Here is a 135,899-nt window from a genome sequence, read left to right as displayed (position 1 = left end):
AGAGAGACAGAGAGAGACAGAGAGAGACAGAGAGACAGAGTCAGAGAGACAGAGAGACAGAGAGGTGTATGTGGTGGTGTGTGAGTGTGTGGTGTATGTATGTGTCTCCTGTATCTCTGTTTCTCTCTCCTCCCTCCCTCCTCAGTCATTGTCATTGCTGGTGTAACCCTCAGAAGGGGCCTTGTGGGTCTTGGAAGTTTTAGCAGCTTCCTGAGATGTAGGAGTGTCCATCTTGGAGGGAGCAGTTCAGTTCAGAGGCCACAGCTACACAGGAGCTCAGAACTTGTGGGGACAGTGGTGAGAGGAAAAGATCTTCCAGCCTGGGGCCATCATGTGCCCTGTGCCAGAGGAGGATGTAGGGGAAAGGAGGGGCAGCTTGGGGGAGGTTACACAAGGGGCAGGAAAACGTAGGCCCATGTGGGGGCTCTGTCCAAGTAAATTGAAGCTATGCAGGTGACCGAGTCAGAGATTGGGGTACACCAGGCCAGCCTGACATTTGTGAGATCTCTTATTTCCTCACACAGTTGGTGGGCTGACTCCCACCCCAGCATCTTACTCTGGTCCAGCATCATCACTCAGATGATGGACAGTGGGTGATGACTGCTCAAGGTCCTGTAGGGACCAGAACCAGCTCCAGGGAGGTCAGGATACTAAACTCTCTGTCTCCTGGAAACTATGGCATTTGGCTTCCATTTAAAATACAGCCTCAGGAAATGCATGTTGATTTATTCTGGAAGCCTGCTGGATCCTATCAGGGGGCCTTCCTAAGAGAGTAGAGAGATCAGGTTTGCCATGTGAAGAGCCGCGTGCTTCTCTTTGGATAAATCAGGGCATGATGGATGGTTGAGATGACCTTCAGTGGTGGAAGTGGGACTAGAGACCAGCTTCTCCAGGATCAAAAGCCCTGGGCTCACAAGCTTGACCTGATGCTGTGCCAAGGGGTCCTTATGGTCCTTGTTACTGCTCAGGCTTTAGTAGGGAAGGCATTATGACTCCAGCACGGGCCCCAGCACACAAGGCACTCACTTCTTGGAAGGGTGCACACAACTTCCTGATAGGTAAAAGTATATCCATCCCCCTGAATTTTGAATTTGCCAGTAGGGTGGAATCATTGAAAGAGGCTTTCAAACAGTGAATGAGTGGACTAATGAAGAACTCTCTGTGCCCCAAGCAGCTCTTAGACAAACAGCCAACTTGACAGCAGGGTCCCATAAGTAGGAAGAAAAAAGACTATGTTCGGGCAGGGTGAGGTGCTCTCCTAACTGCTAAACCATCTCTCTAGCCTAGAAGAAAAAAAATTAAAACGGGGTATATTGTTACTGAATTTTGGGAGTTCTTTATATAAACTGGAAAAAAACTTATATGGAATATCCTTTATTTAAATGCTGAGATTCTGTCTGAATTTTCAAAAGCAATGCATGGGCACTATAGCACATATGTGGACTAGAGTTGCCGGGGTCACCCTTTGGCACCCATGGGCATGAGCTGGTGTGTATGTTCGTGAGTTTCTTTGCATCTGTCATTGGGACAATCACATGCACGTGTGTCATACATACGTTCATAGTCACACCCACCACACTCCCTGGTCCCACCCCCTTGCTGTTGCCTTCCTCTGTTTCTGAGCTTTCTAATTTTATAAGATGGGAGTCTCATTTAGCCTAAGCTAGCTTCACATTCACTGGAGATGATCTCAAACTTCTGATCCTCCTGAGAGTTGGGATCACAGCTGTGACCTACCATGCCCAGCTTGTGTTTGTGTTTGAGCAGTATGTACATTCATGTCTGTGGGAGTGGAGTGAGCCTCTACTCAGAGAATGCTGGAGCATGGTCGACTCAGCGCTTGGCCTGACCTGGTCCCCACTCTCTTCCCTGGAAGGGGGAGGGTGCGGTGTGACTGCCCCTTGTCATAGCCCACTGTTGCTAGGATTCTCAGAGCAGTGCCGGGAAGCGGGTCTTGGCTCAGGCAACAAAAGCTGCTTTCCACAGCAGGTGCCCACTTCTCTCCCTGTAAAGAGGGTCAGGACGTGGGCAGGGTTCTGGGGGACTCCTGCAGAAGAGAACAAGCTGAGGTGACGAGGAAGGTACCAGGCAGTGTAAGCAGCTTTCTTGATGTGCCATCCCTGTGTTGTCCTAAGTTGAACTTGCCCTGTAGCCAAAGGCAGTACCATCTTAACAGGAGCACTCTACCTAGTATGTCTGTGGTGTTCGTGTCCATGCCCAGTCTGTCTGAGGATGTTTCCACTGTGGCAGGGGGAGTCTCTGGCTCACTATCTGGACTCCAACCTCCAGAGCAGCTCCTAAGCCACATGGTTACCCAATTATTTGGAGTTAGTGTTGCACCTGTTGCCATCTTTGCCAGATACTTATCATCGTGTGAGTTTTACCAAAGATGCCTTCAGCTTTGTCTTCATTAACACATTCTCATGGTCCAGTCCTCTTCAATATCCATCTTCCTCTCATCACCGTTGTCTCAGCAACAGCCTCACCCTCATCTTTACTCACTCCTGGTGCATCCTCCTGGCTGACAAAGCACCCTGGCAATGCTGGCTATTGGTCCTCTTGATGCCCAGGGTCCCTGCCTGGTGGAAAAGGGAACTCTTGGAATCTATGGGGCAGAGTAGAGACATTGCAGACTTTGGTCTAGCCAAGGATACCCCTGTGTAGTGGAGTTGATGGAAAGCTGGCATAAAACTATTGGCCACCCTTGGAGGGCTCTGTTCAGGATCACCATTTTTGTATGTTGAAATGCAGGAAGGACTGGCTGACCTTTGACCCCAGGAAACCCTGAGCATGGTTAATGGGACTTCCAGTTGTTGAATCAACAATCTCCAGCAAACTGAGATCAGGTCTGTTTCACCCACTGTCCCACCATGGCCCCCTTTTGCCTTGGCTCCTGCTCCACCTCTGTGGAGATCACCACTTCTTCCACTAGGCAGGTCCAGCCTTCTGACACTGATGCAGTTGTCTGCAGAGTTCATGTTCAAGAACTGTGTAATGGAGTTACACTCACAGTCCCAAAAACTCTCAATGCTTTATTGTAAAAAGACAAAGTCAGGAGACAGGACTCTCTGTCTCTGTGTGTATACATGTATGTGTACATATGCTTGTGTATGAGCGTGTGTGTGTGTGTGTGTGTGTGTGTGTGTGTGTGTGTGTGTATGCATGTGTGTGTGCATCTGAGTGTGTGTATGCTTGTGTGTGTTTGAGTATTCTTGAGTGTGTGTATGCTTGTGTGTGTGCGTCTGAGTGTGTGTATGCTTGTGTGTGTTTGAGTATTCTTGAGTGTGTGTATGCTTGTGTGTGTTTGTGTATTCTTGTGTGTGTATGAGCATGTATGCATGTGTATATATGCATGTGTGTGTGTGCATCTGAGTGTGTGTATGCTTTGTGTTTGTGTATGAGTGTGTGTGTATGCATGTGTGTGTGTATGCATGTGTGTATACATACATACATACAGAGTGTGTAAATGCTTGTGTGTGTGTATTCTTGTGTATGAGTGTGTGTGTGTGCATGTGTGTATGCATGTGTGTGTATACATGTGTGTGTACACACATACATACATACATACATACATACATACATACATACATACATCCCGATCTTCATGTGCTGCCCTGGATGCAGACATCTGGGAGAAGATGGGCAGGGAAGGAGATGAGGGAGCTCTGCAGACCCTGGACGCTGGACCAGTGGTACCTCCACTCCTTTGAGAAACCCCTTTGCCATTACCACTGCAATTCGGTTTAGCCACAGAGCTTCCTGACTGCCCTTGTGTGGCCCTCTATACTGCATATGGCCACAGGGCAGAGCACCCTCCTCGGCTCCAGGCCCTGGATATCTATCACTGGGTTGCTTAGCACACGAGATCATACATGCCTGTCCCTGCTTCAGATGCTTTCCTCAGGCACACATCCATAAGTGCTTTGCTTCCCAGCGTTCGGGTGGGAGCTCTCAGTGGGAACAGCTTTGACACATCTTCCACAAGAGGCGTGAGAGCTCGGACACCCAGAGCAGTCTGCACAGACTTCCTCAGGCGTTTACAACACCCCATCCTTACACTCAGCCCCACACTCACGCCACAGCAGCTTTAGAATCTTCCTGGCCCTGGCTCCAGAATGTTCCCATTTGGCTTTCATAGCAATGACATGTTCCTTTTCTAACCATCGTAAGTCAAGCAGTCAATGTACAGAAGCTTAATTAAATTACCTAGTTCCAGTACTAAGCACAGCTGGTGCCGCAGGGCTAGAACAGAAGCTGCCACTCATGGATGGAGAGACAGCTGTGGGATCCCTGGCAGGCAGGGGTGGGTGTACAGGTCTGGACCTAGGAGGGGGCAGGCCCTGAGCACAGCTTGGCCCCTCAGGCATGTCTGCAGCTGTGTCCTGGGTAGACTCCCTTCCCCTTCAGGAACCCACTGTGGGATCCACACTAAGCTCACACTTTGCTTCCCATTGAGGCAGCTGGTGTGGTCTGGATTGTAGCTATTGGATCCTGCCCCTCAGCTCTTTGAGTATTTGGTTGGGTGACTAGGGGGGACCACTTTTTCATTTTGAAGTCTCTAATGTGCTCAACTCTGACCATCTGAGAGACAAGATGAATGGGAAGTTCAAGGGCAGATCAGACTCTACAGTTAATTTGTGGAGAAGCTGGCATTGAGGCAGAGGTTGAGTAGAGCCCAGGTGTCTTTGTGAGTGTCTGAGTAGGGTGGGGTGCGGCTGTTACCACATGTGTGCACATGTGTAAAGCTAGACCTTGGATGTCATCCTCAGGAATGCCATCCATCCACCTCCTTTGAAACGGGTCTCTCTCTGGTCTGGGGCTTACCAGTTAGGCTAGGTTGGCTGCCCAGAAAGCCTGGGGATCTTCCTGTCTCTGCCTCCCAGCAGATAACTGGATAGTGAATAGACTAGCATGCCTGGGCTCTGGGGATCCAAACTCAGGCCCTTGTGATTGTAAGTCAGATGTTTCCAACTGAGCCGTCTACCTAGCCCCTGACAGATTATCGCACAAGAAATGATCGTCATAAGCATTCATCTTTATGCTCTTTTGTTTATTTCAGAGTCTGTCAACCCTTCCACACCAGGGCCAACACAGAGGCTCTGGCTTTTTACACACTGTATTGTAACTATAGTGGACATTTTGTGTGTGTGTGTGTGTGTGTATTATTCTGTGTGGTGTGTGTTATTCTGTGTGTGGTGTACTCCCTCTCTCTCTCTCTCTCTCTCTCTCTCTCTCTCTCTCTCTGTGTGTGTGTGTGTGTGTGTGTGTGTGTGTGTGTGTGTGTGTTATTCTGTGTGTGGTGAAAGGGGGAGAGTGAGAGTGCATGCATGTATGTGTGTGATATTTGAGACACTTGGAAAACGTGTTCTTGGACTTGGGTCTGGTGATCTGAGAACTGGTGCTTGTATAAATTCTGTTGGTGTCTTTGATATAGAATCTCACTAGGTAGCCTTGGATAGCCTTGAACTTACAATACTTCTGTCTCTGCCTTCTAGATTCTAGGATAATAGATGGACAACACCTTGCTGGTCAGTTTTGACAAAATTTGTCATGTTGGACAAAAACATATAACAGGAGAATGTACCTATATGGCTCGTGTTACAGTCCTACCAATGATGATAGGAATATCCCCCAAAGTGAAGGGACCAAGCAGTGATGCTGAAGGTCCCAACTCCACTCTAATCAGCTGTGGTCGGGGTACCCTATCCCCATTATTGGCAACACTGTCATATCAAGCCTCCTTCTCTCTGCCACTCTGCAGTGCCATGGTGGCTCTATGTGCCCATGGCCACTCACTGGGTTCTGCAAGTACCTCTGGTCCAGCCCCACAGGGCAGTTGTCTGTGTCCCACATGCATGAGGCCGTGTGCAATAGCAGGGTCCTGGTCACTCTTTCCTGCAGAGTGGCTAGCACTGTAGAAGGGGTAAGGACTGGTAGTGAGGACAGGGTCCCAGTGGCCATCCCTCTGAGGCCAGTCCTGCACCTTCTCTGGGTTTGCCCACAGGTTGCCCCCTGCTGGTGGGAGAACCAAATTTATTGGTGGGAGTGGTCGGGGTTGGTCTGCTTCCTTATTCTGAGCCTTTCAAAGGTCTGGAGTCAGTTTCCTGGACAGAGGGAAAGGCATGCACAGAAGTTGTGATATGGGAGCAAGCTTGGGGAGCATTGTTTCTGAATGTGTGTGTACCCCAGACTCATGTGTCAATGCCTATCCCTGGTGCTATGGTATTTGGGGTGGAATCTGGGCAGAAAATTAGGGTCTCATATGGGATCAGTGCTTGTATTAGTTTTGTGGCTGTGGCAAACACCTGACTAAAGTGAGTTAAGGAAGGAAGGCTTATTTTGGCTCACAGTGTGGGAGTACAGTTCACCACCACTTTGAAGTCACCATTCATCACTGGGGAGTCATGGTGACAGGAGCTTGAGGTAACTGGTCACATGACACTCAACAGTCAGGAAGCAGCTGGTCACATGACACTCACAGTCAGGAAGCAGCCGGTCACATGACATCCACAATCAGGAAGCAGCTGGTCACATGGTATCCACAATCAGGAAGCAGCTGGTCACATGGCATCCACAGTCAGGAAGCAGCTGGTCGCATGACATCCACAGACAGGCAGCAGCTGGTCACATGACATCCACAGTCAGGAAGCAGCTGGTCGCATGACATCCACAGTCAGGAAGCAGCTGGTCGCATGACATCCACAGTCAGGAAGCATCTGGTCGCATGACACCCACAGTCAAGAAGCAGCTGGTTGCATGGCATCACAGTCAGAAAGCAGCTGGTCGCATGACATCCACAGTCAGGAAGCAGCTGGTTGCATGGCATCCACAGCCAGGAAGCAGCTGGTTGCATGGCATCCACAGTCAGAAAGCAGCTGGTCGCATGGCATCCACAGTCAGGAAGCAGCTGGTCGCATGGCATCCAGTCGGGAAGCAGCTGGTTGCATGGCATCCAGTCAGGAAGCAGCTGGTCGCATGACATCCACAGTCAGGAAGCAGCTGGTCACATGGCATCCACAGTCAGGAAGCAGCTGGTTGCATGGCATCCAGTCAGGAAGCAGCTGGTCACATGACATCCACAGTCAGGAAGCAGCTGGTCGCATGACACCCACAGTCAGGAAGCAGCTGGTTGCATGGCATCCAGTCAGGAAGCAGCTGGTCACATGGTATCCACAGTCAGGAAGCAGCTGGTCACATGACATCCACAGTCAGAAAGCAGCTGGTCGCATGGCATCCAACAGGAAGCAGCTGGTCACATGACATCCACAGTCAGGAAGCAGCTGGTCACATGGCATCCAACAGGAATCATCTGGTCGCATGACATCCACAGTCAGGAAGCAGCTGGTTGCATGACATCCACAGTCAGGAAGCAGCTGGTTGCATGGCATCCAGTCAGGAAGCAGCTGGTCACATGGCATCCAACAGGAATCATCTGGTCGTATGACATCCACAGTCAGAAAGCAGCTGGTTGCATGGCATCCACAGTCAGAAAGCAGCTGGTCGCATGGCATCCACAGTCAGAAAGCAGCTGGTCGCATGACATCCACAGTCAGGATGCAGCTGGTTGCATGGCATCCACAGTCAGGAAGCAGCTGGTCACATGGCATCCAACAGGAAGCAGCTGGTCACATGACATCCACAGTCAGGAAGCAGCTGGTCGCATGGCATCCACAGTCAGAAAGCAGCTGGTCGCATGACATCCACAGTCAGGAAGCAGCTGGTTGCATGGCATCCAGTCAGGAAGCAGCTGGTCACATGGCATCCAACAGGAATCATCTGGTCGCATGACATCCACAGTCAGGAATCATCTGGTCACATGGCATCCAACAGGAATCATCTGGTCACATGACATCCACAGTCAGGAAGCAGCTGGTCACATGGCATCCACAGTCAGGAAGCAGCTGGTCACATGACATCCACAGTCAGGAAGCAGCTGGTCACATGGCATCCACAGTCAGGAAGCAGCTGGTCACATGGCATCCACAGTCAGGAAGCAGCTGGTCGCATGACATCCACAGTCAGGAAGCAGCTGGTCGCATGACATCCATCAGGAAGCAGCTGGTCGCATGACATCCAGTCAGGAAGCAGCTGGTCACATGGCATCCACAGTCAGGAAGCAGCTGGTCGCATGACATCCACAATCAGGAAGCAGCTGGTCGCATGACATCCACAGTCAGGAAGCAGCTGGTCGCATGACATCCACAGTCAGGAAGCAGCTGGTCGCATGACATCCACAGTCAGGAAGCAGCTGGTCGCATGACATCCACAGTCAGGAAGCAGCTGGTCGCATGACATCCATCATGAAGCAGCTGGTTGCATGACATCCAGTCAGGAAGCAGCTGGTCGCATGGCATCCGCAGTCAGGAATCATCTGGTCACATGACATCCACAGTCAGGGAGCATGGAGCTGAACTCTGGTGCTGGGCTCACTGTCTCCTTTCTATTTAGTCAGAGACCACAGCCCATGGGATGATGCTGCCTGAATTCAGGGCGTGCCCTCCCATCTGAGTTAAACTTTCTGGAAAGATCAAATTCAGTCAAACTGACAGTGAACATGAGCCACCACAGCCTTCTATCAAAGAGGCGCAGGGAGACCTCCCTCCCTCCGTATGGGAGTAGGGCATATGCACTTGCTTACCCAATCCACTGGCACAGAGGCTTAGGCTTCCATACTCCAGAAATGGGGGATGTACACTCCTGTGCTTCATCACCCACTCTGGTCATGCTTTATTGTTACGGCAGACAAAGAGTAAGCCAGCAAGTCAGCCAGACCAAGAGAAGAGAGGCCAGAGAAGGAGCAGGCAGAGAGTAGGTGGCAGCAGGGTCAGGGACAGCAGGCTCACAGCGCCAGGCTCAGCTCCTGAGAGGGCTTTCTGATAACCAGGTGCATGTCCACCCGGCCTCCTTCCAGGGTGCCTGCTATGGTAGCATGGGGCTCTTCAGGGCTCTACAGGTGAAGGGTGGTTTAGCACAGGCACTTTCATGATCCTGACCTGGGCCACTGTGGGACAGTGTTAGCTCTTCCTGGCCAGACTCAGCCTTGTCTGAGACCAGAGGGCCAAACAGGGTGGCAGGGTCTGGTCAGGTATAGGTTGCCCTTTTCCTTCTGCCTTTTGTCCTCAGCAGCAGCTTGTTGACCAGCTTGAGCCATCCATATCTGTACTTTGTTCTGCCCTGTGCATGGGGACACAAAGGGATCATGTATACACCTTTTAGCAAGTCACCTATGAGGTGACAGGCCTGTCCTGTTTTTCAACATTCAGTTGGCGGTGCTGTCTTGGTAGCTGCCCCTGGTAACACTCATAGTTTCTCTGCCCTGGCCCTCCCTTTCTGCCACGTGTGCTCCTGTCTCTCCTCCTCAGGGTACAACCCTCTCTTCAGAATCAGATCCTGACAGGTGGCCTTTAGAACAATGGCCTCTTCTTCCCTGAGAAGAAAGAACTCTCCATGGGCAGCTGACATGTGAGGTCCCAAGAATGGGTGACCTGTCCTTCCCCAGCCAGGTGCCCCTAACTCTACTCCTTTCTCTGTCTCAAGGCATCTCCTGAGGGTGTGAGCGTCTCCTGGAGCATTCTCTAGTGTCCCTCTGGGGTTCGTTGTTTCTGGGGACTTGTCATTTTAGTGTTGTGAATATTGGGAGCAGAGCGGTCAAATTAATACCTCTTAGGTAGCATGGGACTCATCTAGAGAGGCAAGTGTTCTTGGCCTGCTGGCCTCTGCCTGAGTGCCATGTGACTGGAAGCAGGACCCTCTCAGTAGTCCTAGTACCTCAGGGGCCCTGACTCTTGCTTGCATGGGGAGAGTTTCCCTGAGCTTTTGTAGGCATCCTGGAAACACCCTTTCCCCACATAGGGTGGGTGGGCCACAGCGTCAGGTAAGTGGAAATAGCAAGCCTCACAGTATTGATAGCGCAGCCCAGAGGGCACCAGGACCCATGCAAGCTTCCACTCACTCTGTGTCACCAGTCCTCACTGTAGATGCAGAGAAGTGCCGCCCAGGGCAAGGGTGCATGGCAGCCACTGGCAGGAGCTATCCCTGGGGCCTCTGGGGATTCTGGGGTAGGGTCATGGAGGGTCAGTGCTGGAGGCTCCTCCAGTGATTCTGTCCTGACTCCAGGAGGAAGTGTCCTGCAGAGTAAGGGCCAGCCCCTGAGCAGTGAAGACTTGCCCCCCTCCACTTGAATGTCCCAAGGATGTGGGCTGTGGCACATGAACCAACATGAATGGAGCACAGATTGCTTCCTGGAAGACCAGGGCTCTGGAAGGGAAGAAAGAGCCTTGCTCTGTCCAGAACCTTACCAAGAATCTTTCCTGTGTCTCAAGAAGCATCTGCCCTGTGCTGTGGTGGCAGCCCTTGGGACCTGGTGCATTAGCCACTGGTGTCATCCTGATGACTATGTAGGTGTAGCAATGCAATTCTCACCCTGTCTCCTAATGAGGCCGTGTCTGAGCTCCTGCATAAGATGTATGCTATTTTATGGAGACGTAATTTCCCTTTTCTCCCCTCATATTCTGAATAGGACATGACATCGATTGTGTGCGTGTGGGTGCGTGCCTGTACGTGCGTGTTGTGTGTGAAGGATAGAGATCCATGATGTCTTCCTCAATCTCTTTCTACTTTTCTCTTTGAGAAAGGGCTTCACACTGGATTCAGAGCTCAGACTCAGCTTGGCTGGCTGGCCAGCAAGCCCCAGGGATCATCCTGTCTCCACTTCCCCAGTGGTGGTATTACAGGCATGAAATGCTGTGACCCATTTGTTGTTGTTATTTTACATATTGTGCATAAAATGCACATTTTATGCTCTTAGCTCTCTAAGGGTGATTGTCACTGTGATCAGATGTGGAAACCCCTGGGGTATTGGGAATGAGTACAGTTATAAACAGAAGGTTGCTGGGTAGGAACCAACTCTAAGACAGGGAAGTAGACACTGAACAAGCTGCAGGTATAAGGGTGGCATGAGGAGACGTTGGCTTTGGACATGGGAATGGAGGCTCTGCGTCCACACGTACCCTTGTGTCAGAAAGTTGGAGCAAACAGCTGCTGTGACAGGATCACCGTGTGTGTGTGTGTGTGTGTGTGTGTGTGTGTGTGTGTGTGTGTGTGTGTGTATGCGTATGTCTGTGTATATGTGTATGCATGTGTATGTGTGTGAGTGTGTATGTATATGTGTCTGTGTATGTGTGTGTGTATGTGTATTGTGTGTGCATGTGTGTGTGTATGAGTGTGTATGTATATGCGTGTGTCTGTGTGTATGTGTGTGTCTGTATTTGTGTCTGTGTGAGTGTGAGTGTGTGTGTGTGTGTGTAGGGGTGGGGTGGGTGGGTGTGGGTGTGTCTGTGTGGTGTGTGTGTGTATGTATGTGTGTATGTATATGTGCGTGCATGTGTGTGTGGTGTGTATGACTGTGTGTGCATGTGTGTATGTGTGTGTATGTGTGTGTCTGTGGGTGTTGTGTGTGTGGTGTGTATGTCTGTGTGTGTGTGTGCATGTGTATGTGTGTTGTGCGTCTGTGTGGTGTGTGTGTGTGTGTGTGTGTGTGTGTGTGTGTATGTGTGTGTCTGTATGGTATGTGTGTGTCTGTCTGTGTTTATGTGTGTGTGGTATGTATGTCTTGTGTATGTGCATATGTGTATGTGTGTGTATGTGTGTATGTGTGTGTGTTGTGCATCTGCGTGTATGGTGTGTGTGTGGTGTGTGTGTGGTGTGGTGTGTGTGTATGTGTGTGTGTGTGTGTGTGTGTGTGTGTGTGTGTGTGGTGTATGTGTGTGATAGCAGCTGGCATCTCCATAGGTAAGCCTTCAGTGAGTGGAGAGTCCTCTACTCAGAGGGTGGATTCCAATGTGGGCACACTCTTTCCTAGGTCTGGAGCTGGCTAGGGCCTCTGTTGGGTGTTCAGTCCTGGTCTCCTTGTGGCACCTTGCTTTTGTCACGTGGGCCTACTCCCTGGAACCACCCTGGAGAAGACTCTTGACCCCATTCTCTAGTTGCACTCTTGTTACCTAGAGGTTTGTGACTCAGGGCCCATGCGCTGTCACCTTTGATGGTAGCAGGCAGTAGTGAAAAGAACTTTCCACTTGCCTGGTTGTGGATCTCAGTGGCGGTGTCTGCGCCCCCTCATGGGGAATCCCAGTTTCACAGTGACTCAGGGCTAGCTTTGGGGCAGGATCACCTCCCAAAATAGCCGCATGATCTGTGGGTGCAGTGCCATCTGCTCTCCAGCTGCAGGCCGTCTCTAGGCAGCATCTGCCTCTTCTGGAAGGAAGCTCTCCATATTGGCCCAACACTTAGTTGACCTGGTGAGACCCTGAATGGAGTGTAGGTTAGGATGGCATTGAAACTGGCAGCTGGGAATCAATTCTTAGAGAGCTGTAACTGTGCCCCCTTCGTAAGCCAGACCCACTGTGTGTTGAGCTTCTCAAACTTTCCTGTGGACCTGTAGTCATCTAGCCCTGAGCATCAGGTAGCTAAGGCCATGTGCCAAGGAGGACTTGGAGACTGCTCTCCTCTGAGGGCCTGATGCGTGCTGCCTGTACCTCATCGTCTCAGTGGCCCTGATGGGGAACCTAAGACTTGGGTGCAGCATCTGCCCACTGTTCAGCAGGAAAAGCAAACATCAGAGGGGTTAGGTTCCTATCGTCCAGAGTCAGCTTTCAACGGTGCTTCTTATATACAGGAGGATGGGCGAACGTAATGGAAACTGCAAGTTTATACAAGTCATGGATACACAGAGAGCTTAGAGCTAAGGTGAAGGGAAGACATTGCCTGCGGATGGATGGGCGGTATATGAATTAGAATTACACGGTAGATTAAGGCTTGAACACTGTAACTGGGGGAAGGTATCCTGAAGGAACCATGTGGGGAGGAAGGACAAGCAGGAGCTTGGCTGTAGCAGAGAGTTGTAGCAGGCAATGTGATCAGGAACAAGATGGAACCTGAGATAGATTATTAACTGGTAATTTATTGGGAAATATATACTCACACAAGGAATCAGTAACCAGATTTGGCACTCCGAGAAGTCCAGTCCCAGATGCTTCCAAGAGCTGGCTGAACCCTGAGAGAGAGAGAGAGCCTGGCTCCTCGTTGCCCTTTATCCTACCCCTCTCCGTACCTGTGACCATGCCCAGTTGGTTGGTCCTCTGTCATCGGTACAGGTATTGGGGTCTCTCCCTACAGCAGTGTGTGCTGAGTGCTTTCTGCATGGACCTTCCCAGGTCCTCCTGATACCAGACTGGCCCTTCTGTGAGGAGAAGTAGTGAGGCTCAGACAAGATCAGGGCTCTTCCTGGGTCGGCTATGGCAGGGTCTGAAGCCAAGCCTCCTGGCTGGGCCTGAGCTGCCATTGCCGGGTGTGCACAAGGCACCATGCCAGAGAGTCATCTCAGAGGCTTGCCCTGTTTTCACAGGGAGGTTCCTGTCATTCTTACACATACAGTATTTACATATAATGTCGTGGAATGTGTAAGTAAAGCACCAAGACCTTTTGGCCCACAAAATCTGAGTTCTTGCTTTTTGGATTGGTGATATATTTTGGGGTGGTTTTTATGGTACATACACACAGCTGTACATTTTGAAAGTGGGAAATATTGAGATTTTGTACCTTGGCCAACCCAACTATCATTCCAAACACTATGTTTGTGTGTGTGTGTGGAGAGAGAGAGAGGGGGGGGAGGGAGAGAGCGAGCACTCAGAATCTTGTTAGTGATTTTGAATTATACATCATATTTACAAACAGTTTTGTCACCATTCTCATCCTCGGAGGGACAGGTCATCAGTGTTTGTTCTTTCATGATGGCTGTAGCTTTGTCCCCAGGTAGCAATCACTCCTGTCTGTCATGATAAAGTGCAAGGGGGACCTTGGCAGATTCCATAGCAGGCGAGGATGACCACGACAGAGGGACAAACATGCCAGGCAGGTAGAGCTTAAGTGAGAAGTTTTATTAAAAGGAAAGGGGGAAGAAGGAAAGAGAAAAAGAGGTAAGGAGGGAGAGACGGGTAGAGGGAGGGAGGGAGGGAAGAAGGAAGGAAAGAGGGAGGGAGGGAGGGAGGGAGGGAGGGAGGGAGGGAAGGAAGGATGGAAGGAAGGAAGAATATGAGTACCTTAGGGAGGAGGGTGTGTCTGATGGAAGGGAGGGGAGAGGGTGTGACTGAGAGAGAGCTTGGGAGTGTCTGACGAAGGAAGGGTATGTCTAAGGCAGAGGACCTGAGTGTCTGTCTGATGAAGGAGCCCTTCCTATGGTTCCAGGCCTACAGAGAGGCTGCCAGCAGAGGAGACCAAGGCTTCACACAGCAGAGGACAGCAGTCACAATGCTAGTGTCTACCCACATTCAGTCTGTGCTGGTCCTCTCTGCTCTCTAAGTGGGTGAAGCAAGGGGTTCAGCTAGCACAGGCCAGGCTGGGGAGAGTATGGCCCCTGATAGCCAATGGCCAGGCCAGAGCTGAGTCTGATTTTCACAAGTCAGTAATCTGACTCCAGGTACTGACCAGTGGAGCAAAAGCTTGCCAGCCTCCCACAGACAGGTGCAGGCTCCCCCTTTACCTTCAGTGTCCAACTGGGGGTTGCACCCACTGTGTGCTGGCACCTCTACCGCCACACTCCAGTTCACCATCTCCCTCTGCCACCTCTTCCTCTCTGTGCCCTGACTGCCCATTCCTGGCTGGATTCATAGCACATGGCAGGGCTATAGGTGACTTTCAGGTTGACAGCCTCAGAAAGCCACTGAAGGTCACTGTCTTATTAGCTTCCCTGCACCTTGTTATAGTAAGAAATTACCAGTACGGAGTCAGGTAGAAATATAAGGGTATTTAATAGGGAAAAGCCTTACTTACAGAGCGAACCAGCCAGCCGGTGGTAGTCTGTACAGCAAGAAGCAAAGAGAGAAACCGAAACCGAAAACGCAGTCCCCCTACTCACTCTGACCACGCCCTCACAAGCCCTCAGGTACTCTTGTAGCCAGCCCCTAAGAAGGCGTGGCTACAGCTTCCCCTACAATTCCCCTTTTAGTCTAAAAGAGGATTAAAACTTAACAGTATAAAGGTAAAATATAACTAAACCCTAAAGTCATAAGCTATTCCTAACTAGGTATATACACTATCCTAAGTGACAACAATGGGGAAAGGGGGCGTAGCATTCTCCAAGTTATACAGCTTCCCCTACACCTTGTCCTCCAGGGACTCACAGACACCTGGGATCTGGAAGTCCCAGCTCAGTTTCCTGCAGCCTTTGGGAAATCTCTCGTGTGTGTCAGGATGCCTCCCTCTCCTCTTGGGGGCACTTCTGCCCTATGGTGCTGTGGTTCTACCCCATCAAGCCTGACTGTGGGTCGTCAGCTTCAGGTGGCAAATCATTGTCATCAAACCACACAAAGGGCAGTGGCAATGAGAACCATGAGCTAGGCATCCCACTGAGCTGTGATGCCTACAGGCCTGCTCTACCCCTCTTTGTGCTTCTGGCTTCCTTGGATTCCCGAGCACTTCTGCTGGGGAAGTTTCTTGCTGCTTCCTGACTCCTTGTCCCTAAGATGATGGCAGTAAGGCAGTAGCCCCGTCCAGACTGGATATTACAGTCCAGGGAATGGGAGAAGACCCAGTACCCATTCTGGTCATCCTTCACTAATACCTGTTGCTGCCTCTCTGGGTGACTGACAGCAAGGTGTGCCAAGTCCACTCTCAGGGAGTTCTTCGACCATAAGGGCGGTGTTCTTCAGCCCAACCCTCCTTTCACAGGCTGTGGTTCTGCCCACAAAATGTCCATGTCCTCATGGCCTGAGTGGCCACTGCATAGGCAGCCAAGGTCTGTGCACCTCAATTTCCACCAGCCTCAGCCTGACCACCTGGCTTGAAGGTCAGATTTGCCTATCCCTGCCATCTTCTGCCCACTGTCTGCTGTGGTGCTCCCTGCTTTGGATCCAGCTGTGATTCCTGTTCCCAGGGCTCCTGTAGCCTGAATTGAGACCAGGTGTCTCACTTGTTTCCCATTTGCCATATGCAGACCTCTGAAGGGTGTCAGGCTCTCATACTGTTCTGGTCTCAGATGCTGGGGTTGGGGTGGAGGCAAGGGTGATACCTCATTAACTCAGGTGCAGGCCCTGTTCCTTGAGCTAAAGCTCAGGTGGCCAGAAGCCTCTGCGAACCATCTCTTTCCAGGGTTTTGTACTTGGAGTGGGCAGCACATACCAGTTTACAAAAAATGCCTCCATCTAATTCCATAAACATTGGTTAAAAAGCTAATAATAACAGAGGTTGTAATTATAATAGTGGTAATGTTCAAAGCAAAGTGATGGGCTGCTCATACTGGCTATGTTCACATTATCTCATGGGTACAGCACTATGGGAAAGAGGAACCCACCCTGGGCATGGCAGATGGGCTGTGACTTACCCAGGGCCAGATGTGCTTGGTCTTGTGAGATACTCAGACTAACCAGCCAAGGGGCCTCATGGCAGCTCAGCTGCCTTGGTGTGGTGGTGCACAGTAGATAGGGTCCTGGACACAGGAAAGAAGGGAGAGTCTGAGCAGTTTGGCTGTTTTCAGGCCCAGGCCAATGCACTAATTTCCTATGCTCTCTGCTTGTTTTCTGCTGGGTGGTAAACTTGAAGAATGGCATTAGGGGCTAGGAGGAAGTGCCTGACACAGGTGACCACTTCACGCAGATAATGAGATCTCATGGAACAATACCCTGTTAGGGTTGCTTTTGTGAAGAAAATATTTACTTGTGTCAGAGAAAAAAATAGGCATTGATGGTCCAGATCCTGACTTCACAAGGATCATAAAGTCCTTGGGTAGGCCACTCTTGACATGAGTGCATTCTTGAGAAGTTTCTAAGTAAATGTTATGAAATTCCATTTTGTATCGACCGTGTATACAATTCTTTGGAGATCTGGTTAGTTCTCTTTGCATGTGAGAAGTAGGGCTCAGAAAAGCCAAGTACCCTGCCTGCAGATACTCAGCTAGAAAATGACAAACTGTGATCATCAGGGTCTGTTTTCCCTTTTCCAAAGCCCTCCTCTACTGCCCTGTCATTTGCCTATGGTGCTATCGCCCACTTGAACAATCCCTGTCAATGGAGTGCTTCTTGAGCAGGCTGGAAGGAGTGGGAGAACACCTTATACCGTGTTACCCCCCAGCCCCAGAGCTATCAAGATGCGGTCTACTCAAGTAGCTCGTCCTCCAGGGCCTCCTAGGCCTAACTGCAGCAGGTCATCATTGTCTCCCCTTCTTCCTGTAGTCTGCAAGCCCAGCAGGTGAGCAGCTAGGCCCCCTTCTTGTCACCAGGGTCTCAGTGCAACCGTATCTTCCTCAGATTCCCCTGCCCTGCTCAGCCCTTATCCCTGTGTGCAGACCACTGTAAAATGGCTGGTGATTTTCTTATCTGCCTTTCACTCTGGATGGCGAACCCCTAAACCTTCTATGCTCAGCAGTGTGTGATGCATAACTGGTAGTCCAGGGTCCTTTGAGAGGGTTTAGGGCCACAGCAGCAGGGAGCAGGGGCCAGGTTTGGCAGGTATTACCTAGGACAGATGGGGAGAGTCTTGGCTCTGGCTGCCAGACAGAAGTTGTCAGGGTCCAGGTTCAAATCTCAGGGAACATTAGGAATACAGTGGAGCCCCCACCACACACACAAACCCTAAAAGAGCTACAAGACAAAGCTCTGGGTGAGCCCAAAGCAAACATGTTCCAGTGTGGAGCACATCCACTACGCCCTGGTCTTTGTGCTAGTACAGGGGTTATAAATAGATGCATTTCTGGAGACAGGATTTTCACATGGGCAAAATGTTATAGCCCCCAGCTCTGAGTATTCAGGACCTTGGCCCTGATGCTCTCTACAGTGGCTGAGGGTCCGAAAGTAGGAAGGCTTCTGCAAGGCCATTATTTTAGATAAAAATAATTGGAGCTTGGCATTGATTTTGTCTAATTATGCCTCCCTCTCCCGACAAGCCCTTTGTTTATGTTTTGTAGGGTTTTGATGTTTTACTTTTTGGGCTGCGTCCTCCAACTCCCCCAACCAGAGACCATCTGAAAAGGAAATAGTAATTTGTCTTCTCACAGCACACTGGCACACTCATCTGCGCTGCTAGAGGGAGAAAGGGAGGAGGGAGGCGCATGTGTAGGCGGTTCCCTTCCTAGTTAGCTGGGAGATTCCCCAGCTGTCATTGGTGTTAGAGCTCTGTGCTCACTGATGGGAGGCAAGGCCCCTCAGCTGGCCCTAGACACTCCCCCTGGGTGGGGCAGAGGAGAGGAGGCTCCTCTCAGCCTAGCAGGCAGGTGGCTGTATTCCTGGGCTGATTTCCTTGTGCCGAGAATGGAGCTGATGCCTGGAAGCAAGGATCTGGGGGCATGGCTGCAACCAGAAGCCTGAAGCCCAGCAGTGGCACTGCCTGCCTCTCCCTACACTATAGAGCAGGGAGAAGACTTTCCTGAATGAATCTCTGCACTGCTTAAACATCCATGTGGCTGGGTGAACTGTACACACAAGGCAGGAGGGGGCAGGTGATGATGTGGAGTGGAACAAGGACTTCCTCAGCATTGGCTCTGTGGACCAGCTATCCCTCCTACATGGAAGTCTGACTTGATTTTGCCAGCAAGAGGTTCTAGTGGTCCACTCTCTTCTCCCTTTTGGAAGGTGATCTTGAACTTCAGGGGTGTATGCCAGGCACCTCTCATTGCACAGACCCTGGGTAGAACTTCCAGGAAGCCACCATGGTGCAAAACATAATCTTAGTGTTTTTCCGCAGAAGGCTGAGCCAGAGACCAGCTGTGGAGGAGCTGGAGAGAAGAAATATCCTGAAACGTGAGTAGCGGGTGATTCCTCTAGAGGTTTCCCTAACATGTGCTGAGGCTGCTGCAGGAATCTGAGCTCTCATAGCCCAGGCCAGCTCTGCAGACTGAATAAAGCTGGGTTCCCTTAAATCTGAATATCTAAGTGATTCTGAAAGAAAAGGCCTCAAAGTGGCTGCATCCAAGAAAGCTCCTTCTAAAATAAAATAAAAAAGTAGCTCTTTCTAACATAATTGAAGATGCTCTTATCTTCAGGTTTATTAGATGGTCCTGTAGACTCCAGGGAAACAAATGAAACAGATCATTAACCCTATGTGTGTTGGGTGCCAAGCAGAGCTTCTAGGGAGTTTGCAGTAGGGTCCTATGGGCATTAGAAATCACAGACCCAGCCAGGAGTTGTACCCCTTGCTTGTTCCTCCTGGAAGAAATAAATGACAGCTCACTAGAGCAGAGAAACTTCTGTGGCTCAGAACTTTGGGTTCCAGTCCAGTTAGGTGTGTAATTGTAATGTACTGAACCCAGGTGTCTAGCAACAATGTCCACTGTATGCAAGTTTCATGGTATTTGATGATGGAAGGTAGTCAAACCCACCAAAGGTGTACCCTGAGTAGTGCTTATCTGGCTTACAGACTGTTTTCCACAATATGTGCTCTTTGGGTCAATCCAGTAGCATGACTCTTAAGCTTTTCTCTTGCCTTGTGCTGCATACTCCACTTCCCTGGTGTTCTTTGTGAACACCTTTCTCAAAGTTGTAACAGCACCAAGACTGACCTGGTACTACCAGAGAGGCTGCAGAATCTTGATCTGCACATGCAATTCAACCCACCCCTTTGTCTTTGCCTCAATACTGCCTTTAACCTTAAAGCTATCCCCTCCTTTGTAGATTGCTGGGGGAAAACCAAGATTAGGAATTCCTTTATGTTGCCTAGACTGTGGCTGAAACTATGCTTGATCAAGTCCACAGGAGTAAAGATATTTTAGTTATCAAATGTTTGGATATTAAAACATAAAGCCACTTATTTAAAATTCATTCTTATGTCACTGATACTATTCAAATCTATGGTCTAGATTTGAACAAGGCAAGTTCCATGTTTTAGGACATGCCAATGTGATATCATGACAGCAAGAGAACCCCAATCCTTGTATCCATAGCAGTGTCTTCTCTTCCATCTGTGTAACCTGTATTTCTAATTGTTACTATCTGAAATAAACAGTCTTAAAAATAGATTCTGCTTGGTGAGTGAAGCTAGTAAGCAGCTGGAACTGACTGCACTCACCTTCAACACACAGAAGTGGATTTTTCTTGTGATGGCCATGGCAACACACTGTAAACACAGTGCCTTCGCCAGCAAGCCAGATTTATCCTTAGCCCAGAAACCTTGTCAAATGTACTGAGTGGGAGGATCTGAGGAGCCCACTATTTGATATTGTGCTGTTCTGTTCTGTGGCAAGGATTGGGCTACCACATATGGAATAAGAGCAGCACACCTAGCTATGCACAGTACATATAGTTCCACTTGTGACTGAACTTTGTGTTTTCTCCCCTTAAAAAGAAGACATATGAACAGTCAGTGCATCTGACACACCCTCAGAATTTCACATATTGGTGACCTAATTGAATATGATGACTGGACTCAGTCTGTGCCAGACATGACCTGGAGTGTGTTCCTTAATCCTTGCCAAAATCTGAGAGTTGTATTGTTGTCCCCATTTTACTAGTGAGGCAACTAAAGGCCCCGAGGAAACGTGACATTTTAACACATGAATACTGGCTCACCTCTCCTGGCTGTCCAAGTTCTTAGTCACCCACCACATACAAAGTAATCACACATTCCTGGGTGCCTATGGAGAGGCACATGGAGCTGTCCAAGGTTCTGGAATAACTTCTCCAAGGTGTGTTGTCTACCCCTAGTGGTAATATTGTCATTTTCACAATTAAGGGGGAATAGGGGATCCCGCTTTTCCGCCATCTTTTCACAAGGATACTGTACTTGGGGTTTGTCCAGGGCCTTTGTAAGAAACCACAACTGATTCCATGCTCTAGTTCCAACCTCTCGAGGCTGGCCTGATGACAGTTTCAGGGTTTCCTGGTTGTTTCACTACTTTGTGACCATAGCTTACAACAATGCATTTTCTATTACCACATATGGCTAAAGAACTAAACATATAACAAGATTGTGTTTTTCTCTAAAATTCTCTAAGAATTTTAAATGAGAAAAGAAAGCACAGTTAGATGCATTAAATGCCCACACACCCAATCTCCCCAATACACAAGTGTTTGAAATGCATCATTTAAGTACAGATAATGTAAAATTATGTTAGATTTAGGCTGAAAGCATGGGCTGTGCTGCTGTTCTGTGTGCTGGTGGCTGGGATCTATTTCCCAGGCAGGAATTCTGTTAAGGTTGGGGACCTGAGTCCAACCAGAATGCCAGAAATAGGACTGCATTCTTCTCTCTGCATCCAAGGGCCAGCCTTATATTACTACAGAATTTCAACATGCTGGACTACCGTTAGCTCCCAAGTATAGTGTGAACACAACTCAAGAGGCAAAGCCACTCCAAGGGCCTTTAGCACCTTAGAAGGTATTGTCAAAAACAAGTATTTATGCTTCAACAATGAAAAAGCAGCTGGGTTGTGGGTATGTTCACATTTGATACTATGTTGCCCAGAATCTGAAGTTCATGTTTTATGCTAGCTGTCTAAAAGGTGTATACACTTGTTAAATGAAGTACAAAAGATAAACTGTGACTTAGAGATGAACATGTGCTTGGTTATTGGGCTATAGCAATTGTATGCTCCCTATGTTCCTAGATATAAATATACAGACTAGATATTAGGGTGGAATGAAGACCAACAGACAGCTGCTCCCCAGAAGTAAGCAGTAACAACATACTTCTCCTGTATAGGAAGGATGAGCATATGTCCTGAGCAGCTTTTGGGAAAGTGACTCAAAAAAAAAAAAAAAAAACTGATATGTCAAAAGATACCATCTACAAAGTGGCCATAGGAAACCTGGTGCTTGCTTGTGCAACAAGAAATGTTCAACCTGATTCTATCTCTGTTTTAATCTTTCACAGAAAGGAATGATCAGACAGAGCAAGAAGAAAGGAGAGAAATCAAGCAAAGACTAACAAGAAAGGTATTGTCCTAGATTGTTTTCTGGGTTAAACACCATGACCAAAAGCAGCCTTGGGAAGGGTTTGTTTATATTTCCAAGCCATAGTCCATCGTTGAGGGAAACTGAGGCAGGAACTAATGCAGAGACCATGAAGAAATGCTTTCTGACTTTCTCAGATTATTTTTACACAGATCAGGGGTGGCACCACCTATAGTGGGCTCAGCCCTCCCACATCAGTCATCAGGAAAATGTCCACACAAACATACTCACAGGCCAATTTGATGGAGGCAATTCCACAATTCATATTCCCTCTTCCAAGATGACCCTAACTTATGTAGAGTGGACAAAACTAACCTGCGCAGGATTATAATCAAAGACTTTAATTTTATAAATTGATGTGAACTAGAGAAAGCTTCTACAGTATTTTGATGGGGAGTGCAAGGCATCCTGTGACTTTGTGCTTTCCCAGGCAACATGGGGTCAAGCTGCTCCAAAAGCAGTGCCCTGAACCTAGGTGGTAAGGCCCTAACAGCAATCAGTTGGGAAGGCAATAACACCCAAACACCACTTCTAATTCCTTGCCAGAAGGCAAGTGAACATTATTCTTTTACACTAAGAACTACATCCCTTCTAGACTTGTCATTCCTAGTTGCTCTCTGATTATAGAAAATGTCAGCATCAAGAGTTTGTATGACATCAAGTTAGATTTACAATGGTTGGCCTAGGAAGTAACTCCACAAGCCCAAATCTACCTTTCCTCATGCTCACACGACTGTCTGACTGACCCAGGCCAATGCTGTGAGTTTGGAGCTACCAGTACAGACTTCCAGCTCTTCATGAGAGTGGTAGTCAGCATTACAGATTGCTGACCACATGCAATTTATTCAGTGATTCCAACAACCACTCCTTGATCATTTGCTCTGTCAGGACAGGTAATTGTTGGAAGAAAGGAATTAGGCAAGGATTAATACATTCTTAAACTCTATTAGAAAATGTGTTCATGGTAACTCACAAGCACAGTTGTTTATAGATTATATATGCTTACTATGAGAAAACAAGTGTGGTATATGGTACCTAACTATAATCATCTTTTATTTCAGCTTAATCAGAGACCCACTGTTGATGAATTGAGAGACAGAAAAATTCTGATCCGCTTCAGTGACTATGTGGAAGTAGCAAGAGCGCAGGACTATGACAGGAGGGCAGACAAACCCTGGACAAGACTGTCAGCAGCAGATAAGGTACACTGCCTCTGTGCTGCCGGTGGGGAGTGGGGTGTCACATCTTATAATCAGGCTGGGGCTTTCTTAGACCCACTAGGTAAAATTATTTCCTACATCCACTTTGTTTCATGAAGATAATTTTGGATTGAATTGAGCTGGGGGACAGTTTTGTTATGAAGGACACCTAGCAGTATCATTAAGACATTTGGGGTTATCAGTGCAAGTGGTACCTGGCATAGTCAATGAGTAGGCATCACAATGTATGCAAGGGTTTCCCCTAAGAAATGGCAATTTCCAAGTGCCATGGATGTGTGAACTGCAGAACTTTGTAAGGTTGGTACAAAGGAACTAAAATGACCCAAGTACATAGGGTAAGAGACCGTTCATGTTCAAATGATATCATCTAGTAGGACATAAGTCCAGGATTATAGAGAAAGCTTTCAGAGTACTTTCTTGGAAAAGAAAAATTATATAACCACAGAATTAGTTATTCTTACATATGCTTAGAAATATTCAGTTATTATATTAACCTGGAGAAATGCTTAGAAATATTCAGTTATTATATCAACCTGGAGAAATGCTGTTACACTGGAATTGGACATGCTTAGGTGATCAAAGGAAGAGAATATCTTTAGCAGTCAGTGTTATCTGAATGCAGGAAACCATCTCACCTCAAAGGTTTTCTCCTCATCTCACCTAGACTCTGAAAGGGATCATCTGAGAAACAGTCATGATAGAGTATGCAGGGAAGATAAAGGAGGCCAGGCCAGAGGCCCTAAACAGATGCTCATTTACTTCCACACCACAAAATAGAAATATATGCCCCAAAGTTCCAGTGACCTGTGGGTTTTCTGATATCCCAATAACAATATGATCAAAAGCTGATCTTATTATTCACTGGTTCCTTTGTTAGTGTGGGAAGGGTTGTCTGCAACCTTTTGCACATTATGACATTATGACATCTGCACATTATGACACAGCAAATTAATTCCTTTCTGATTATTATATAAGTACCATACACTAACAGATTGAGCCACTGGAGCACCCCCTTTCTGATTACTGATCACAGTGTCTGCACATATTAATGGTTGAAAATATGTAAAGGTGGTAATTTGTTAACTTGAGAATCTATCCTTTTTAAATTCCAGGCAGCAATTCGTAAAGAATTAAATGAGTATAAAAGTAATGAAATGGAGGTACACGCATCCAGCAAGCACTTGACAAGGTAATTTTCTGTTGCATGAACTGCGTGGTGTCTAGCCACAAGGAGCTTTATACTCAGCACTTCCTTGGAAAATATTAAAAGTAGGGATTGGTGCTGAGAAGGGATACATAATAGTGCATAGTTGCTATGTTTAAGAAAATTGGTCTCAGCTTAAAATTTCCTTAGGTACTTAATTCCAATAACAAAAATTAACTTTAGAATTCACCATATCTAGATTGCTGAGAAATCACCCTCCATTTTCTTGTACCTATACTAATATTGTTCACCAAACCACAAAGCACAATCATTTCTTCAGCACATATTCTGATAATATATGTGTAGCATATCCAGGTGCAGAGGCTGTGACAGTGAAATATACAAAGGAAACTCCTACTTTCGTGGAGCTCATGGCAGTCAGCCAGGGTAAGGTGTTCTATTGCACAGAAGTTGGAAGAAAAACTTGTTTCCTTCGAGTGCTGTGCACATTTTCAATGTCCTTAGAGGCACATGAGAACTTAGCCAACACAATCACATTGTCCCCTTCCTTGAAGGATGTTCAAACTCCAAATGGAAAAAGAAAAAGCAACCCTGTTCTTGTACACTGCCTTCAACTGCAGTGATGGATCCCAAGTGGCTACAACACTTATTTAAAAGATTTGCTCTGTAAGCTGACTGTGGCTATGGCTACAGAAAGAAAGAAAACTATGCACACAAAAATTTTAAAGTTTCCTCTCATATTGGACAGATTAGCCTAGTTCTTATCATTCTTAATATAAGTTTAGGAAATAAAATTCTTTAATAAAATTCTTTAATACATTTTCATGTTCATTTTATTTTAAAGAAATATATAATCCTGTGTATGGAAATCAACCTTTGTTTCTGTAAGTTCTTGATAACCTTTTCAATGACAGAATTTTAAAAAATGAGCCCCCAAACCTAAAAGTAAGGAAATAATTCACTTCATAGCAGCTTTACAAAGTCAGCACAGTATTTGAGCCTCATGTAAGTTTTTTTATTGTAAGTAAGCATTTCCATGAACTTGTTGCTAATTTGAAGCTATTTTTAAGAGGAGCTCGCCCCAGGCCGAGACCTAGAACCTTTGTGTATGCTGAGAACCTCATTCACAGATTTTGCACGGAGTTGTTGGTCGTAAGGAGCTACAGCAACTCCCTTCTTGAAATCCTATATATAAACTTGAGAAACTTTGAATAGCAGTACATTTGTTCATGGAATTTTGTTGTTGTTGTTGTTTGTTTCTGACAGATTTAACTGTTAGAAATGTCTAATTTTTAAAATCATTTCTAGATTCCACAGGCCATAGAGATTTTCTTCTGAGAAGAATTTGTGTTTAATTTTTGATACCAACACTGAACATTCATCAGGGAACTTTCCTCAAGACTAACTGCTGTGTTTGTGAGAAGAGCAGAATCACACAGAGGCGCAATCCTGATCGCTCACTTAAAAGAGGAGCAACCCAGAGGACACACTCCCTTGTGTGGTGTCTGAAGAGTGTGAACTGTTGGGGTCACTTAAGGCCTAGAGTAACTCTCCCAGAAGAAACCTTGTTTGTCTTACAGTCCTGCAGTGTCTGGAGGATGGGCGACATGCATGTGCAGGCTCACATTCCCAGCCTCCGCCATGAGGGACATGTGACCCAGTGTCATTCGGTATTTTGTTGAAAAGACATTTTTATCCTGATGATTTGAAAACTAAGTTCATGTTATAGAGTGATTTACTGTACTATACTTTCTCTTTTTTATATGATGTCTAACAAAAAAATACAGCTCCAACATTTTGACTCCTGTTACTTTTGTTCTTTAATTAAATGACTACTTATTGCAGGAAATGAACCCAGGCTTTCATTTTCTTGGGGTTGGGATGAGATGTAGCTGGGAACTGTGAAAAAAACAAGTCAATTCTTAACACCTTTGATCCTTAAGTATCTAAATACATGAAAGAAAATTCCAACTTTGTTCCTCTATAGATTCTGTTAAAATATATAAAGGTTCATGCCTTGAAAAGCTAGTTACCTTTTTTTTTTCAAGTTAACTGAAAATTTATGAAGGAGTATTGAGTACATTTAATCTGGAAGCAATTTACTGGAAATAACTGGAAATCCTACCAACATGAAAATCGATGCCCTCTTTAAGAAGAGTTTTTATTTGCCTGCATTGTCAAAACCCTATTAAAAACAGTTTAGATGAATGGAGATTTGGAATAGTAGTTTACTCCGAAAGTGAGCTAGTTAACAATCCCCGACACATTAGTTGTGTTTTGTTGTTGTTGTTATTGTTCTTGTTGTTTTTGTTTTTTGCTTTTAAATCATTCAAAAGAAGCCTTCCTTTCCTTCTGCCCATTTTACTGGCTAACAGGAAATAATGGCTTGCAGCATGATCTCAAAGCTCGGAGACCTACAATCAAATCTAGGTTTTATGCTCTTCCAAGCAAGTGCCTTGCTTTCTAGGATGATCTCAGTGCTTCCTGTAATGTCTAAATGAGGTAAAATAGCTAAGATGCTGGCATGAACCCAGTGCATTCTCAGCATTCAGTGTGTTAGCTAAATAACACTAGGACTAACCAAGTGTCCTGCATAAATTCACATCTACCACACCTCACTGCTCTCCAAGCTCTTTAAAAGACTGCTTGTGGACCCTGTTGTCTATGAAACTTCCTTGACATTTGTGGTAGTGCTCTGGCCAAAGAGATCTGTGATCAGTCCTGATACTAGCAAACATTCTATTAGTTGAATTAGTTTTTAAATAAATGACAGCAGAAAGGTTCTAGCTTTACCTCTTCTATGTTGTGTGTGATTAAAGTCTTTGTAACTGGAAGCCATACCTGGATTTCACAGGCATGTAGGATACTTGCATATGGAAGAGTCCATTGATGCCTCATTTGTGGCCAGCTAACATCAAAGCATGCTTTCTTTGCTATTTCAAGATACACATTAGCAGCTCCTATTTTGTATGTTGCTCAATTTAAAAAGTGAACAGGTCAAAGTTTCAAACAAAACAAAAAAAACCTTGAAATTTCAATCTCTCTGTTCAAAGGGGAATCTGCTGCTCTTCTAGAAACTGTACTCACTTACCCTGGACAGATGACTGCTTGGAGCAGAGCCAAGTGGAGCCCTTGTAGAGGTGACCTGGTAGACACAGAAACCTTTAGGTCTCTGTTCCAGTCAAGTCCCATAGCTATGACTAATAAAATTTTAAAGTAATTTATAGGATATTCCAAAGAATGATTCAGGTTTAGTTAACCTCAAAAGTTACAAGATAACTAAAACTAATAGAAAATTTAGTATTAATGAAGGTTTTGGCAAAAGTACCCAACTTGGACCATTTTGGTTTTACTAATCATAACTATCCTCTAGCTGTACTTCTGCTGTGTTTCATCTTCCTAGGAGTGTTGTAAAGGGAACTAGAAGGATTGACAGATAAATGTGAATTAAGTATGTTTACCAACTACATCAACTTAATTCCACAGTGACTAAGTATATAACATTTGCCAAGTACCTTCAAAATTAGAGATACATACTATACAGAGTAATTTACAACTATACAGGCACAGTGATACACATATTGGGTCACCTATGACAAAATTTATATTCAAATCCAGCGGCTTAAGAAAAGTATTTCTATTGCCTTGGAATTCTTTATAACTAGTGGCTTTGAGGAGTGAGGTTCTATGAGTCAACTCCACAAACCATTTGCTATTTTTGTGAAACAAAGCAAAAAAATTAATGCAAGTAATACTAGTCTTAAAAAGCTTACAAAACTTTACTTAAAAAATCTGTGACTTTAAGATAATTTTTGAAAATTTAAGGAATTTAAAAGTTTTCTTGCTTGAGTAATTTTTGGATCATTAAATCAAGAGGGCAAAGACCACCTAAGATCAAGAGGTCCATCTTGTGGAGATTTAAAGTAACTACAGGCTTAAGCTTACTGTCACATGTACTAAGCAAGTCAGGTTTTAGCTACAAATCTACAGCCAGAAGCAAATTCAAGCCCATTAAAAATATGGGCATCAGGGTGGTTTACTTGTGTAAATACAGTTCCTTGGGGTTGACAAGAAGATCATGGGTTCAAGCCAGCCTTAACTATGTAAGACTGCATCATAAACAAACCTAAAACCAAAACAAAACCCCAAATTCATCCTCCATCTTCTCAGTACTCATTTACTGTTATTTTTAATGGAGCAACCAAAAATAGGCAAATAAGCCAGTATATGCTAATGTTTTCAAAAAGCCAATATCTGTAAATTATTCCCAACTTCTCTTCTATGCACAGATCATGATAATAGGAATACAATAAGCAATAGGAAGGTAGCAGTCATGGTTCTGTGAGAACAAGTTTTATGTTCAGAACAATCAAAATTCAGATCAACAAAAATATTTTAAAGGTCTTTAACCTGAAAATGTAAACAATTTTTAAAAGTTTTAAAACAAAATTTAAAAGTTATTATGTCATCAATAATAAATCTGAAAGTGGTGTCTATTTTATTCCTACAGATGCCTAAATGCTATTATTAAATACATGTTACACATTATCCCTTCTAAATGAAATATGATATTTTTCCACAGAAATGCAATACATTGGTACAATTCTAGTGCCTGATGAGTACACGATACCCCATTCTTTCTATTTTTGTCTGGGAATTCATAGTGTGTGCAAAGCATGGTTTAGAAAACAGCATCTTACTGTTTTTACATTTCATGTTAGTTTTGTTGACATTAATTTCCTGTGTTTTTTTGCCCAGAATTCTTTAATTCTTATTCTTACTCCAATGCTTGAATATGCCAAGAAACGTAAGTGTACCCATCATGTACAGTAAATGATTAGGTAACTGTTTACAGGGTAGATGAAGTTGATAAAATGGCTGAAGAAATCTATTCTAGCAATTAGAATTTCATACCTAGTACTGAGGCAGATTTAGCAAAATTATTTAGAAAATTTGGTACGGAATTAAAAGCTATAGGAAAACCTTATAGTCACCCATGAATTCAAAGGCCAAGCTGGTCTACTAAGTTGGTGTGGTATTAGGATGTGGCAGTATGCAGATCAGTATAGTAATGCGCAGTCTGGTGTTTATGTTTCTACCTAATTATGTTATTTTTCTGTTTTGTCTCCTTTCCATGCATATATATCTAGTACAGGTATTAGCCTCCAGCTGATTGAGAATGAGTAGAACTACCCCAGCAAGGCAGCAGATTGCAATCCAGGCAAGAAATGTCAGTCATTATCTACAAAGACCATTCATTTTTAGTAGGTCTGTAATAACTACTTAAAGTTTTACCTCTTCCATTGAGCAGGGGCTTACTATTTCTGTGGAAGAACAAAGGAAAGCTTTTGCCTTTCTGAGATGGGGGTCTTACTCTATTGCTCATCTTGGCCTCTCCTAGATTCAAAGTGTTCTTCCACCTCAGGTTCTCAAGTGTTGGGACTATAATCACAATTATTTCTAGTTGAGGGACAAAAGTGCACAACAACTAATACTCCCTCCTAAATATGGAGGGTCTATAAACTGTAGCCCACATGTCAAATCTGAACAGATCTTTTCTGGTATTTTTAAAAATATGAAATACAATGTAAATTCACTGAGATATGACAGACAGCTTAAAACATGATTGCAGAAAAGAGTTTTAAATAGAGAGAAATAAGTGATCACTTTCACTTAATATTTAGGTGATCTTGATTAGTAAGAAGACACATTTAAATAGATTTACCAAAGGAGAAACTGTTTTATAGAAGATCTTTCTCATTAATCTTGATAATAGTTTCCCTTCCCTCTACTCTTCCCAGAGCCTCCACACCTCCCCTCCCATCCAGATCTGCACCGTTTCTCTTCTTTGAAAATGAACAGGCTTCTAAAGTATAATAATAAAATACAATAAGAGTAAATGAAAACCAACACATTGGAGTAGGACAAAAACAAACAGAAGGAAAAAGAGCCCCAGAAAAAGATCCACTCATTTGCACACTCAGGAATATCATTTAGAAACACAAAACTGGAAGCCTTAATATATATGCAAATTACCTATAAGGTTAGTGCAAAAAAAACAGAAAATTTTAAAAAATATATGATAAAAGAATAAATGGGCCCTCATGAAACTGAAGAGCTTCTGTAACGCAAAAGACACTGTCAATAGGACAAAACTGCAGGCTACATAATAGGAAAAGGTCTTCAGCAATCCAACATCCAACGTATGGGGCTAATTTCTAAAATATATAAAGAATGCTTTAAAAATGGGGTACAGATCTAAACAGAATTCTCAACAGAAGAATTTCAAATGGCTAAGAAACACTTAAATGTTCAAGCCATCCTAGCCATCAGGGAAACACAATTCAAAACTACTCAGATTCCATCTTACACCTGTCAGAATGGTGAAGATCAAAAACACAAGTGACAGCTCATGCCGGAGAGGACGTGGAATGGGGGAACACTCCTCCATTGTTGGTGGAAGTGCAAATGTGTAATGGTTTCTTTGGAAATCATGTCAGCTTCTCAGAAAATTGTGAATCAATCTACCTCAAGACCCAGATATACTACTACTGGTCATGTAACCTAAGAACACTCCATCCCACCATAAGGACACTTGCTCAGCTATGTTCACAGCAGCTTTATTCATAATAGCAAGAAACAGGAAACCTAGATGTCCATCAATGGAAGAATGGATAAATAAAATGTGGTACATTTATACAATGGAGTATTACTCAGCTTTGAAAACCAGTATCATCATGAAATCTGAAGGCAGATGGATGAACTAGAAAAACTCCTGAATAAGGTAACTAACCCAGACCCAGAAAGGCAAGCATAGTATGTATTCACTTATAAGTAGATATTACCTGTAAAGAATAAACCAGGCTACAATCCACAGACCCAGAGCGGCTAGGTAAAAGAGGAGGATTCTAGGGGAGAAGCTTGGATCACTCTGGGAAGGGGAAATAGATTTTTGTGGTCAGACTGGAGTGGGAACATGAGGAATCAGGTGGGGGAATGGAGGACAGAGTACTGAAAGAGATGACTGGAAAAGGGGACATATCAGAGTAAGGTAGAAATCTAGTGCAAGGGAAACTCTTACGAATTTACAAGGATGACATCAGCTAAGACTCTTAGCAATAGCAGATATGTAGCCTGAATTGGCCATCTCCTGTGACCAGGCAAGACTTACAGTGGAGGGATTGGGACTCCAACCTAGCCACATAACTTTTGACCTATAGTCTGTCCTGCCTATAGGATACACTGGGATAAGGGTGGCACAGAGACTGTGGACGTGGCTAATAAATAACTGGTCCAGCCTGAGACCCATACCATGAGAGGGAGCCCACCAGGATCCAGAGCTAGGATAGAACCAAACATATCTGGCAAAAAAAGTCAATGTAATGATGGCTAATATCTGCTATACTCATAGACTGGTACCTAGCCCAACTGTTATCAGAGAGGTTTCACCAAGCAACTGATGGAAACAGATGCAGAGATCCACAGCCAGGTGGAGCTTGGGGAATCCTCTGGAAGGAGAGAAAGGATTGTAGGAGCTGGAGTTGTTAAGGACACTAGAAGAAAATCCACAGAATCAATTAACCTGGAGTTCACAGAGACTGAACGGATAACCTCTGCATGTATGTTACAGTTGTGTAGTTGGTCCTCTTGTGTGTCTCCTACAGTGGGAACAGGGCCTATCTCTCTTTTGCTGGCTTTTGGAACCTATTCTTCATACTGGCTTTCCTTGCTCAGCCTTAATACATGGGAAGGTGCTTATTAGTCTCACTGTAACCTGATACCCCATGTTTTGTTGATATCCATGGGAGGCCAGCCCTTTTCTGAATAGAAATGGAGGATGAGGGGCTTGAAGGAGGAAAGGGAGGGGAAATAGGTTAGGATGTAAATAACTTCAAAACTTGCCAGCAAAATTCAGTATTAAAATTTATTTTAAGATTGAAATCATATATATATTAAAAATTATATATGTATATAACATATATAATACTATAATACATACATATATATATATATATATATATATTATATATATATAACAGAAGAGAAAGCCCTGATACTATAGTTAGAGACAATGAACCTTCAAAGATTCCTTTGTTTTCTGTTGGCCATCTACTACTAGGCATGTGTCCTACTCTTAAAAGTAGTTTGTATCCCCAGTGAAACTCCATTGGAGAAGACTAAATCTTCATTTGAAGTGGTTATCCAACTGGACATAGCTTCTGGGTTAGGGATGGGGGCACACTTATCTTTCTCTTTTAAGTTCTAGAACCATATCTGAAACAGACCCATGCAGGCCCTATACATGTCGCCTCAGTTTGTTAAGTTAAATGTGCATTGGTCCTGTTACATTTAGAAGGCCTCATCTCCCTGGTGTCTTCCATTCCCTCTAGTTCTAACACTTTCTGCCTTGTCTTTCACAGGGTTCCCTGAGACCTGAGGGGAGAGTATTTTATGGAAATATCCTATTTAGGGCTGAGTGTTCCAAGGTCTCTCGCTCTATATACAGTCTGGCTGTGGGTCTCTGTCTTTGTTTCTATTTGCTGCAGGAGGAAGCTCCTCTGTGATGATGGCTGAGCAAGGCACAGATATTTAACAGAATGTTATTAGGAGCCATTTTATTGCTAATGTTCCTTTAGTAGAACAGTAGTATTTGGTTTTACCCCTAGGGGTCTCTAAGGGTATCCATTCTCAGGATCTTGGTCACCCAAGCAACATTGGGGGTATGGGTTCTATCTTGTGATGTGGGCCTTAAGTCAAATCAGATATTGGTTGGTTATTCAAAGAAGCTTTGTGCCACCATTGCACTAACACATTCATTGTAAATAGAAGGGTTTGTAGCTCCGTTGGTGTTTATGTTTCTCCTTTGTTAGCGTGCAGAGTACCTTCCAGTACCAAGAACACTAGCCCACAAGACTGAAGGCTCTAGGTAGGTATCAGGCTTGACTTGTTTATATTCAGTAAGTTATACAGGTGGTGTCTCCAGAAATAGGGCCTTGTCATCGGTTTGTAGAGAGCAACCTATAGCCTTGGCAACACCTGGATTGTTTGTGTGTTACCATGGAAACTTTTTGGTAAACAACTCCACTAAATGGAACTCATTCCTGGTACTCGAAGCTTCATTTGGTAAGAAGAGATGTTCAGTTGGCGCTCTTTGTCCCATTATTAGGAGAGTTCATTTAGATTGCTTTCATATATGTATATAATTTAGGAAGCTTATATTGTATTACATTTCCATACTATTCCTCAAATGCCCCTTAATTGTAGCTGTCTCTCCCTAGTCCCTTCTTAGTCTTCCTCTTCCCTTCCCTGCTTGATCTTCCTGTTCTACCCCACACGACTTGAAAGAGAATGTCTATTCCATTTCCCTTAACTAGAAAAATCTGTTCCCCTTAGTCTCTTCCTCTATACCATAACCACTGTGGATATACCAATTGTAGCTTGCTTACTATTAACTTAACAGCTAATACATACAATATTTGTCTTTCTGAGTCTGGGTTACTTCACTCAGTATGATTTTTCTTAGTTCTGTCCATTTACCTGTGAATTTCATGATTTTTTTTTAATGATTGATATTCACTACATATCTCACTATGTAAATGTACCACAACACTTTGTTTAATTCATTCTTCTGTTGAGGGACATCTAGATTGTTTTCAACTTGACTATTATGAATAGAATAGCAATGAGCACAGTTAAGTATGTCTGTGATAGGATGAAGCATCCTTTGGGTATATGCCCAAGAGGGACATACCTAGGTCTTGAGATTCTAATCTTCCCAAGGAACTGCCACATTGATTTCCATGGTGGATACATAAGTTTGTACTCCCAACAAGTGGATACTAGCTATTGTTTCAATTTTACTGATTCAACCCTGAATTTGATTGTTTCTTGCTATCTAGTCCTTTTGGGTGTGATTAATTTTTTTCTTCTAGAGCTTTCCATGTATGCTCCAAAGTTACTGGTATAAGTTTGCTCCATTTTGCACCAGGCATTGGTGGTGTACACCTTTAATTCCAGTACTCGGGAGGCAGAGGCAGAGGCAGAGACAGGAGGATCTCTGTGAGTTCGAGGCCAGCCTAGTCTACAGAGCGAGTTCCAGGACAGGCTCCAAAACAATACAGAGAAACCCTGTCTTCAAAAACAAAACAAAGATTGCACTTTTTTTTTCTAATGTAGGCACTTAGTGCTCTTTGGACTTGCCTCTTAGAACTGCCTTCACTCTGTACCATTAGTTTGGTATGTTGCATTTTCATTTTCATTCAATTCTAGAAAGCCATTTCTTTCTTAATTTCTGTCTTGACCATTCTTCATTCAGTAGTGAGTTGTTCCATTTCCATGAGTTTGTAAGCTTTCTACATTTCTGATATCCAGCTTTAATCAGTGGTAGTCAATTTTCTTGTATTTGTCAGTCTTGCTTTGTATCAGAGTATGTGCTCAATTTTACTTCCATGGAGATATTCTGTGTCTGTTAGGTCTATTTAGGAACAGAAAGGAGTAACCTTCTGAAACCTCAAAACCCACCTGCAGTGACACACTTCTACCAACAAGGCGATATACACTCAACAAGGCCACATATCCTAATCCCTCCAAATGATGCCACTCTCTATAACCATATGGGGGCCATTTTCATTCAAAAGACCACAATCCACTCCCTGGCCCCCACAGGCTTGTAGCCATAACATAATGCAAAAATGTATTCAATCCAACTTCAAAAATCTCCATCCATAGTCTTTAACAGTCTCAACCATTTAACTATCCAAAGCTCAGTCTCTTCAGAGACTCATGGTAATCTATTAATTATATCCCTCTGTAAAACCAAATAAAAAAGCAAATCACATACTTCCAACATATAATGGCACACAGGATATATATTACCATTCCAACAGGGAGGAAAGAGACCACAGTGAGGACCAAAGCAAGCTGAGCAAACTCCAAACTCTGTATCTCCCTGTCTGTTGTCAAAACCCTCTTCAGATTTCTAACTCCTTCCAGTTTTGTTGACTTGGGCTGGGTCCATCCCTAGTCTTCAGCTCTCTCAGCTGGTATCTCACACCTCTGACATCACCAACATCTTGGGCTCGCCAAGGAAATCTAGGTTTCACTTTCACAGCTTCACACAATAGCCTCCCTGGGCCTCCATGCAGGAATACCCCTGACACACTCCTGGCCTAAGTGGTTTTCCTTAGTCTGTAAGCAAGATTCCATAATCCCTCATTTGTATCTTTCACCAAAACCTGACCCATATGGCTGAAGCTAACAAAAGTTCTGCCGTTTGCTGGTACAGGAACATAGCTCCCTCATTCAAATACATTTCACCAGCTCCCTGTTTTCAATGGTTTCCTTCATTGCCTAAGCTTGGCTGTTTTGGAACTTGGCTCTTTAGACCAGATTGGCCTTAAACTTAGAGATCTGCCAGCCTCTTCCTCTTCCTTCTCAGTGTGGGGATTCAAAGTGTGCCCCACCACACACAGGCCTAAGCTTTTCTTTCCTTTTTATAAGTTGGAAGGTTGGTTGGGTGGGGTCTTGCTCTGAGGTCACCACTCCATTTATTCCACTTAGCTTCAGGCTTTTCTTTACTATTTACAGTTCCTGGTGCCTCCCTTTTCCCCAAACTGTAAATTTTGGATTTTCCTTGCTCAGCTTGCTAATTTTCATTATAGATCCACATAAGCATGGCCATAACAAAGCAACAGTCAATACCAGACAGTCTAGAAATCTCTGCTAAAGATGTTAATGTATAAATCTTCAATTTAGCCTTAAGTAGATTTTTTGGACAAGGTCAGCAAACAGCTATATTCTTTGCCAAAATATCACAAGAGTAGTCTCTAGGCCACATGCACATACATTAATTCTACTCCGCTTGACCTAGGCCCCCCACCACACACAGTACCATTGTCTTTTATGCTCCTACTAAGTATGGACTATTAAATCCCACTTAAAACAGTCTACTGATTTCCTAACCCAAAGTCCACATTCCTTCAAACAAGCCTATAACATCAAGCTTATAACATCAATACCCCACACTCCTGGTACCAGATCCTGTCTTAGGGTTTCTATTGCTGTGAAGAGACACCATGACCACCACAACTCTTATAAAGGAAAACATTAATTGGGACTTGGCTTACAGTTCAGAAGTTTAGTACATTATCATCATGGTGGGAATCATTGCAGCATGCAGGCAGACATGGTGCTGGAGAAGCTGAGAATTCTATATCTGGATTGACAGGCAGCAGAAAGAAGTTAGTCAGCTACTGCGCCTGGCTTAAGCTTCTGAAACCTCAAAGCCCACCCCCAGTGATACTTCCACCAACAAGGCAACATGTCCTTATCCCTTCATATCATGCCACTCCCTATGAGCCTTTTGTGTGCCACTTCCATTCAAACCACCACATGTGCTTAGAGGAATTTTTTTTTCTGGTCCAGCCTAGTTGGTGTTCTGCATACTTCCTGTACTTTGATAGACAACCTCCTTTAGGTTGGGGTAATTGTCTTTGATGTTGTTGAAAATATATTCTTTCTGTGCCTTTGACCTGGGATTCTCCTTCCCTCTTCTATTACTATCATTTGTAGATTTGGAATTTTTCATAGTGTCAGATTTCCTGTTTTGTGCCTGGAGTATTTTAGATTTAACATTTTCTTTGACTGTGATATTGATTTCTTTTATCTTATCTTCAATGCCTAACTTTCTCTCTTCCATCTCTTGTATTGTGTTGGTAAGGTTTGCCTCTGATGTTCCTCTTTTTTGAGTTCCTAATTTTTTTCATTTTCAGATTTCCCTCATTTTGGGTTTTCTTTACTGATTTTATTTTCACTTTCAGGTTCTGAATTGTTTTACTCATTTCCTTCCTCTGTTTCACAGATTTCTTTAAAGTCTTGCCTTGTGCTTCAGTTACGTTGAATTTCTCAAGGCCTACTGTAACATGAATAATAAAAACCCAGAGACAGATATTGAGGTTCAAGCTGAAGATCAGAAAAGCAAAGCAGCTAGCCAGTAGCCCTTAACTCTACCTCAGACTGAAATGGGTGATCCTGTCTCCACGAATCCTCAGAGGCAAGTGCTCCTCAGAGTCAATGCTCTCCCTTTCTGGAAACTAAATCTCACATGCGACCCTTTGCTTCTTCCTTTTATACCTCCCTAGTGCTGGGATTAAAGGTGTGAGCTGTTTCTCTTTTAGACTGATTCGCTCTTTTGTGGCCCTTGGGAGGCAGAGATTCATCTGCCCGTCTCCTGAGTACTGGGATTAAAGGTGTGTGCCACCCCTACCTGGCCTCTATGGCTGTGGCTAGTTTTGCATTCTGAACTCTCAGGCAAGCCTTATTGAATGATAAATAATCATAAATAATCACCACAGCCTACTGTGGTAGGGTTCCTAGGCTCTAGTATATTCTGGCTGTTACTGTGTTTTTATGCTGCTGTCCAGGTATCTGGGTTTGGGATTATTGTAATTCATCTGGTCTTGTTTTTGTTGCTTGAGTGTTTTGTTCCTTGCATTCTGTTGCCCTCTCTGATTCTTAAGAGGATATGGTGGCCCTGTGCTACCTAGTAAAGAACTGTTCTGGGATCCTGCCAGGTGTGGCCACTGGAAGTTCTGTGTAGAATGCATTTCTAGGTACTGGGAGTTGATTCTTAGGAACTGGAATGAAAATAGATTGGGAGTACTGAGGGGTCCCACAGGAGGAAGAAAAGCAGTGTCTTCTACCAGAATATGCTTAGTCCTCTGGGAATGGCAGAGAACAAGGAGAAGACATATGTAACAGGTGGTCTGCTATAGAGCTGAGGGTGAGACTTAATCACTGGATTTGGAGGAGAAGAGGGAAAGATCTGCAAAGATCTGTAGTTACTTCTATCTGCTTCTGTGGCTAGTGTGGCCTGCAAGCTCCCAAGGAATGTCTGCTGGAGTTCGGGGATTGGGACAAAGGGATGAGTCAAAGTTGGAGGAGAAGATCTGCATGGTTTCCTGAATGTGGGGGTGGAAAGGAAGGGGGAGGCCACAGCAGATGGCCTACTACATTGGAGGATGGGACTAGGGTTTTGGATTTGAGGAGAGGTGGAAGAGGTAAGGATACACAATTAGTCTACCCATTTCTCTGACCAGTTCTGATATTTCTAAATGAAATACATTCTATTTCCAAATTGTTTATTGTCTCAAAAATCCTAAAGCATATTATCACATGGACTTTGACTAGCAAGTTATGTCATAAATCCTAAAAATGAATGACGGAACAACTCATAGCTAAATTATCAAGTCTATTTTGAGTTTCTATACTCAAACTTATAATCAAAATAACTTGCCTGATTTATGAAAAATGAACATAAAGTTGGGTAAATGACAGAGACTATTGCTGTTAAAAAGTGTTTCATTAGTATGATAGCTCATTGCACTAAATTCCTTTTTAATATAAACTTTTGGTGTCATAGTAGATAGTAAAGTTCAAAATAGCATAACCATTGATCTCACTCAAAACTTCTGTTTCATGAAAAAAAAAAGTTGAATTATTTCCTTCTAGGGATTATTTTAGAATAATCTTAAGGATAACTTTTACTTAATGTGTTTGAAAATATACAACAATTTGTAAAACACTAAAACTAACCATTACAAATATATCATGTCTTTAATCTTAGCAGGCAGATCTGAATTTGAGGTTAGCCTGGTCTACACAGACCCTGTTCTCAAAACTAAAACAAGAGCTGCAAAATTAAATTTAGCAAGTCTTTACTGTACACAAAACTATTTAATGGGTTAATAAAATATAAATATCTCCTGCTCTTGAAGTAGAAACTCTATCACTTTCCTCATAAATCTTAAAAGTCTTAGCTGATGTCAACTGAATACACTGAAAATGCATTTTGTACTTGAGTAAGAAGCTATTTTACCATTCTAACACTGAATACTGGTATTGTTCAAATACTCTACACCACCTTGAAATAGACAAAGGAGAGCACAGCTACTTGGTATTGTCCTTCAAGTGTCTGACTGAAGGTAGCTCGTAATTCATGGTTCATAAAATATACTTACTCAAATGAAGTAAGCATTTCAAAAATAATCTAATATTATATGACTATCAGGAACTTAGAAAGCATTTTCAAAGCGGCCTGTTTTGGAGTTAAAATATTTATGAAGTAGCTACAATTTCAGGTCTTTAGTACATTTTTAGTACACTGGAACAATAAATATCTCAAAGTATGAAAGTACTAACAAGCAGACATTTTAAAGCAGAGCCCTTTCCCCTTTCAAAGGATAGCTAATATTTTACTACTTGTATATTCTAAACTATTATGCAAGTTTCAGTATATCTATTCCGAAACTGTATTTAAAAATACATTTTATGTAATACTTTGATAAAGACAATAGTTTCACAGATAAAATTAATGTAAATATCATCCAAAATAAGCCAGCCCATTTACTGTTTGTTCACAGTGCACATACGTTGCATTGGAGTCATGTTTTTTCATCTCTAGAAAAACCACTGGAGTCTGGAGGTCCCTGAACATAAATACTCAGCTGCGCGGATGATGCATATTTGCAAGGCAACTTTGTTTTTTGTTTTTTGGTTTTTTTTTAGTTATACACAAAAAACTAATAATGAGATAAAAGGTGTTGACATCAGCCAGATCTCACACATCATTTCCTTCATGAACCTTGAATAATGACGACAGCCCTCTGCGTACGTTGAGAAGTTCCTCTTCATGCTGCGACCAAGGGGAAAAACAACTATTTGCAGAAAGATACAATTAGTGTTCATTCCACCCAGTCCCTTAGGGTCTACATGGAAGTATCTAGAGAATTCTTCCATCATTTGCAATATTCTTGATACTAGAGAAAAGACATGGCAATCTTTCAAAGTTTCACATAAAAAAATTAAAGGGAAAGTAAAAAAAAAAAACACAAAAGAAAAAATATCTAGATGGACAGTGGCGGCACATGCCTTTAATCCCAGCATTTGGGAGGTACAGGCAGGCAGATTTCCGTAAGTTCAAGGCCAGCCTGGTCTACAGAGCGAGTTCCAGGGCAGCTGAGATACTCAGAGAAAACCCTGAACTGAACTGAAAAATAAAACAAAACAAAAACAAAAACAAAAAAATCTAGAAAAAAATTTTAATGAGGACCAAGTGGCAGCTTGTTTGCTCCAGTATGGGAGGTTGGTTGCAGCTTTACACTCTCTGCACCACTGAGTACTGCAGGCTAGTAAGATCTCAGTATTTTAATACTTTACATAGATAAAGGGCACTATTATTATGTATACGTAAAACTTTGAAAAAAAAAAAAACCTTAAAAACATCCATGGAAAGCATGACATGAGTCTCTTCTGGGTTGCACTTCATCCTAGAATGTGGCTGCTAGTCTACATGAATTTTAGAAAGTCAACTAAGTTTTTTCAAGTCAATGAAATGACATCGCTTATGCAAGTAACGTTAGTTCTCCTACTCAGTAGTCTAGGTTGCTTGGTCTTGGTTAAAGTATACAATGTTTATAAACAGTACAAAGAAGTCATTTCTTAACCCAGTTTTTATATTTGCAAATCATTATCTTTTTCCTCATTCATCACCTCATCTACTCTAACAAGGTTTCCATAATTTAATTTAATGAACTAAAAGTTATCAGGTTGAACCTAGCTTCTTTCAAAAGCCCACAAAAAGACAAAAAGTAAACAAGTGTAGTGGTGCATGGCTATAATCTGAGAATTCTGGAGGCTGAGGTGGGAGGATCACAAGTTTAAGGACAGCCTGAACTCAAAATCAAGAACCTGTTTTATAAAACAGATAGAAAAAAGGCACAAAAGTATGGTAATTACATAGAAGAAAACACTCAACTCACCATTTCCTTAAGTAGCTTGTCTTGCAGCACTTTCATGTTTGCTTTCATCAAACGCATCTGTAAGCAACATAGTTCCCTCATGAAATTTATCGAATTTCCACAACAAAAAGACAAGTTAGACTAACATCAAGGTTACAGATAAGTATATAAATTTATACCTCAGATGTAAAAATAGTCTCTTCATACACAGAGTTATAGACAACAAAATTTTTATCCAGTGATGTTTTCAAAACATGAAGCCTAATAAAATAAAATGAGAATTCACTTTTTATATGCCAGTCCACATTCATTGCTATCGTACAGCACATGCCATATCTTATCTACAAGCTTACAGATTCTATCATTAAGAAAAGCATACCAACCTGTCCTGCTCACTTCGGTGGTATGCCCTCATCTTCTGAACGAATTTTTCCTCGATGTCCTAAGATTTAGGGTACAATAAAACTCTTGTACTTTAACATGATCAAAACCTTGAAGTAGAATTAATATATCTCCACTACTCTAAATTTAAGTAAAAATTGGTTATAGGCTAAGAATACTGTATTTAGCATACACTTTTTTCAGATTACAAGTATTAGAAGTAAAATCTCTCAGATGTCCTCACATATTATCAAAGATCATCATTATAAAACTTGTTTGCAATTTCTGAGTTCAAATGCAGCCAATATAAGATAGGGCTATGCTGTACAGAACAAAAACCTGTAACAGTCTCTCAAGGTGGAGAAAAACCAATTTTAAAAAGAGCTATACTTAGACTTTAAATGTTTTGAGAATTTTTTTTTTTAATTTTTAGAAACACAAACCGCAATCTCCTTTTCCAAGTCTCGTAAAGTCTGGGAGTCTTTTTCAACTTTCTCCAGCTCATCTAGGAGAGTGACTTGGAATTTGTCAAAATTTTCATCCCTGTTAAAAAGGGACAAAATGAGACTGTTTTAGAACCACAGGGCCCACAGTTCATAAGTACACAGTATGCATAACCCACCAGACAGATTTGTGCCACAGACCTTCGTCCCCGAGCTTGATGGGTCATTGTCATTAGATGTTGTTGAGTCAATTTTAATGTCTTTGTAGCAAAGTCATCCATGATTTTATGCTGGGTCTGAAAAATACTTTTAAGCTTAAAATGTCTTTATAAAAATAACAAGCTAATCAAAACTGTATTATGAAAACGTCTTTCCATAACACATAAACAACTAAGGAAAACTTAGAAAATTAAAAATGCAATTATTTAAAGTCAACTTTTTAAAAATAAGCTCAGTTAGAGCAGTGACTAGCTGTGTTGGTCAGGATTTGAATAGAGTTCAATTTTCTATTGCTTTTAGGAATAATACATATTTATAGTATTTATAAAAATTGCTACTAATTATAGATTTCTTCAAGAGCATAGCTAAATAGAATTTACCATTTTTCACAAATATATTTTCACCTACCAGAGATACATAATAGACTCTGTAAAATTAGATAATAGACTCTGTAAAATTAGAGATTGTCTTGACCTTGGGAAAAATGAAGATTTTTAAGAAATTTCAGATCTTATCTTTGGACAAAAGGAAAAGGCAATCAAGAGATGAGGTTGGTAACATACTAACTGTACTTACCATTGTTCACATTAAGCTATAAGAGAGTCTGATTTTCTACCCATTACCAGTAGGTAAACACTGTTTGTTTTTAAGATGTACATTGCATACATCATTTCACTGAATCCTCAGAAACTAAGGACACAGTACAGATCTGGTGAAAGAAAGCTGAGAGTATAAGATACTATGTTACGTGCTACTCTCCACCAATAATAGCCTCTTGAGATAACTATTTATCAAGTGCTTACCATAAAAGCATGAAGATGCTAGTTCAGATGCCCAGCACCCACATGAAAAGCCGGGTCAGGGACATGCACCTATAAAACCAACTCAGGGAGGTAGAAACGGGGTATCTTGCTGTACTTTCTGGCCAGCCAGTACAATATGGGTGCATAGGCAAACTGTATCTTCATTGAGAGATCACTTCTCAGAAAAGAAGGCAGAGAACCACTGGAAACAACTAACATAGACCTCTGGCCTCAACAAGTGTGTATGTGTGCATACACATTTCACACACACAAGACAATAAAGTCAAATCCCTAAACATTAGGCTGAAAATAAAATTGGTAAAATAGGAAGTAAAAGAAAAGTCACAACCTACCCAAAATGCCAAAATGTCAAAATGTGAAGAAAACTTGAACAGAAGAATTAAGAAATGAATGAATGAATGAATGAATGAATATATATATATATATATATATATATATACATATATATATATATATGATTTCTAGAAGTGATGAGATGTTGTCTTTTTATCTGACAATCATTCCAGTTTATCAAATACACAAAGTCAGATTCATGAATGGTTGTTTGGTTGGCCAAGGATCAGACAAGCCATCCATCATCTACCAGAAACTTGAAGTGTATTATACCATGGTATTGTATATAACTTATGAGGTAACTCACATTAGTTTTCCTCTTATAGTCTGAGCTGATGTTATCAAAAAACATTCCAACACCTGGTAACTCCTGTCGCCAGTCCTCAGGAATAGAAAAATCTGGTGTTGATAATGAATCTGTAATTTCAGACATTAAAAATGAAAACGAGCCAATATTAAAATAGGCATTATGCAAAATTTATCCTTGTCCTCAGACAGAACAAAAAAGCTGTGTTTAAACTTTAAACAGTTTTTTTTAATTAAAAATTAAATTCTTACTTGTCACAGACCCCTTTGATAGGACTATTGAGGCACAAATAACAACTAAGGTGCAACATTTGTTACTTTTAAATCTAATCCATTAACAAAGCAGAAGCACCCGAAGAGTATTTAGTGACACACTAACTCTTCACGGAACTCATTTCAGTAAACTGTAAATGTCAGACATGATAAAATGATGGGAGGAAATCTCTGAGTCTTTAAGACCCATGCTACAACTTTTATGTAAAGTCAAATTTGTAATAAAAGTCCAAATCCACTTTAGACTCACCCAAAGTTGTTTTACAAAGAGAGTTGTGTTTTGTTGAAGTCAAACTATAGGAAGCTGCCCAGAAGTAACTGCAGTTTGACAGGGTTTTGATCTGCTTACCTTTGTAGGTGTGATGATCTGAACTTTCCCTTTGACACAGTCTTTTTGAAAGCAATTGATCTCTTTCTTCTGCCTCTTCCACTTCTGCGTCATTGGAATTACTTAGGTCATCATCTTCTAGGTACATCTGCCGTTTGCGACTACGTAGACTGGGCCCTTAAGAAACAGTTAAAAAACAACAGTGCTAAAAATCTGATTCAATACATCCAATTACTTTATTGCTTTAATTAAAAAGCTTTTAAACAACTATGCTAAAGTACATATACTTTTTATTTCTGTTAACAAATAATAATATTACTTGAAATGTAGAATTCATTTAGGTGTAAATTCAAAGTATTAGTAATTATTTTAAAAGACAAGGCTGTGGCTAGAAAGATAGCTTAACAGTTGAGCGCACTTGCTGTTCTTGCTAGGGTCCTGGCTCAGTTCCCAGCACCATGCAGTTGCTCATAACTGTCTGTAACTCCAGTTCCAGCGTACTTGACACCTGGTCTCCATGCACATGGAGCATGTACATAACTGTTTAAAGTAAATCTTTAAAAAGCAAGACTATGTCTACAAACCTGATACATGAGTATTGTCACTGGGCATGTCAAGCCATATTTTCTCTATTATTTCACTAGACAATGACAATGGAGATACTGCATGACTTGCCTAAAATAAATATAAAAAATTAGAAGAAAAGTAATATAAACACTTACATTCATCTTTGATTATTCTATATCAAATCCCCAAATGGTGTCAGTGAGTGGGATGAGCCCATGCCCCAAGGTTCCCAGAGGAAGAGGGAAACCTGCCGCCATAGCCTGCCCTGTCGGGCCGCTGAGCAGCATTGGAGCAGCTTCAATATGCTCTTGCCATCCAGGCACTCTTGGGGTTTAGATGGGCACTTCTTAGATGATAAAGACAGATCCAGATAAAGAAAAACCTCTAAGGGTTTACACTGTGTTTAAAAATATATGTAGGCTTGTGAGAGAAAAAAATAACAGGAGGAAATAGAGTAGCCGGTTGTGGTGGTACACACCAGTAGGATTTGCTGAAGGAAGCAGAGGCAGATAGATTTCCACAGAGAAACCCTGTCTTGGGGGGAAAAAAGAAACAAAAGAAAGTAAAAATAAAGTAATAAAAAAGCCACATAAGAATGGAAAACACACAAAGAATCTGGATACTAAATGCCATATTGTTGTCTTTAAATTGTTTGATTGATGAGGAAAGACTTGCTGCTTCTAAAATACATTTGATTATAAATGCTGATAAATTAATCCAAATTATTTATTTTAAAAATGCTTTGACTTCAGAATTTAAGTCTAAAGACAAGCTACTTGGAAAAAGTTTTTACTTAAGTTTCCACAGAAAATCAAAAGCTGTTGATTCCTTCCAGACTAATATGGTTTAATATGGATCAAGCAAGACCCCCTGAAGCTGAGACGATACAAAAACAAGGACTTGGTCAGATTTCTATGTTTTATCACGATCCCTATGGCATGAACATCGCCCCCAATTAGCAGGAAGCTGTTTAGAAAGAACGATGCCCATATTCCCAAATATTGTTTATAAATGTTTGTTTTCATTTAAATGGGGTTGGTTATAAATTGTAATGATCACAGTCAAACTCTTTTTAAAGGAAAAAGGGGGAATAGGATATAGGGATGAATACTTTACATTGGTATAGATTTTCATTTATTGATACAACTTTAAGGTCAATTTTGTGATATGTATATGTCTCCTCTTGTTTAGGTATTGTGTCTATACAGATCTTTTAAAATGATATGCATAATGAAATACAAGTTATATAGTTACCTATAATAGTCAGAACTTATAATTAGGTTAGTTAGGTTTTCTAGATATAGAGATGTATTTGAGATGGATAGGTATTCTTCAAACCTTTCAAAGGCCTACAGAAATATGGCATTTAAATGGTTTAGGATTTTTCTTGGCAGTCAGACACAACTGCTCCTGGCACACCAATTACATCAGAAAGGAGGATGGGCATTGAAGAAACTCCTTATGGAGTTTAATTTCAACATGGCAAGATTAGCCATTTGGGCAAGAAACTGCTCTTGCCTGGACTGTTTGTTGCTGTATAAACTGGACATGCAGGACCCACAAGAAAGTGACTGCTGAACTTACAAAACAAGAGAGTACTGAAGGGTTCCTGTTGAAATGGAGAAGTGTGCCAGACACACTGTGGCCTATGAGCTGAAGATGGATGCCCCAGTGTTACAGAGGAACTTTGGATGACTGTCCAGGTAGCGAGATGTCTCTGTCAGTTCTAGAGTTTATATATTATCCTTCTGTGGTCTTTGATAGAGTTGAAGACAGATAGTTATGGTTATAGTTTTCTTCAGTTATTATAAAAGATAAGTTATCCTTTTTATTTAGACAGAAAAGAGGAGATGATGGGGAATGTACTGTGTATGTTCATCTTATTGATTATTGAATAAAGTACTTGTTTGGCCAATGAGACAGCAAGTTAGACAGGACTAGGAGTCAAAGAGGATTCTGGGAAATGTAGTAGAGAAGTGGTGATCCAGGCAGGAAGTGACATAGCAAGGAGACTCATATTTAAACAAGGAGAAATAGGAAGTGTCCCCCTTTCGCCTTCACATCCTCCAGCGGCAGGATGTGAGCCACCAGCAAGAGAGGGGCCAGTGAAAGGCATCCTCTATAAGATAAGTCTTATAAATATATAGATTTATGATAATTAAGACTGAGCTAACAGATGAGGAATCCTAGTCATTGGCCAAGCAGCATTTGAACCTAATACAAGTTTCTGTGTATTAATTTGGGCCCTAACTCAGGCAGGCAGCTGGCGTAAAGCGCACATGTGGTGGTGGGCTCCTCAGCTTTTGGCTGAAAGATTTATCATAACACCCCCAGGCCAACAGATTTCAAATGCTGCCAAATTATTTTCAGAGTATTGTCTATCTGTTATTTCTTTTCATCTTTAAAGACTGATAGAAATGAACCTTAATATTAGGTTAACATCAATTTTGTCCTAATAGTATTGATCTGACATTTTTTTGGACATTTCTGATTTTCAAATTCTCCTTGTTATTAGTGTCTTTATTTGAGCTAGGAAATAGGGAGCTACAGAAAGTTTTTTTCTTGTAAAGTGATATTTTTCACCTTTAAATTTGTGTTTCACTATTTGAAGACAGCTTTTTAAAACCAACAATTTTACTTAAGAGTACTATTCTTTCTTTAATACGTGCAATCTTCTAGCCAGTTACAGGTAGCTCAAATACTAGCCCCACCCTAAGATACAACACTTTATTTCCATCTTCTATATTATGCAGGCTGTTAAATATTTTTACTTACTGACCAATGGAGTTTTCTGTTTACAAGAAGTTCAGCCAATCAAATGTCTATATAATTATGAAGCCAAAAAGTATTATAAATATGTAAACTCAGGGATTTAGCCTCTATGTCATTATTTTAAGACCATCCTTTAAAAATATCAATTTTTGCATGACAAAATCATTCTACATATTACATATCAGATTCTCAAGTCACAAAGGCAGAAAAATACTTGGTAGTATGATTCTCACTGAAGACTAGCAATTTGAATTAACATATTACCTCTCTCTTGCTTTGCATATGGTTTTCATGACTATCTGGAGATTCAGTTTCCATAAAACGTTTCTCTGAGCTATTACTGCTCACATCTGAATAGCTGTTATAATGTAGGGTTTTCTGATTATCTATCACTGAATTTTTATTTTTTCTATTCATGACAGAATTATTCTTAGTTGGAGTGTTTCTGGGCTGTGAATGAATAAAAATACAGAAACCCAAAGGAAGTTAGACAGCTACTTAAAAACAGAAAAAGCTGAATGAAATAGTAGGAAACAATTTTAAATTTTAGGGAATTAACTCAATGCTAAAATTCTGCATCCATTTAAATAAAACATTAATTAGCTCAATGACAAGAATCTAGCAAAGCCCATGAGCAAAGATGCCTGCTGGTATGCCTTTTATACTTCAGAGGGCAAGTCACTTTAAACAAGAAAAAGAACATGAAAGCATAAGAATGTATCATCAAATCAAAAATTATAATACTTTATATAATTGCCTATAGAGAAAGTCTATGACAATCTAGGAAATTATAGAATTCAGCAAGATCACTCAAAATACAAAAATCATTTTTTATACAAGAGCAAAAAACTAAAACTTCTTGGCCTTTTTTGTTAAGATAAAATACAAAAGCAAAAATCTTTAAAACTCCAGAAATGTAAAATGTGGGGTTTTTGTGTGTGAAACACCCAGGGCAAATAAGTGTAAAATTAAGAAGTATAATATTAGCATCAAGACAGTGACTAACAGACTCATGTGATCAACAAGACTAAGCCTAAGTTAACGTAAACATTATAAATGAAAAACTTTCATTGTTCACAGGAAATTCTAGAGACTGAAACCTAAAAGTTTAAATCAAAAATAACACTTTCACATTGAAGGAAAATATTTTAAGGATAATGCTTAAGGAAGAATTAGTCTTACTGTAATATAGCCCAGGTTGGCCTTGCTATTTCAATTTTCCTTTGAGTGCTGGAACTACAGATATGTATTAAACATGAAAGTACTTTGAAAGACTAGAAATTTTATTTCACTGCTGGTCAGACTGGAATTCTGGATTCCAGCAAGTGAAAGATACAATGGCATGCAAGCAATACAGAAGTGACAACCAAGCCTACAATAAGAACTCCTGTAAAGGATGGATGTAGTAATACAAACTTTTAATCCAGCACTTGGGAGGCAGAGGCAGGTGCATCTCCAAGTTTGAGGCCAGCCTGGTCTACACAGTGAGTTTCAGAGTGACACAGCAGGGCCCTCTCAAACCCTGACCCCACCCCCCAAAAATTACTGTAAACTTTAAGATAAATCAATACTTCCATTTACAAATTAGAAAACATAAATGGGGCTAGAGATGTAGCTTGGTGAAGAATGCTTATCTAGGATATATGAAGTACTAGACTTGACCCCTAATAACACAAAAACAAAACAATTAACAGAATGGCTAGAAATCAAAGTACTTGTTAATGCAGTGAACTATGATACTCCAAAGACAGACTGAACTTCGCATGAACCAGGGTGGTAAAAGCAGAAGCATCATCTACAACTCAGCAGAATCTATGGAAAAGGGGCACAGTCACTGCCTCAGTTTCCAGCAATTGAGTATGCAGCAAACTAAAATCCCACAGAGCACAGAAAACATCACAGAAGGTAAGGAAGGTAGTTAGAATTACTTAGATGTAGACAGACATGTGCAAAATGACAAGTGAAGGGTTTAAAGAATGCAGAAAGACAAATGATATCATCTAACAGGGTACTAGTAGTTGGCATATTATGAATTGTAGAAAAATGGCTTGGAGGGCTGAGGAGGTAGGCCAGGGCTTAAGCCTCCTACATCTGTTTAAAAAAATACAGCACTACCCTGAACAGTTTGACATACTGACAGTTTAACCTAAGTTTTTGTTTACAAAACACCCCCTGTAAAGACTACTGGCTTTGAAATAAAAGGGCCTTAAAATCATCTACAAGTAAAACACACTCAGTTCAAAGTGGTAGGTGAGATGGCTCACTGAGACAGGTGTCTCTGAGACAGGTGTGTTAACTAACCACTGTGCATGTTTTAAGTGCTGGTACTGTATCTAAGTCCTCTTGCATGTTAGACAAGTGTTCTAAGTGATACTCCAAACCCTAAACAGTCATTAATACCATTTTATTATAAGCAATGGTTAGTACCTATGAGTTTTAAACTCCTTTATGTAACTAAACACTTGAGCAATATGGTTTCAACTATATTCTTTACAGTTTTGCCAATTTATGATTTCAACAACTAAAACTTATTAAAGGTTACAAATACTGAGTAACAAATATGCAATACTTATATAATTGTTGAACATTATAGGCTAGTGGCTTATCATTTTCATATGCAAATGATAAAAGAAAATTATATTCTTACCAAAGAAGGCAGTCCTATGACAGGTGAGAAACTCTTTCTCACACACAATGTACTGATCTCACTGATTCTGGGTGATTTTTCCTGAACTTTAACTTTATTGTTACCTCTTACGGATTCAGGTGATGCAGTTTTTGGATAAGGTGAAAGAGATTTAGTGATGTAGTCATAATCTTGAGTGAAATCCCTTTCTGTTATTTTCTCCATACCTAGATGCCCCACAAACACAAGAATATAGAAAACAGATAGTATTATTGTTCATGCTTGGTCTAGGAAAAGGCATGATAGATTTAATAATTTATCCAATCCTCAAGGATTTAGGTGTATTTAAAAAAATACTTTCAGTAATTTAAGGCCAACTATGTCTGAAATACTAAAACTCTGAAAAATACCCAGTTGAAAATTTAAGAACCTTCAAAGACAATTTAAACAAAAGTATCTATAGTATGAGATGAAATATAATGATCAACTTAAGTGTTATCTAAAATATTATAACATAATAACTATGGCTAAGTCTTACAAAATCAGTTGGTCTAAGATGCTCACAAAACAAAAGGACAGGACAGTAAGGCTGGGGGGTACAGCTCAGTCAGAAGTGCTTGCTGCAAACTACGAGTACCAAGTTCATCTCCTGAGCCCACATAAAAAAACAGACATGGTGAAACATGCCTGTAATTCTAGAGCTTGGGAGTTGGATCTCTGGAGCTCAGTTTGCCAGATAGCTAGTCTATTCTATTTGGTGAGTCCCGGAACCAATGAGACCACTTAAAAAGTCTCAGGGGAAGATGGCTACTTAGAAACAACATTCCACATGCACAAGTACAGGCATACCTGTGCCAAAATAAAAAAATGAGGACATAAGTTTTAATGTAAATCAATTCTCAGTTTTCAGCTCAAATCAAGGTGTGTGCATTTGTCTGAGCTTATCTATTATGTGACAATGATCTGAGCACTGTGAAAATAAAAGGATTTTGCAATGCTTTAGGGGAAACATATTCTATCAATGAAATGATTCACATTTTGGAACTGTTTTAAAACAGCTTCACAGGAGCTTGGTTTTTGTAATTGAAAGATATATATGTTAACACTCTAAAGAATATGTATTTTCATTACTGATACTTTAAATAAAAGCAAAAGCTATTGTTTCTAAAGATAATCTATTGTGAGTTTACAGAATCATCACAATATTCCTTAGAATTTTCTCAAAAAATTATATAAAGGATATATGTAATATATGTATTTTAAATGTAATTTAAATGTTATATGTCCTATATGTAATTTAAATGTTATTAAATACTTGGGCTTAGAGTGTATTAGAATTATGGTGCTACATTTTTGCATTTATAGCTTATGAGTTAAATATTTCCATATTGAATCATTTGATATTTAATATCCTGACAACCTTAGATGTTATACTATGTTCTCAAATTGGAAAAAAAATTATTAGCATTAGCTGATTTAAAATGAACTTTTAAACTAGTTATCTCAAGTAAATTTCACAAAACTAATCTTTAACTATTTCAGAGTCATAAAAGAAAATTCCTAACTATTCCAGTAAAATGCAAGGGAAATGTAGTAACACTGACATCTCATCACTTCCACAGATGATGGGCTCCCGGACACAGACGCAGAAGACAGGGAAAGACTGTCTTCTCTCCCATCTTTTAGCTCAGATGAAACTTCCTGGTTTTCTGATGGCTGTCCTTTTGGTGTTTCTGTAGTGAAGATGTTCTGTTGTTTCTTTGGAAGTTTCTTTGTTGGGGCTCTGGAATGGACAGTCTCCTCCTAAATGCACCAGTAACTTCAATTTATGCTCAGATACATTTACACAATTAGGCATATAAGTTACACTACAACACTTATTGACTTATTACTATATAAGGACATGACAAGAGCTTAGATATTAGCAAAACTATGTCCTAGTACACTAGGAAAAATATATTGACTACACAGACTATAATTATCTTCAAATAGAATGCTGTGCAGGTTTCAAAGTAGACTAAACTGTTTTCTCTAAACTCCGGATTTCATGGTGCTTGAGACACTAAGAAGTCTGTGTACCAAGATGGTGAAGGGAGATATGCATGGATAAGACTGGATCAGACCAAAGGTACTTGAGAAATTCAGGTCTTTTCCCAGAGTAACAAGTAATAGAGAATTTGTTACAATTCTGGGTATATACTGGGGAAGAACTTGAAGGGGCACTTTCATTCTTAGAGTATCAGAAAAGTTAGTTCTCAGGATTTTTTGTCATTGTTTTGGTTTTATTTTTAAGGATGGATGAGATGAATGGCTTAGAAAGACATATTTGATGGTGGATATGGTAACATCAAAGCAAGAAATAATAGAAAAATGGTGATTATTGTCTGGTCCTAATGAAACTTCACTTCTCTAAATTCTGGGGGTTAGAAAAAAAATCAGCATTCCTCAGAAAGCCAGATCCCCTCTGCCAAAGGATCCAGTTTCTTTATCACTTGGGGCAGAGACACAAATGGCTATCTATTAGCATATCAGAGTACATGCAGGCCTCCAGGTTCCCTCCATTCCTCAAGTCCCCTTTATACATTTCAGAGTCCATGCTGACATCCTGGCTCATCTCACCTTATCCCTTACCCTAAACTTCTCCAGCTCAGAACCTTCAATAACTCCACCCCCACCTAGCTATTCTCTTCCCTCTCTCCCCTCTCTCTCAATTCTTCCTTTTGTTTCTCTCTTTCTTGGTCTCATTTGCCCCATACTCTCTCTTTCTGTGTCTTCATCTCTTGCTCCCTAACCTCCTCTCATGGTCAAGTCCAGAATGCTGGTCATGTTCATCCTAATGCTTTCTCTCCCTGTTCTGACTCTTTCCAGGTGCCTCTGGCTATACTCTCCCTTCATACCTACAATAAAAACCTTCCACTTAGCCAACCTTTGGAGGAGCCACATCACCAGTTTATAATCTAGCTCTGAAATCCTCAGTTTAAAGACATTATAACATAATTGTATAAAGTGTTCCAAAAAAGGAACACAAACAAGAGGAAATGGTGGTTTAATGGGTTAAGATCAACCAAGTGAGCTGGTGGTGGTAGTGCATGTCTTTAATCTCAGAACCCAGGAGGCAGAGGCAGGCAGATCTCTGAGTCTGAGGACAGCCTGGTCTACAGAGTGAGTTCCAAGACGGCCATGGCTATTATACAGAGAAACTCTGTCTCCAAAAACCAAACAAGCAAAAAAGTTAACATATTGTAGTAGTCAAAGATCTATCTTTAGCACCAGACTCTCTGTCTCTACCACTTCCTAGCTACATGAATTTCTCTTTCTTGAGCCTCAGATTCTCATTTGAGATTAGGATGATATTACTCACAGTAATTATCCATCTACATATCAGATTTTAAGATAAATTTGTAAAGTACTTAAACTAGCAGTGGGCATGCTGTAAGTACTATATGCATACATAAAAACTAAGTAGTTTAAGAAAAATAAACTTAGAGATCATGAATTGTATTTATTTACCTTTGTTGGCAGTTTATCTTTAAATAAATATGAAACTTTTTCACTCTCTGATTCTGATTCTGAAGTTGAGAGATCTTTGTAATTTTTTTTTGTTTTTGTTGCTCTTCGTGGAAGTCTGGTTCTCACATCTGCAACTATTTCATCATCGTTTTTGGTAATGTTTTTATTGGGTACCTTTAGGAGAAAATTTCATGAATATTATACTATCAGTAATAGAGGTGTCAGAAGTATAAGCTATAAAAAGTGACACTGACAATTATATACAAAATATATGTAGGAATGAAATGATTCTTGATTGGAAAAACTTAAGTGGTTGTATTTTATGTTATCATCCTTGTCACCTACCACAATTTTATTCCTATCATGAAATCTCTAACAGAACAAATATTCTCCACATTTAAACACATACACAGAATGAAAACACTGATCAAAAATACAATGCATGAGAAAATAATGCAAAGGCAGGACCAAGGATCAGCTATGGAAACTGGTAAGAAAATGAAGGCATGGTGTTATTGTTATAACTGACTTTAAAGGGTATTTTATCTTTTGGTTACCATTATGGATCTTGGCTGCCCATTTTCTATGGATGACCCTGCAAATTTCAAGAGGAAAAAAGATTAAAATTTTTAACCATAAAATATTCATTACATCTCTGCAGGTATATATTTAAAATCATAAAATAAGAAGCCCCTCATCCTCAGCATGTTTAAACATTTAATAAGCCTCCCCCTACATGTGACTGCAAGCCACTATGACACAGGAACCATGAAGCTCAGCTTTTCTGCTGGAGAATGTGGTCATCAGGGCTGCCAGGCTACTTTGGAAGTATCCTCTCTCCCTATACTTTGTACCAGAGAGAATATACTACATTGTGATGGGAAATACATACTTAGATTTATTTTAAAAAAACTTAAATGTTGGAATTTGTGGCTTTTTATTCAGTGTTTGTTATGATGTGAATTGTCTACCTTTCACTTTATATATTATCAAACTTTTAAAGTATATCATCATCCATGAATCTACCTTCAACTTTAAGAGCCTCTGAGTAATGTTGAGTCTGCATATTCTCTTTTACAATTCTCTAAATCCATATGTTAATCACTTTGCTAAAATCTATTCTTACTTACTTGCTTTAAAAAAATTCACTTCAGGTATGTGTTTCTAAACAGACATGGAGCTTCATAACATAGAATGTCCTGTGACAGCCTATGATTTGCTTTACTTTGTACAACATCACTTTCCTAGGACTTTAGACACATTACTGATAATAGCTTTAATCCCATATGCTTGCTTTCCAAGCACAATATCTGCCCATCTTTTTACATTTCTTTGGAAGCTAAAACCAAGCAAAGCTAGTAAAGCAACATTTATTTACAAGAAGAGTCCTATAATGCATATTAACTTACTATCTAACCATTTCAACAAAATAATTGTCATGAAAGTTTAATTTTGTATTTTTATTGATTGCAGTACTTATTTTAAACCCCTATCAATACACTGAGATTCCTAATCTTCATGTTTAAAATATACATCTTTCACAGTAGTCTCCAAGAAAGTATTTGCATTATCTTTTTCTCCTTACCTTCTTCTAAACACATTGCTTCAAAATCCATACTTGGACAAGATCTAGCCTTATCTTTCACTATTTTATGATATTTTTATCATATTCTAACTACTCCGATTCTGCATTCCCTGATTATACTATACTGTTTCATCATTCACCTCGCTGAAGCATTCTAAACACACACCAAAATTCACATCTATTTTTTAACTTCTTTCTAAGCCAACTGTCTCTTACCTATCATTACTGGCCATTTTTATCTTGAAATAAAAGCCAATTACCTTTAAATAAATGTAAATTTAATTGAAAAGTCCAAAGATATTTTGTCTTCCTTTAAAAGTGAGATAAAGTCTGCTAACAAGCTTTGACATTGAGGTTCAGTCAAGAAAACAGTAATTATCTTCAGTCAAAACCTGTATGCAAAATTCTTAAGTATATTAAGAAATTTATTATCTTAAAGAAAACTGAATAGCCACATTCTAGCAAGTACTTCATGGATGACTCAAGTAAGGTAACCTCTATCAGAAGACACCATTGCATTTTCTATATACTTATTTTTGCATGTAAATGAATTTCTAAAAAGTGTATGTGTTGGGTAAGTCAGAGAAATTGAGATACATCAACACACAGTGAGAGCATAAATAGCAATGAAGCGATGTGTCAGGGTCCAATCCTTGCCTCTGTCTGATAACATTGTTCACAAATGTTTAGTGGCTTATTTATAATAATTTTTAGCTACATAACTGAGTAATAGTGATCCAAAAATAAAAGAAGCAATGATAACACGTCATGAACAAAGAATTATGGTAAGTCATGTTTTTGTGTGCCTAGAGGTCTTAATAAAATGAAGGCTTGGGAGGTATCTCAGTTAGTAAAATGCTTTTCACTCACATACAAGGATCTGAGTTTGGATCTCCAACAACAATGTAAAAGCCAGGTAAGAGATTGTACAATTATAATCACAGCACAGACTAACCAAGCACAGAAGAAAGGTCACTGGGTCTTGCTGGCCAATTTGTCAGCCTGGCTGAATTGCCAAATTCAAGGTGAGAAACCTTGTCTCAAAAGAATTAACACAGAGAGCAACTGAATAGGACGGCTAGCATCAGCCTCTAGCATATTCTTCCTGTCCCTTCCACCTTCCCACCGTCTGTATGTCTCTGTCTCTCACTCACCCACACAAATATAACCATATTAGCACGACAATGAAACAACTAGGATGCGCTTTTGTCCTGCTTATAAGGGCCTGTTAATAATAACAGTATCAGTTATGAAAAGAGGAACAAGCAAGCAAAATATATAAGAAAATCCTAGGATTATCAAGTTATTATGCATATTAATAGAGTTTTTATATAACTGAATGTAATTATTTGCAGTATTTCTCTAAAAGGTAACTTCTTACTTGGTTTCCCACTTTTGTATGTTTTCATGTTCCTATTCCTACTGTAGTCCATCAGTCTTTTTGATTTAGGTTTTCTTAGCCAGCTAATGTCAGTCTTGCTGTCATCATAATCACATTCTGTTTCAGCATCACTAAACAAAGTATTCTCATGACTTGTTGACATCTAGGGAGAAAATCCACAAACACACTTTAGTACATGTCATAAACAGTAAGATAAATGCCTAAACACTCCAAATAATAAGCTAAATGCTGGTGGTGTTTTGCCAATTTTTTTGTTGTTTGTTCCTTTAGCACTGGTAAGGGTTCAAACTTAGGGTCTTGTATATGCTAGGCAAAAGTTCTATCACTGTGGTACATCCTTAGGTATAATTTTTTAAAGCATTACATGATTTGTCAATAAATGGAATATTATTTCTCATATTATCTGTCCTTAATTAGTCAGAGGAAAGATGCAGTGAACAAAGTCAACACTGAATTAATCAAAGTCCTCATTTCCATGACTTTCATTTATAGAAAGAGAATGCTCAGCACAGCCCAACACAGCAGTCTTGGTTTTCATCATCTTCAAGTCTTGCTCTAAAGTCATTTTCTAATGGGGTACATATTAGTGACATAACTGTTTTTTCACTTTACACTCATGCTAAACTGTATGAGAAACATTATCATATGAAAACTTCTAAAACTCCCAGAAAGCCTCCACCCAGAGTTGTCATAAGACTGTTTAGGCCATCCTTCTCAATCATGGTTTTCAAAGTGCTGTTTTCCCAGGCCCTAAACTTGAAGGCACAGATCAGACCACTTTCCAAAATAGTTTAGACCACTTTTTTAACTTTTAATTAACTTGGAATTCTTTCATTTCATCCCCAGTTAAGAAGGTTATATGTCCACTATATTCTTAATAATCCGTGTTCTGCATTAAGTGCACTATAAATATCAGTTTGTGGAGATGTTAAAGATTGATGGTCTTTTGGAAAATCATCAAGGCATTGCTGCTCTCTTAGTAATTTCATTTTGTTGGTTTTTCTTTGTATCTTTCTTGATGCTACACAAATTACATGAGTTACCATTCTTTGAGCCAGCATGGCTTCCGTCTTCAAGTTCCTCTTCTATTTTGTCACTTTTTAGTGTTTCCACACCCACTCTTATCAAGTGCATTCACACTAGTTTGGTTAGATTGTCAGCAAGTAAAGACAAATTTGAATGAATGATTACATTATTTCACTGTATTTGTCAATGGGCTCAATATTCTTGGCAGTTGATTTTGAAAGCATAAAGTTGTCAATACAATATGCAGATTTAGAAGAAAAATGTGATATTTTGTCTATGATCTAAAAAAGCTTGCCTGAAGATCAGAGTGCAAAGCTAGCCACACTAGTTAGCCATAGAGGCCAGGCAGTGGTAATACACACCTTTTATCCCAAGGACCCAGGAGACAGAGGCAGATTGATCTTCTGTGAGTTCAAGGCCACCCTGGGCTACATGAAATTGAATCTGTTTAAAAGAGAAACAGAGCTCATGCAAAGGTGATCCCAGTACTTGGGATCTCATGCCTTTAATCCCAGCACTAGGGAGGTAGAGACAGAAGTGATACGGCTGGTTGGAGAGAAGAACATGAGAGGTGGGAGGAGACAAGAGAAATACGGTCTGAGGAGCAGTGAAATCTGAAGAACTGTGAAGTCTTAGCAGTCTGAGGATGCAGTCTGAGGACAGGATTGCCCCTGTGGGTCTGAGCAATGGTAGAGCTAAGAACTCTCTAGTGGTTGGCTGATTTGCTTCTCTGGCCTTCAGCATTAACCCAAGTATCTGACTTTGAGTTTTTATTGTTAAGACCAACTAGAATTCATGCTTACAGAAAAAGAATCCTGGTTTTATTTTCTTAGTTTGGATTTTCTACTATATAGGTTGTGTGGGGGAACCAGAGGGAGTTGGGACACTAAGCCTTTATTGACACTCAGACTAGCACAATCTTCACGGCTATGACCAGAGGTTTCTTGCTACCAAGAATCCAGACTCCTTAAACCTTTCAGTGTTACTTTAATGGCCAGCATCTTTTGTGTTCTGGATTTAGGACTTGGAAGATATTCTCAAACATCTACAGCTAAAGGTAAGTTCTGATTAGTTCCTCACTCATCTTCATGATTTAAAGGTGGAAAATCCTCATAGCCTCAAATTAACACTGTCCTTTACTATTTCCTCCAGTTTACTGGGTATGTTGTTTTCCCCCCATGCATTTCCTTTCTTCACTATTCCATGTATATGCAATGCTGTACATACCCACTCCAGATTAAATATCCAATTTATGAGCCAAACATAGTAACAAAATTTCACATCTGAATGTGAATGGTTTCATCTGAACAAATGTAAGTGGAGCTAGAATTACAGATGGTTTTAAACTGCCCTTATAGGTGTTAGGAATGCAACTTGGGTCCTCTGAAAGAACAGCCAGTATGCTTCTCAACCTCTGAGCCATCCCCCTCCAGTCCCTGAATGTTATTTTTAAACATCAGCGTTTATTTTATTTTCTAGTTCAACAATCTCCAGCAATAGAATGTTATTAAAAGAAATACTCCTTTAAAGGTGTATTTTTATTTATATTGAAAGACCCCCGCCCATTAGCTTTTTCTTTTAAGTTTGCCTCCTCCTCCGGTCAGCGGCTGGCTGGCGCGCGGGCGGATACATCCTCCCCTGCACTCCCCGACCCCGATCCCCACACCTGCCGGCTTCTCCTTCCCCGCCGCCGCGCAAGGCCGGCCCCCCCGGGCCCAGAACGCGAGCCGGAACCAGCCAACAGCCCATGAGCGCAGAACGGCTTAGGACACTTCCGTACGCGGTAGGCTCCCCCCCAGCCGGTTCACCCCGGCGGGGCTCGCGCCCCCGGCAACCCGCCTGCACCTCGGCACCGCGCCCCGAGGAGCACCGCGCCCCGGGGAGCCCGCGGCGGCGAGAGGCGCTCCCCCCCCAAGGTCAGCCATCTGGACTCGGAAAAAGATAAGTAAAGCCGAGGCCGTTTCGCCTGACTACTAGACCTTGAGAAAATGCTGATTTGATGCTTTTCGCTTCTGTACTGTGCTTTTTCTGCTATATAAGGACCCCTCTTCCTGGGCTCGGGGCTTGGCCTAGGAGAAGCTAAGCCCCCGGTACCCGCGCCACTAATAAAGCCTCTTGTGGTTTTGCATCCAAGTGTGGTCTCACTGATTCCTTGGTGCGTGTATCCTTCTACGAAAGTACCCCTTCTGGGGTCTTTCAATATGATGTGTGTTAAGCTACATGTGTGCAGGTATCTGCAGAGGCCAGAAAAGTGTCAGATCCCATGGAACTGGAGTTACAAAAGGTTTGTGAGATGCCCAACATGGGTGCTGAGAACCAAGCTCAGGTCCTCTGAAGAGCACCAACTACTCTTAGCCCAAGAAATACTGGTTTATACTGGAATATCACATGCTATAACTTACTCTTTTATTTTTTGTTTTGAAAGAAGGGTCATGCTCATCATGATTCCTTACACCTGTCCTGGAGAAACAAAAATATTCATTAATTTTAAGCATGTATCTCATTTATTTTCTTCAACTAGAGCTCACTGGGAAATTATTTCTAATGTTTAATATTTAACTCTTTCACTAACTATTACTAGCTGTGTAATTAAGGCCAGATTATCCTTTCTGATCTCAGTTTTTAAAAAAAATGAGTTTGAATAAAGAACTAATTTTTCAACTCTATGATCAAAGTCATAGTATTAAATTACCAACCTTTACATATTGCATTTAGAAGTAAGTGCTGAAGTAACAATCACAGCTAGAGGAATCATGACAGTAGGATTTTTAATCCACTCCTTTCTATGTCAAACACTCAAATTAGAGGAGATTTTTATTTAAAGTAAATGTTAATGTGACCTACTGAATTATAGTTTTTTTTTTAAAAAAAAACCTACAATTTTATTGAATTATCCATACTGGCTTCTCTAGTTGTAGCTTGAAATTCTTGGATCTATTTGGAAAATAAACAGAAGAAAAAATACTGTGTCAAAAATAAGGGAAATAAGAAAAAAAAGAACATATCAAATCTAGTTCCTTTCACTTTCAAGAATTGTTAATTAAAATCAGCTCCTATAATATTATTTAAAGCTAAATCAACTAGTAAAAGTAGGCTGATAGTAAAACAAATCAGAATATATTTATCTCAGGGAGGACCTGTGTTTTTCTGTCACACTGCACTATGATAAAAATCTCTTACATTCTAATAAACTAGAGCTTTTGCTGGACCTCACAGCTAGAGTTAATACACATGTGATGTCACTTAAGACTGTTAGCCTACAGTATATTCAACCTGCTTGTTTCAGCGACCTTTAAGATAATAATGTAACAACCATCCTTACTTGACTTAGATTTCCCATGTAACCAAATTCACCATATCTAACTAATGCATCACTATAGTCTTAAATTATATACCCTTCCATGCCCCTAACCCAGAATAATGCATGGATACTCTAATAATCATTTGCTAAAGACAGCAAAAATACAGGTTAAAAGCAATCTCATGAAATGAATCGACCACAAACATTGAACATAACATTTGGATATTTCTATATTTAAAGAAAAATGATGTTTTGGGGGTCAGTTGAATTCAGTGACTGAATCCCTCATCAAACTCTGTTACAGATTTCTGTAAAGTATCCCTTACTCCTTTCCCACATGAAGCTTTCTGTGCTGTTCAATAAATATGGACAAAAGCCTTCTGTTAAGGACACACTGACACACAGAGAGACAAAGACAGGGACAGATTCACAAGACAACCTTAAGGTGGGCAAGGATTCAGACTCATACAACAGGCAGAAGATGGAAGACAGAGTACAAAGCAAAGAATTCAAATTGAGGTTTGCTCTTAGTTAAATGATGAGGGCAAATACTTTGGTTTCCTTTTTAATGGAACACCACATTATTGGTGACTTGGAGGTTTGTTGTTGTTAACGCATTCAAACAGATCACAATTTTCTTTAAAGAGCAAGTCTAACACAGTGCAAAAGCCACAATTACTCATTTGTTTTATATTTCTTTAAAATCGGGGAAATAAACTACCTAGATATACCTATGCTTGTTATCCAAATAAACCATTTAATATTTTTAAACACTGTAAAGTATGTATCTGTATCAAGATGCATTTCAAACATATGTTCATAACTGCATATAGCTGCAAGATGACTATAAAAGAACTAAGTACAAAATCAGTGATTTCTAGCTTACTCCAAGTTTTATAACAGGTTCATCAGTGCCATTCAAGCTGAAATTATATACATCATTCCTGTGGAAAACAAAGACAAATGTTAGAACCACTGCATAAGGAAATTCAGTGTCTTCAAAAACCAACAGTAAAACTTACTCACAGTGGACATTCAGAAGTAACATTAACAAAAGTCGTCTTCAGTTTTCTGTAACTTTTTCTCTGAACCTTTTAAAAAATACAAAAGAGGTTTACATAAAAACATTCAGACATGAGCTTACTAGCTACATCAGACAAGTCACACGTGCAATTAAAATGTGACACATTTTCTAGTTGTGCTTCCACTATTATCCTTTAGTGTTTGTCATATTTTTCTCAGTGAAAATGAGTCAGCTGAGTAAAAATTTCTCAATAAACCCACTGTCTTGCTGAGCAATGGTGGTGTAAGACTTTAATCCCAGCACTTGGGAGGCAGAAACAGGCAGATCTCTGTGAGTTCGAGGCCAGCCTGGTCTACAAAGAGACTTCCTGGACAGGTTCCAAGGCTACAAAGAAACCATCTTGAAAAAACAAACAACCCACCCACTCCCCTCCCTCCAAAAAGAAAAACAACAAAAAACCACTGTCTTGCAAAGGGGTTTTTTGTTGTTGTTGTTGTTGCTGCTATTATTTTTGTTTTGGTAAAGAAACTAGCAAACCTTTCTATGTCTCCACTTAGCAGAGACCAAAACAGGTTTCTGAACAAGAACAGAACATGTATATTTTGGAAAGTAAACAAGCTAGTATTTAAATGTAACAAAGAGATAGGCACACACATGCAAAGTAAATTGCACAGGTCTAGTGTAACAACAAGCTAAGAATCAGAGAGCAGACCCTTGAAATTTGACAAATTAAGAAAACATGTAAACAACAACAAAAACCAAAACAAACTATAAATGGTAAATAAAAAAGATCTGTATCTTAAGCCTAGATGAACATTAAATATTTTAAGAAAATCAAAATTTTAGGATTTTTCAGGACAGATGGTATCAGCAAACAACCTGAAACAAAACCCACTGAAAAGAGATTGTGATAGGCTGAATGCAGACTAAATCATGGACCCAAAGAAGAAATTACTGGATCCATACTGAAACCATTTTCATGGTTTAGGGTTACAAGTAGTGCCTCAGGCATGGTAGGCAAGTGCTAGACACCACTGAGGTGATATCCTTAGTCATCCATCATCTTTTGAGACAGGGTCTCACTAAAAATTACCTAGGCAGGCCCTGAGCTTGCAGTCCTCCTGCCTCAGCTTTCTGAGCAACTGGAATTACAGGAATGCACCCTGTGACCAAGCTTAAAAGGAACATTTTCTTTGAAAAGTAGAAGGTTAAGAGCTATTTAGGTAACTTATGACTAAATTTGTCAGTGTTATAATCCATTTAACAGTACTCTATGACCTTGAATCCAATACCATTTTTTATTACATTTTAGTACTTACAATTGAGTCTGACTATGGAGAGTTTTGTTAAGTTAAGCAGTGCCTACCTTACTGAACTGTAGGTCAGACTTCTTTGAAAACCCACTATAACAGAGAGATCGACAGTATTTAAGTAATGCCGTATCAGTAAAATATTTTTTCATAAATACTATCACATATACTAAGACATATTTGGATCACTAAATTAAGTATGCAAAAAATGGGCACCAACACAGACCTAAAGGAAATCTCTACTCAGTCTGATAGCTTTACATGCTCACAATAAATTGTAACTGCCACAGTTAAAATCTAAGTTGTATCAACAATATAGGAGGACATGCTAAACCCTGTAAAAGGGTTAGCTATGCAGGAAAGTACTCTTCTTACTGTACGGGGCCACAGTGAATGTAAATGTTAATGAACAATCTCACAGCCTATAAAGGGATATTTATAATAAGAATCAGCTTTTTAAAATATTACAAACAAGAATTATTAGTTAATATACATATTTCAGCTCACTGACACCCTATACTTTCATCAAGCAATGCATTTTTATCACACTTAGTTTTAGCCATTACTCGGTTTCATAAATAAAAATCCTAAGATGTTTATATCTTGAAGATTTCTCTCTGAATGCCACACTGTACCATTTCATACCTTTGACACTTTATACAGCATAATAAGATACTGGAATGATCTATGTCATATAACTTAAATATCTACCACTGATAAAAATTATAATTATTTCCTATTAGAAATTTACATTATTCAAACATTTCCATATTATGCAAGCCATTAGTTTTATCTGTCAAAAATATTCATGCCTCCATTTATTAATATACCTGCCATTCACAGTCTCCTTTAGTTTTCTTGTAGACTTCATGCTATTACTTGAGTTGTATCTCTTATTAATTTGGCTTATTAAGGATTCTGCTGCACCAGTAAATCCTTTCCCTTTTGACTTTTCTTTCTGAAAACAATTATAAGTTACTTTAAAACTACTAGTTAATGTTCAAAGGAATATAAAGGCTGAAAGTTTAGGAAATATGCTTCTACAAAGACCTACAAAAAACAAATGGTCAGAAATTATTTAATGTCTGGACTTTATAGCAATCAAAGCCATTCAATATACAGAGAGCTATGCTGAGTGCTTGGCATGCATTTTTAAAAGTTATTATACATGAAATAGAAATACTTCAGGGGAAAAAGACAGTCCTTTAAAAAATTCAGTAAAACTGGCAGCCTTTCAAAAGTTAACTCAGAATAAAACAAAAAAGACATAAATGCTAACATCTGTAATGAAGAAGCCATCACTTTCAGTCACAAACACATTAGGACAATAATTGAGGAAATTATTTGAGCTCCATATCCATAATTCTGGTAACAAACAAGATGGACTAGAGTTCCTTGAATGACACATTAAAAAAAAAAAAACTCAGGCAAAGGGAAATGGGATACTTGAAAACACCTGTATTTATGAATACAATCAATGCTTAAACTTTACAAAGCAAAAGGCACCAGACCCAGGTGGGTTTGCTAGTGAGATCATTTAAGAAATTATATTAAAATTCTCTATAATATACCATAGAAGGCATAAATAAAAAAATCATAAAACAGGAAAACTAACTGGTAGCTATGAACAGATAACAAATCAAACCCAATAATGTTAGAAAAGAATTGCACACCAGAACCAAGTAGTATTTACTTCTGGTATGTAAGGCTGTGTCAACTTTTAAAACTCAATGCCTGTCATCTCTCACCTCAGATAGCTTGAGGGAGAAAAAAGTCCTATCAACAGACCACATATAAGATGACAATTTAAAAAAAAAATCAGCAAACTAAGAATAGAAAGGAATTTCCATACCCAGATAAAACACACACACACACACACACACACACACACACACACACGTGTGCACATGAAACAACTTCCTGAAAGGTTTATGAGTTGAAGGCTTAGCCCTAGCTAGGGACACTACTGAGAGAGGTCACTGGATCATGACAGTGTTTATCTCATCAATGGATTATTTTATTGATAAATTCACAGTTGAGTGTGTTAGGAGGTAGGGGATATCTTGATGGAACAAGTAAATCACCTAAGGATAAGCCTTTGATGGATATAACTTGTCCTCAGCCTCCTTCCTCCTCCTTCTGCCCTCCTGCAGTGGAATCATCTTTGCACACTATAAATATGTATTGCTTTCTTTGTTAATAAAAAGTTGATTGGCTGATAACTGGGCAGGATTTTCAGGGCAGAAAGAATGCTGGAAAGAAGGACAGACTGAGAGGAGAGTGCCAGGAGCAGCAGAGGGAGCAAGACATATTGGAGTACAGGTAAAGCCACAAGCCACGTGACAATACACAGATCAATAGAAATGGGTTAAGAGCTAGTTAGTAATAAGCCTGAGCTAATGGTCAAACTATTAAGTCTCTGTATTGGTTATTTGGGAACTGGTGGGCAGGAAAGAAAAACCGCCTACATCCTCCTTTTCTCTCTACTTCTTGGCCACTATGAGGTGATTGGCTTTGTACCACCATATGTTCTCTACCAAGAGGCTGCAGACTGAATCTTTTAAAACTATGAAGTAAAGTAAGCCTCTACAAGTCTTTTCCTCAGGTATTTGGACCACAGTGACAGAAAAACTAAGGCCCATTTTAAATAATCATTGAAGCTGAGAAATGACTCAGCAGCTAAGAGCACTTAGCAGTTCTGAGGACCTGGGTTTAGTTTGAAGCAGGCACATGGCAGCTCACAACCATCTATAGCTCTAGTTCCAGGGATTGTAACACCTTTTTCTTATCTCAAAGGTCAGTGCATGTATGTGGTCACATACATACATGCAGGCAAAACACTTATACTCATTTATTTAAAAATTTCAAAATTAAAAATAATTGTAACTAGCATCATACTTAATGATGAGAAACTAGATCCTTTTTAAAGGAGCTGGCCCCCATGCTCGCTCAGTACTTGTGGCTGTTCTCAGCTTTTCTCACCCCACCCCCTATCCTAAATCACTGACTTTTAAGGCAATGCACTCTCTTGGCCCTCCCCTCTTTTGCCTCTCTCTTTGCTCTCTTTAGTCTTCTTTTTTCTTCCTCTCACTCTCCTCCCCGCTTCTCTCAAAGCCATGTTTACTCTACCACTTTCTCTCCCTGCTCTTGATATTTCCAGGTGCCTCTGGCTATATTCTCTCTTGTGTCTACAATAAAAACCTTCCCTTCAACCATACCTTAAGTACCTCAGTCATGTCCTCACTGTATACAAATGTGGTGCTAGAATACACTCAACAAGCATATAGCAAATAGACCTCTACTCTTCACAAACAGTTTAAAATAGACCACAGACCTCAATGTAAACCACAAAATAAAACCTGAAGTTGACATGTAAGATAATCTAGGTGAATTGTGTTTGGCAGTACATTTTTATATAGGAGATTTAAACAAACAAAAAACACAAACCATGTTAATAAAGGTAAGCAGCACCTTTAAAATTAAACTGCTTTTGTAAAAAAAAAAAAAAGGCACTGTTTAGAGATGAAACAAGACTGTGAGAAAATTTTTGCAGCTGGTTCTTTGAGAAAAATCAGCAAGATAGACAAACCCTTATCCAAAACTAGCCAAAAGGCAGAGAGACAATATCCAAATTAACAAAATTGTAAACGAAATATGGGACATAACAATAGACTCCATGGAAATCCAGAGAATCATGTGGTGATACACCATTTGTGATTTATTAAAGCCACTGGAGATCAAAATAGCCAAGAAGCCATACTTGTTAGCCATAGAATCCAGGCACACAACTTTAATCCTAGGACTCCGGATTAAGAGGTAGATGGATCTCTGAGTCCAAGACCACCCAGGGCTACCAGAGAGTGAATCAGAGTTCACACCTTTATTCCCAGGATTTGAGAGGTATAACAGGTAGAGGCATTCAGTCTGGGAGTTAGTCTCCGGCCATGCTGAGGAGAGCATAGCAGTCTGAGTGAATCTGAGGAGCAGTGAAGTCGGGAGCAGTCTGAAGATCTCCCCTTTGGTCTGAGCTGAGGTAGAGGTTAAGAGCTAGTTGGCTTTGCTTTTATGATCTTCAGCTTGAAGCTTGAACCCCAGTATCAGCTCTGTGTCTTTTATTTATCATCTTACAGAATCATTAAGGTCATACTTCAAAGATTTGTACTCCACAAAATTGGAAAATCTAAAAGAAATGGGCAATTTTCTTGATAGGTAACACATACCAAAATTAAATCAGGTAAAGCCAGGTAAAACAACTTAAACAGATCTATAACCCAAAATGAAATATAATCAGTCATTAAAAGTCTCACACAAAAAAACCCAGGACCAGATGGTTTCAGCACAGAATTCCATCAGTATTTCAAAGAAGAGCTAATCCCAATACTCCTCAAACTGTTCTGGACAATAGAAATAGAAGGAGCATTGCCAAATTCTTTGTATGAGGCTACAGTTAACCTGATACCTAAACCAAACAAAGATGCAACAAAGAAAGAGAATTACAGACCAATCTCCCTCATGAACATTGATGTAAAAATATTCAATAAAATACTGGCAAAACAAATCCAAGAATACATCAAAAAATCATCCACCATGATCAAGTAGACTTCATCCTAGAGATCCAGGGATGGTTCAATATATGAAAATCTGGTAATGTAATCCATCATATAAACAAACTGAAAGAAAAAAAAAGCATGATCGCCTTATTACATGTTGAAAAGCCTTTGACAAAATCCAACACCCTTCTCATGGTAAATGTTCTGGAGTGAACAGAGATACAAGGCACACACCTAAATATAATAAAGGCAATATACAGTAACCCAACAGTCAACATCAAACTAAATGGATAGAAACTCAAAGCGATCCCACTGAAATCAACAACAAGACAAGGCTGTTCTCGCTCACCATATCTAGTCAATATAGTACTAGAGGTTCTAGCTAGTGTAATAAGACAACAAAAGGAGATCAAAGGGATACAAATTGAAAAGGAAGAAGTCAAACTTCACTATTTGCAGATGACAAGACAATTTACATAAATGACCCAAAAAATTCTACCAGGAAATTCCTACAGCTGTTAAACACTTTCAGTAATGTGGTTGAATAAAAGATTAACTCAAAAAAAATGAGTAGCTCTCTGATAAACAATTCTTCACAGACCTTGAAAGAACAATACTCAATTTCATATAGAAAAACAAAACATCCAGGATAGCTAAAACAATTCTGTACAATAAAGGAACTTCTGAAGTTATCACCATCCTGGACTTCAAACTCTACTATAGAATCATAGTTATAAAAATGGTTTGGAATTGTCATAAAAATAGACAGGTACACCAATGGAATTGAAGATCATGTCAAAAACACACCTATGAACACCCAATTTTTGACAAAGAAGTCAAAACAAAAATATACATTGAAAAAAAGAAAGCATCTTCAGCAAATGGTGCTGGCATAACTGGATTTTGACATGTACAAGAATAGATCCATATTTATCACCCTGAATAAAACTCAAGTCCAAGTGGATCAAAGACTTCAACATAAATCCAGTTATACTAGATGATAGAAGAGAAAGTGGGAAGTAGCCTTGAATGTACTGGCACAGGAGACAAGTTCTTGAATACAACACCAGTAGCACAGACACTGAGATCAACAATTAACACATGGGACCTGTTGAAACTAAGAAGCTACTGTAATGCAAAGGGTACTGTCAATAAGGCAAAACAGCAGCCTACAGAATGGGAAAAGATCTTCACCAACCCCACATCTGACAGAGGGCTGATCTCCAAAATATATAAAGAACAAGAAACTATAGATATCAAAGTACGAGATAATCTCATTAAAAAGGGGGTATAGATTTAATCAGAATTCTCAACAGAAGAATGGCCACGATATACAAAGAAGTGTTCAACATCCTCAGCTATCAGGGATATGTAAATTAAAAGGACTCAGATGCCATCTTACAACTGTCAGAATGGCTAAGATAAAAATTGCTAATGGCAGTTTATGCTGGAGAGGATGTGGAATAAGGGGAACACTCCTCCACTGCTGGCGGCAGTGCAGACTTGTACAGCCACTTTGGAAATCAGTATGGTGGTTTCTTAGAAAACTAGGAATCAATCTACCTCAAGGACCCAGAAAAATCACTCCTGGGCATATACCCAAAGAATGTTCAACCACACCATAAGGACACTTGCTCAACTATGTTCATAGCAGCATTATTCTCATAATATCCAGAACCTGGAAACAACCTAGATGCCCCTCAACCAAAGAATGGATAAAGAAAATGTGGTATATAAACATAAGAGAGTATTACTGGGCAGGAAAAAAGACAATGCCATCATGAAGTTTTTAGGAAAATTGATGGAACTAGAAAAAAACCATCCTGAGTGAGGTAATCCAGACTCAGAAAGACAGAGTATGTACTCACACATAAATGGATATTAGACATAAAGCAAAGGATAACCAGATTACAACCAATAGCTACAGGGAAGCTAGGTAACAAGAATGACCCTAAGAGGGATGGATGGATCCCCCTGCAAAGAGGAAATGGGTAAGATGTCCTGGGTAAACTGGGTGCGGGGGGCGGGGAGGTTTACAGGGGAAGGGATGGGAGGATGGGAACATAAAGGATCAGGATTTCCAGTTGTGGGAGGGATGGAGGGGGAGAATAAAGAAAGATATCTTAATAGAGGGAGCCAATTTGGGTTTAGGGAGAAACCTGTTGCCAGGGAAACCTCCAGGAACCCACAAAGATGACCCCAACTAAGACTACTAGCAATAGTAGAGAGGGTGTCTGAACTAGCCTACTCCTGCAATCAGATTGGTGACTGCCCTAGTTGCCACCACAGAGACTTCATCTAGTAATTGATGGAAGTAGATGCAGAGATCCACAGCCAAGCACTAGATGGAACTCCCAGAGTTCAGTTCGAGAGAAGGTAGAGGGATTATATGAGCAAGGTTGGGTCAAGATCATGATGCGGAAACCCACAGAGATAGCTGACCCAAGCTCTTGGGAGTCTCAGGAATCTGGATGGAGAGCTAGAGAGCCAGCATAGGACCCAACCTAGGCTCTCTACATGTCTGGGTGACAGTTGTGTAGCTTGGTCTTTTGTGGGGCCCCTAGCAATGGCACCAAGATCTGTCCCTGATGCATGAGCTGGCTCTTTGGAACCTACTCCCTATGCTGGGATACCTTATTCAGCCTTGATGCAGGGGACAGGAGCTTGATCCTACCTCAACTTGATATGCTATCTTTGTTGATTTAGATGGGAGGCCTTAACCCATCTGAATGGAGATGGAGGAGGAGTGGATGGGAGAGTAGGAGGAAGGGGGGAGATGGGAGGAGAGGAGGGAGGATAAACTCCTGTAAATTTTACATACCAAATTTACATTATTTGGTATGTAAAATAAATTTTTAAAAAATGATGGGGAAAAAGAATGCAGGCTGAGTGAGCCATAGAGAACAAGCCCTGACTTCCCTTTATAATAGATAAACTAATCTGTAAACTAAAACTCTTTCCTCAAGTTCCTTTTGGTGATGGTATGTATCATAGCAATAGAAAGCCAACAAGGATAGTTGTAGGTTATACTTATAAAGTATACAGCACACACAATGGCCATTCAAAGAAATTAAGCATTATAAAAGACAATATAAGTAGTAATTAAGGAATTTAAATAAAAAGATAATGAAAAAACAAAATAGAAAACAGTAAAGACAATTTAATTTAGGAACAGATTATTCTATACTGTTTCACTTACTTCTTGAGCAATTTTCATTTTAGTATCTATTTCTGCTGCAAATGCAACTTGTACCATTTATGACTTGTGTTGTATGATGTACCTATTATTTGCAAAATACTATGAGGTTCTTTAAGGGCCATGGAAAAATACTTTTGAAAAATTCACAAATATCTGGGAAAACTCAAAGCATTATACTTGTTGAATACTTGTTAAATTGAAAATTGAAAAAAAAAACTCATACAAACTGTTTGGGTCTTAGTTATAACCTACAGTTAAGATATCCAAAATAATTTCAATTATAATGAAGGGAATGTGAAATGCTTGTTGGATGCTTTTCTTAAACCTTTTTCAGTTTCTTCCAAATTTTGCCATGTCTGTTTATTTTTGAGGATTTTTCTCATTTAATAGTCTGTATTCCATTCACTTTATTGATAACAAAAAAACAGTACCAGTTAAATTTACACTTTCAGAAGGATATAGAAAAGTGAGTAAGAAATATAGGGTTGATTTATTAAAAACTATTTACATGTTTGATTATACCAACTCTTGTTCTACAGGACTGTGTTAGGGAGGTGAATGGGGAGCTTTAAGGAAGCATCTAGGAACTGAACTAAAGGACAAGGTATTTTCCATGTCAAGTCTCTAGCAATCAGTCAAGCCTCTCTTAACAGAAAGCACTGTATGGGTGTGTAATAAAGGAATATATCCAACACTCACCAATGGTATTTCTTTTAGCGCACACGAATTAAGTTCAGAAGTCAGTTCTTTCCTTGATTTTGTACAATTACTCATGCATTTTCTAGATGGGCTTTTATCACAGACAGTAGTATTCACATCTTTTGACAGTACACATGTTTTCTTATAGATGAGTGATTCTTCAGTTGTCTTATTTAGGAGTACTGATTTATAAGTAGTTTCAGATTCAATATGCCAATCACTCTGTTTAGCGTTTTCAGTATTTTTCTTTTGTAAATATTTAGAATGATTTTGTTCTTGTTTGTTTCTTTCACAAACTTCTTCATCTGACTTATTATACTTTACATCTTTCCTGTGTTTTGCCCTTTGTGTTTCTTCAGAATCATCATCAGATACTGATTTTTGTTTAGTGCATTTTTTGTTGACACCAGTATCTAGTGGAAGAATGAGAAAGTCTTTTAGAATGAGTATAATGGTATAAATGTTGTTGTAACTAAAATTACTTGTTTGATACTTAGGAGAAGTGTGTTTCCCTGAACACTACTATATTAAACAGGTAAGACTATTTTCACCTTGGGCAAAAGTGTGTCCTGGTAAAGCACGGTCTCTCTGGTTATTGCAGAGTTTGATAGTTGTTACAGGTGTCCAACATGCCCATTTGGAATGTGCTTTATTTTTAGATACATCTATAATACCAGATAATCTAGAAAAAAATGTTCAATATATTATCAAATACTGGTGCATGATTTTTGGCAGGCAGCAGAGGCAGGGGTTTGAGACAGGTTTTCTCTGTGGCTTTGGAGGCTGTCCTGGAAACCACCGCCCAGCCAGCTTGACTCTTTAAGAAATGTTTATATATAATCAATGTTTCTTGAGAAAATTGTTAAATGTTGAAAAACCTTTATACAGCATGTAAAAATTGTATAATTGATAAGATTAAAAAAATACTAGAAAAGTACCATTACTGATACTACACTGCAAATCCTAACATATCTTATTATGAATTTAAACCAAGGAAAAAATTTCCACACTAGTATTATAAAGATATATGGCTGCTTCATATGGAAAGAAAAAAGACAGCCTATTCCATATTGTTCCATCATAGCTATCAAATGATTATAAATGCTATTATTGACATTACATACTAATAAGACCTTTTTACAAATCTGTTAAATTTAAACTCTAAGTGGTCTGATGGATTCTCTCATACTCACGAAGGCTCATCTACTTTTTCCATTGCACATACATCAGAAAAAGTGTCATCAATTTCATCTAAATAAAACAAAACCATAGTGTGTTCAGTTTTTCATATGGTTGGAAGAAAGAAGTGAGAATATAATCTTACAAAAGTGGACATTTAAGGATGAGAACATTGATTTCACCCTCCTCCCTCTCTGACTCAAAATTCCCAGGAGCAGTGGTTATATAGTCTGATTTCTCATCACACAAACATTTCTTTATATAATTCCAGTACAGTTATTACAAACTTATTATTTTAAAATTATCTAAAGCCACTGGGGCTCAAAAGAAGATTAGAAAGGGCTTACTTGTTCTTTTTCTTTCCCACCAATTTGCATGTACACACATGCACCCATGTATATATACATACACATACATACAACAATTACATGCACACACGCTTATAAGTACAAACTTGTATATTCACACTTGCATATGTGTGCACCACACACACACACACACACACACACACACACACACACACACACACACACACACTTTTCAGGTGTACTCATGGTGACTAAAATTAATCTTTAATTAATCCACAAAAGTACTTACTGAAATTTTGGTCTGGGGATTCATTATGCTCATTTTCCTTGTTTTTTACAACGTTAGTAGTTTTGTTCTGCCATCAACAGAGGAAATATATGTATGTAAAATCACAAATTAAGTCATTATATGAATTCAGCTTTTCAAAGACCATTAAGGCTTGAACATGTAAGTTTGTCTTTGTATGAAATTAGACAATATTCACACTGCACGAATATTATGCAGACATTCTAAACCATTCATTGCCTAATCTTGAAACACACAAAAAATAACTTTCACTGAAGACAAGGAGGCAGAAAATCCCAAATTTCCTAATCTTGTCTCAGAGATACTACTCTTAATGCTAATTATGATTTATAGAATCTCCATGTACATCCCTCCTGCTGCTGCTGACTTCGTGCCCTATTCTCATTTACTAAAGTTCAAAGAGCTGAAACTTATGAAGTATTAAGCCATTAAAAATTCTGACCACTTTCCAGGTAATTCTTTCCCTGAGTTTATTTCTATAGCCGTGGATCCATCCCACATCCAGATTAAAAACAAACAAACAAACAGAAAAGCCTGCCATCGCTATCAGCACAGCACATTGTCTGGCTGCAGATATTTCACCTTATCATTAGTTGTCCTCTTTAGGATGCCTGTCATCATGCAATACTCAGAACCATGCCAAAAACTCAGAAAAATGGTGACTTTACTAACAAACACTTATGCTACACCATTGAAACCATTACTTTGACTATAGTTTGTAATACATGAAATCATATCCTATTTATGTTTCTTCACACACTAAGTTTTTATCTTTGTGACTAGGCTCCTGCTTCTTCATTGGGTTCTTACTACATCCTATGTGTGTATCTGAGGACATTTATGCTTTAACAGTATGACAATCTTATTAATATTTCCCATGCTAGACTTTGAGACACTTAAAAGACATACTCCTCCCTCTGATCTCACATTCTCTATTAGTCTTCTCAAAACACATACAGGTTTGTATAATAATGACAAAAAAGTTCCTTCTTAGTAATGTGCAAGTTTCAGGTTCAGTGAAACAGGTACTTCAGAATTTTAATGTAAGCACAGTGGGTTTACATGCCAGAAGGACCCTTTCAGAGACAACTGGTATTTAGAAGAGCATGTCACTTTCTAAATAAATATTGTACTTGGAAAAGAAGGCAGCTCAGTATGAATTTCTAAAATAACTTGTTAAAATGTATTTTAACACAAAGTGTCCTTACTTTGTCTCTATTATTCCATATGTTTCTTCCATTAGATTGTCTAGATTTGAGTGACACAGCATAATCCATTCTGCTTTTTGATGTTTTAGAACCATCAGCTTTTGGGGCAGGATTTATTGCTTGCAGTGGTGCCCTACTTCTTCGGGGTGTTGCTAAAAGAACAAAGATAGCAGTTATTTCCCCTGTTGTTACAGAGATAACTTTCAGGTGAGGAAGGTAAGAGATGGAGGTTCTCAGGACATTTCCCAAGTTTCTGGCTTAAATGACTAACTGGATACTGTGACATTTAACAAGAGAAAACCATCAGGAAGGATCCAAAGAATGATTCAAACCTGGAACTACTCATTTGAGAAATCTGTCATGCACAGGACTGTTCAACTAATAAGGTATTTTGGTTCCATGGGTTGGAAAATATATTGATTCTTAATTAGCTAGAGGATACTGTTTGTCAAGTACAAAGTCAGTAGTAAAGAACTAAACCAAAGAAACCTGATGATTCCAACACTGTTTCTAATCACTATGTTATATTGTCTCCTGCTTAAATTATGATAAATTATTAACACAGAATATTAACATTTAAATTTTATCTTTTTTCTAATTAAAAGATACTGTGATGTAGGGAGAAACCCTGGTTAGAGGTACTTCTGAACACACCCACTTGGGCATGGTCACAGTTATGTAACAAGGGTTTAAGAAGGTGGGAGGCGTGCATGATGCTCTCTTTCACTGAGCTGACTGGGAAGCATTTCTGGGTCCATCCTGCTCAGGTGCAAACCTGGTCATTGGCTCCCTTGTGTGAGTATTTTTCCCCCAGTAAACTACTGGTTATCAACCTATCTCTGACTCCACTTTGTAATCATCTATACTGTGATTCATATTTTTATCAATTTTATATCCAGAGTTTTTCTGAACTAAAAATTCCTCTATAATACTTGCTAAAAATCTTTCAAGACTGTATAAAACACTTACATGTGTTGACTAAGAGTATTGGACTTCGCACAGTGTATCTGTCTGCATCTGGAACAATCATTGATGCTTCAGACATTTTCTTTCTGCTAGGTGTAGTTATCTTAAAACATGAGAGAAAGCACAATAAAGCAAGTCTGTTAAAACATTAAATATCCTACAATTTTATTCAATGTTATGCACTGACCACATGCAAAAGGTTAAGTATTTTAAAGTAAAAATAATATCCCACAAATTGCTGTATGTTAGGCTAACTTACTTAAATGCTTTTATCTTCATGTTTGGTAATGACAAACAAAACTACTCTTTTAAAATTATTTATAGATCACAGTGGGCTTATATAATATAGTACATATATACTAGCTGAAAATATTTTATAGGTATTTAGCTAACCAATAGCTTGTGGTTTCCAATTATTTTATGGAGATGATGTTTGCATGTATAGGTATTTAAAATTATTTTGAATGCTTTCAAAATGTAAGTAGTTTTCAGTATCTTCCCTCATTGTTAAAATTATAGGAATTCAGAGCCACCAATTCTAATAAAGGTTTGGATTGCCCCATATCACTAAAAGTAACAGAAATTGGTAAGTACAAGTAGGTAATACAGGGGACACAATTTCAGAGAGTGCCACATAAATAAGAGGACTCATTATATAAAGAACAAAATAATCTAAAAACTTAGGTCAGTTTAAGGTTGCATTTCATATTAGAACCAAAGCAAAGATAAGATAGAAAAAAAAGAATAAATGGGAGGGAAAGTAGCTATTCTATGTATCTCAAATTTAGAATTTAAAAGTGTACAACATAACAAAATGACTTGCTAAAGAAAATACTTGCTTCTATTTGCATTTGTAAAAGATGGGCCAAAACTGAAATGCTAGGTCAAAGCAATTCTTTATCCATTCTAAGTACCTTTGCTCTGTTTCCTTCAGCAGTGACAGACGTGTAGTAGTCTAATAGAGTAACTCTATCAACACTATATTTACCTCATCCTGGCTGCTTGTTCTGTCTTCCTGGTTGCTACTGTTGCCTTGTTTTGGAGGATTTGCATGTTTCTTTTGAAGGTTAGATGTCTCTTTTAGATGAACAAGGTCTTCTTTGACTAGAGATGGTTGACTTTCTGGCACGAGAATCTGTTGAATTTAGAATGAAGAAAATTCTACTTTAAAAAAAAACTACAAAACAAATGAATTTCTCAAAAATTACTGTATACTTGCAAAGTTTCTGTCCCTCTTACATTCATATGATCTTTCCTTACTAGGCATTTTTGAAGTTTCACAAAATGACCCAACAAAACAGTCACCTTTGCAAATAAGCTCTGTCACTCACAATTCTCATTTTTTAAATTAATAAACTGTAGTTTTCAATAACATTTACTTCTATAATGAAATTTATTAACCAAAATACTGCATTACAGAACTGTTTATATTGAGACCATTTGCTTTCACATAATCACCCTCTAAAATTAGCTTTACTCCTGTATTTTTAATTTAGTGATGAATAAAGATCAAGTAACTCAGAGACATACCTGTGATCCGCTTGCATCAAAAAGTATATGAATAGATGTTTTGGCAACTGAAATACCTTGTTTTCTGGTAAATTCCTAAAATTCAATTAATTCAAAATGATGCCATTTTCTTTCTACTTAATGCATTTATTTCCTACCCATTTCCTTCCACGATAGACCATTACCCCCAAATCACTACTATGCATATACAAATCACTACTATGCATATACAAATCACTACTATGCATATACAAATGATCTAACTTAAGAACACTTCAATTACTCAGTTCTATCCACTCTCATGTTTTCCATTTTGCTGCCTATATAAGGGTCCCTTATGAAGATATATCCTTGACATATTTTTGAGACAAGGTCTTTTTAGGGTAGTCCAGGCTGGCCTTGATCTCAGAGATCTACCTGCCTCTACCTTCTGAATATTGGTGTGCATCACCAAGCCTGGCCTGACATAAATCTTTTACATTATCCCTAAAATGTTCCATAACTGTCACCTAATATTTTCGGATAAACAGTGCTGGCTTACATAGCCTTCTAGAATATTATTCCTCCATAGGCTATTTCAAGTCCCTCCCCATTTGCACTACGCCTCTCAATGAACATTCTCCACTTGACACACTTTTCCCATGGGGAACTATTTACTTCTATCACACTTCTATAGTTCCTAGGATGTTTAATATTTTGAAAATATTTTAGTTCAGTCTTCAAATGCATGGCAGTAACTCATCAAATGTTCTAAGCAGCTGTGGATTCTGGCATCTGAGACACTTCACAAAGGACACAACATAATGAGCCAATAATCACTCCACAGTACAACTTTAAATCCCATTATCTATGTGTGTTCACGCACATGTGCCATGGTGCATACGTAGCAGTAGAGGACACCTTGTGAAACCATTTCTCTCATTCCAACAAAGGTGGAAACTGGGGATCAAACTTTGGTCTTCAGGCTTGGTGGCAAAGTGGCTTTATCCACTGGGCCATCTGGCCAGCCCTTCACACCATGATTTTAAAGAGCTATAATCCACGCCATTTTAAGATTTTGATAATGGGAAAAGCAATGAAAATTGTAGCCCCAAACACTTTGTAAACCCTGATAACACTATTTGCTCAAGGAGATTTTAAAAACTTACCTTGTACTTATTTCCACCAAAAATTTTTTTAGTCACATTGGTGATTTCTAATGATGCATCAAAATACAAAAGCAGCTCTTTTCCTTCTTTTTTACTAATTTTTACTATATTTTTCAGAGTTATAGTCAATAGCTTCTTTGATTCTATCACTGTATACAGAAAACAACATTAATGATAATATATTAATCTCTATGATACCAGTATGTAACTATACTATAAATAAAATATGCAGCAAGTTGAATCAAAATTGAAAAATTTAAAAGTGGATGTTGTTTATTCAACTACTAACTATACAAACAAATCAGTCAATTTATATTTCAGTTTCAGTGTCCTCATCTATACGTTATATAACAATGCCCTAACCATTGAGTACGTCCCTGGAACAGTTTCTAAGCCCTAACCAATTCTTAAAATATTCCATGAACATGTCTGAAAAGGCTGCCTTCTTAAAGAAAATAGCTAGAAATAGGGTAATTATGAATTTAAGTTATCAGCATATAGAAAGACCTCTGTTAAATCAACATATTGTTGTTAAAAACATTTTGATAAAAATTCCTGAACATTATGGAAAAGGATGCAGTCCTTATCCTCAATGCATCATACTTTTTAACACAAATAAATAAAAGACCCAGAGATTGATATTGAGGTTCAAACTTCAAGCTGAAAATCAGAGAAGCAAAGCATCTGGCCACTAGCTTCTTACATCTGCCTCAGATGTAAGACTAATGTAAGATGTAAATGGACTAATCCTGTCTCCATGAGTTCTCACACCAAGCCTCAAACTGTAACCTCTCCTTAGGGTAGCTGGAGAATAAATGCCTCTTTCCTCAATGTGGCAGGACAATCAATGCCTGATACTGAATACTGAAGACCCTGCTTCTATCTTTTATACCTCTCTAGAGCTGGGATTAAAGGCATGTGGTCTGTTACTCTTTTAGAGTGATTCAATCTCACGTATCCCTGGGTGGCCTTGAACTCAGAGAGATCCATCTATTTCTTAATCCTGAGTCCTAGAATTAAAGGTGTATACCACCACCTCCTAGCTTCTGGCTGTTGGGATTAAAGGTATCACCACTGATCTCTATAGCTTGAGGCTGACTGTGCTTTTCTGAATCCTCAGTCAAGCTTTAATAAATCATCAATAACATTATGATACTTTAAGTCCCAGTTGTATGAGGTTTCCAAGGAAATATACAAAACCACCTAGCAACTAATTAGTTTGCCTGTGTTACAGAGTAAATCCACAATACCAGGAACCACAGTGCTCCCTGCTTGCCTCTAGTGAGGCTCCTATTATTGGCTGAGAAGCCTTCACACCTGTTTCCCACAGAATTCTTTTGGGCCAAAAGAAGACAGAGCACTAAAACTAGGGACTCTTATCTCTACAATGATGCAAATGCAAGTGACTCTGTGATCTTCCCTAAGAGGCAAATATTTTTAACAAAAATAGATTTTTAAAATTCTTACAAGGCTCACCCAAATAGAAAATGCCTTTCTTCTGTACATAAGGTGACATTTTCCATGGTAATGGACTTTGATGCTACTAAGCATCAGTAACAATGAAAGTCCTGCTGTGTTTCTCACTACAACATGTTGTACAACAAAAATTTTTAAAATTCATGTGAGCCCAAACTTAAAATTTCACATTTCATAGGTAAATACTCATGTGGCTCTAAAGATATTATTTCATGTTTTGATGAAAAAAATCAATGCATTTATAATCTTTGAATTTTTACTAATAATTGTTTCATGCCTTTAATTTGCATTTGACTTTTTCCTCTGTACTATCTAGTAAATGCAGTATTTTCCCACTACAAACCAGAAGTATTATAATTATGAGTAATTCTTGTTACAAAAATTCATCTATGAGTTGCAACCATAGTAATACAACTATGTTAGTTTTACTTTATTGATTACTTTATTGAGATTTCTGACATTTGATCTCATAATTTACTTCGCCTTTTAAAATTAGTAATCTCATTAAGATTTAAAAACAACCTTCTTGTGTGGTTTCTTGCTCAGATATCAATATTATTTGCTTTATAATATTTCAAGATGTTATATTACTACAGTATGAATGTAATGATTATCTGCAAAATTACTTAATATGACTTTTAAATCCATATTATATTTAGTTTTCTCATTAATCACCATGTCATGGTAATCAAACAAGGAACAAAGAAAGGGGATAAATACAAAATACATAAGAGGTAGAAGAGGAAAATGGTAAGCTAGTGGGGAGGAAACAGTCAATGGCTTTAGGGCTGACAAGCTATATCAGATGCTTGCTGCCAAGCCTGAAAACCCTGAAACTCAAAAGCCTCAAGCACTCACATAGTGGAAAGAGAGAACCATCTCCCAAAAGTTGTTCTCTGACTTTGATGTGCACCATGACACTCACATATAACCCACTGACCCCCTGCTACTGTTAAACATGCAATTAAGTTCCCCAAAGAAGAGATTTCCAAGTTTTAAAACTAAGAACAGGTAAAAATCATATACCATTTGTTAGAAAATAATGGAGATCTTTAGGATAAGATTATGATAACAGCAGTGCTCTATATTTGGAGCTCAACTGAGAAAATTTTTTAAATGCTTAAATAAATTGTCACCAGGGTCAAATGTAAGGAAGTCAATGTAAGGACACACACACACACACACACACACACACACACACACACACACAGAGAGAGAGAGAGAGAGAGAGAGAGAGAGAGAGAGAGAGAGAGAGGTTTTTAATTAGAGGAGTTAAGAATCTTGACAGTAAAAACTTTAGAGATGTACAACAGAATGTAACAGAACAGAAATTAATAAGGGAAAGAAAAATGTAATAATTATTTTTTTTTCAAAATCAGATATGAACAGGGAAAGAACTATAAGAAACCATAGGACCAACTGAAGCTGACTTTTTGTGACCTCATTTATATTCTAAGATATGAGAGACTATATGAGTTGATGGAGTAAATATCTGGAAAACATGACAGATACCAGGGGAGGGAGACACATCTCTTTAATTTCCAGAAATATAAAATGGTGAAAAGACACTTAGAAATGAAGGTGGTTGTAAATTTCAGCTTTTCACACATTCTTGGCTGAAAATTCATGGTTTGTGAATTATTATGTAATAGTATATAAAAAAGAAAAGAAACAACCCTGAGAATCCTGAGGATAGTATTGAGGATAGTAATAAAGGCTAACATGGCTGCCATTGAGAGTACTAAGCAGCTAGGGAGATAATTCCCCCTTCAGTGAAATTCTTTGTGGGGGAAGGAAGCACAAAGACCTGAGCAGTTCAATCCTTTAGCTATAGACATGGAGAATATTATCAATAAGCAAGTTGGCCTGAGCCTTAAGTCAGAGAGGTTTACCTCTGTATAAGATGCAGTATTTTGTTTCAGGACAGTATTTTGCTAGATCAGAAGAAAAAATTAACTCTATATGTCTAAATGTATCAGAGTTCTGTGTATATGCATGATATCCAGCCCTGTGCTCCCTAGAGACATCTTGTTATTCTGATTGTGGGCTTAGGAAGAGAACCTGCTAGAAAAAGTAAGACATCAAATATAAAGTTATCAGTAAGATTCAGAGTTGACAAAACTGTGAACTTTAAAGGAACTACACTTTTTTTGGGGGCAGCACAAGGAGACACTTGTGGGCTTTTCATACCTGACTCCCTGGCTAGGACTTCCCTGGGTGCACATGCACACACATGCACGCAGCACCCCTGATTATGTACAATATTAACTATCATTTAAATTATTTAAAGTAGAGTTAATTCCCCAACTGCCCCCCTGACTTAAATGCAAAATAATTTCTGAAACAGGCAAGCCTTAAAGACATGTTCAGTTCCCCACTTACAATATATGCTAGAGTTTGGACGGAATGGCTGGTGAGCTGAGCTAAATTTTCTATAACTCTAAATGTCAATCATAAAGTGGTACTGAAGAAACAAAAGACTTTAGAAAAAGGCCAAAGACAATTAAGATTCTATAGTTTGACAGACATTTAAATTTAAAAAGATAATTTCAGGAGGCAATTCTGTGAAATAATTAAGATATAAATGAAAAACTGCCCAAGTGTTCTAGGGTATGAATATGGGTCACTGTTAGTAAAACTCATGTTAAAGATAATAAACAGAGGTGTCTCTGTTCTGCCCCATCCCATGGCTGCTTCTAAATAATCCCTCAGAGGCTTATATTAGTTATTAATTCTAGACCAATAGCTCAGGCTTATCACTAGCTAACTCTTACATTTAAATTAACCCATATGTTTTGCCACATGGCTTAAGGCTTTCTACCTCATTTTGAATGCTCCCTGCCTGTTTGGTGGCTGGCTGGCATCTCTCCTGACTCTGCTCCTCCTCATTTGTGTTCTCAGTTTGATTATTCCACCTAGCCTTATCCTGCCTGGCTACTGTCAAACAGATTTTACTATTACCCCATGAGAGGAAAACATATTCATAGTGTACAGAAAGATCATTCCACAGCAGAAAATCCCTCATTCTGGCAGTGCTGAAGGATTGCACCCAGTGGCAGATGTTTGGCTCCCAACAGGCATGGATTAGTAAGTTGAGGTATAGCCATGCAATGGAATACTACCCAGAAATAAAAAGCAGCTATTGATATATGCCACAACATTGTAGCTAAAACAAAAGTTTGGAATGACAAACAGAAAATTGTTATATAGTATATGATTCTGCATAAATAAATGTATGTTTTCTAGAATTCATGTATTTTGAAGAAAGCAGTGGTAACTGTCTAAGGCCCAAGCATCAGTAGAAAGGTTTTAAACAAACAAGTACAGAGTGGAGGATGGACATTTACTAACTTCAATTACCCATGATGATTTCATATGCAAAAACACATGATTTCTCAAAGCCTGCTCAGTCTGGAGCAGGGCATTCACCAGGGCATTCAGCTGATACAGCACTTTTTTTTTTTAATTTTTGGTTATTCAAGACAGGGCTTCTGTGTATAGCTGTCCTAGAACTCACTCTGTAGACCAGGCTGGCCTCAAACTCACAGAGATCCGCCTGCCTTTTCCTCCCAAGTGCTGGGACTAAAGGCGTGTGCCACCAATGCCCAGCTGACATACCACTTTTACAGTAAGCTAATGTATCACCTTTTCCCAAGCCACATTCAAGAAGTCTGCAAGATATCCACTTTTTACAACTCTTTTCAAAATTGTACTGGAAGCGTTCTCTGTAACACAAATAATAAAAAGACCCAGAGACAGATATTGGATTCAAGCTGGGGATCAGAAAAACAAAGCGGCCAGCCACTAACTCTACCTCAGACTGAAAGGGTGATCCTAGCTCCACGAATCCTCAGTACAATGCTCTTCACCAAACCTCAGACTGCAATCCTCTCAGTTCATGTCTCCTCCCACCTTATATTCCTCTCTCCACCCAGCTTTGAACTCACAGAGATCCATCTGCCCATGTCTTCCGAGTCTTGGGGTTAAAGTTGTGTATCACCATTGCCTGGCTTCTATGGCTAACTAGTATAGTCACTGGAATTTAACGTATCTATCACTGCCATCTGGCTCTGTAGCTGTGGCTAGCTTTGCATTTTGATCTCCAGTGGCTTTATTAAATCATAAGCAATATATCACCACATTTCTCCATTTCCATAAAGAGGAAAGTGGGGAAGGAAAAGGAGGAGAGAATATAACAACAGTGTCATCAGGAATCTACATAGGCATCATAATTTAACAGTTAACTCGGCAAGGCTGTAGGATACAAGGAAAGTATCTTTTTAAAACTATTTTTTCATGTGCCAGTAGAAAATATCTGAAACTAAAAAAGGATGTTTATCATCATATAAGGCAAAAAATGAGTATTTGGGAATAAATTCATCAAAATATCTATAAGACATATATTGAAAAATATAAAACATTGTTTAGAGAAGTCCAGAACCCAAATAAAGAAGAACTGCATCTCTATGATCTGAATTCTAGTTCTAGTATTCCCACAATGATCTACAGTCACAATTCCAGGAAGTTTTCTGGAATTATTAACAAAACCTTTTAAAGGTATATAGATAATCCAAAGGCCATGTTTCTGAAAACTTGACAATGTCAGAAAATAAATTAGCTATGTTTCTGTTAAGCATGAACTTAAATGCTAAAAACACTGTGGTACTGGTACACAACATGTAAACAGATCTAAGGAATACATAACAGCAACAAGAAACAAAACTACTCTTACAGAGCCAAATGACTTAACAAAGGAATGGCGGCTGGTAGTCAATGGTACAGCACATGACCAGGAAAACATTTCAGCAAATAACCCTAGAATAGCTGGAAGTCCACACAATCATCTATCATTTCTGACAATCCAGACAAAATTTGATTTAGTTCACCACATTAAAGCACAAAAGCTAAGCCAAAGACAAACAGAAAATCTCTGTGACTAATGAATAAAACAAGATTTCTTAGGTCATACAAAGCAAAAACTACACAGGGAAAAATCCAAACAAAAATTCAAATTTAAAAGCATTTCTTTGTTGTGCCTGCCACCCCTCCCCCCACACAAAACGAAGCATGATATAGACAGACAAATACATGTTCTCAATATGTATCTGTTAAAGGATTGGTATTCTAGGATACACAACAACTTCAAAATTGAATAAACAGCTCAGGAAAGACAAAGTGTTTAAGCAGATGCTCTACAGAAGAGAGCACACAAATAGTCAGCGAGCTCCTGCATAAAAAGTATTTACCATCAGTGCTCATTAGAAAAACACAAATTAAAACCATGATACACACACACACACACACACACACACACACACACACACACACACACACACACACGATGACTAAAATATGCCTTAATAAGACTTTTTATCAGTCTGCTAAGATTTCATAAATTTGTCCTGCAATGCTATCTAACTCCCCTTATAGGAATGGAAAAACAAGGTGTTTGGGTTTAATAAAACAAGTGGGATAGAAATGTAAGAACCTTGAAAACACTAACATGAGACTGGTCAGACCAAACATTGTTTTAGATGAAGAAAACTGGGGTGGAAAATGTGATGACTTTATGAATGTGTCTACAGATTTTTCTGTAGTCTGTCATTAATCTTGCAGTTTCTATTCTTTTTTTTGAACAGTGTTTTTTTTTATTTAAATAACTTTTTCCATTTATTTTACATACCAACCAGTTTCCACCTCCTCCTCTCCTTCCAGTCCCCACTTTGCCATTTACCTCCCCCCAACCACTCCTCCTCCATCTCCATTCAGAAAGGAACAGGCCTCCCACAGCTTGCAAAAAGCATGGCACATCAAGTTGAGGCAGGACCAAGTGTCTCCCTTTATGTGGAGGCAGGGCCAGGTAATCCAGCATAGGAAACAGTACCAGGGAGGGGTCCTGCTCTCACTGTTAGAAGCCTTTCTAAGAGACCAAGCTACAGGATTGTGGTACACATGCAGAGAGCCTAGGTCAGTCCCATGCAGGCTTCCCTGCTTGTTGGGTCAGCTGTCTTTGTGGGTTCCCCCATCATGACCTTGCCATCCCCATCTCCTAGAACAATCCCTTCTCCCTTTCTTCCACAAGAGTTTTGGAACAGTGCAGTACTTGTCTGTGGATTTCTGCCTCTGCTTCTATCAGTTACCGGATAGAGTATTCTCTGATGGCTATTTGGGAAGTCACCAATCTGCTTACAGCAGATGGCTGGTTCAGGCACCACCCCCCCCTTAATTGGGGGTCATCCTTGTGGGTTCCTGGGGGTATTCCCTGGCACCGGGTTTCTCCCTAACCTCGAAATGGCCCTGTCATCAATCTTTGTGACAGGAACCAAGTAGAAAATTACAACAAACAAACTTCAAGTTTAGTACCTTCGATGTTGTACATCTGAACTTTTTCTTCAGGCACAGTGACTGCTTCCCATTGATGATCCTTAAATTTAGAAAAAGCAAAGATCTGAAGTATAAATTTATTCCTGATTTAAAACTTCTTTCAACATCAATTTAAGTTAAATTAACATGTGATTTATCTTTCTCCTATCTTCTGTACTTCTACCACTAAACATGCATCTTTCTGCTCTTTCAATACTCCATTTATTCATTCTAAAATAATAAACCCCAGTACCTATATCTTAACCAGGTATAAACAAGAAAAAATATACCTTTGATCTTTTATGAGATAGGAAAACAAAATTATTTTCAGTAATTACCTTAAGGAAAAAACACTGGACAATGTGATACATGACTTGGTGGTGAAGCTACTTTATATATTTAGTGACCAGAGAACACATTTTTGAGTAGACAATATTTTTTTACCAAACCTTAAATTAGAAAAAGTTGTCCTAGCTGAATTTCTGTTGGTGTGATTAGTATGTGCTGATGATCGACTGCCAGAGTTTGGGAGTGACTACATCGTTTGAGCCAGATGTATGTCACTGTACCAAACAAGAAGTGATAGCTAGGAAACAGTAACTCTAATACCTTTCCCCAGGTAACACAAACAGGATAAGAAATGTTCCACTTCCAAAAGTTTACACATGGCTATGATACAACAAAGAACTAAAATTCTCTTCTACATGCTACTGTAAGTAGCAATTTCCTTACTTCTTCTCAGGAGGTTTGAAGACTAGTAAGGCCAATTGTTGTCACCATCAATGTTCTTTTCATGGAACACCTGAGTGGTCCAAGGCCTCGTGCCTGTAAGCACTGTACCACTGAGCAGCCTTCATGCTGTCTTTTCTAATGTTGACTCATTTTGTTCATGTGACCAAAATTTGAATATTTTTAATATTCATTTCCAAAATGGTTTTGTTAAAATTTAGCACTCATTTTGTTGCTATAATAAAAAAGTCAAATAATTTTCATTTTAATTGCCTTGATAGATTATACAACCTTAAAATAATAAAAAAGCTAGTGTTGAAATATACCAAAAGAGTGGCTTAAAAAATATACAAAAATGCATTCTGAAGGTAAATTTCAAAAATGTTTTTCACAGGCATAGCATAGAGAGCAACAAAGGAGTAAGCTTACTTCATCATCTCCAGCAATGTAGAATGAGAGAGTCTGGCTTCCAAGATTAAAATCAATCCAAAATTCCTCAAGTTTTTCATCTGATGGTATCTGCAGCTAAAATATATAAAACTAGTATATATTCTGATTACATAACATGGAAAATTGTCATCAGATTATAGTCATGATTGAATTATTTGAGGTTTTTTTTAAATTCTAGAATCTAGCAACACTTCTATAAGGTAGAACAGTCCTGAAATATTTTCAAGAGTCAAAGTGTTAAGTAGATGAAGACAGCAGAAATGCACTGTTAGATAGTTTAAGAGCAAGAAAATACTATGTAAATGATTTACACAGACATATAAAAATAAAAAATTTTAAGTATTAATAGAGATTGAAAAAGCTTGAATATACTTATGATAATCAGTAACCCCTTTATGAAGAGAAGAGAAAATGTGGATAACTACAGCTTTGCTGTTTCCCTTCTTGGCTAAGGTGAGTTGGCTCAGATTTTTCCTGGTGTCACTATAATATGCAAGACCAGGTAGCTGTACCATCATCTAAATCTAGGACTTTTAATATTTTAAACCATTACATAATGCATTTATTTTTACATAAAAATTATCCAATAACTCAAGTTTGGATAAATTTAAAACTTACCTCATATTTATCAAGAAATGCTGACAAGCAAGGAAATGTAAATACCCTAAAACACAAAACAGTTTAGGAAAAAAATAAATCTATCATCCCAGAATTAACTTGTTCAGTCATAAAAACAATGTATAGAATCAAAGAAAAATCAGAAATAGGTCATGAAAATTTAAATAAAATAACCTCTCTAAAGTAATTTTTGAGATAGGGTTTGTTGTCTGAGCTGGCCTCAAATCTGATACCCCTGCTACAAACTTGCAAGTAGCTGACATAATAGGTGAAACTACCAAGCCAGACCAGGTCATTATTATTTTTAAACAAATATTTATTGGAAGTTGTTAAAGAAAAGCATTATTACTTTAAAGATACTACTCTGACTAAAGGAATTACAGCAATTAAAAAACATATTCTTTCAAATATGAACAAGGGTTTCGAAATTCAATATGTATTAATACAATAGCGGATACTTGGATAGGTTAAAAAGTAGATTTGAGTCATTGTAACAAAAGTGGTTAAATTCTTAGAACATTTTTAGGGCAAGATATGATCTTAAAGTACCTTAGTATGTTCTGTTGGTCTCAGTAACATAAGTATTATTAGTACTATCAGTATTCAGCTAAGAAAACTGAAGATAGTAAGGTTAAATAACTTACAGAATAGAAGAGATGGGAACTTATGATTCAAATGTAGGCAATATGACTCATTGACTTAGCCCTAACCCTATCTTTAACTTCCTTAATAAATAAAGCAAACATGATTTATTTAATAGTATCATCCATTGGGACCAGGCATTACAATGCTCTTGTACTGGGCTGGAGAGATAGCTCAGCAGTTAAGAGAGCTTGTTTTCCTTCCAGAGCACCAGAGTTCAATTCCCAACACCCACATGGTTTCTTAAAACCTTCTGTGAACTCCATTTCTTGGTGATCCAACTCTCTCTTCTGGCTGTTTTAGAACTGTATGTACATGGAGCACAGATAATACTTGCAGGTAAAAACACACTACAAATAAATGTTAATGGTAAAATTTATATTTTCTATCAGTTCATGCTTGTTTCTGATACTAAATACTAAAAATTCTACTTATGCTACTTATACACTAGGAGGCTTTATTTACTATATATTTTCACTCCAGATTTTTATTATTCCTCAAATACCAAATAATAATATTCATGCAATTCTGAAGAAGAGTAAACCAAATATGGACAGTTATTAATATGAATTAGATAAAATACATCTTTCCTTCCAAGCACAAAGCCAAATAAAGCCATCAGAATATTTCAGGTTAGCAGTGTGATAATTTACTGTATGCTACATAAATAGTGTCCTGAATAAATATTTGCAGTGCAATAAAAATTACATTTATAAACACCCATAATTGGGCTCAGCACTACTTCCTTACCAACAAATAACTACATGCTATATCTAGCTTACCTTCTCTTATCTCCAAGCATGCCATTAACCAAGTTGAGAAATATTCTGCAATCCTAATGTTCAAAAAAGAAAAGTGGTTTTAAAATTCAGAACTATACAAAAATCTTTACTAGATTTGCTATTTTTATACTACTTACTGTTTCGAATTCACAGTCTTTAATTCCTTTAAATGCATTAGCAATAAAATCCATTGAAAACCACTGACATGCCAGTTCTCGTCTCCGTTTTTCTGTAGTCATTCTACACAAAGCTTCCACAATGCCTACCTGTAATTCATAATCTTAAAATAACAGTTAGTCAATGGAGAGGTCAAAAAACTTAAAATTTCAGCTTATAAAACTATATTTTGTAAGGCACAAAACCAAGCGAAAAAGAAAATATTTACTAAATTGTTCATTTTTTATAAGTAAAAGTTTTTAAAGAAACCCCTAAATCTTCTAAGACTTTACCACTTCATTATAATTGTAAGTTGAAAAACAATTTATACAACATACAAAATTTTTGTTATGATGTTTACAGTTATCCCAGGTTATATATTAAAGCCATACATTACATATAAATCACTCAGTCAAAATTTACTCATAGGAATCTAATGAAAACTTTTCTGTAAAGTAAATATATTGTTTAAAAACTGTCTATCAACTGCAAAAATATTAAACATTATAGTTTTAATAACTGACATTTAAGAAAATTTTTAGCACAAGAAATTCTAATAAATTAGAACATTAAGTTACCGTCATAACTATTGTCAGGCACTATTTTATCTAATTTTTCTTGTCATTACAAACTATTTGTTCCAAGACATGTCTTTATTTTTACTAATCTAAAATTTTTCCTTCAGTTTACATAAACAGATTAAAATTCCTTTGTTGTATTATTCTAGTAACATGAAGGCTAATAACACTGTCAAAGGTATATAATATTCATAAATTTGAAATTATTTCATATCTTAGAAAGAGATACTTACCTCCTACATCTAAAATCCTTTCTCCCATATCACTCCTGTGAATTAAAATAAGAAATTATATACCAAACTAATATTAGATAGAAAGCCCATTATATTTGGGGGGAATACTTAAAATTTACAATTGGCTAGTATAACTAACTTTAAAAGAAAATATAAACACTATTATATCCAAAATTGTAAGACTGTCAGTCTTGATTAATTCAAACTTGTGTTTGCTGTGTTTCTTAAAATTATTAAATTGGACAATTGATCAAAACAAGTTATTAAAAATCATTACATGAGAGTTAATATTTCTTGATTAGAAAGTATTTTGTTGGCATCTTGAGGTATTCTGTCAAGCATCAAATTCATTTTTTTTAAAGCCTAGAAGAGAAAAGAAAAAGTAACTTTGTTTTCCAAGAAGCATTTGGAGAAGCAGGTATATGAACTCAAAAGCCTAGATTTTCTCTTAATCATGCTTTCTAAGTAGGGAACTTAAATCAGGCGAAGGGATGGACATCTGGTGTAAAATGCAACTTACTGGATGGACATCTAGTATAAAATGCAACTTACTAAAGTTTTCACACACAGCGTGTAAACACATGAACTACTCTAAGATCCTCAAATCTTACAAGTAAAAGGTTACCAACTTTTTCTTCTTAATGTTATACATATGCATGTACACATGCAAAACTACATGCTGCTTGGCATTTACATACTAGAGAACTCCTAGGACCTAGGCAGTATATAGGTTCACACATTAGTGATACACATACATAAATCCATTCAATTACGGATTTTAATGAATATTTAGAATATACATGGCTAGGCAATGAATTAGTCAGACAACAGAAATATACCCCATGAAATTAATTTAAGAAACTTAGTCTAATTTTTTTAAATTTTATCATTTCCTTTCTCATTTTTAGGTTTTAAAAGAAAGTTACCTCCTGCTGAATGCAAATATTCACTCTTGGATCAATAACCAGGGCACAGATGTGAGGTATGAAACATTCCAATACTTGCTTTTTACCTGAATAAAAATGATACATTTATTGACAGATGTTAATTTTAAATCAATTTAGAAGTTATTTGTTATCTGAGGTGTTTATGAAAACTGGACTCTTAACTTTTGATAATACCTCAAGCATTTTATGAAAGAAATCAACATCTCTCTCATGAATCTCTAAGTGACTTGAGGGTTGTTTGCTTGTTTGTGATGGGGGATGTCTTTCTGTATATATGTTTCTCTTATTGGTTGATGAATAAAACACTGATTGGCTAGTAGCCAGGCAGGAAGTATAGGTGGGGCTACCAGAAGAGGAGAAAGCTGGGGAAAAAAAGCAGAGAAAAGCCACCAGGGAGAGATGCCATGTAGCTGCTGGAAAGATAGGATGCCAGGCATTCTCCAGTAGATAAGTCCATGTGGAAATACATAGATTAGTAGTTATGGGTTAATAATTAGGAGAGACCTAGACAGTAAGAAGCCTAAGTCATCAGCCAAACAGTTGATAATTAATATAAACTTCTGTGTTTATTTGGGGCTAAATGGCTATGGAACCAAATGAGACAGAACCCTCAACCTTTCAGCTATTTGTTGTTGATACCTGCTGGGAAATCGTGTTTTTAATACCCTCCCAATGAATGTTACTGGGTATTATTAATCACACTCCAGGTAGGCCCAAGCCCAGGAGTAGGTGGCCAACATAAAATGGACCTCATGTTTTGTTTTGTTGGGGAGGCAGCTTTTGTTTTCTATTACTACTTTGATTTTCATTTTTTGTTTTTTGTTTTTTTCCCAGGAGGGAGGGAGGGAGGGAGGCAAAAAGAAAAGAAATTCATGAAGTTGGGTGGACAGGGAAGTGGTGAAGATCTGGGAGGAGTTGATGAAGAGGAAAACATGATCAAGATTTGAAAAAAATAATTAAAACAATTTAAAACCTGATCTTTTGCAAATAGATTATCAATACAAAACATATTCAGAGGAATTTTCTACATGCCCCTTTGTAACAGATTTGAAAAGTTTAAGGAATGGAAATACTGCCAAAGCAAAATTACAGCTTTTCAAGTAACTATATAGTCAACTAGCACAACTCAAGTGAACTGATAAATGACTCCCTTACAGTAGGAGGGGCTCAGTTTACAACAGCAGCACTCTCAGGACTGTTCTTTCCTGACAATTTAAATTCTTATGCTAATTGAAAGGTAGCAGTAACTATTATTTAAATTATTAATATGCCTAACACATTTTGTCTTTCAGAACAATAAATAGAGCTATGTGTGTAAGTGATTCACCAGCTTCAGTTACCAATCATGAGGAAATCTCCAGGGAGAAGAAATAATAAGTAACTTGGACCTGGTCACTTAGCACAATACACTTGCTATCAATAAATAAAAGGTGACAAGGTGGAACATATTCTTTATTTTTTTACCACTGAAAAATTTGTTTCATTATCTCAAAAGGTTGAGACGCTATGTAAAATAAATGAAAAATGTTATTTAAAAAGTTTTAAAGATGAAAATAACTTTCATTTTCCTCAACTTAAACTAAAAGCTGACAAACTATAGCATACAAATCCAACTCTGTTTATCTTTAAGGCAGAACATGTTTTCAGCAGGTACTCTGTGGAAAACCATCCACATCTACCCCATTATCTGAAGAAGTAACACCAAAGGCAAGCTTTATTCATTCTGAGCTTAGTCTGTCAGCTATGCACACATTTTATCAAAACAGAACCTGAGATTCCTATGTGCCAACCACACAGCAGACAAATGTCCCAGCACTAGCACACTTTAACATCTTTCCTACTAAAATCCAAACTAAAAATTATTCTCAACAAGAGCCATCCTCAACCTTGTTACCAACTTTTGTTAGAACTGAGAAATGTTGGTTAGTAAATTTATCTTCCAATTATAAGACGGCACTGTGCTTATAACTCTAGAGTGCAGTAGAACTATTTTGATCCCTGGTGTTATGGAATGGCATTTAGTACATCACTGTCAAGGTCAAGTGGTCTAAGTTATTCATGTTGTACAACACAGCTGCCATGAGAGACTAGTTTACCTTAGTGGGAAGTCACGACTTTATTGTAATAAGTTCCTGGTAAGAGCAGACATTCTAAACAGCAAACATTGCAGCAAGTATCAGAATTCTATTAATACGTCTATGTGATGGACATTTTTAATGAAAATATTCCTTAACTGACAGATTTTCCGGAAGGCCAAATACCAGCCTTTTCTCTATCACATCTATAAAATTTCATTATAAACATGTTAATTTTAAAACAAAAAACTGTGAACCCTAAGATGCAAAAGCACTAACATCTGCCTCATTAGCAAATCCATAATACAAAAATGTACTCAATTGTACCCAAAATCAAACCAATTTGATTTTGAAATTTGTTTACTTATATGAAGTGCCTACCTAAAGTCTCCACTTTTTCTCTTGGCTTACAACAAAGTCTAAACTTTTGCTGCCTAGTCCTTTACAGAAAAGTCTGATTCTTTAATTAGGTCATGAATTCCTAGGACAGTATTATGGATATTACAAAATTATACTAAAACTTCCCGGTAAGTTGTTTTGATAGAAATAAGATACTTTACCTTCATCATTGATGTCATACACAACCTAAAAAAAAAGTAAATGTTTCATTTATAATTTACTTTCATAAATCATTACAAAAGCTATTAAAATAAGTTTTAATTCACAGCATAGCTAATTTTAATTTATTAGTAAATTATTTAATACTAGCCAGCTTAAATGCTTTATACAGTCTGGACAGATTATTCAAGGTCACTAGCCAGTCCACTGATGATTCTTAGAACCAAAACAAATGGCTTTCTAATAATCACATGCTCTATAACAATCAATGTCATTTACCATCAAAAGATCAAATAAGTCTTCTACCATATTCATAACAGCTTCATCTTTTGATTGTCCTTGGCTCACAATAACCTCCTTGGACTTTTCAAACCAGGAAACCATGTAAAGATGAACACATAACATTACTTTGAATTCCACTTTAACAACTTTATCTACTTGATTTGTTTAGTCAGTAAACCTGAGAATAAAATGACATTAAAATAAAAACTTCAGTATTGAATCAAAGAAATTTTACATTTTAAAATGTCTTGTATTTTTTATCTTACTCTATTTCCTCGCTGTTTAAAATAGGAATGAAGTTAATATTAATTCCATTACAAAGACCCTTACACTTCCCTCTTTAATTCCTACTAAAGATACACTTGCTATAATCAGCTAAAACTATCAAGACAATTTTATTACTTGGGTATCTTGGAATTAGTTTACCTTAATTTGATTCAGATATGAGTACATAGTATGTTTGATGTATCAATCAATGTGCTGGCTATATGTCAGTGAAAATACAAAAATCAGTGGCTTATATTTTAGTATGGGAGTCAGACAGTAAACAAACTAAATGACTTAGTCAACAGAAAATAATTCAAATAAAGGCCCATTGGCATCAAATTCACATAGTTGTCAAGGAACTTGTGGAGTTTCCTTTGGACCTTTGTCTTTTTAGCAACTATCCACATCATATAAATATTCACTCTCAAAAGTTCTACATAAAATTTCTAAATTTATTTTCAGCAGTTTGGACTGTTTTTTTAAATAGATATGTACTTTTATCATTATCAGATTTCCCTTCTATGAATATGTACTTATCTTTTGAACTAATCCTTGTTTTATCATGGTTAGAAGTCCAGCTTGTCCCAAAATAAGAATATTCTTGCTACATCTTCCAACACATATCAAGATGTTTGAAATAGTTTGGATATCCTTTTTGTTAAGTTCCTAAAACGAAAAAAGTATGTATTTAAAGTGCTGCAAATAAAAAGTAGTATGGAATAGACATTGTTCCAGGAGCAGCATCAATTTATAATCTCATAAATCCTAAAAAGGAGTCATTCTTATCTTTATAATGGAAAGGATGAGAATGGCTTAATAAAGCAACTTGTCCCAAACCACCTAGCTAATGGCAAACTCTTAGTAGTCATCTGCAAAATCCTAGAAAACTCCACAGCAGCAGTTGTCCCTTACATTTAAAAAAGTTAAACTCAAGACTGACTTTCTTTGAGGCGAGAATTATTATATAGCTGAGACAGGCCTGAAACTTGTGGCATTCCTCCTGCCTCAGTATCCCTCCTGCTACCTTACAGGCATGAGCTACCACAAGTAGATTGGAAATTCTTATTCTACCAATGATTCATCCCCAACCTTAGATACCTGAGGCCAATTTGAAGTTTCCTTTACTTAATAGAAAATTATTTCAGAAATGTTAAATGAAATCCAAGGTCTTGGATTGTTTTGTGTTTATTTTATTTGGTTTTTTGAGACAGGGTTTCTCTGTTTAGCCCTATCTGTCCTAGAACTAGCTCTTGTAGATCTGGCTGGACTTGAATTCACAGAGATCCACCTGCACCTGTCTCTGCCGCGAGTGCTGGGATTTAAGGCATGTGCCACCACTGCCTGGCTCTTTGTGTGTGTGTGTGTGTGTGTGTGTGTGTGTGTGTGTGTGTGTGTGTGTGTGTGTGTATGTGTGTGTTTATTTTTCAAATCACCAAGCACTATATACTGCCACAAATATGCCGATGGGTCTTTAAAAGTAAAGTTGTTTTTAGGTAACCTTTCCTTTCCCCTCAGATTATGATAGTAGCCTTTGGAGCATAGTTTTTTTTTTTTTTTAAATAAATTTTACTTTAGAAACAAGTTCAATGTGTTGAGATACACAAATAACAAATGGTGAGATAAAACAACATTTAAATAATTGTAAGTAATCTTGTCCAAAGCTTTTCTCTGTTCATATTTTTTTGTGAATGGGCTTCTTCCTAGAAACTGAATTCGTATGTAATAATTTTAAGAGCCATTAAACAAGAATGAGTGTTTACCCTGCATATTAGGTCATCCAACTTGTGGAGGAATTGCTTGCTGCATTTAATCTTCACATCTTCATAAATGTCAATTTGTAAAAGTATCATCAAAGGTTTAAAGTCATTTTTTCTCAAGGCATCATCAATACATTTTTCCAACTGCTGGAGACAGATAGTTAACAGCACAGATATTACAACAAGAATAGTTACTTTATGCAACTGAGTTGCCAAAGAATGGTCTTGAATGAAAATAAATCAGTTCATAAAATACTTTTTAAAAGCCTATTACTATTCAAAGTAACTGAATTAGAGATTTTTCTTTAGTAACAATTTCAGACAGAAAATATTTCATTAAAGTTTCCAATTTATATCTTCACTTACTCAAATCACAAATTTAATGAAAAATCAAATCATCATCATAGTAACTATACTTAATATCATGAACAAAATCCTAGCATACCTGATTACAAACTTCAAGATATTTAAAAATAAAACTGCATCAAGAATTACCCTTTTAAAAATTATACCCATTAATTCAACCTAAGTATTACCCCAATATGATTTTTATCAAACCTGCTATCCCCAATATTATAGTACAGCATAAGTAATCTTTCAGACTGCAATCTGATCACTTATACAGACTTAGTGGTAAACTACATGTATATAAATGTAAGGATCACACAATTTAAAACTTTGATCTGATTATCTAGGTATAATACATTAATCAGTGAATGACTATTTTCAATATTGAAAGCACATAAATAATACATTTCATATTTTATGTTCTTACTATAATTTAAAATACTTTAATGAAGGAAACTATATTTAAATTGCTCCAGAATTTTATAAATTAAGTTTGTCATTACTAAAAATATAGCAACAGATTTAGATGTAAGTATACAAAGTTAGTGATTAAAATGATTGCTTGTGTTCTAGGGACTACATACTTGGAAGTCTGGTTTCACAGGCATGTTTACTTCATTTAAGAACAGCAGAAGACAGACACCTATGAAAGAGAGCATTTTATGTACCATATTTGTTCTATATGTTTACAGTTTAAAGATCTTAAATATATGACAGTAATTGTTTCTTAAAATTGCTTTCTAAATATTTGCCATATACTTTAGTTACATTATATATCCTGTCACAAATATGAGTTTAGTTGTGTTCTTAAGACATAGATTAAAATAATTTTGAACCGAGGAATCAAAGAGAAAATTTAACATGAAAGTGGAAAAGATTAAGAACAAGTCATTCAGAAAAGTAGAAACTCAAAACCTCAAATGAATAATAAAAAGGGAAAGATGTTACCTCTATAACAGAATTTCTAATTAAAAGATAAACAAGGGCAACACTTACTAGGCTGGCAAAAACTAAAAAGCCTGATAATGTGGAAAATAGGAAATGATGGGCATCAATAATATCTTTACTTTTTCTCAAAGTGCAAAAAAAAAAAAATTTCATCTGTGTTTCATAACATGTAGTTCCATTTCTAGTTTTACAGGAACACAGAAGTATAAAAAGAGAATTTAATTTTTATTGTGTCCCTGCCTCTAACAGCAAGGGGGGAAAAAAGCCTACCTTTGTTGGTGTGGTAGGGACAAAGTAGGTAAATAAAAGCAATGTACACAGGATGCAACTGAACACTTACATGTGTAGTTTAATCAGCTGGTCTTTATCTCAGAATGAGGCCCATCTCAAAACAGGGTAAAAACAAAAGTGAAACAAGACACAGATGATCTCTCTAGAAAGTGTTTATGAAAATTTTAAACTTCATACACGATCAAGCTATATTCTGTGAAGTACATCTATGTATGTGTTAAGAAGAAAAGGAGTCAGGAATAAAACTGAACAAAAGAAAGACAAAGCGAAAAGGGGTTGAGAATGGGACAGAGCCTCTTTGTTCCTTCAGAGATTCATTTTACTCCCAAGCTCCCTTTTTGCAGCTCTTAAGCTTTTTCTTTCTTTTTAATAAAGTCCCTTTTACCTTAAATTACTTCCATCAAAAATTTTGTTGGCAGCAGTTAGCTATTAAGACTATTGGGTAAGCTCTACAAAATAGAGTACTATAAAACAGTAACATTTATTCAAAAATGTGGGTTGCTAAGACATTTTTAAGACTAATATATAAGGTCAATAATTAATTCTAAGAAAAATTCAATATACAAAATATATTTTAAAGTACATCTATTTTTATGAAAACATACTTATTTTATATACTTTGAACATAAGTATTGTTTCAATCCTAATGATTGTAAAAAACTGATTGTTAGATGACAGTGATTGTTAGAAAATGAGACTATATAAAATGTACTAATTTATAAATTAAGTGGGTCTTTATCCAAAATCACCAGCATATCAAATATCCATAACAAATACATTCAATTAGAACAGGTATTTTTGTCAATAGTCATAAAAATACCTCTACATCCCCTCTTCTATTTTTCTACAGTTAAAATGTATCTGTGAAATTGAAGACTCAAAAGATTTTATTTCATTTCCAATTTGAAAATATAATTTAAAACATTATTTAAAATATATGGTAGAGATTACTTGTGTACTCTGTTTCCTAAGGGCCAGCAGTCCTGTCACATTTCACAACAACTGGAAGTAATGCTTTTTCCCAAAAGCGCTCTAAGCCATAACACACACAGCACAGAAGAATTATGTCAAAAAGACATATTATGCTAGCCAGATGGTTCTATTTTCTAATCTTATTTTTCACAATAAGGAGCCAACCAAGAGAAACGACATCTTAGTATCTACATAGGTGGATTTTTTTTTTTTTTTTTTTAAAGAAGGAACCCACATCCACTACCAGTCATACACCCACTACCATTGAAATAATGCTGGCTGCGGTGAAGCCAAAAGGAGCTCTAGGAGCTCCAACGTCAAGCCAGCCAACTGTATTTGTATCAAAGAGAAAGCTAAACAGAGTGATCAGAGCTTTTCCACCAAGAGGGAAAACGTTTAAAAGATCTTTGTGAAACATGTAAATGAGTTGGGAAAGCAGGTGCAGAACAACTTTCCACACACAGGGCTGGGCCTAGTCAGCAGCAGGCTTTGGACAACTGATGCCGAAGCAGCTCCGAAATACCGAGTGAGCACTGAAGCACGTGGTGTGTGTCTCTGTGTGTCTGTCTGTCTGTGTGTCTGTCTGTGTGTGTCCATCTGTCTGTGTGTGTGTGTCTGTCTGTGTGTCTGTCTGTATGTCTATGTGTGTCTGTGTGTCTGTCTGTCTGTGTGTATGTGTGTGTGTGTCTGTATGTATGTCTGTCTGTGTGTGTCTGTGTGTGTGTGTGTCTGTATGTATGTCTGTCTGTGTGTGTCTGTGTGTCTGTATGTATGTCTGTCTCTGTGTGTCTGTATGTGTGTGTCTGTCTGTCTGTGTCTGTGTATGTCTGTGTGTATGTGTGTGTGTGTGTCTGGTCTGTGTGTCTGGTCTGTCTGTCTGTGTGTGTGTGTGTGTGTGTCTGTCTGTATGTCTGTCTGTGTGTGTGTGTAAGTCTGTGTCTATGTCTGTCTGTGTGTGTGTGTGTGTGTATGTGTGTCTGGTCTGTCTGTCTGTGTGTGTGTCTGTCTGTGTGTGTGTCTGTCTGTGTGTGTGTCTGTCTGTGTGTGTGTGTGTCTGTGTGTGTGTCTGTGTGTGTGTGTGTGTGTCTGTCTGTCTGTCTGTATGTCTGTCTGTGTGTGTCTGTGTGTGTCTGTGTGTGTGTGTGTCTGTGTCTGTGTGTGTCTGTGTCTGTCTGTGTGTGTGTGTGTGTCTGTGTCTGTGTGTGTCTGTGTGTGTGTGTGTGTGTGTGTGTGTGTGTGTGTGTCTGTCTGTGTGTCTGTCTGTGTGTCTGTGTGTGTGTGTGTCTGGTCTGTGTGTCTGTGTGTGTGTGTGTGTGTCTGTGTGTGTGTCTGTGTGTGTGTGTGTCTGTCTGTATGTCTCTGTCTGTGTGTGTGTGTGTCTGTGTGTGTGTCTGTCTGTATGTCTGTCTATGTGTGTGTGTCTATTCTCGAGTGAACTCTTGACCAGGCCCCTCACCTCACACGGGCTGAGGAACCCCTCAGACAGGAAGTCAGTGGCCACTCCACCATACCAGAGGCCAAACAAGGGCGGGAGGAAGCCCGCGTGCTCCCCCTGCCCCAACCCCACCCCCGCCAGCACTGCGCATGCTCAGCCCCCCCCCCCCCGACTTGCCCTTCCCTAGTCCCCTGTCACCCAGGCCACACAAACGTGGTCACGCTCTTTCCCACAGCCCAGGCCGCTCAGGCGCCTCACAAAACTCCCGGTACCGTGCAGGCCACCCTGCCACACCCCCCTGCCACACCCCCCGCCATGTCCCCTGCCACCCCCACCATGCCATCCTCGTCGTCGTCACTCCCACCACGCCCCCGCCACACCCGCCGCCCTCAGGAGGTCACCCCGCCGCCCCCGGGAGGTCACCCCGCCGCCCCTGCCGCCCTCAGGAGGTCACCCCGCCGTCCCCCGGGAGGTCACCCCGCCACCGCCACCGCCACCGCCACCGCCGCCGGCCCCGTCCCCAGGAGGTCACCCCGCCGCCCCCGCCGCACACCGCACCTTGGCGTCCGCCCCGGCCCGGGACGTCGAGTGTGAGCGCGCTCCCTTCTTCCCTCCTTCGCGCTCCTTCGCGCTCCTCCTCAGCCTTCCGGCTCCCAACGGAAAGCGGGAACCGCCCGTCCAATCAGCGCCGCGCAGCCAGCCAGGCCACGCCCCCGGCCCTGGCCAGCCAGGCCACGCCCCCGGCCCTCGCCAGCACATGAGGAATCGCGCACGGCTGGCTCCGCACTGCACTTCCGATGACCCCTGCCCTGTCCGCCGCAGGCCGGCCGGAAGTGGCGGAGGCAGGGTCTGTGGAGCTGCTTTCCTATCTCCCCCTGCGCGGTGATGCTGCGCTGCAGGCCGCCCGCCAGCAGGGGGCGCTGTGACCATGTCCCGTCTGGGGAGAAAGCAGGCCGTTAGGAGACAGAACCTGCAGGCCTGGGGCTCCGCCACCCCCTCAGTGAAGCAGCCCCGTGTCATCTACAAAGCGACAGTGCTGGGACGCCTCCATCTTCTCTGAGCCCTAAATGGAAGGTGGCCCGGCCTTTTGACAAGTTGCACGGGCATGCATGCATGCTCGACGCTGCGATTTGCACACCCGTGAAATTCTGCTTTATGCAACACTTGCGTTATTCTGCGACCGAGTGGGAGCTCTACAGCCCGCACGAGGAAGAGTTAAAAGCGGGTGGTAGCAAATCGGACATTAAATGGTATTTTCAGTGACATCTTGGTTTCCTGTCTAAAAAGCAATACTTGTTTTTGTTGTTTTGTTGTTTTTTTTTTTAATTATATATATGATGACTGGGCTAGGGTGCAGCTCGGCCGCGGTCAGTATGCAGAAGACCCAGGTCTCAGCGGAGTTTTCTTAACTTTTCCTGGGGATGAGATCGGATGTCTACTTACCCCAGACAGGGCTCCAATGACAGACACCAAGGGCGGGGTTCCACCCACGTCCACCTCAGATGGCAGAGCCTGCTGGGCCTACTTTAACAAGATGCAAGTGACCTCGAAGCAGCAGCAGCGTCACCGAATAGCCTAAGCCTCACATGGGCGATTAATGTCGACTTCCCCGTGGTTGCAACACCAGAGACGCTCTTCTTGGGGCAACCACTCTACTCCTTATGTACTCTAGCAGCGCCCAAGCCCATGGCACCACGTGTAATTGAGCTGAATTACATGTAGCTGGAGAGGGGCGTGCAAAAGGAGTGACTGGATTCTCAGGTGAGGGCCCAGTGACTCATCCTACCCAGTTCTTTGGAAGAATGTCAGTAGCCAGCAGGTCAATCCTTCTAGGGTCTTCCCAGTAGTAACAGCTATTCTCGCGAAGGGGGGGGGGATGGCTGCCTTCCACAACAAGCCACCAGCACACAAGGTTCTGACTTAAATGCGCTTTGGAAAGCGCTTGGAAAATACACACACACACACACACACACACACACACACACACACACACACACACACACACACACACGCACAAACCCTGAGGACCAAGCCGTTCAAAACGAACAGAATAAACTGTGGTGTTTATAACTTTGGCTTAGCTAGAATTACAGACATCATTACAACTTTGTTTGTGCCTTGTTAAACTGAATTTTGAGCTAATCCCTCACTGAACCCAGAACCTGGTGCATGCCAGAAAAGTGATCCACCATTGAGTTACATTTCCAGCCCTCTTTGTACTTTCTAGCACAGAAGCTAGGCTGCCCAGGTGTGTAAGCTGAATTTAAGATTCTCCTGTCTCAGCTTCCCAAATGGCTGGGATTGCAGGTCCAGGGAGATCCTAACTTTAAAAAAAATAATAATAATCAACGTTTGCAGTTGGGTATTGTAGACATTGAGCTTCCAATGCTTTTCGAGTTAGTTAAACGTAAGTACTAGGAGTATATTATACAAAACCTAAGATCAGAGTGTCTCAGCCTCATGACCTGAGACTTGCATCATTATTTTCACGCTCCGCTTTCTCGTAACAGACTTACCATCATCCATGATGCAATGTAGTGGTTTCCTGACAAGCAGCTTGTTAGTAGCTTGCTAGTAGAGACACAGATGTGTCTTTAAACAGTAACATGAAGGAAGAAAGTATAGTATTCCCGTCCGAAGGTTTTTGTCAATTCAAGACAAACCTCATGTGACTGGGAAGAGGGAATCTTACTTGAGGAAACGATGTCAAATGATTGTCCTGTTGACAAGTCTGTGGGCTATTGTCTTAACTAACAATTGACATGGGAGGGGCCTAGTTCAGAGGGCAGTGCCACCCCAGAACAGATGCTCCTGGGGGTATAAGAAAGCTGGCTCAGCAAGCCATGGGGGGGGGGGGAGCCAGTAAGCAGTACTCCCCCATGGCTTTTGCTTCAGTTCTGCCTGGAATTCTTGTCCTGACATCCTTCAGTGATGGACATCACAATGCAGGAGTCTAAGAGGAAATACCCCTTCTCCTCCTGCAGTGTCTTTTGGTCATGGTGTTTTATTGAAGTAATAGAAAAGTAAGAAAACTCATTTACTCTTGCCTGAATTGGTTTTACTTGAAGATTTTAGAAAGGAAACCTTATCAGTCATTATCAAAATTTGGTTTCTGGTCACATGCTCTCTGCAGGGCCAGATATTAAACCTCTGGTCTTGTGTTAGTCAAACTAAGAGTTGTGTCCCCTAACCCTTTTCCAGTAAATTTAGCAAGCTCTTATTGGAAACAGGTTGTGGGCCATCTCTCCTGGCAGAAAGAACATGGAGCTGGACATGGGTTGAATGCTAAATTGGAGACCAGCTGGCTAGGGGAGAGCAGTTGAAATTCACCTCTAAGCCTCTCTTTTCAGCTAAGAAAACAGGAGTTATTAATTCCAAACACAAATAAGACAAGATACACTGAATGCCAGTCTTTTTCCTCCTTAATGTGTGTAAGACTGTAATTGGCTGAAAGTCCAGTGTAGGCTGGGGGCCACAGGAGTCACAGTGAAATATAAGAAAAAACACAATGATCACAGCCCCCGAACTCTGGCCTATAGCGTAAGGAGTTTTAGTTTTATAAACACACACTGATGTACAGGACTATCCTCCAAGCCGAGCTGTAGATCTATGTTCATGAGTTTGGCTGAGCTTGCCTGCCAAAAATCACCACAGTTGTGTTTGTTGACCTTTCTTCTTGGGGTGGGGGGGGCAGGAAGGGTGATAGGATCCTAGCCTGAGTGCAACCAACCACCTCTCCCAACCAGCTGCATGCAATTCAGCCCCAATTGCAATGGCCTCTGAGCCTCTGGGAAGGGCTAGAGCAGTAGTTCTTGACCTGTGGCTGGAGACTCCCTTGGAGGTCACATATTGGATATCCTGCATATCAGATATTTTCATTATGACATGAGGAATTGTATTAAGGGGTCAAAGGGGTCGAAGCGTTAGGAAGCATGAGACCCACTGGGCTACAGGGTAAAGGTGGGGAAGGATTATGGGAGGGCACTCTATCTGCACAGCTTGGGGTCATCTTCATCACTGTTATGTGCAGATCACCCAGTATGGCTACTTTAAGGTCACCCCTGCTCCTGACACAGCCCCTGATCCATTGCTCCAAAATATGCCCAGTGAACTCATTGGTTCCCCAGGATGAACTCTGGTAAAACTGTACCTTGCCTTTTTTATTGAGGCAGGAGGAGGGGTGGGCTTTAAGTCTCCCCAGGCAAGGTAATTCAGCAACACACGTACAACTCTGCTGTGGACAGAGGAGTCCCTCCAGAGAAGGCCCAGGACTCATCCATGTCTGGGGAAAGATGAGACTTCTATATGAGTCGGTCCAAACAGCAAGATGTTCCAAAACTTTGTCTTCTATAGGACACATAACCAGCTTAACAAAGGGACATTTTTGCATGTGTACTTTAATATTTAGGCTTGAGTAAAATAATTGTAAGTGGCAGGCAGTTAAATACATTTGGGGACACAACCCAATAAGTGCACAAATCCACACAATTTTAACATCTCTCAACAGATGTCTGTCTTAGGGTCAGAAGGTTCACCCAGAATGTCTAAAGCTTTTATCATTATGTTTTAAATCAAGCAAAATTGCCTTTAAGCTGTAGATTTCAAATTGTTGGTGTGTCTTAAAAGGCACCTTAAGGTTCTCTCAATTTGGATAATATATCATTTACTTTTCTGTAACCAGACCCTTGGACAAATGATTGACTTTCCCACGGACTGTAAAATTCTCTCTACATGCTTTGACGCAACAGTACCCCGAGCAGTCCTAACTTTTACCTGAAGAGTCTGGACCATTATCTTACATTCTGGACAGGGGCCAAGGACAGGGCAGCCACGACCTCTGGGGTTTGGTGACCCAATGGGACAGTTCATTAAGCAGCAGGAAACGCCTCTGGGCTCTTCTCACTCTCGAAAGTCCATGTAGTGCAGAGTCCTAACAGCCAAAGGCTGTATCCCTTTTATCATGGTGTTTTAAGTCAAAACTTGTCTTAGTCCAGAAGGTACCGGAGAAAGCCAACACTGTTAATGGAATTTTAAAAGGCAGAAGTTTCAAGTATCAAAACCAAACAGGTAAAAGGGTAAGGTGCATTTTTTCCATGCTGATTTAACAGACATCAACACTCAAAAACTAACCGGTGACAGGTGAGACTTCCACAGTCTCAAATGCAAAAGTCACATCTGGGAGGCGTTGTCCACCTCACTTGGTTTTGCCTCAGTTCTAGCACCTGCTATCAGAGAGACCACAGCTCAGCACCAAAAAGAATGCCAGCCCCTCCATGGGGGTTTTAAGCAGCAGGGACGTCCTGCAAGGAACAGTGAGTGGTCTGGACTAAGTTGGAGGTTTTGGTTGTTGTTTTGTTTTAAAAAAGCATTTAACATTTTAAAACTGGGGCAGGGGTGGAGGGAAGCCTATAAAAAATGTTAGCAACTTTCCTAACTGAAGGCACAAAGAATAAAGAGGCGGGTAGTTGGGAAACCTGACATACAGTACAATTTAAAACCCATTAGGTATATAAAAATCTGTGAATAATGTTTTTCCTCCAGTGCCCTGGCTGTTTCTGAAAACACCATCCAGGTTCACCTGAAAGCTGATTTCCAAAATATGGAGGCTGGAATCCTCCCATACTTAGAAATAAAAAAAAAAAAAGCCATCTCTTTCGTGGAAAGGGTCACTGGGAAGGGCACTCCTGCCCGGATCCCTGTGGCCACTTGAAAACGGAAATAACTTAAGGCAAGATCTTTTCAAAGGTTCAGGTCCTTCCAAACCTAAACAGAATATGGCCTGTTAATGTGCAGACCCAGTACCAGACCAGAAGACAAAGACATGAACAGGTAGTCCCCAAAGAAAGCACTGTTTGGGCTAAATTGTGGGGTTGGAAGCTTTTCAGCCCACTCCTTTCCCAGCTGTTGACGTGAGAGGCATCGCCTAACCAGGGCACCCTCAAAGCCCAGAAAGGGTTGTGGGATGACAGATGAGTGGTACATTTCTTGACTATTAATAGTTTCTACTGTTGGAAGGCTCCAAACATTGGCAAGCAAACATGGTCTCAAGTTTTTAACCGACCTAGGGCAGAAATGCCTCGAGGGACCATAATGCAGGCCACACCGTGGGTGCAAACAGACAACAGGCTTTCTTTAAGCTTACTAAAGCTAGAGTTCTCCTGAGAAGGCACCCGCTGTGGGTGGAAGGCTAACTTCACAATAATAAATAACAGCTACTTTTGTTTAGACACACTGAAGTGACATGCAAAAGGCGCTCTCAGCAAAACACCACCCAGGTCCTCCAGTAATTAAGGATCACAACCCCAGGCAGCTGCCCTCCCACACTCTCCCCCCAGGTGCACCACACAGGCTCCTGATCCTCTGGCCACCAAGGTCTCCAGAGAATTCACTAAAGGCAGGCCAGGCCACTGCTGGAGGGCTGCACAGCAAGGAACGAGACTACCGGGAAGAAAGAGTGGGGTGGAGGCGTCCACTCAGAGATCAGCAGCCGTGGAGAAGCTCCAGGTTCACAGCCAGAAGCTCAGATGAAGTGGATCCAGCTCTCTTCGCACTCCCCGCGTGGCATGCGCAGGTCGTGACGGCGACAAGTGAGGCCATAGTCACGGCCATCGTTGTTGTCCCAGTACTCAGCACCAGCCACACAGTAGCGCAGGGCAAAGAGTACTTGGGAGCCGAGCTCCAGCAGGAAGGGTGGCACTGGGAAGCCGAAGGCGAAGACGTCCTCGGTCCCCTCGGTACCCGCAGACCCTCTCCAGCGAGCCACGGCCTCATGCGCACTGCGCCAGCCGGAGAAGGTGTAGCGTACCGCCACCTGTTTCTCGAAGGCCACGTTGCGCACGCGCACTGTGCCGCTGATGCCCAGGTCCGAGCAGGTGACACGTTCCAGGCACACGAGCTGCCGTGCCAGGCGCTCTCCGAAGCCGGGAACTTCGATGGGCGGCGGGAAGTCGGGGACCAGGCACTGCAGCGTGAACTCCAGGTCCTGGCTGCTGCAGCACAGGTCCGAGTCGATGGCCAGACGCGACAGCACATGCAGAGGCACGGACGGGTCCTCCCCGGTGTTGAACACCTTGACCTGCGTCAGCTCCAGGCCCAGGGCGTCAGCGAAGCGCACGCGGAGCTGCCGGTTGCAGCCGGCTCGGCACGCTGCGCCCGGGGCTCCCGCAGCCTTGGCGCGGCGCTCGGGGGAGCTGGGCAGCGAGCGCGCGCGCCGCTGGGCGATGGGCTGCAGCCGAGGGTCGCAGCCCGGGGCTCGGCAGGGGCGCGGATCCAGGTCCGAGAGGCAGCTGAGGCTCCGTGGCGCGGGTTTCCGTAACCCCGGGGTCGGGGGCAGCAGGGTGGAGTCGGGGCCTCTTGACATGGCCCAGCCGGGGGTCAGGGCGGGCGTCAGAACCCAGTCCTTGGGCGTCTGGGCTGCTCAGCCTCCCGGAGCCCCGGGGCGCCGCGCCCTGCGGAGAGAGGCTGCGTGTGCTCGCGGCCCGGCGCGGGTCTCGGCGGCTGGCGATCCGCAGGGCCGATCGCACTCCCCGGGACGGAGCTGAGCCCTGTGGGCGGCGTCTGCTTGTCCTTGCTCTTCCAAGCGCTCTCGGAAAGGCCGAGGCGCCGCCGCTCCGAGACTCCGCTGCGGGCAACTTCTCCAGGCGCAACTTCCCGGCGCGGCCCCGGCGCGGCGCGCCCCGCCCCTCGTGACGCCGCCCGCGGGCGCGTCCCGCTAGTTTGCCCGGCCGGCCGCCCCCGCGTCGCCCCACGCTGCCGGAACCCGCAGTCCGCGCTGGCCCCGCCGCCTGCACCGCCCCGCCGCAGCGCGCAGCAGCCACCCCGGGATCCTCGTCACGTGCGCTTGGGCCGCGGAGCAGGTCTGATCGGCTTCCCTGGTGCGTGTGCCCGCGCGCTGCGCCCAGCCACCGGCGATGGTTTCTGCAGCGGCTGAGGACGCGCTGGGTGCTCGCCGCGGGGCCTGGGGTTTGAGGAGTGCCGGGTGGGGGCGGAACACAGGCCAGCCTGGGTTGGCCTGGCGGCGAGCTGGCCCTAAGACTATGGTAAGCCTGCAAGCCAGCCAGCTCTGGGCCACCTATCTGCAGCGACCTGGACTAGCGGCCAGACTGGGGAAGCTTGCTGCTGAGGGAAGCATCATGCCCACACCTCCCCACCATGCTGTGCCTCCCTATTGGCCCGGCAGCCGGTTCCCGGCGGGGGAGGTGAGGGACGTTGCTTCCGTTTGCCGGGCTTGCAGCCAGAGAGGAAGACAGTGGGAACAGGGGCTAATACCCAAGATGGATTGTGCAGCTGCCGGGAATCCAGCTTCTGGCTCTTGAGGAGCATTTTTGTAGCCAAATGTCTTGAGCTTTAGTTTTGCTGCTATGCAAGCTGAAACCATGGGTTCTCTGCCTCCTCCCTGTCTCTCTGTCCACTCCCCATTCCTCACCCCTGCACCCTGATTGCACCGCAGGCTTGTTTTTATCCTAGGAACCACACATACACACACACACACACACACACACACACACACACACACACACACACACACACACACACACACACACACACACACACACACACACACACACACACACACACACACACACACACACACACACACACACACACACACACACACACACACACACACACACACACACACACACACACACACACACACACACACACACACACACACACACACACACACACACACACACACACACACACACACACACACACACACACACACACACACACACACACACACACACACACACACACACACACACACACACACACACACACACACACACACACACACACACACACACACACACACACACACACACACACACACACACACACACACACACACACACACACACACACACACACACACACACACACACACACACACACACACACACACACACACACACACACACACACACACACACACACACACACACACACACACACACACACACACACACACACACACACACACACACACACACACACACACACACACACACACACACACACACACACACACACACACACACACACACACACACACACACACACACACACACACACACACACACACACACACACACACACACACACACACACACACACACACACACACACACACACACACACACACACACACACACACACACACACACACACACACACACACACACACACACACACACACACACACACACACACACACACACACACACACACACACACACACACACACACACACACACACACACACACACACACACACACACACACACACACACACACACACACACACACACACACACACACACACACACACACACACATACCTCCTATGTGTCCAGTTTTCCAGGTAGATGAGGAGCCCGGCAGGCACTGCACATTCTAAAAGTGAGTGCCCGGGTCAGATCAGACTTTCCTTTTTGGTTTCTTTTCCACTTTACAACAGGAGGAACAGGGTAAAGACAGAGGGTGACCAACGAACGTTTTCTGAATCTAAAAGGAATCATTAACCATAAAATGTCACGGTTTGGTTTTGATATCTTCACGTGTAAACCTAGAAGGGTTTCCTGATGGTGGTGGTTGAGGGAATCTCCCACAAGCCCACCTCTTTTCAATTTGATAGAGGCTGGGGTATTACAGGAGAGAAATACTCAGTTTCTACGGCATGCTCTTTCAGCAGGCTCCTCAAAATAACAGTAATTATGGCTGCCTGTGGTGTGAGTACCTGCACTTCATAGTGAGACAGCTTGTAACCTATAACGGGAGTTAGTTCGCTGATGGTCTTTGACATTATGTGTATCCATGAGTACAAGTTCTCTGGGAGCCAGGGGAGGGTGTCCACTTGGAACTGGAGTTGCAGGCCCCTGTGAGCCACCCACATAGTGCTGGAAGCTTAACTGGGGTCCACAGGAGAATCTGCAGTGCTCTGCAGCCTCGGCCCCAGACCCCCGCTAAGGATCTTTTCATGGGTTGGTATGATGGTGAATTTGGAGGAATTCAGAGGGCACCTCCCCACTGGCGTTTTGTCTTTGTGGGATGAGGACCCTGTGTGCAGTCTTTGTATGTTTTAGACTGTCTTGTATCACTAGATGAGTGAGTGAATGAATGAATGAATGAATGTTCTTTGGGGTAAAAGGTGAATTTAATTGGCATCACTTGAAAGGCACGTGCGTGCGTGTATGTGTAGGTGAGGCTTCAGAATCCATTCACAGCTCTCATAACCCTGTGGTCTCACACTTAATAGACACCGTGCAGGTAAAAGGGTAAATATTCTCAACACCGATATTGGGTAGCTGGCTCACAACTGCCAGTTAATTCTAGCCCTCATCTAACCTGTGAGGTCATCCACACTTGCATTCGAACATCCACCCCTCTATCACGCACATTTAATGCATGATAAATATTAAAACTATCAAACTGTAAACATGTTACAGTATCCTCCCCATTTCTCATGTAGTGCAGGATTCTGAGCCACTGCCCAGCCACAGCTTCGAGGTTCAGTGTGGCTCAAATACAAAGATCAAAAACACGTGGAAAGGTAACCAACTGCCAATCAGTACTTACTGTCAGTGTTGTGTCCTTTCCAGTTCCGGTGGCTCGGCGTCCTCTCCAAAGATAAGGGGGATAAAGAAGACCCCTCCCCAGCTGTCATCATCTGGCAACAGATTGAGCAAGACTATTCTGAGCGCTGCAGAGAAGGTGATATAACTTTGAGAGGAAATCTTACTTAGATTTGTCTCGGTCCTCTCCTGTTTTATGCTTCCAGTGTGCAAGTGTGTGCACCTTCTGTTACATTATTTGTATTATTTACATAATATTTAAATTGTTGTTATTCTACAACCCATGAGAGAGGGTGTCAACATACCTCAAGTGCATTCTGGTGGACCAGTGAATTTGTTGGGGGTCACTTAAAGGAACGTGGGTGACCAACAGTCCCTCTCCAGCATGAGGGACAACTCAGAGAAGTAGCTTCACTGGTCCCCCAAACCCAGTCAGCCTTCCCCCTCCTAGGTACTCTGCCACTCCCAAGGCCACGTGCTGTTGGGGAAGTAGGTATGGCACACTGTTGGCAAGGCAGGAGGGGAATGGAGAGAGGGGCTCTAAAGTGCAGGTCTGATGGACTTTCCTCTCCAGCTCCTACAGTGGGGAATGTTGGTAGGCCCTGTCTTTTAAGGGCGTCCCGTGACTTCTTTCTACTAGGGAAACTAATAGCCTGACCTTGCAAACATTTCCTGTTGGTGGTCAGATAGTCTGATTCAAGATGGTAACAGTCATGTCATGCCATGAGCGTAGGTCTGCTAGTGTGTGTGTGTGTGTGAGTGTGTGTGTGTGTGTGTGTGTGTGTGTGTGTGTGTGTGTGTGTGTGTGTGCTCATGCACAGGCCTGTGAGTTCACAGCACTTTCTGATCAATACTCTGTTATTTTTGTTTTTTAGACAACCCATCAAACCTCAGATGATGAGCAGCCCTGTGACCTGTTTAAGAAAAGGAATAGGATGAGTGACTTTCATCAAAAAAGCAGGTAACTAGTTTCCAGATCCTGTCTCCTCATGCAAAAGGCAGACCCTTCAGTTCTTCCTCGTTGGACTTCATTTGCACTTTGTCTGTAGCAGAAATGTGTCTCAGCATTCTTAGTTGGCTTTAGTTGCTCTCTCAGCTTCCTTCTGTTCAGAAGAGAGGGAGACCACCAAAGGCTGGTGTGTGTGATGTGCAGCTGGCTGTGAACAGGTTTTTTTTTTTTTTTAGCTTTGTTTATTTTTATGTGTATTAGTATTTTGCATGCATGCACCTCCACGCCTGAAGAAGGCATTGAATACCCTGGAAATTGAGTAGAAGTGCTTCTGAGCTGCCCTGAGGGTGTTGGGACTGAACCCAAGTCCTCTGCAAGAATAGCCAGTGCTCTAAACTGCCAAGCCTCCTCTCCAATCTGCAGACAATTCCTAATGGCAGCCATTCTCTCATTTGTTTGCACTGCCTGCTTGCACTGACCTGATGTCGTCTGCGTGTGTTAAGCAAGTGTGATGCCTTTTCAAATAATTGTTGCAGAGTAATCTAGAGAACACTGCACAAACGAATCTTCCCCTTCCTAGAAAGTACCTTCTTCTTATCCCGCATCCGACTCTATCATAAGGAAGTACTATTAACTTTAGTTAAAAATGCGTGGTTAGGAAACCAAAAAGGAGGTATTTCAACTCCCGTGAGACCCGCCTCACTTGCAAGTACTCTAGAAGGCATTTGCTGGTCCACTAGAACAGGGCAGAACAGGTGTTCCTTCTCTTTGCCTGCTGTTCCCAAGACAGCATCTGTCCTGCTTTCCGTCTTCCTTGAATCAATTATCCTGGTACCATGTGACTTTATTTCTATCCTTATCACATTCTATTGGGGTGTGTGTGTGTGTGTGTGTGTGTGTGTGTGTGTGTGTGTATGAGTGTTTATGTACACGCATGCCACAGTGCACATGTGTTTAGAAAATAAGTTAAAGGAGTTAATTCTCTCCTTCTACCATGTGGGTCTGGGGATGAAGCTCAGGTCCTTAGGGTTGGGGGCAAGTGCTTTTACCTGGTGAGGCATCTTGATGGCCCCTTCTAGCCTTTGAAACACAGCTGTTCCTGAGTGTCTCCCACTTGGAAAGACAGCAGTAAAGGTTTGACTCCTGGTATAGGTTGGAATGAACAGTGAAAAACTTACATACTTCAGTGTGTAAAGACTGAAGTACGTGCATATGTTTACATATTTTTACATGCTTTAGTACGCAAAATTTCAGTTGTCTCAGAACCTTCCTCGGGTTGGTGATTAAACAGTGAAATCCAGGCTGGGGGTGGCTTAATGGTGTAAGCACTTGCTGGACAGGTACGAGGACAGGAGTTCCCCCACTCACGTAAATGCCACATTTGGGGCATGCATTCTCTACGGGCCCCTGACTAGAGTACAGAGTGGAAACTGGTTTGCAAATCCTGCTTCTGTAGAGCACCTGGAGGCCTCATATTAGTAATAGCTAAAGTGTTAGCAGGAGACTCCTGTTTCTCTAATCATTAGTGATTAGACCTCAGTTTTATTTTTTTGGCAGTATGAATGCTGGCTCATCTTGGAATCAAGAACAACATTCAAAGACGTCTTCCGGGAAAAGGCAGAGTAGATCCCAAGGACTCCAGGCCTCTTCCCACCTGGGAAGCAGCCTCCTTGGCATCTCCCAGCCTGCAGCAGATAAGCTCATTCGAACCATTTCCACTGAGGGAAGACAGGATCAAGAGCGGACCGTGCTCAGCTCCAGGTGTCAGGCTGCCTCTGGAAGCAAGCTGTTCCTTGAATTTCAGTCCATGAAAATCATTAAGGATGGCACTGACGAGGACAGTGCAAGTGACCTATCCGACTCAGAGAGAGTGGCCATTCCTCCTTCTCCATTCACGCCCCCTGACCTCAACCTTCGAGCTGAAGAGATAGATCCAGTATCCTTCAGTCTCTACCCAGACCCGAGGCTGGCAGAACCTGAACACTGCTACCCCGACTTTCTTCCACCCCCGTTCAGCTCCTGGGACCTCCAGGATATGGCTGTGGCCATGAACACAGAGTGCAGGAGTGAGGCCCTGCCCCGGGCCACGGGGTTCCTCGGGAAGTACATAGACAGACTTCTTCAGCTGGAATGGCTGCAGGTCCAAACTGTGCAGTGTGAGAAGGCCCGAGCTGCCAAGGCAAGGCCCCCTGGGGCCTCTGGGATGCTGAAAAGCCCCAGGAGAGGAAAACTCCTCACCAGTGTGCTGTCCAAGCCATTATTGTCCCCGGAAGGGATTCCAAAGCCAGGCCCTTCTCGAAAGAAAGGTTTCCACCATGAAGAAATCCACCCATCCTACTACACATTTGAGACTTCACCTAGATCTGTGGATGGGCCTGGGCGCCCCAGGCTGTGTTCTCAGAAACAAGCCCCTGAGGTGAGAATGGAAAAGAAGAAGAAATCAAGTAAGGCCCCCAAGCTTCACCTCTGTGCTCCACCCTGCGCTGAGGGCAGCCCTGCCCTGGAAGCCAATGGGAACATCCGAATTCCTACGAAGTCCGCAGTGCTGGACCCAAGAGACTCCTGTGGGGCCTCCAGATCACAAGCTCACCTGGACCTGAAGAAAAAGGGAAATGCAAACAACTATGGTCTCACGTCTTCATCCAGAGAGAAAAAACTCAAAACAAATGGAGGAAAGCAAAGCATGTATAAGTTAAAGTGACTCCTGAGGTAAAGAATCTCCAAGACCCGCAGGTGTCTAAAAGTGGGGGCCCCACCCACAGGTATGGCGAATTGCAACCCAGTTGTGATAACTGACTCAAGTAGCCGCTGGCTCTCCGGTTACCCCACCCCGCCTCAACACTTATTTTCAGAGGTCTCAGTAAGGCTGTTCTTGGTATGCCATCTTAGGCTTTGAGGGACCCAACGGTAAAAATTAACTCATGTGTCTGATACAAACGATCGAAACAGCAGTGCCAGTCCACCAGCATAGACCTGGCCCCAGTGTCCCTGTCTCTGGAGTACGGGAGTGGTGTGAACCTGCTTTACATGAGAGAAACCCTAGTGTCTCAGAGAAGAAAGGCCCTGCTGGCTGCCTGCCTCGTGGTTTTGCATAAACCCTCAAGCAGTGTTTCTGCTGTTAGTCTTTCCCTGGGTCTGTCCTCCACCCTCCTCCAGCCTCAGTTCCACTGCAGTTAGGGGATCACATGTGTTTCTATTTTGAGTGTCATTTATCTGAGCCAGTTCCTTGCCAGAGGCAAAGGCATCTAGATTGTCTATCTGGCGCATTTTAAAAGGCATTTTAAGTCCAGAGGTAGTGCTGTAGCCCATTTCTGAGTTCTCAAAACTCAAGTTAAAATCATTCATAGTCTTTCCAGAGGGAATGTCAGCAGGCCCAACCATGGTTGCTGCTGTCGGGTGAGGCAAGAAAGAATGCCCTAGCGCCTTAGACTTTTGGGTAATACTCAAATGTAAGTTGTCAAATTACCAACCAGGGGCCCATATCCTGTTGGTCTGGGTCAAAACTAATGGTCTATTTCCGTTTGTAGGAGCAGGGTTTCTAATCATGACTGGGGAGGAAGCAGACACATTTGCCGTGCGTGAGTGAGTGCACGTGTGCGTGTGTGTCTGTCTGCGCCTGTGGGGGTGTGTGCATCTGGATACTGTCCTGAGTGTTCTTATCTGCTGTGGCCTCCTGGCTCTCCTTCCTCAGCTGCGTTGGAGTCTTTTCTGCCTGGGGAACTTTCATCCATGTGTTTCTGCAAACCTTTTCTTGGCTGCTGCTCTCAGGCAGTGAAACAACTGTTGGACTTGATTTGGGCATCCATGACTCTGTTGGGTTTTTTTTCACCTTTAGGGAAAAGGACAGCTGGAAATCTCACGCAGCCGCAGGTGCCATCTGTGTCAGCAGATCAGCGAGACCAGGTCATCCTCAAAACCAGTGCAAAGCTCAGATATCAGGCACACTCTGTCAGCCATATCGAACAACACACGAACTCTTTTTTTTTTCCCTCCAGCCTTTTTCTTTCAGGACTTTATTTTCCAATTCTTTTTGCACTGCCCTCCTGGAGAAAGTACATTCTTACATGGCAGTCTCGTGGCATTTTTGTTTGTTAGTTTGTTTTTTGAGACAGGATTTCTTTGTGTAGCCCTGGCTGTCCTGGAACTCACTTTGTAGACCAGGCTGGCCTCGAACTCACGGAGATCCTCCTGCCTCTGCCTTCAGAGTGCTGGGATTAAAGTCATGCTCATCCACTGCCCAGCTGTCTCATGCCTTTTTCTGTGACCAAAATATGTACGATTTGCAGTCAGCCCACAGACGCACCATCCACATAGGCCCCATGGTGTGCACCTTGTTTTGGGAGGGCAGTGCCACTCCTCTCCCTCTTCACACCCCTGAGTGAGGCCTTGTGTGCTCACTTCCCTACTCCTTGGACACAGATGATTTGAACTGTCACTGGCTCCTCTCTTATTCTTTCTCTAGGTTTTTATGCAGATCTTTAGGAAGCTTCAGGGTTGGTAAACGGAAGTCTGACTTACACACATGTATGCCTCATGCATTGGTTCCCGTCACCATTCATGGAAATTGGCTCCCAATCTGGGGACTGGAATTCCTGTTCTATGTTTCGACAGCTCTAGCAGCCCAAAGAGGTGGCTTTGTTTACCTCTTTGCCCAAGCTGATTGTCCATGTTAAACAGTATTATTGGATAGGACTGGGTTCTGTTGAATATTGCAGTTTGTTCCATTATATTGAGTGCAGTTAATCAAGTACAGCTTTCTCTGTGATCTCTAAGGACATGTCTCACGCAGACAAGTGGATAGCATTGGACACTGACCTGTGAACTCCTTCAGATCAAGGCCAAACCAGACTATCTGGCCACAGTGACAAATCGGTGTACTTCCGGAAGCACCTCTCATTTGGGAGGTGTTTACATAGCCCTCAGATCTTGTCAAACCCAAGAATGACGTAAGGAAAACAGTATCTCAGGCCTAGTAACACCCGTGAGTGGAGAAAGCACAAAGCACTGTAGGAAGTCCCTGATGGCGTGACTTTGGACTTTCCCATATGACCAAAGGGCTGAAGACCTGTAACTGACTTGAAGGTTATGGAGTTCCTGGCTGTCCTAGACCATGGAGGAGACAAGAGACAGCACTGGTCTTCACGGAAAAGGAGGTTTTGTTCTGATCCTTTGTCCTCTTGGGGTCATGTTCTAGCAAGACCTAAGAACAGCTTCTTACATGGCCTACACATTTGGTTTTCATGCATATACTTGAACAGTTCTGTTGAAGTCGGAACCCCTGGTGGTACTGTATTCAAGGTAACAGTGGTATTTATTGTCCTGTGTAATGTGGCCTGAATCTATTCAACATGATCATTTGCTGTTGTAATGCTGTATGTTTAATTTTGTATGTTTTTGTGGACTTGGACTTTTCCTTCCTTGAGACTAATTAAACAGAACACATATCTGAATTTTTTCTGCCTTGGTGTCATTTCTGTTGTTGTTGTTTTTTCTGTTTGTCTGGGTTTTTTGTTTATAAATGTGGTTTTCTCTCCAGTTTGTCTTTATTTTCTCTGCTGAGGATGGGGCTCTGTTACCCTGACCTTCATGCTGACACTGTTGAGCAAGCGCTACTGTTACTGCTTCATGCATCAGACACATGGCTGGGAATGGCTTGAGTTGTTGTTGAGTGAGGAGCAGGGTGCGTTGCACAGGACTAACCCCTCTGCTGCCGTCTCCCTGAACTCGACTGTACCCGCTTACAAAGTATCGCCACAGCGTGAGGAGGCTGATGGGATCCTCACTGGAGTGGCCAGACAATCCTAACCACCTGTATGCAATTCTGTCCCAAATGTACTTGGCTTGTGCGGGGGGCTAGAGGATATAGGTTGAGAGGATGAGGGAAGGGGCTCCATCTATACCACCATGGTGGCGAGGGTAGCCCATGCCGGGTGAAAACCTTCCAGCCTAGCTGCTTTAAGGCCACCAACACTATTGCCTGCAACCACCATCGCCCTGTAAGGAAGCCTAATGAACTCATTGTTCTTCCCGAGTGAACTCTGGTGGCATCCTATCTTGGTTTATCTTTGGGATTTGGGGGAAGAAGTTTTAGCAACAATGTGGCACAATGAGTTTAGCGGGCGCGGCTGGGAGGGAGTCAGCTTTTGAGGGAAGTCCTAGGAGAGGGCGGGGCCTGCTGCAAGCCTTCCCGGAGGCCTTTGCACCTCTTCCTAAGCTCACTTCTGACAGTGCAGTGAGCGACTCTGAGGATGCCGAACTGCGGCAGTCATGGTGGTGGGTTAGAAATGGTTCTCTAATATTAGCCAAATTAACCAAGTTGGAGACATAAAATCCAGGCTTGGATTGTGCGTGCATGGCCGTTATGTTAGCGGCCGCTACCCGATCATCCACTAGGTGGCGACCAAACCTTTTGAGACCCTGGTGGATTTATCTTGTTAGTGTCTTTGAACTAAGATCAAAAAGGAATGGGAGAGAAAAGGGCTGCTTGGCTTCCGACACAAACCTCTGCCTCCAGAGAGTAAATGAACTGTTAGGTGTACAGTGGAGGATTCCCTGGTGTTCCGGAATGTTCCCTAATCACAGGCCCTCCCCGCAGATGTGAAATAACGTAAGGTATTTATAAAATCTTCACAGAGCACCCACTTCCATACAAAACCATTCAATATGCCCACCCAACAGTTAAGTCATTAGCAGCAACAACACCGTAAATACACGGGGAACGATCAAATGGATCACTGTGAACGCAACTGGGAAGCGGGACTATTGTAAACTCGCGGGCTCAGGGACTGTGTGCCTTGGTGTGCTAACCGAGCTGTAAAGGAAAGGGGTTTCCTAAACAAGACCTTGCTGACCTACTCCACACCCCTTCCCCCGACACCACCCCCAGGTGAGCCGTGGAATCTAGAGCTGCAAAGCAGCTGGGAGGCCCAGAGGACCTCACCCGCCTTCCACTGCCAGAGAAGACGATGTCTCCTGTCCTTGGGCATCAAAGACAGACTCAGGCCGTCTTCACACAAGCAGGTCTGCATAACAGCATGCATGGGCCCCAGGGGCTTTTGTTTCCTGAGTATGTCCTGACCCTCACTGGGTGACCATGGGATCACACATTTCTGCCTCTGCGGGGAAAGAGTAACGGTAACAAATGCTTCACAGTGGCTACTGGTAAGCGAGTTTCATACCGCTCATGCTGTGAACCTCCCCAGACCTATGGGACTGTCTGCATTTTAATAAAAGCCTCTGCACACTGAAGCTGGAGACGCCCACCTTTCTGGTGCACAGGTTTGGGTTGCTGCTCTTGCAGAGGATCTGGGTTCTAATCCAAACACCCAGGTGGTGGCTCACTACTGTCAGTAACTCTAGCTCCAAGGGAACCAGTCCTAGTTTCCCTGGGTACGCATGCACTTGGTGCACTTACATGCATGCAGGCAAGCACCCATCTGAAGACGGAGTTTCTGTCCCACAGGGTCTGGAAGCCCTTTAGTCCCAAATAAATACATAGAGGCTTATATTAATTATAAACTGTTTGACCAGTGGCTCGGGCTTTTTATTAGCTAGCTTTAAATTTTAAACCATTTCTAATAATCTGTGTCTTGGTTTACCGGTGATACCCAGCCCTCTTGCTCCCTCGGCAGTTACATGGTATCTCCCTTGTGACTCACTCTCTCTCCCCTCTCCCCAGAATTCTCCTAGTCTGGTAACCCCACCTATACTTCTTGCCTGGCTAATGGCCAATCAGCATTTATTCATCAACCAATAAGAGAAACATATATTCACAGCATACAGAAGGATGCTCACAGCTCATCCACATACAATTAAAATAATATTTTTTTTAAAAGAAAAGTCTTCATGGAGAAATTGATACAGGGAAGTCAACTAGAAGCCTCTTAAAGCCCCTTCCCTCTTGTTAGCCTTCTACTCTTCACCACCCCAAACCCTTCAAAAACTCTCTGAGAATAACTGAAGAGATTACAAACAGGATTGTTAGTATAGAAGCATAAAGGCAAAAGGTGGGAGAGTGGGCTAGGTGACCGGCGATGCCTTAGTTGACCAATCACTTGGGCCTGAGTTTGACCCCCAGCACCTCTGTGAAAAGACAGGCATGACAGGCACACTTGCAAACCCAGCTCTTGGTGGGGCTTGGGGACAGAGGTGGGTGGACCCTGAAAGCTGACTGACTATCCAGCTAGCTAGGGGTGGGTGTGCATATTACTGGGAGTGAGGCCCACCCCTGGGCGCTGCAGAACTGCATAATGAGCATTTTCAAGCCTACAGGAAAGTTGGGAGGTGTACAGCAAGCACCCACAGGCTCCCTGTGTACACTCCATGGCCAGCAGGCCACCTAATCTGCTCTGGTCCCTCCTGGCTGAAGCCTCCAACTGCTGGTTCCCTCTGGGCTCCAGGTGCACAGTTATCACCCAGGAATGTCTCCACCTTGGGAACCCATAACCTTCTCTTGGTGGCTGGCTGTATCCAGGCTCAGATTTACAGCACCACACCACTGTTAGGAAAAGCAGAGTCTCCTTAGCCTTTGTGTGTTTTTGTTTTGCTCTGTTTGTCAATTCTTGGTCTGGGGAGACAGAGCGGTCAATATAATGCTTACCACACAAGGATGAGGACCTGAGTTTATGCCCACAAACCCACATAAATGTCCATGCATGGGCCAGTGAGAGATAGCTCAGTGGGGGAAGGCACTTTCTGTCAAGCCCAAAGACCTGAATTTGATCCCTGAGAACTAGAGAGTAGAAAGAGAGAACCAACTCTTACAGTTTGTCATCTGACCTCCACATGTGCTCTGGGGGGGGGGGCATGTGTATCTACAAATGAACACATACACACAATAAATAAATAAATAAATAAATAAATAAATAAATAAATGTGATTTAAGAAATTTTGAGCCAGTCTTCCTAGTGCTGGGAATTGGAGACAGATGGAGCCCTGGGGCTTGCTGGCCAGCCAGCCTAGGATAACAAGTGTACTCCAGGCCAATGAGAAAAGCTGTCTCAAAAAATAAGGTAGGCAGGGCGTGGCAGCACACACCTGTAATCCCAGCAATCTGTAGACAGGCAGGCAGATCTCTGTGAGTTCAAGACCAGCCTGGTCTACACAATGAGTTCCAGGATAGCCAGAGCTACACAGCGAACCCCTGTCTCAAATAATTGATAATAATGTAAATTGTTCTTGAGGGATGACACCCAAGTATGACCTTTGACTGTCACACATACATGTAAGTACGCCTGCACACACACACACACACCTGCATGCATAGACACATACCCACCTCACAGACACAGATCTCTTCTTGAGATCCCCAGGGAGTCAAGCTCTACTTGTGACTATCAGGAGCTGGACATTGAGCTCAATGATTGGCTGGTGGACATTCATAGAGGTCTTGTGCTGTGGCTTTTCTTGTCCCGCCTAAGCCCCAAATGAACACACAGAGATGCCATATTAAGTATTAAACTGTTGGCCAATGGCTTGGGCTTCTTACTGTCTAGCTCTGTCTTAATTATTAACCCATTTCTATAAATCTATGTATTTTCATGTCGCCTTATCTTACCTGAGAATTCCCGGACCTGTTTCTCCTTTGGCGGCCTACAGGGTGACTGTCTTTGGCATGCTCCCTCTGCCTACATTTCCCAGAATTCTCCTTGTCTCCTAGCCCTGCCTATCTTCTTGTCTTATTCATCAACCAATAAGAGAAACATATATACAGAAGGACATCCCCCATCAATCTTGATCCAGTGGGTGTCTAACAGGAACCATTTTCTTAGAAATTCATTTTTTGTGCATTGATGTGAAGGTGTCAGATCCCCTGGAGTTGGCAGTTACAGTTGTGAGCTGCCATGTGGGTACTGGGAATTGAACCTGGGTCCTCTGTAAGAGCAGCTAGTGCTCTTAACCGCTGAGCCATCTCTCCAGCCACCCCAGAAGCCATTTTTGAACCATGCTCTTTTGGTCTCTCAGTTATCCCATCTTGCATACATTTTCCTGTAGTCACTTTGGTTGGCTGAAGAAGTCTAGTTCATTAGGTTGATGTCAACTTTGATTGAAGTCAAATCTCTTTCCTCCCTCTGAGTATGCTGGACCCCTATGTCCCTGGCCTGGTGTCTTACCTTCCATCCCAGCATGAAGGAAGGATGGCAGGCTGTAGTTTCACACTGGGATGTCTCTCCCTGTTCTCTGGGTTCCAGGCTCTTTTCCCTCAGATGAATGGAGAATAAAGGTTCTTCCAGCCTTCTGCTGCCTCATCTCAGTGGAGAAAGCACCAGATGCCATGACAGACCCCTCTCTATCTGAGGTCATGGCCTCCACCTACTTAGCCAGCAGGAGCCCCCACTAGCCATAACCATGTTGACAACATAGGCGTGTGTCCTTCCCTGGGGTCTCCATGTCCACTGCAGTTCCCATCACACAGGCTGGTCTCTGTCGAAGCATAAATCTGAGCCGAGCAGAGGCATACACTCACACCCATTCTTCAACAATGAATCCTAGATGCTCGCATCTGGCTCTTACATAGGAAAAGGACATCCAGGCCTCTCCCCCAGGGCCTGGGGAGGAGCCCTGAAATGAGTATCAGAAATCAACTCCTCCTCCTGCACCCCTGCAGTGGCCAGCAGAGGCGGGAGACCTGAGACTAGGCTGAGAGGCAGGTGGGGGCCTGGCAGGCTCAGTTCTGAAGTCCTCAGATATTTAGCCCCCATTGTGGGTGGCTCCCAGGATGTGACACATTGTACATTTAATTCTTCTTTATTCTCAGTGGTTCTTGTCTCCAACTCCTGAGCAAGTGGAGACCACAAATGACTGTGTCCGAGCCACCTTGCCCAACAGCCCTAAAGATAAACCCAGCAAGTGACGCTCTCAGAAGTAAGTTTGCATGGAATATTTGAGACAGAACTCTTCCTCTGGGAAGAAGCATTGGTTGCTGTCATTAAACAAAACGTTGAGCCCCTGAGGTGAGCGTGTTGAGTTAAGGTGGTCAACAATGGCTCCCACCTTCCTTTTCTTCCTCCCAGAGGAGCTTATTTCTGTTTGTCAGCTTCTGGGGAGCTGAGAGTAGCCACAAGTGGCTGCTAAGCTAATACTGTGCTTCCAAGCCCAGTATGATGCACTGGCTGGCTGTCACTGGAACCACACGTGTTCAGATAGCACACACTCCCTAGTTCACATCAGGGTGCAGCTGGTATGGCTGGAGCCTGGCAGGGCCACAGCCTAAGGGAGAAGGGCTGTCTAATGCCTAAATGGCATGGGGCCCAGATATATTTAAATGTTTAAGAGCATTGGAAATTTGGTTTCTCCTAATTGATTAAAATGCCATTTTTTTTTCAACTCAGAACAAGTGTAAAGTAGAGCCATTCCCAGCATCCTTGGATTCCTTCCCAGAGCACTGTAACCTATAACCCAGCCTCATTCTCCTATGGGGCTCTGCACTGCACTTGCCCAGGCATGGCTCATGTGACTTGACAAACTCCAAATTAGTGGCTCTGCTCGGAGGTCTCACAGGCTGTATCCAGACCAATCTGCTTGCTCTGAAATAAGCACAAACTAAACTCAATCATTATTTCTCTCTCTCTCTCTCTCTCTCTCTCTCTCTCTCTCTCTCTCTCTCTCTCTCTCTGCATAGCAACACTAGCAGCCCATTGTAACACAAAAAATAAAAGACCTAGAGACAGACATTGGGATTCAAGCTTCAAGCTGAAGATCAGAGAAGCAAAGCAGCCAAGCCAGTAGATCTTAACTATACCAAGCTGAAATGGCTAATCCTGTATCCACAAATCCTCAGAGGCAAAAGGCTCTGAATTCCTGTCTCCTCCTCCTCACATTCCTTTCTCCACCCAGCCATATCCTCCTGTCTCCACCTCTCTAGTGCTGGGATTAAAGGCGTGTGATCCCAGGTGCTGAGGTCACCTTTGTGTGAGCTGTTTCTTTTAGGACTGGATCAATTTTGTATAGTCATTGTTATGTTTTTGTTTAAATTAGATATAAAGAAGAAAGAGGAGCCTGAAGATGAGACATGTTGACTAGTTTATTATAAGACATATTAAGCAGTTTATTATAAGGCCAGGTAGAGTAGGGAGACTAAGAGAGAAGAGGAACAGGGTAAATGGCTGACCGCCATGTCCAGTCGCCATAGAGAGGCAGAGCTTGTAGGTGAGAGAGAGCCAAGAAGAAACAGAGAGGGAGTAGAGCAGGAAAGTTGGGACTTTTAAAGGGAAGACTGCGCATGCGCACTGAGGTTCCAGGCATGCCCAGAGTCCTCACGCAGGCCGTAATGCGTGGCAGGTGATGTGGTGATGAGGTAGCACGTTTTCCTGTGCGTGCCCTGACAATAGTCAGGGGGTGAGGTCTGTCTCTTAAAGAGATATTGCTGATCAGCATTAAAGCCTGAACCTTTCAGTCACTATGGCCTTTAACTAATAGAGATCCATCTACCTCTTAATCCTGAATCCTGGGATTAAAGATGTGTACCACCACCACCTAGCTTCTATAGTTTACTAGTATGGCTGATTTGCTATTTTGATCTCCAGTGGCTTTAATAAATCATAAACAATGTATCACCACAGCCCACACTCTCTCTCTGCATAGGAACAATATCAGCCATTCTCTCTCTCTCTCTCTATCTCTCTCTCTCTCTCTCTCTGTCTCTCTCTGTCTCTCTCTGTCTCTCTCTGTCTCTGTCTCTCTCTCTCTCTCTCTCTCTCTCTCTCTCTCTCTCTCTCTGTGTGTGTGTGTGTGTGTGTATGTGTGTGTGTGTAGCTCTCTATAGTTTCTTGTGGTTGTTTTTCCAGTTTTGAGTGATTATGAAAACTGTCAATCACCCTGCTATAGAGGGATTATTGGACTTCTATTTAGAAACTAAAAACCAACCAAGAAACAGGGAACAAACCCTGTTTTCCTATAGGTGTGGGCTGTCTTTCCTCTGGCTGAGCTATAATCCCCGAGGTTGGATGCCCAGCCTGGTTTCTGTGTGCACACAGGACTGGTGTTTGTTACCTGAGCACTTGCTTCCCTCGGCTCTGCTGGTCACAGATGAGGTCGCCTCTTACCCATCAGCCTCCCTGCTCCAACAAATGCAAGCAGGGCAGAGGATAGAAGAGTTGACTGGGGCGAAGTGTCAGGGTCCAAGTACTTAAGAGTAACTAAAAGAGATGTCACTGGCTGGAAAGCAAGTGCCTGGCTCCTGGTGAGCCACCAGATCCCAAGGACTGTCCAGTGCCCACCCAGACATGGACATAAGAGGCTGCACCTGGCTGCTGCTGCTGCTGCTCCTGCAGGTAGGTGAGCTGGGTGGATGCCAGGAGCTGTGTGTTGCATAGGTGGGTTTTCGTATTCCAGGCTAAAGTAACTTGGCAGGGTAATAACCCAACTGAACTTGGTGAGAAGCAGGTGTTCTGCTGAGGCCGGGTTCTGTCCCTCTTTGGAGTAATACAGGCATGTGGGGCTTCAGAATTAGATAAACCTGGGGTTGAGAGCCTGACCTTACAAGGAAGTAGGGGGCAGCTGAGGGACTTGATACCAATTTATGAAACACACGGTTTCAGGTTAGATTGTGTCAATATAAACATTGTTTCCTTACAATACTTCTACCCCCACCTTAGAGTGCCTGAGGAAATCTCAGCAGTTTGTATTAAAGACCAACTGGATGGAGCAAACCAGGAGAGGGCACTACATAATCCCAGTGTACGCAGGATGAGAAAACAGGGGCCACCAGTGGGCAGCCAGTATCCTGTGTCCTAGTGGGCAGCCAGTGTCCTGTGTCCAGTGGCAGTCAGTGTCCTGTGTTCCAGTGGCAGTCAGTGTCCTGTGTTCCAGTGGCAGCCAGTGTCCTGTGTTCCAGTGGCAGTCAGTGTCCTGTGTTCCAGTGGCAGCCAGTGTCCTCTGTCCCAGTGGCAGTCATTGTTACAAGGGATTGTTGAGTGTAACCTGCTGGATTTACTTTCTGTTAGTGAAAAGAGAAAATTGTATCTTCCTATTTTAAAAATTAATGTTTTAAGTTAGCATTTGAAACTATTGGTTTCATCTTGGCATTTTCATATGTGCTCTGTTCTTTTTCATCCTGCCCCCCCCTCCTGTTGTCTCTTCCTCCCACCTCACGAACCTCATTCCAATTTCATGTCACCCATATCCCAGTGCCCCTCCCAAGATTGCTTCTCATTCTAATTGAATCACACCCCACACACACACCCACACACACCCACACACACCCACACACACCCACACACACCCACACACAAGAGAGAGAGACAGAGAGACAGAGAGACAGAGACAGAGACAGAGACACACCACCACACATGCACACATACACCAAAGAGAGACAGAGACAGACACATCACACACACCACACACACAGAGAGATGTACCATACACAAAGACACATTACACACAGACACGTACACAAAGTAAGACAATCACCACACACACAGAGAGAGACAGACAGACACCAGACACACACAGACACACAGACACACACACACACACACACACACACACACACACACACACACACGCACACAGAGAGTAAGAGACAGACAGACAGACAGACAGACACCCCCCCACACACACACACACACAAACATATGAGGCAGCAATCATGGTTGGGAGTAAACACTTTGGGGTCTGAATTCTGGCGGTTAAATAACAACAGAGGCAGCCACTTCCAGAGGGGTCTGGGATCAGCTGACTTCGATTCTTAGCTCAGCTCAGGCCCATCTCATGGGTGGGGTCTGAAGACCAAGCGTGTAGGTTGATTGATCCAGCAGTGCAGCTGCATGTGAAGACTTCAAACCAAACCAAACCTTGTGATTGTGCTTTCTTTACTTGCCAATAAAGCTAAAATGTGTGCTCCACTGACTTGGTGGGCATGACCGTGAGGAGGGGACTCCACGGATGGCTCCTGCTTGGCTGGTGGGTGTCTTCAGCACTCCTGTGCTCCTAACCACTGACAAAGGAGCTACAGTCATTCAGTCACAAGTCAGATGTTCGCTGTGCCGGACATTTGGATGGACCCTGAATAAAGCAGCCAACAGAATAGGTGGGTCTGTCTTTGCATTCCCACACTTCAGCTGAGCCCATTTTTTAAGGTGAATGGATGCCTTGCCTTATGCCAATTGCTTGGAGTTAGGAGAATTACCTGGGTTGTATTTTGTCATGTCAGGAGCTGAGCTTTTTAATCAGTGCATTCATCTCATCTATAGTTTTTCGAAGAACCCTGTTTTATTACCGCATGTTCGCCTGGATTTGAATATATTGCAAATCAAAATCCCATCTTCACCCTTCCCTCATGCCTGCACCTACCCCCAACTAGTTTCTCAAGGAAATGGCAATATGCCTCCCCCGCCCCCCGTTGTGTTAACACAGTGCCCGAGTGGTTAACTCACCTCCATAGTGAGTGACAGTGGCGGGAACGCCGAGGTCCTCCTGTGGAAGGCACCTCAGTGCTTGTCTGAAGGAGTTTAGCAGTCTCTGGGGAATTGCGATAACTTAGGAGCAGGGGATTCTGGGAGGTTTCAGCAAGGACAATGCAGGTCCTTTCCCTTGGGGAAGGAAGAACTACACATTCAGAAAGTGCAGGACTGGCTGGGGGAAAACATGCAACTCCTCCATGCCTTCAAGGTTCTTCCAAATTCTGTTTGCAAGTATCTTTGACAGGCACATCGGCTCCGCCCTGCCCTACACGACAATCAGTGCTGTTCTGCTCGGGAGGTGTGTGTGTACTGGTTTCCCTCGGAAAGCCCACCACCCTGGCTCTACTATTCTTTTTTTTTTTTTTTTAAGATCTGAGAATTTCATACATGTTTTAATTATATTCACCCTTCCTCCACTCTTGCTGAGTCTGTCTCCTTTTCTCTACCCACCCAGATCTGTGTACTTAAAAAAAATATCAAGAAGAATTTGTGCTGTCCAGATATTCTTGGATATGTGGCCTTCCACATATTGGAATATATATATATTCCATATATTCCATAGTTGGGTATGGTCAACTTGCCAGGGGCTACACCATTATAAAAAAAATGACTTTCCCTCTCCAGTGGCTAACGTTCCTTGGCTCTGACATGAAGCCAAATGGCAGAGTCAGAAGTATGTTCTGTAAAGCTAGTAAGAGATGGCTCAGTCACTTAATTACCTGCCAGGGAAGCACCAGGACCCAAGTTCAGATCTTTAGTTCCTCCATAAACAGTCAGGTGTGGAGGTTCATGTCTGGGAAGACATAGATCCCTGGGGCTTGCTGGCCACCAGCTTTGCCTAATGGTTGATCTGGTTCAGATCAATGACGTAGAAAGCAATTGGGAAAAACATCTGATGTTGACCTCTGTCTTCTGCATGGACATTCATGTGTACCTACATAAATGCATACACACATACACACAGACACTAATAATAACAATAATAATAATAATAATAATAATAATGGCATTGTTCACAACTATGCTCTGGCAACTGAAGTCATCTGGGCTTCACCCAGGGACATGAGAACTGGGGTGCTGCAGAAGTGTGTGCTAGAGCTGTCCAAGGTGAACTTGAGGCAGGCTATCTGGGGAAAAAGCAGCCAGACGCTGTCCTAACAACAGCGGCTTCCTAGTGGAACTTTCTCCTACCATATAACAAGAACCATATTTTCAAGTGATCACACAGGCTTTAATACAGTGGATTGGAAAAGCATGTACCACAAGCTGGGTGTCTTGAAGTAAGAGAAATGTGTGGTCATCGTCTAAAATCCTAGGTGTCCGCGATTGCACTGACAGCAGGACTACGGTCCCTCTGGTAGAAGCCTTCAGAACCTCTTCCTGGCTTCTCCGTTGCTAACACACTGCCTGCAGCTCCGTCACCCCAGTCCCTGCCCAGGTCATTGCCAGCCTTCTTCCTGGGTGTCTGCTTCCTCTTCCTGTCACTGATCAGGGCACACCTGGAGGTCTTCATTGTAACTTGATGAAACCTGAACTTTCAAGATCATGTTCACAGGTACCAGGGGTTGGGATTCTGCATCCATATTTAGTATGTCATCCGTTCCCAGCAGAGGGATAAGAAGGGACAGCTGGGGAGAGGGCAGGAGTAGCCACTCCAGAGGGTGCTCCAGGGTCTCTCACAGAAATGTGGGGATCATCAGTCCTGCAGGTTGGTACAGAGGGCTGGGATGAAGATGGACTTGGCTGTGGGGCTGAGCAAGGGGGAGGCAAGGAGAGCGAACAGGTGACTGTGTTTTATTGAATTAGAGTCCTGAAGAAGGGACACTTTGTGAGAAAATGAGCTAAAAGGGTCAATTTTGGCTAATTTGAATCCAAAGTGACTGTGAGGTACAAGAGAAAGTAGAGGTTGCCTGGAGACTTGGCAAATACTTGGCCCTTCCTGTTTGAAGCTATATATATGTTTGGTGTGTGTGTGTGTGTGTGTGTGTGTGTGTGTGTGTGTGTGTGTGTGTGTACACGCGCGCACGAGCCCACATATACAGGCCTGTGCATGCCTAGGCATGCATGTGGATCCAGAGGGTAACTTCTATCAAGCTCGTCCTAGGGGTAAAGAGCAGGTCACTCTTGGCACCTTTGCCTGCTGAGCCATCTCACTGGCCTCCTTAAGCACTTTAAAAAATTAAACAGTAAGGAGCTGATGCATTAAAAACACAAAGCCGTACTTACAGGGTACCATATAACAATTCTATTGTTGTGTGCATAGCAGGACAGTCGAATCAGGATAAACATCCATCACCTCAATCGTTATTTTTCTTTATGGTGAAAACATTCAATAGCCTTTCTTCTAGTGTCAGAGCCTGAAGGTCCTTGCACCTGCAGATCTCCAGGGAACCCAGGAATGCTAAGCACACAGGATTGTCTTTTCAATGGGAAAGATGTAAAACCTGTTCTTCCATCCAGAAAGCTGAGAATTGGAGGTGATTAACAACCTGGTGATCTGCATTGTCTGTTGGGCCAGGCCCTATCAAGCTCCACACCTGGGACTGGAGGTGGCTAGTAATCTAAATGACCCTTACATTATCTGTACAGCCAGGGACTCCCCAAACTCCCACAACCAGGACCAGAGGTGGCTAATAACCCAAATGGCCTCTACACTTCTGTGTTATCAAGACCGTCCCAGACTCTTCCCTAGGCCCTTAAGCTAATACAGGTGGCCTATCTCTGGATCCCATCTTTTTGGAAGAAATGACATGTACCCTGAGTTGAGTTTAGATGTAATTACTCTTCCATGTTCACTGGGGATTGTATTACACAAGGAAACATTTTCTGAATTATATTGTGTTTACATTTACTAGCAATAAACTGCCTGGCATCAGACTCCCTAAAGTTTGATACAGGTTGACGAGACAGAGAGCTAGACAGAGAGACAGAGACAGAGAGAGACAGAAAGGGAGAGACAGAGACAGAGACAGAGAGAAGAGACAGAGACAGAGAGATATTTATTTCAAGCATTTCCATAAAGAATATTTCCTATTTAGGGTCTTAGTTCTTTGTTCCTTCCTTCCTTCCTTCCCCCTATTTTATTCTGAAGGTTGTTTTGTTTGTTTGTTTTTGTTTTTTTCTCAAAAGCTTTCATGGCTCCCCTGACCAGGTAAGCCTGAATGACGGGTAACCTGGCCCAAGTCCTTTCCCACCTGTGAAAGGGCACGTCGGGTGGAGGGTAGGAGCTAGCCTGCCTGTCACTCTGATAAAACAGCCTGGTATAGACTGCAGCTCGGGAAGCCAGCTTGGGATGGTCCTATCAGCATGGCAGAGAGCATTATGCAAATTGCTGTGAGTAGTGTCCTTTCTGGAGGAACTGCCTCAGTTGTCCTGGATGGAGGTGTAATAGATGCTCTTACAGACTGGTTTCAGCAGCAGGGACAATTGCCAGTCTTCCTGCATCATGCAGAAGAGCTATTCTAAGGCTGCAAAAGAGAAGAGAAAGCCAACAGGAGAGAAAGCTGTGTGGATTTCAGGTACCACTCTGGCAAAGTATAAACTCTTAACTCATTGAAGATCCAGTTGGTCTTCCCTGCCTGTTGGCTGGGCCCATTTGTGCTGTTAGCACAGAGTAAATCTACAGAGCTAGAAAGTGAAGCAGGTACTTGAAGACTCCATCTTAGACTGAGGGGCTTGAGAGTGACAGGAGACGTCACATAGTCTGTGCCAATGTACGAAAGCCTGGAGGAGAAACAAAGTCAACTTCTGCATTCATTTGCAAGAACTGCAATTTCTTCTTTAAAATTTTTTAAAAATTTATTTTCATTTTCCATGAATGGGCGTTTTGTCTGGATGTCTGCGTACCCCATGTGCCTGGTACTAACATTGAAGGGGCCAGCCCCCCATTTCGGCAGCCATGACAGTAACCTGTGCTCGCTATGACCTTGCCTTGGTCACTAAGAGGTCAGATGCCTGCCTCGTGGCAAGGAGCCAATCAGAAGGTAGCTGGTGGCGCTATGCTTTACTGCTCTGGGTGTACTTTACAGACAAGCGCACAGCAATGACCCGCAGAGCATAGCAACTACCCTGGGAGGGCCTATGGGCCATAACAACCATTTGGCCAATCAACACAGGGCAAGCCCTCCAAGCCTGGAGGCACACCAATCCTGAGCCTGTGTGTAACCCTAGACACTCCCCTTACGCTGCCCTACAAGATCTCTATGCAGCCAGTTCAAGAGGTCTTTTGCTAACCATCCGCCATGGCGGGTGGGTAAAAGACCTGAGCTAACATAGGGTTAGCTCATTAAACTACAATAAAGCCTCGTGCAGTTTTCAGCAAGCTTTTGAATCTGCCTGGTGATTGGGGTAACCATGGCCCTGGGCTGAGACCCCCGGAGACCTGAGTTTTTCCAGGGGTCTAACAACATAGGTCAGGAGAAGATGTTGGATCCCCTGTAACTGGAGTTATAGATGGTTGTGAGCCAACCATGTGGGTGCTGGGAATTGGAAACAGGTCGTCTGTAAGAGCAGCCAGAGCTCATAACTGCCAGGTCACCATCTCTCCAGACCCTAGGCTGTGTGCTTAAATCTCCCAGTAATAGTCAAGAAAACTCACTATCTGAACATACTGGTTTAAGATTTGGGAAGTCGAAGCAAGAGGCACAATGCAGCACTTCTGACATGCTCTCTGGGCACACACAAGGACTTGAGTTCCACTTAGTGCACACCTGTCATCCAGGGCTGGGAACAAGAGGCAGGAGGATCCCTGTGTTTCACACACACTACCACGAATATATACATGCGATACACAAAGCAACTCTTTTCCTTTAGGTAAACAGAAATAGAAATACAGTCTGTGCAGGTAAAATGCCATTGTTGCCTTTGACATGAACAAAATGGCCTGGTGATATCACACACCAAATGGACTCACGTAGAATGTGTCTTCATTTCCTGTGAACCCCCCAAGCCCACTGTGTCACCACAAAATCCCTAACTAAGATAGACCCCATGTGTTCTATATGGTCACACGTGGCGGTGACCTGGTAGAATCTGGGACTACTGACTGTGACACTGATGATTTCAGGTCCAAATCCTGGAAACTCTGAATGCGTGAGTTATATTTACTGATAACGTGTTAGAAATGAAAACGGACGAATCTTAACCATGTTCACTAAAGAGAACAATAACCCATCAGACACAAATATGAATAACATACTTTTATTCAAAATAACTGTATTTTTCAGATTGTGCCTAATGAGAAGAGCGGTGCTGTTTCCTACTTTGTCAAGTCATTTGAATGTCTGGCTTAGCGGCAGACAGCTGGGCTCTCCTCCTGCATTTGTGTTTAATCGGTTGTGAATTCTGTTCCGTTGAAGGATGTGAGGAGATTCTGGCCTCCCACATGTTTGCATTTGGAAGGATCTGAATACTTTAAAAAAGGGAATTTGGGGTATTCTCTTTTGAGACAACACCAAAACTTGGCAGTGTCAGTGTCCCAACCATTACCTCTGATAGGAAATCTGAATATGATGGAGTGAGTTTTCATTGCTGCCCTAACTTCCGCAGGGACACAGAAACGGCTTGGACAAAGAGTGCAGTAACATACAAAGGCATAATTCCCACCGAGCCCACCTCAGTGAGGCTGTGAAATTACTGGCATCCCTCAAGGAACAATGAGGATGGGGGATTGCTCACAGGAGCATGGGTTAAGACTCTTGGGCGGCTGAATCACCAGTAGCCCCACCCCAGCATGAGTGACAGCCTGCTAAAGCTGTATTACTGCTGTTCCCTGAGGGAGGTACAGTCAGCTCCACAGACCTGTCCTCTGCTCTGGCCCCTTCAGCCGTGATCTGCGTCTACACCATGGGCGAGGTGCATCCTGTGTGTGTGTGTGTGTGTGTGTGTGTGTGTGTGTGTGTGTGTGTGTGTGTGTGCGCGCGCGCGCGCGCGCACGCACATCCGTGTGCATGCTCCTGTGTGTCTTAAGATTTCTGTAGCAGTGATTCACACCAGGGCCTGTGCAGCAAGTTCCTTTGCATTTTGAGCCATCTCCCTGGCCCATCAAAACACCTGGTATGAGAATTTATCAATTGTTACAATTTTGTCGCCCATGCTTTACCACACCTTCCCCATGTGCACATTTCCTCTGCTTCTGTCTTATCCAAAGCAAACACACACTCTGGAGTTTACTGCTGGCTTTGGGCTCCATTGCCTGACTTGTCTTTTTGTGTCTCTTCAGTTTTGTTTGTGGAATTTTTTGTGGGGTGGGTGGGTAAGGCTATTGGAATACAAATCACACACTAGGAATTCCCAGTGAAAATGCCAAGTTCTATTATTTTACTAATTATTGTAAACAGAGGAACAGGAGAGGACACAGAAGAGCCCAGTTAAGCCCCAGGGCCAGCTGACATTGACTTTGACACATGCATAATAGGCTTTGTGCTGACCCTGGCCTGAGGGAGGTTATCACTGTCTCCTTCAGTGGCAGAACAGTGGGGTGGTTCAAAGATAAGCACCCCTCCCGTTGGCAATGACACACCAGAGTCCTTTGGTTCATTTCCCTATGGTTAGGGACAGGGTGGTCATAAATTGAGATGCAGTGAACAAGAAGACTTCATAGCTACTGACACTAAGTACATGGGCGGGGCTGTTGCTCGGCGCTATAGTAATTGCCTAGCACCCAGGAGGGGCCTCTGGCTTCCACCCCTTGGAACCCAGAACCAAAAATCTAAATGCAGAGGTTCTTCCCCGAACACTTGTGCTACTCCATGCAGTTGCTGTAGGAAACTAATGAGGACATTAGTTAGTGTCACTGATTAGTTAGTGTCACTGACAGCTTCCAATAAGAAGCTGTTAACTGTCTCGATATCATCGGTGGGGTTGGAAGTCAGTTCTGATGAAAGAGGCCCGAGTCTGCCCTTTGCCACAGACAGGAGGGACTGGGGTCTTCAGTGCCATGTTCATGTTTGATTGTTAAGCATAGAACTGCAGCTCCAGGTGGACTTCTAGAAACCCAGGTACTGTCAGTGAGGCCAGTGAGGTCTTCATGTCTAACTAATATGTAAGAAGCCACAGAAGATCAGAAAACAGTCAAAGGTGCAAGCCCGCAGGCTTGTCCTCGCCACTTTCTTGTTAATTAGATTAAACTGTGTCAGGCCTGATCCCTTCAGGCTTTAGGGTGGGCAGACTGAACTTTACCTACCCTTTCATGCTACCTGATAACCACAGTGTTCTTATTTCTATCCATCCACTTTATAGGTAAGTCATGAAAAACAAAACAAAACAAAAACCTTCATTTCTTTGCAGATAAAAATGAATGTGAAAAAAGTTAACATGGCCAGAATCTATCTTGACATATAATGAGATGGTAGCTGTGGAATGGACATAATGAGGAGCAAACATGGGTTAAATTCTGTGTCTAGATCCCCTTGCCTGGCAAATACCTGATGCCAGAATCTAAACCTAACACTGTCAAGTTCCAGTAACTTTCTTGGGGAGAGGTGAGCAAGTATCTCTTTAACCAGATAGGGTATCAGCGATAGAACCAAGAAACGGTTCTACCCAAGACCCACATGGGAATCAGTTAGCTCATTGGGCTTATGGACAGGAAGGTAGATGACGCACAAATGGCTGCTTCCCTGAGAAGCCCCCTACCCCAGCATGTCTAACAACTTCTCCAGAGCAACACAGGTGGAGTCACCTCTGGTAAACCTCTATCCTTTAGAGCAGTGCTCTCAACTTCCTAACGCCGTGACCTTTAGTACAGTTCTTCACGCTGTATTAAACCCCAACCATAAGTTATTTTGTTGCCACCTCATAACTATAATTTTGTAATATTATGAATTGTTATGTAAATATTTTTGGAGATAGAGTTTGCCAAAGGAGTCATGACTCATAGGTTAGGGACCACTGCCCTAAATGCTGTAGCCTCCCCAAAGACCGTGTTCAGCTAGGGCACAGTAGCAGGGATGGCAGGGAAGAGGCTCTGGTTTCTCAGGTGAGCCTGTGAAGACTCTCAGGCCTGGTCTGGTTGAGGGTCTCCTCTACATATCCAGAACTGTTCTTATTACTATGGTTCTGGCTATTATTTTTTGAAGACCAGATTCTTCAACATTAGTGTGTGTGTTTAATTTTTTTTTTCCCTTGAGTGACCCACCACCCAGTTCCCAAATAATCCACATGGAGGCTTATTCTTTCTTATATGCCTGGCCTCAGCTTGGATTGTTTCTTGCCAGATTTTCTTATATCATCCAGTCTTTTGCCTCTAGGCTTCTACCTTCTTTCTTTCTGTACACCTTTCTTTCCTTCTTACTCTGTGGCTGGCACCTTGTATCCTCCTCTCCTTTTCTTGTTCCCTGATCTCTCCTCCTCTTTATTCTCTCTGCCTGCCGACCTCTCTAGCCTTTCTCCTGCCTTGATGTTGGCCATTGTGCTCTTTATTAGACCAATCAGGTGTTTTTAGGCAGACAAAGTAACACAGCTTCACAGAGTTACACAAATGCAACATAAAATAGTGCAGCACACCTTTGAATCATTAAACAAACATTCTGTAGCATAAACAAATGTCACAGTGTGTGTGTGTGTGTGTGTGTGTGTGTGTGTGTGTGTGTGTGTGTGTGTGTGTGTGTTTATATTGTGTGAACTATTTCTGGGGTGACAAAAACA

General features: G+C 41.6%; 4 protein-coding genes across 4 annotated transcripts in view; 2 read left to right on the top strand and 2 right to left on the bottom strand.

Annotated features, from left to right (window-relative positions):
• Phactr3 (phosphatase and actin regulator 3) overlaps positions 1 to 24,345 on the top strand; it is a 197,777-nt gene extending 173,432 nt beyond the window's left edge. Inside the window, exons 9-12 of the mRNA XM_035446563.1 lie at positions 18,730 to 18,785; positions 21,853 to 21,914; positions 22,994 to 23,134; positions 24,265 to 24,345. Coding sequence (XP_035302454.1) covers positions 18,730 to 18,785; positions 21,853 to 21,914; positions 22,994 to 23,134; positions 24,265 to 24,345 — 340 coding nt within the window. The remainder of the gene's footprint in view (positions 1 to 18,729; positions 18,786 to 21,852; positions 21,915 to 22,993; positions 23,135 to 24,264) is intronic.
• A 15,588-nt stretch (positions 24,346 to 39,933) lies between these two features.
• On the bottom strand, positions 39,934 to 97,285 carry Sycp2 (synaptonemal complex protein 2). The gene is made up of 43 exons (XM_027419816.2): positions 97,262 to 97,285; positions 96,333 to 96,476; positions 95,110 to 95,238; positions 94,303 to 94,407; positions 94,026 to 94,050; positions 91,370 to 91,455; positions 90,721 to 90,806; positions 90,444 to 90,478; positions 89,614 to 89,756; positions 89,477 to 89,529; positions 88,053 to 88,098; positions 87,414 to 87,509; positions 86,256 to 86,316; positions 78,417 to 78,565; positions 77,290 to 77,364; positions 76,748 to 76,894; positions 75,763 to 75,862; positions 74,794 to 74,945; positions 73,568 to 73,634; positions 72,985 to 73,042; positions 72,343 to 72,473; positions 71,792 to 72,204; positions 64,174 to 64,301; positions 63,400 to 63,436; positions 62,036 to 62,100; positions 61,896 to 61,953; positions 60,587 to 60,642; positions 60,111 to 60,168; positions 56,662 to 56,824; positions 54,253 to 54,290; positions 53,696 to 53,869; positions 51,790 to 51,988; positions 50,207 to 50,412; positions 47,824 to 48,009; positions 44,805 to 44,895; positions 44,242 to 44,397; positions 43,621 to 43,730; positions 42,139 to 42,233; positions 41,938 to 42,037; positions 41,497 to 41,555; positions 41,293 to 41,374; positions 41,135 to 41,191; positions 39,934 to 40,008 (listed from the first exon to the last, which is right to left on the bottom strand). Exons 1-43 carry the CDS (start codon positions 97,283 to 97,285, stop codon positions 39,934 to 39,936), a joined length of 4,518 nt encoding a protein of 1,505 aa, XP_027275617.1.
• Positions 97,286 to 106,843: 9,558 nt separating this feature from the next.
• Ppp1r3d (protein phosphatase 1 regulatory subunit 3D) lies at positions 106,844 to 107,683 on the bottom strand. Its single transcript, XM_027419862.2, has one exon. The coding sequence runs from the start codon at positions 107,681 to 107,683 to the stop codon at positions 106,844 to 106,846; it is 840 nt and encodes a 279-aa protein (XP_027275663.1).
• Positions 107,684 to 111,838: 4,155 nt separating this feature from the next.
• Positions 111,839 to 114,553, top strand: Fam217b (family with sequence similarity 217 member B). The gene is made up of 2 exons (XM_035446329.1): positions 111,839 to 111,864; positions 113,410 to 114,553. The coding sequence occupies exons 1-2, from the start codon at positions 111,839 to 111,841 to the stop codon at positions 114,551 to 114,553; spliced, it is 1,170 nt and encodes a 389-aa protein (XP_035302220.1).
• Positions 114,554 to 135,899: the final 21,346 nt, after the last annotated feature.

Source organism: Cricetulus griseus, chromosome 6 (genome assembly GCF_003668045.3).
Source record: "Cricetulus griseus strain 17A/GY chromosome 6, alternate assembly CriGri-PICRH-1.0, whole genome shotgun sequence".
NCBI classification, from domain to species: Eukaryota; Metazoa; Chordata; class Mammalia; order Rodentia; family Cricetidae; genus Cricetulus; species Cricetulus griseus.
Note: the sequence above shows the minus strand (reverse complement) of the source record. Positions and strands in the feature narration are given on the sequence as shown.

Excerpts from the sequence above, each read along its gene's own strand:
- Sycp2 (XM_027419816.2), bottom strand. The coding sequence starts at position 97,285 with ATGCCTGTGAAACCAGACTTCCAA. Across the intron at positions 61,954-62,035 it reads GTTACTTCTGAATGTCCACT|GAATGATGTATATAATTTCA; the intron begins GTGAGTAAGTTT and ends TGTTTTCCACAG. Across the intron at positions 42,038-42,138 it reads CATCAAGCTCGGGGACGAAG|GGATGAAAATTTTGACAAAT; the intron begins GTCTGTGGCACA and ends CCTTTTTAACAG.
- Fam217b (XM_035446329.1), top strand. The coding sequence starts at position 111,839 with ATGAGTGACTTTCATCAAAAAAGCAG. Across the intron at positions 111,865-113,409 it reads GACTTTCATCAAAAAAGCAG|TATGAATGCTGGCTCATCTT; the intron begins GTAACTAGTTTC and ends TTTTTTTGGCAG.
- Ppp1r3d (XM_027419862.2), bottom strand. The coding sequence starts at position 107,683 with ATGTCAAGAGGCCCCGACTCCACCCTGCTGCCCCCGACCCCGGGGTTA.